Source organism: Argentina silus, assembly GCF_951799395.1.
Source record: "Argentina silus genome assembly, chromosome: Y".
NCBI lineage: Eukaryota > Metazoa > Chordata > Actinopteri > Argentiniformes > Argentinidae > Argentina > Argentina silus.
In genome coordinates this window covers 37372283-37516461 of record NC_139654.1, presented here as the reverse complement: position 1 = coordinate 37516461, position 144179 = coordinate 37372283, and the positions used below count along the sequence as shown (strand labels likewise).

At 43.0% G+C, this 144179-nt stretch overlaps 2 pseudogenes across 2 annotated transcripts; both read left to right on the top strand.

The window, feature by feature from the left end:
- Positions 1-4313: 4313 nt before the first annotated feature.
- LOC310824104 (cytochrome P450 3A27-like) lies at positions 4314-61312 on the top strand (annotated as a pseudogene). Its single transcript has 13 exons — positions 4314-4326; positions 9025-9185; positions 11836-12051; positions 12255-12417; positions 41911-41966; positions 54878-54977; positions 55111-55224; positions 55697-55785; positions 55896-56031; positions 56938-57084; positions 59859-60078; positions 60282-60444; positions 61196-61312. The product of its transcript is annotated as a cytochrome P450 3A27-like (transcript).
- Positions 61313-68253: 6941 nt separating this feature from the next.
- LOC310824103 (cytochrome P450 3A27-like) lies at positions 68254-129273 on the top strand (annotated as a pseudogene). Its single transcript has 13 exons — positions 68254-68258; positions 79999-80098; positions 80232-80345; positions 80836-80924; positions 81035-81176; positions 82021-82173; positions 84824-85039; positions 85243-85405; positions 124742-124755; positions 128067-128166; positions 128300-128413; positions 128906-128994; positions 129105-129273. The product of its transcript is annotated as a cytochrome P450 3A27-like (transcript).
- The last annotated feature ends 14906 nt before the right edge of the window (positions 129274-144179 follow it).

The window sequence follows — 144179 nt, the reverse complement described above, 5'->3', positions numbered from 1 at the left end:
TCTGCCACGACCATCTGCGCCCCCGGTCTGTGCACGACGGAAAAGTTGAAGGGCTGCAACGCGAGGTACCACCGGGTGATCCTCGCGTTTACATCCTTCATGCGGTGGAGCCACTGGAGGGGGGCATGGTCGGAGTAGAGGGTGAAGGCGCGACCCAGCAGGTAGTAGCGGAGGGTGCCGACTGCCCACTTGATGGCCAGGCACTCCTTCTCCACGGTGCTGTACCGGCCCTCCCTCTCCGACAGCTTGCGGCTCAGGTACAGCACCGGCCGGTCGGCCCCCTCCACGCGCTGGGTCAGCACTGCTCCCAGCCCTCTATCCGACGCGTCCGTCTGTAGGGAGAAAGGGAGGTTAAAATCAGGCGCATACAGGACCGTTTCTCCACAAAGAGCCCCCTTAAGGGCCTCGAACGACCCCTGGCACTGGCCCGACCATTGGACCGGATCCGGGGCACCCTTCCCAGTCAAGGGACTGGCCAGCTCTGAAAACCCTGGTACGAACTGGCGGTAATATCCCGGGCCCTCACCTCCTTCTTTGTCTTGGGCCGGGGAGAGGCGGCGATGGCCGCAGTCTTTTCAATCTGCGGTCGCACCTCCCCCCGTCCCAAGTGGTACCCCAGATACCGGATCTCCCTCCGCCCGATCACGCACTTTTTCGGGTTGGCCGTCAGCCCCGCCTGCCTCAGGGACCGCAGAACAGCAGCCACACTCCGCACATGCTGCGGCCAGGTGTCACTGTGAATGACAATGTCATCTAGGTAGGCCGCAGCATAGGCGGCGTGCGGCCGCAGAATACGGTCCATGAGGCGCTGAAAAGTGGCTGGGGCTCCGAACAACCCCAAAGGGAGCACGGTGAACTGGAATAACCCGAGCGGAGTGGAGAATGCCGTTTTCTCCCGGGACACCGGCGAGAGTGGAATCTGCCAGTATCCCTTCGTGCAATCCAATGTCGTGAAGTACCTGGCCGTACCAAGCCGGTCCAAGAGCTCGTCGACCCGGGGCATCGGATATGCATCGAACTTGGATTATTAACCCGTCTATAATCCACACAGAACCGTATAGCCCCATCTGGCTTGTTGACAAGCACGATGGGGCTACACCAATCACTGCGGGACTCCTCGACCACACCCAGCTCCAGCATAGCTTCCAACTCCGTGCACACAACGTTTCGTTTGTGCACCGGCAACCTATAGGGACGCGTGCGCACCGTTAAACCCGGCTGCGTTTCTATATGGTGGTCGATGAGCGTAGTCCGACCGGGCAGGGGAGAGAACACGTCAGCGAACTTAAGCTGCAAATCTGCAACGTCCGCGGCCTGGCTAGCAGAGAGATGGTTATCAATATCGACCGGAGTGCTAACTTTCGATTTTGGGACTTCCGGACCGAACTCCTCTCTCTCCGGAATTACCGTAGCCAGAGCAACCGTGACCACGTCGTTCAATTTTTTTAGGAGATTGACGTGATACACCTGCAAGCTATCCCCCCGGTCCGAGCGTACAACCTCATAATCCACGTCCCCCATGCGACGTGTGACCACAAACGGCCCTTGCCACTTCGCGAGTAATTTCGTGCTGGAGGTGGGTAACAGTACGAGCACCTTGTCTCCCGGTGTAAACTCTCGTAGGGTAGACCCCCTGTCATACAGGCGTTTCTGACACTCCTGGGCTTGCAGCAAATGCTCACGTGAGATAGCCCCTAGGGCGTGGAGCTTTGTGCGCAAGTCGAGGACGTACTGGATCTCACTCTTACTGTCGCTAGACCCTTCCTCCCAATTTTCTTTAAGCAGGTCTAGGACACCCCGGGGCTTACGCCCGTAGAGTAATTCAAACGGGGAAAACCCGGTGGAAGCTTGGGGAACTTCCCGCACCGCAAACAACAGGGGATCTAGCCATTTATGCCAATTCCGACTATCCTCGTGGACAAACTTCCGGATCATTGACTTCAAGGTCCGATTGAACCGCTCACAAAGGCCGTCAGTGGCCGGGTGGTAAACACTGGTTCGAATCGCCTTGATGTTCAACAAGCCATACAGTTCTTTGAGGGTGCGTGACATAAAATTAGTGCCCTGATCGGTGAGAATCTCTTTCGGGATTCCCACGCGGGAGATGACTTGAAACAATGCTTGCGCTACACTCCTGGCAGAGATATTGCGCAGAGGTATTGCCTCGGGGTATCGGGTGGCGTAATCTATCAAGACCAACACAAATCGATAACCCTGTGTGCTCCGGTCAAATGGCCCGATAATATCCATCGCAATGCGGTCGAACGGGTTCTCGACCAATGGTAAGGGCCGCAAGGGGGCCCGTGGAATGGCCGGGGGATTTACTAACTGACATTCCCGACAGGAAGCGCACCACCTACGCACCTCTGCCCGAATCCCCGGCCAATAAAATCGAGCCATTATACGGTGCAGTGTTTTGTCATACCCTAGATGGCCCGCCATGGGGTTGAAATGAGCCGCCTGGAAGACCATTTCGCGGCGGCTGCGGGGAACCAACAACTGGGTTACTTCCTCCTGACTATGTGAGTCACGACTTACTCGATATAACCTGTCGCTGATAATCGCGAAATAGGGGTAGGCGCGCACCGTGTCTGGCCGTATCAAAGTACCATCAATTGCTATCACTTGGTCAAAGGCTGATCTTAGGGTCTCGTCACGAGACTGCTCGAGGGGGAAGTCGCCTAGCAGCGGATAGTTCGGCGGGGAAGTCTCGGGGTGAGGCGCCCCCGCCGGCTCCGGCTCCCCGGCAGTGTCGCGAGGCGCCGCCTCGGCACAGAGCACATTACACGCCACACACCTCCCTAGCTGTCGTGCACGCATCCCGGTAGCCCTCTTTACCGCTTGAGGAAACCCCTCCCAATCCACGCCTAGAATCAGGGGATGCGTGAGGCGTGGGCTAACCGCCGCCTGTACACTATGGTTTTTCCCCTCAAAATGAATTTCGATAGCGACCACCGGATATTCGTGAATGTCCCCATGCACACACCTCACCCGCACCCTCGATGCCTTCAACAATGCCCCCGGCCGAACCAGGCGCTCCTGGATCATGGACTGCATGCAGCCCGAATCCAAGAATGCCTGGTGCGTATCATGTTGTATCCTTACCGGAATACGATACGCCGCTCCTGGTCCGGGGGGAGGGCCCGGTATGTCGCCGATGCGGACGACCTGTCCCACGTCCATCGCCTGACACTCGGCCTGCACGTGGCCCGGCCGTCCGCACCGCCAACACACCCCCCCTGTCGCTCGAGGTGCTCCCTGTGGGGCCGGGGTCGGTTCTGGATAGGTGCGCCCCTGCCATCTCGACCTTGGGGCGGGCGCCGGCCTCTCTCCTTCCGCTCCCTCGGTTCCTCCTGGGCGTCGGCCCCCCCCCCCTTGCCGCGGGGCCGGGGTTGGTCGTTGTGGCCCCCGCGGTGGGAGGGAGAGATGGTCCTCAGCCAGTCCCACGGCGGTCTTGAGGTTCTGGGGGCGGTGGTACTGGACCTTGGGGGGACCTGGTGCCGCTCCGGTCCCCGGCGCCGGCCCGCCGACCCTGGTGAAGTCCTGGAGGAGGGCGCTGTCCATGATCCTCGCCGCCGTTAACTCCTCCAGCGTTGCCTGCTGGGTCTGCTGCAGGGCCGTCTGCTGCTCGAGGACAAGCGCTATCCTCGACATCGCCGCTGCTAGCGCCTCCATTCCGCCTTCCCTCTGTGTCCCAGGTTGGGCGCCAAATGTAGTGGTGTCCGTGTACACAGAGGCAGACGCAGCGGTGTAGTGAGGGAAAGGTCCCGTTTATTCATACAGTCAGTAATCGTTCAATCAGAGTTCGTTGGCTTTCCAGCCTCGTCAGAGCGTCTCTCTCTCTCCACTGTCCGCTCTCCTCGCCTTTCTCGCCGTTTCCAGCCTAGCTACCGAAATGGCAGAAGCACACACATCTTAAACATTCGCCGACGAGACTTAATTCGCAGCAGGTGTGCAACAAAAGTCTCGCCGACACAACCCCGGCCACGGTCCTGTAGCTCCCTCTACAGGCCGAACGCTGCATGTCCCCCCACACTTATGATGACTGATGTATAGATGATTCACTTACTTGAGACAAATGTACTTGTTGTAAGTTGCTTTGGATAAAAACATCTACTAAATGTCAAAAATGTAAATGTAAATGTGATGAAAATGGGTGAAGTGTCTAGCCCCAAATTTACAAAAAATGGTTAGGGCATAAACCCAATATTTTCATGTTTTATTAATTTTTCCAGAGAACAGATTGGTGTTGAATTGTGGGATATATGAAGGATTGCCCCTTTTAAAAGGCTACCCATTTTTAATTGGCAATTATGGCACTTGAAAGTAGCCAAATATCCCTCTGATAAAAAAAACAACCTAAAAACTTGACATCAAAGATGAGCATGGAAATTAACAGGCCATGGAGCAATTAAGTTTGTTTTATTTTCTAGTGCATGAGGTTATTCGCAGGTTACCTAAATGTTAACCTCGTCCCCAGGCTATTGCTCACAGCGCATATAAGTCTGGAATAACGACGACTCAAACCTGGCCGTAGGGTGGTTACTGATTAAAGTATTTGTTATTATTTGATTTCAGCTAATCACACGGCTGCAAGGTGTAGCTTTTTATCAGAAATGTGTGGAATGTGCTGTGGAAGATGATTGATGCGAGGTAAAGCCCATGGCTATGCCCCGTCCCCATTTTTGACGCTCTTGCTCTTGGCTTAATGAAGGCCAATGAAGTTTAACGCATTGGTCCAACAGACCTTTTGGGCATTTGGGCAGAAGTGTCTGGGAACGAGACTACTTAAATCTTAACATAATATTAACATAATCTTCAGCAGTACATGCTAAGCACAGTGTATCTATGAGAAGATATTCAGCACTTTGCTCGTACAAAAGTCCTACAATTCCGAAGCGAGTATAAACCAAGGCAATAATTAATATTAAATACATTTAACTACATTCATAAAGTTCTTCATAACCAACATCAGGGAGATGTGACCAGAGAGGTGGTGAGTGGATCCTGGCTATAAGGGCACACTCTTGCCAACACACATTCTGGTGTGACATGTGCGATGTCTTATTGATCTATGTTGCTTTGGCTGTCTCCACGTGTGGATCATTGTAATCAGGGGTGGGGCTGGCCTTTTAAACACCTGTGCTTTGTTTCATTCAGGGAAAACAAAGAGATTTTTAACATTTCTTTTAAAGAGACAACACACATTTTCTGCCATGCCTCTATCAATTGATTTGGCTTTAATCAATGGTTTCTTCTTGATGTTGTGTACATGTTTTCATGCCTATGTCACCTTTCAGAGGAAATCAAGGAACCTATCCAGATCTGATGTCGTATTAGATGAGTCAAACCCTGTCAGAACATAGTTTGCTTTTGCTAGATTATTTTCTTTTCTTTTGTCTAGTATTGGTATACATGGTCGAAATTATGCACTCATATTTAGTATTTGGTCGACACTACTTTGTATGCAAACCGTCTGGGACCCATTGACCCCACCAGGTGCTGGGTATTTTTTCTGGTGATATTCTGCCAGGCCAGCCATCTTCAGTTTTTGAGGTCTTTTTGCCCATAATCTTACCATCAGAAAATGAAATGCATGTTCAATAGGATTTAAATCCAAAGATTGACATGGCCAGTCAAGAACTTTCCACTTTTTCGCCCTGAAAATCTCCCTAGCTCCAATGGCAGTATGTTTTGGGTCATTGTCTTACTGTTTGATGAAGCGCCATCCAATGAATTTGGAAGCATTGCTTTTACTCGACCAGACAAGATGTTTCTGTACACTTCAGAATACATTCTGCTGCTGCTGTCAGCAGTAACATCATCAATTATGATAAGTTAGCAAGTTCTAGTGGCAGCTATACATGCCCAAACCATAGCATCCCCTCCACCATGTTTCACAGATGAGATGGTATGCTGTAAACCTTGGGCAGATCCTTTTTTCTCCAAACTTTCCTCTAGCAATCACTCTGATAATATTCACCTTATCTGTCCACAAGACTTTTTTCCACACCTCTGCAGGCTTTTTAGGTACTTCTTAGCAAACTCTAACCTGACTATCCTTTTTAAGGATAACTAGTGGTTTGCATCTTGCAGTAAAGCCTCAGCCATTTGCGATTGCTGAGCTCATCAGTGCTTGATTTTGGCAAGCCTAAGGTTTTGACTATGTTTCAGATTTTTCAGCTTTCACCATTTGTCAATTGCTTTGCTATTGTAATGTATCTCACACCTTGTCCTTTGTTGGGAATGATATTTAAGGAGAGGGACAGCGAGATATTCTTTGAGTTTTGGGTTAGGCCCATCACGGGCATCATTCTCCCGCGTTGGGGAAAAATAAAAAAGTTTTTATTTCAAATCCAAAAAGAAGAAAAAATGCTTCACTGTCCCATTACTTACGCACGGTACTGTATAACGTTTTGTGGAAAGGGTTCTACATGGAACCCAAAAGGTTTCTTCAAAGGGACAGTGGAAGAAGAACCCTTTTTGGTTCTAGGTAGCACTTTTTTTCTAAGAGTGCAGGATCTGTGATGGGTCTGTCTGTCTCTATCCACGGTATATTTGCTTGAATGCCACAGCCTATTTAAGTATTGTTGCTGACCATGTGCATCCCTTCATGGCCACAATTGACCCATCTTCTAATGGCTACTGCCAGCATGATAATGCACCATGTCACAAAGCAAAAGTCATCTTAAACTGGTTTCATGAACATGACAATGAGTTCAGTGTTCTTCAGTGGCCTTCCCAGGATCTGAATCCAATAGAACACCTTTGGGATGTGGTAGAACAGGAGATTCACATCTTGAAAGTGAACCTGAAAAATCTGCAGGAATTTAGTAATGCAATCATGTCATCATGGACTAGAATCTCAAAGGAATGTTTCCAACATCTTGTGGAATCAATGCCATGAAGAATTTAGGCTGTTTTGAGAGCAATGGGAGGCCCTACCCAGTATTAGTATAGTGTTCCTCATAAAGTGCTCTGTGAGTGTATATCTAACTATCTTTGTTTTTGCTGGTCTGTAGGATCTATGATGGCCGTCAGCCCATCCTGTGTATCATGGACACAGCCATGATCAAAACCATCCTCATCAAGGAATGCTACTCCCTTTTCACTAACAGGAGGGTAATACGCTAAATTGAAGTTGTTGTATGGGAAAAAAAACATAAGGGCTCCTTAAATAGATAATATCATTGTTATTATAGCATTATTAATATTAGGTTAATCTTGCAGTATATAATAATTATTATTTTTCTAGAATTTCTATCTCAACGGGCCTCTGTATGACGCCGTGTTTATCGCTGAGGATGATGCATGGAGACGGATCCGCAGTGTCCTGTCTCCCTCCTTCACCAGTGGGCGGATCAAAGAGGTACAGTCCCATCTCTCCTCTCCTTCTTTCATTCATTCCTTTATACAACACAAATAAATGAATGACTAACAACTCTGACGCGTGTGTGTGTGTGTGTGTGTGTGTGTGTGTGTGTGTGTGTGTGTGTGAGAGAGTGTGTGTGTGATTTGTACTATGTGTATAGTGTGTATTCATTGTTGTTTGTTGTTGTGTGAAGCAGCAACTTTAATTAATTAATCCAAGACAAATTTTCATCCGGGACAATAAAGTATATTTGATCTTATCTTCGATAAGTTCAATGGTCAGATGACAGAGTATAGAATAATAGTTCATCTTTGGAGTCACTTATTCCTTGACTATATACATAATGTATCCTGTATGAATGTATATTCTCAGGCTATATAAACATTTAAATAATTCCTGTTTCAAACATGATATTAACCCATGTTTTGCACATATTAATCCATGTATCAATCATGATATTTTTCCATGTATCCTTCCCAACTCAGATGTTCGGGATCATGAAGCAGCACTCTGGTAATTTGGTCAGCAATCTGAAGAAGACGACCGATAACGATGAGCCCATTGAACTAAAAGAGTGAGTATTTATCTCCGAGACGATAAGGTGAATTTGTCATTTCAGTGAACTCCCCCTTTAATTTTGTGGTTGTGGTTCTGGTGGTCAGAGATTGTGTGGTTGTGTTCCAGGTTCTTTGGACCATACAGTATGGATGTGGTCGTCAGCACTTCATTCAGTGTTGACATCGACTCCCTCCACAACCCCTCCTACCCCTTTGTGACCAACATCAAGAAAATGCTCAAGTTTGACATCTTCAGCCCACTGTTCCTCACAGTCGGTACAACTGCCCCCATATAGCTTTCAGTCATTTTGTGCTTAATAAATGAAGCTATTGATTTCATTGATTAGACTGACATAAACCCCACTGCCAATGGTTTGCGCTCTACTCATTTGACAAACACATGGGCCCTGTCCAGAACCAACCTCTAGTTCCTAAATGCTGGACACTTGGAGATCTGAGTGGATTGGATACAGAAGTGTCTAGGGATAGAGCCTAGGAGTTGTTTCTGGACAGGGCTGTGCATTGAATAGGATTGGAGTCACGTATCATGGTATTTCCTGTTCCTGTTTGTAACTGTGGCATTTCCTGTCCGTCCAGCATTCTTCCCCTTCATGGGTCCTGTTATGGCAAACATGGAGGTATCCCTATTCCCTGCCTCAGTCACAGATTTCTTCTACGCTGTCTTTCAGAAGATCAAGTCCAATCGCGTGGCTAGCACCAGGAAGGTATGTAAATATAACTGATCAAATATACGATCTTCAGCCAGTATTGTGTAATACAATTGTAGAGATTTGGTAGCATCTGGTAGTTCTCATGTGATTTTGATCTGACGTAAGCCTGCTTCCAGAGTCGGGTAGATTTCCTGCAGCTGATGATAGACTCGCAGAAAGACAGCAACTCAAAGGGAGAGGAGCAGAGTAAAGGTGCCTGCCTTAAACACACACACACACACACACACACACACACACACACACACACACACACACACACACACACACACTGTATACTAGCATCTAACACACACACATACAGTACCTGCCTCAAACACCTATACCTACAAACACACCTACCACCCCATTTCTCCCATCATCATAGGATTGAGTGACCATGAGATCTTGTCCCAGGCAATGATGTTCATCTTTGCTGGCTATGAGACCACCAGTAGCTCTCTGTCCTTCCTGGCCTACAATCTGGCAACCAACCCTCACATCATGACCAAGCTGCAGGAGGAGATAGACACTGTGTTTCCCAACAAGGTAACCGCTCTGCAGACTCCTATATAGTACTATTCATGTGGAACAGGTGATAGTGACAGTGACAGTGTGATAGTGACATGATAGTGACAGTGTTTTAGAGGGTACTGATGAGTGTGTAACTGCTGTGCACTGCAGACTCCTACAGATGGTTAGATAGGTGACAGTATTTTGCAGTGTGCTAATGTGTCTGTAGCATCCCTGTGCAGACTTCTGCCCAGTATTATTCATTTGAAACAGGAAGTAGATAGGTGTTGTTGGAATCTTCAGAATAGTTAAAAGGCCAGTACCTGAGGACCTGAGGGATCTACAGGGTATATACCTTAAAAGCATGTCTGACATGCAGTGGTGTGCATGACCATAGAGTGATTTCTAAACTAATACAATTATCTTAAAATAAATTATAAAACTAACAGGTAATCAGTGCAGAGACTTGTGTGATATGTGCTCTCCATCTGACTCGTGCTGCTGCATTTTGTATCATTTGCCAAGAGCTTTCTTTGGTCGACCAGACAGGAGAGTGTTACAGTAATCAAGGCTGCTAGTAATACAAGCATGCATTCGTCTCTCAGTGTCAGCCTGGGAGAGGAAAGGTTGCACCTTTACAGCTGTGTTCTGTAAAGGTCCATGTAATATTCAAGCTTTCTAAAAGCTTCCTAACGGTTGTAATGACTATCTTTAATCGGTAGCGATCAGGGAACAAGATCCCTTATAATAAATCCCTTATGAATAAATATTTCATTTACGAACGCTGTTTTGGTTCGGAAAACACGCTTTTTAAAATGCAGTGTCCTACCTGACATTCGGTTTGCATATAAACATGTTGTGAGTGCCAGGGGTGTTCTAGGGGAGTAGACTGACTTTTCTCTGGTGGCTGCCTCTCCCAATCGTGTGTGCATGCAGAAACACAACAGCTAATGTCCAACACTGCAAGTTCATTTCGGGGGGATATATTATTATTAGGGAGGATGTTGTTGTTTGGACAACTTCAGACAGAATTTCTCCACGATGGCAGATTTCTGGCAAACTTACTTACTCTTCTTTAAGTGATACAAATGTGTTTTAGTCACATTCTTGATATGGGTTTCAAAATTAAGATCTGAGTCAATGGTAACACCTTGTTTTTTTGCCTGGTGCTTAGTGTTACTGTAAGTAGTGTCTTTAAGTGTGCAGACAGTTTGACCAGGACAAGGACAAAGAGCATTTTGGCATCAGCATTAATTAATTAATTCTAAGGTCATTAAGAACCTAGTTAATAACTTAACAACATAGTGCTATCTCAGTGCTATGATCGGCACAAAAGCCAGATTGGAACATGTCAAAGGTACAGTTGGGAATAAGGAGATTATTTAACAGTTTGAACACCTTTTTTTCAAGAATTATTATTTTTTTGCTTAAAAAGGGAAGGTTGGAGATTGGCCTAAAATCGCTAAGGACTGAAGTGTCTAAGTTACTTTTCTTCAGGAGGGGTTTCACCATGGTAGTTTTAGGTGCAGATGAACAGACCCCCACTTTGCTGAGCATTTCTGTATGACCACTGCAAAAGAGTTCATAGTGCTTCCATGTGGTGGAAGGTGGGGTAACAAGTCATCAAACACATCTTCAGGTCTTGCCTGAGTGATCCTCCTCACCTAACATTGGTTCTCTTATCTCAGAAGTATGTTGCAAATTCCTCACATTTGTAGGTGGAGAGCAGATCACCAGGTGTCTTGTGGGCGGGATTTATAAGGCTGTCAATCGTTGAAAAGAGCACTGTTTGAGTTGTTATGATTCATTATCAATTTTGAGAAATGATCCCGTCTTGGCGTTTTTTTATTGCCTTATTAAAAGCAGAAAGATGCTCTCGAAGAATATCAAGGTGGACCTGCAGTTTTTGTCAGCTGAGACTTTCTGCAAATTCTTTTAAATTTGGCCACAGCCTTTTTCAGTTTGACTGGTGCTACAGAGTCGATAGTTGCCCTTAGTTTGGTGTTGAAGCTGGTTACTAAATCATTATCACAGAAGGAAGCTGTTGATGGTGTACTATTCATATTCATATTCATCATGAAATTCTCATCTGCTCAGCGACATGGCTAGATAAATAATAGAGTGAAAATATATTTTTTCCCCACTTCTAATAGACTGACATGCATTCATGTTTAGCCAGGTTTCAGATAAAAACATTACAGTGCAGCTTTCGCTCTGAGATAAGATCAATAAAGGTTTTGCCAGATAGGGACCTAATATTCAAAAGCACCATGGTAATGTTCTCTGGGCTGTTCGGTGCTGCCCGGCCACAGTTAATGGAATGGATACCAAGTTATTCACATTTGAACCACCTGACAGTTTTCTTGTAGTCTGTCGACTGTGATAGGAAATAATAGACTATAGCACATTCAGTATTCCAAGCAGTCAATCCACTGCTTGGAATTGGAAAGCAGCGCAGTTTAGTGGCATTTTGACTTCTGATTGATCCTTGTGTACATCTATCATTGGTGTCATGAAATTAGGCTATGCAGATTAGAATAAGTACAGTACTGTGTTCATTTCCCAAAAAAAGAACACAAAAAACTAACAGCTCTTCAGATTTGCGACGAAAAAGAGTTAGTTCTGGGCTACGGCTACGTGAACGACCAATCACTAGTGCTCATGTGAGTGTAATATCCCTGTGCAGGCTCCTCTCCAGTACGAGGCTCTGACGCAGACTATCTAGACAGCGTGATCAACGAGTCTCTCAGGTTGTACCCCATCGACTTGAAAGAGTCGCCAAGAAATCTGTTGAGATCAGCGGCATCACCATCCCCAAGGGTATGGTTGTCATGATACCCATCTGGACCTTGCACCGTGACCCCGATGTGTGGGAAGACCCAGAGGAGTTCAAACCAGAGAGGTAATGGGCCACATCTTAACCACAACCACAATATCAATCACAACAGCAACGATAAGAGCAGTGTTCCACAAACAACCATAAAACAAACCTAAATGCGACGACCAAACACAAACAGGTTTCTTCAACCATGTATAACCATCATATTACTGTGATTTAATTGATATGTTCTTTAACCCCTCCTCCTCTGAACTCTCCGTGTGTAGGTTCAGTAAGGAGAACAAGGAGAGCATCGACCCATACACCTACATGCCGTTCGGGTTGGGCCCACGGAACTGTATCGGGATGCGATTCGCTCTGGTATTGTTGAAACTGGCGATGGTGGAGATTCTACAGAGGTTCAACTTCACCGTCTGCAAAGAGACAGAGGTGAGACAAAATAATGATACAATGATTGTAAATATAATTTTGTACCTATGACTTTGTTGCGTTTCTATATGTAGCAGAGGTGATTTTGGAATCACACTCGCGTGATGTGGTAGCCCTGCCTGAGACATGTAAACTGAAGTGTCGCCCTCAGACCTTGAGGATGTCCTCTTGGCTTAATAGTAGCGTTTGTGTCTTCCACATGGGAGACCCGGGTTTGAACCCCCATACTACAATTCTGTACTTGCGTACTGCATGAGTATGTACTCCCCATTTAATTTCCCAGATTGCATTTTTCAGTACTAGGCGCCAATCATCCTCAGTATAGGCTACCTACTAAATGATGGAAGTGTGAGATTTAAAAAAAAGCTATTTGTATTTCTGCAAAACTCCCTCGAGACTTCATAGGGCCATTTTAATGTATGTCGACCCAAGAGAGGTTGTCCAGGAGTTTGAGTTTATTTGAATTTATAGTGCAATGCTACCCGAACGTAACAGTGACACTGTATTAGGTAACATTCATAGTGTAACGCTGACATCTGTTTTACTCGTTCCTTCATACTTTAACTGTGTGTCAACTCTCACCAGATCCCCATTGAGATGGACCTACAGAACACTCTGATGCCCATACGGCCCATCAAACTCAAGCTGCTGTCCCGCTGCCAGGAGTCCAACGACAACCAGCTCAAAGCAGACAGCCAGTGATGAGGACCTGCCCTGCTGCAGGTCTCTCAGTTATTATGTTACACATAGATCTAGGATAAGCCCCAACACTGGCTACTTTCAAAAATGGGCTTAAAAAAAAAAAGGGCTTCGCTTTTGCCTTAAATTGAAACTAAATTGGCGCTAATAATTGCACTGTGACCCTAAAATGCACTGTGACTTTTATTCTTTTTTTATGTCTTTTATGCGTTTTTATTCTAATTTTTTTTTCATGCTCTTTCCTTTTTATCTATTTTACGTAAAGCACTTTGAATTGCCTCTGTGTATGAAATGTGCTATATAAATAAACTTGCCTTGCCTCGCCTCGCCTCTGGGCTCTGCTGCTACTGTATGCTGCTCTCTTTGTATCTGTCTATTAGTGGAGGTCCAGGACTAGTTGTACAGAGACAGTTGTTGTCTGTCGTCTGCAGTGCAGGGATTTGCATGTGACTTGTGTATGTTTTGTACTCGTCTGGTAGTGGGTCTCTATCATCACGCTAAAAACGTGTGTATAATCACAAACTAAATCATAACATGAGAATGAACAATATGCCATCAAAACATGACAATGAATAGGTGTTAGATTAGATTCAACTTTATTGTCATTGTGCAGAGTACAAGTACAGAGACAACGAAATGTAGTTAGCGTCTAACCAGAAGTGCAAAAGGAGTGCAATGTGAACAATATATACAGGTAGAGCAGTATAAGCAATATATGAGCAGTATAAGTAGTGCAGTATAAGCAGTATATGAGCAGTATAAGCAGTATATGAGCAGTATAAGTAGTGCAGTATAAGCAATATATGTATTAACAGTAACATTATAAACAGAATAAATATAGAATGCAGTATGAACAGTATAAGCAGTATATGAGCTGTATAAGTAGTGCAGTTACCAATGTATTGGGTCTATCTATGGGTATCGTAGTGCAGCAGTAATCAAAATGTACCTGCATTTTATCGTTTGAAGTGCCATCTCATCTGTCATAAGATTTGACTTGTAAAACTGAAAAGTAGGATACAACTAATAGCCTAAATGTATAAACACAGACCACAACCAAAAAACAACATGGGAAAATCGTTTACGCATCCTCTGCAGCAGGAACAGTGCAGAGAAAAAGTATGTACAGTAAACCCCATAACTGAATACACTTCATACGCTTCAGCGCGACACAGAACGCTACATTGAGGTGGCCTATACTGCAACAAAGTAAAAAAAATGAGACAGACACGTGTCTTCAATAACTTGCATGTTTTATCAAAATACAAGCATTCGGCACATTGTTAACTTGTAGGAAAGTTTAATCAGGTTTTATCAATTGTATTTCTTTAAATGTGAAATAAATATCATCAGTGCAGAGGCTATAACACACTACAAAAGTCACATTAAATCACGGAAAGTAGGCTAGGCTAATTAACGGAACTATATGAATATACAGCCCGAGCCCAGTCCAGGGTTCTGAAAGCGACAAGTAACAAGTGTGCCCATCAACGGTCTAGATATTAGGCCTATACAGTGGGGGAAATAATTATTTGATGGTACTTTATGGTATGATTATGGTACTTTTATTTTAACAAATAGAGACAGAATATCAACAAAGAAGTCCAGAAAAAACACATTATATAAAGTTATAAATTGATTTGAATTTGATCCCCTACAAACCAGCAAGAATTCTGGCTCATACAGACCGGTTATATGCCCATGAGGCACACAGATTACTCCTGTCACTTTAAGAAAGTACTCCTAATCTCTGCTTGTTATGGGTATAAAAGACACCTGTCAATAGAATCAATCTCTTCCATTCCAACCTCTCCACCACCATGGGCAAGACCAAAGAACATTCAAAGGACATCAGGGTAAGAGTTGTAGACCTGCACAAGGCTGGAATGGGCTACAAGACCATCAGCAAAAAGCTTGGTGAGAAGGAGACAACTGTTGGTGCAATTATTAGAAAATGGAAGAAATACAAAATAACCATCAATCGCCCTCGGCCTGGAGCTCCATGCAAGATCTCGCCTCGTGGGGTAAGGATGATCATGAGAAGGGTGAGGATCAGCCCAGAACTACGCGGGAGGAGCTTGGTAATGATCTCAAGGCAGCTGGGACCACAGTCACCAAGAAAACCATTGGTAACACACTACACCGTAACGGATTGAAATCCTGCAGTGCCCGCAAGGTCCCCCTGCTCAAGAAGGCACATGTGAAGCAGTGGACCCATCTGAAGTTTGCCAATGAACACTTAAATGATTCAGAGAAGGCTTGGGAGAAGGTGATGTGGTCAGATGAGACCAAAATTGAACTCTTTGGCATAAATTCGACTCTTCGTGTTTGGAGGGAGAGAAATGCTGAATGCTACAATCCCAAGACCACCATCCCCACTGTCAAACACAGAAGTGGAAACATTATGCTTTGGGGTTGTTTCTCTGCTAAGGGTACAGGACGACTTCACTGCATTGAGGGGCCAATGGACGGGGCCATGTACCGTAAGATCTTGGACAAGAACCTCCTTCCCTCAGCCAGAGCACTGAGGATGGGTCGTGGATGGGTCTTCCAGCATGACAATGACCCAAAACATACGGCCAAGACAACAAAGGAATGGCTCAAGAAGAAGCACACTAAGGTCATGGAGTGGCCTAGCTAGTCTCCAGACCTTAATCCTATAGAAAATTTGCGGAGGGAGCTGAAGCTTCGAGTTGCCAAGCAAAAGCCTTGAAACCTTCAGGATTTGGAGAGGATCTGTAAAGAGGAGTGGACCAAAATCCCTCCTGAGATGTGTGCAAAACTGGTGACCAACTACAAGAAACGTCTGACTTCTGTGCTTGCCAACAAGGGTTTCTCCACCAAGTACTAAGTCATGTTTTGCTTGGGGATCAAATACTTATTTCCTTCGATCAAATGCAAATTAATTTATAACTTTATATAATATGTTTTTCTGGACTTTTTTTTTTGATATTCTGTGTCTATTTGTTAAAATAAAAGTACCATAAAAATTATAGACCGCTCATTTCTTTGTAATCGGGCAAACTAACAAAATCAGCAGGGGATCAAATAATTATTTCCCCCACTGTACGTAACATTTGGAGATGTGTTAACACGATCAAAGAAAATACGCGGGAGAGGTCCACTGTTTGAGGCGAAAAAAGACAGGGTTCCCAGAGGAAAAATGAATAAAAATGAGTTCCTCACAAAACAAGGAACCCAAAACCATTTCAATGGAAACGATCGGACTTTACCTTGGAACGTAGCGGATGTATGAGCGCGGCTTTGGAATTATTCAAAACAGCGCCCGCGCTGCCACGATCAAAGAGAATACGCGGTAGAGGTCCACTGTTTGATGCGAAAAAATACAACGTTCCCAGAGGAATAAAAACGAAATAAAAATGAAATATCCCATTGTTCCTAACAAAACAAAGAACCCAAAACCATTTCAATGGAAACATCGGACTTTACCTTGGAACGTAGCGGACACATGAGCGCGGCTTTGGAATTATTCAAAACAGCGCCCGCTCTAACACGATCAAAGAGAATACGCGGGAGAGGTCCACTGTTTGAGGCGAAAAAAGACAGGGTTCCCAGAGGAAAAATGAATAAAAATGAGTTCCTCACAAAACAAGGAACCCAAAACCATTTCAATGGAAACATCGGACTTTACCTTGGAACGTAGCGGACACATGAGCGCGGGCTTTGGAATTATTCAAAACAGCGCCCGCTCTAACACGATCAAAGAGAATACGCGGTAGAGGTCCACTGTTTGATGCGAAAAAAGACAACGTTCCTAGACGAATAAAAACGAAATAAAAATGAAATATCCTAGTATTCCTAACAAAACAAAGAACCCAAAACCATTTCAATGGAAACATCGGACTTTACCTTGGAACGTAGCGGACGCATGAGCGCGGCTTTGGAATTATTCAAAACAGCGCCCGCTCTAACACGATCAAAGAGAATACGCGGGAGAGGTCCACTGTTTGAGGCGAAAAAAGACAGGGTTCCCAGAGGAAAAATGAATAAAAATGAGTTCCTCACAAAACAAGGAACCCAAAACCATTTCAATGGAAACGATCGGACTTTACCTTGGAACGTAGACTGTTTGTGGAACGTAAAGTAGTGTACCTACTGAACTCGAACACTGCACCTACGTGACAACCTACCAACCCCTGCAACCCCTGCACCCCCCCCCCCGGACAATTGCACTATTACTCCCCTCCCCTGCTCTTACTCAATACCACTGCTCTTCTGTACATATGTCCATACTGTTCATATTTTCTTAATACTACTGTTAGTACACTGCACATATCTGTACATACTGTGCATACCTGTTTATACTGTTCATATGGCATTCCATATTTATATTTATTCTGCCATCTACCTTATGTTACTGTTAATACATATATACTGCATTACCTATACAGCTCATATGCTGCTACACTGTTCATACTGTAACTTATTTATTCTGCTTATAATGCTACTGCTTACTCATATACTGCTTACACTGCACTACTTATGTTATACTGCACTACTTACTGCTCATATATTGCACTACCTGTATATACTGTTCATTGCACTTTCTGCTATTTTGCACTTCTGGTTAGACGCTAACTGCATTTCGTTGTCTCTGTACTTGTACTCTGCACAATGACAATAAAGTTGAATCTGATCTAAAAAAAATGTTTTCGCTGACTGGCGGCACAAGGGTGTGGGTTGGGTGGAGCTCCGCTGTTTGAGGCGAAGTACCTTCTGGAAAAATAAACTTCTTCGAATCCAAGCCAGCTCTGTGATATTCTAGAAGGTCAGAGTTTAGCAGTTAGCACAGTAACATTGTTGCGAAGAGGTCAGATGAAGATAAGATATCTTTGAAAAAAAATGTATAAATATGATCAGACTTTTTTCTGATAAAATAGTTGTTTTTTTGTTCAACAGTACCACTTTGTCTGTTTTTCCATTTTCTTGAAGCATCTGCACTCGATTTCCAGCCAGCATCATAGTCATGACAGTGAAAGTGTCCAAACAGGTGACCTGAAAAAATATCAAAAGGGGGATGAGGAGAAGAAAGCGGATCTCCACACTGATGAAACATGGGCAGATGAAGAAGATACTAGCGAAAGAAAACAAAAACATGGAGAGGAAAAACTGTCTGTGGAGTATAAGGCAGCTATTAAAGAGAATGACAACATTTGGATGAACTTTCGTTCATCTTGGTCTAATAATGGAATTAGTCTAGTCGTGGTGTGGGCCAGGAGTGACTGCAACCTATAATAAGCCTTCTTTACTTTGCTACAGCCATCGCTGGCCGACATTGTCATTCACTGCCATCAACGGAAATCAATGTTTCCCACATTATATTTCATGCCAACGTCAATCAAAAGTAACCTCAGATTGTTATGGAAATCTTTCAGTGAACAACAACAAACGATGTTTGGTCTCAGTTGAGAGTTTTAATGCATATAGAAAGTATTATACAACGTTGGTCAGCTGGATCAGCATTCCTTCACCAACAGTGTGGATTCAGATACTGATGCTGTGGCTGAGGAGAAGACCATCCTTAACTCCAATGCTCATACGTCATAGGTCTAGGGGTAAACATATCTTGCACCTGTTTGCTGACCAAGAAGCTGGGAAAGAAGCGTAGGCGTTGTGAGCCACTATCTCAAACCTCAGCCTGCAGTTAGGAGTGTTCCAAGGTCACATAACATCTTTGATACAAGAGAAGGAGCAGTCGGTTTTGGTTCTTCCTCAGTCACATAATTAAAAATAACAAAGTACATTGGGTCACAGAAAGGTCAATACATTTAATATAAAACTAAAACAAAATAGTACAAATATTTTTTGCCATTACAAAACCAAGTACTGTAACAAAGTGATGAAGGCTTATCAAAGGTTACAGATGCATAGTCTTGAACCAAAATAAGAAAAACATACAATAATGATTGAATGGGTGGACTATGGCTTTAAAAGACCCAGAAAACAACCAAAATATTGTATGATGAAAAGTAAGAGATTCCCCAGACTGATGAAGAATAATGGACAGATGCCAAAAATAGAAATGAGACATTTTGTTTAATATACTGTGAAGGGGAGGATCAGGTGAAAGTAAACAAGAAAACAAGGGAACAAAGCTTTAGTCACAGTGAAAAGGTAATTAGTGAACAGGAGAGAAGTGCCATCAAACTTACTTGAGATTTTTTGATCATTTTGAGTTCCAATTCTAGTGTTTCTTTTTTGTTCATCTGGTTCACTTTCTTACCTCTGTATCTATCTACAGTTTTCCCGTCTTTTCCAAGGGTAAACAGACCCGAGTTCAATACCCAACAGCCACACTTGGCAGAGTAGACAGCGAACACAATGCAAAGGTGGGCTAACGGAAAACTGTTTTGATAGATTCAACAGTTTAGATTGTAGATTCATTGATAGGTTGGTTGATTGATTTACATTGAGCAGGACCTCTCCCTTTATGTTCCTTCCTCAGATGTCTATCCACAGCTGGGCAATGGTAATTTGCTGAAATGAACTGTGTATTAACAGTCAGGAGAATTCAAAAGGTAAAAAACCAAGTCACCAGCGTGGCTGCGGGGCTGAAGCCAGATTTATTTTGAATGGCCAAACCTGAATAAAGTATTCATTCAGTAAGACGAGTTATGGTTTAGAATGTTTGTAGAGCACACACATACACTCACCGGCCACTTTATTAGGTACACCTTGCTAGTACCGGGTTGGACCCCCTTTTGCCTTCAGAACTGCCTTCATTCTTTGTGGCATAGATTCACCAAGGTGCTGGAAAACATTCCTCAGAGACTTTGGTCCATATTGACATGATGGCATCACGCAGTTGCTGCAGATTTGTAGGCTGCATCTCCATGATGTGAATCCCCCGTTCCACCACATCCTGCTGGAAGTAGCCATCAGAAGATGGGTACACTGTGGTCATAAAGGGATGGACATGGTCAGCAGCAATACTCAGGTAGGCTGTGGCGACAAAGAAACAAACATCTGTTAATACTTATAGACACCTGCTCTGTCCTCATACATAGCTGAACACCTCTAAACACCTCCCAAGAGTCTGGAGACAGAATGTCAGTCTGACTTCAGGTTTATTGATTTCGAAAGAGTGAAACTGAGAAAGAGAAACAATAATCAATGATATGGTTTCACATCCACACATTGCCTTGCCATACATCACAGAGATGACCTAACAAAGAAATAGCGACATATAGCTACAGATGTTGTATGATGCAACAATACACAGGTAAAGATCATTTTATGCCACGTCCTACACATTTGGGGTAGTCAATAGTCCTAGGAGAAGCACACCTGTTAACCATCTCAATTCCATCTCTCCTTTCAGTCATAGGGTGAGGGTTAGGGTAGGAGTTTCTCATAGAAGTCTGTCTGTGTGTGGTAATGCTGATCTGCACTGTGACTGCAGCCTTTTAGGAAGTGAATAGGTTGGTTTCACATTGTTATTAACCCCGCTCCAGCTTCGACAGTGGCTATTTGAAAGGAGTGTTTTTGTTATTTCGTTATGTTGTTAAAAGAAGCCACAATAGAAATTGTAACACTCCAATCTAGAAATCAAGTTATGTGCAATTCTCAGGAAGGAGAAGGACTGGGGAGGAGGGGGAGCCCAACAGGCCTGCCGAGACAGAGAAGAGCCATTCCAACAGCAGCACGCTGTCCAACTGGCGGGACAACATCATCTTCGTCAACAAGGTCTTCCACCAGATACAGATGTGCAGAAGTACCATGGGCTCGGTGTTGTTATTGTTTAATATTGTCTAAAAGTATGAAGAGTAATGTTTTTACACGATAAGGACCCGGACCAGATTAAACAAACGAAATGAACCTACAAACCTAGTATTTTCACTGTAGCAAGATATGATAGAAATACATATACATACTGTAATAATGTTTGTTCGTACGGAGGCAGACGCAGTATGGTAGTGAGGGAATGTAGCTCCCGTTTATTAGCACAGTGGTCAATTTGGCTTTTCAGCCCGTTTCAAAGTTCAGCGACTTTCCAGTCGTCTCTCTCTCTCGGAACCTGCTCCTTCGTTCCCAGCCCACCTCCTGAAAAAGCAGAGGCACACACATCTTAAGCATCTAGTCAACGAGGCTTCATTTGCAACAGGTGTGCAACGGAGCCTCGCCGACATAACCCTGGCCACGGTCCTGTAGCTCCCTCTACAGGCCGAACGCTGCATGTCCCCCCACACATACATAGTGTAATGCTTATTTGATTTCCTCCACTTGCTTTTGAATGGAGTGTTGATCTGAATGACCCTATGAGATGAGATGAGTTGCATTGGACTGCCCTCTAGTGGACGGACAGTATCACTCCATCGAAGACACATTCTTAGAAATTTGACTCGAACACACTCATTCTCAGGATGAAAATAGAGATTGTGTGTGTGCAGTCAGGAGAAGGAGAGGGACAATCTCCTGGAATTATATTATATAATTATAATTCTATAATAATGATAATTATGATGTATTATCTTAATATATTATAATACATAACACATATTCTCGTAAATCTCCTGATGTCTTTATCTTCCCCCTGCAGTCCTTCCTGTTGCCGTCCTGCGAGGCGTCAACCTCGGGCCTCTGTAGCAGCCATCTCTATCCCTTTAACAACCATGTGCACCCTTCAGCTACACAGTCACATCTCCATACACGCTGATGATGTCATCTCACCTTTCCTCCTTTCATCAACAGGTGACGCCAGTGTGAAGGAAAAATCGAAAACTCCCTGGTAACACAAAGCCAGACTACAACATAAGGTGACAGATTGGAATTTTGAAGGCCACAAACCGACACTGATATTGGGGGATTGTAACCTGAACAGAATTCCTCCTTTCACCAACCCCAACATATAAATTGACAGTTACCCTGGGGCCTGCTTCTACCATTTCACCAATGTTTTGGAAAAGGGTGGACTGTGTGTGCCGCTGCCAAAAAATGGACACTAGAGGGAAGTCAAGAAGAATTTGTTGGAGCGCTATTGAACCATCAGGGTGTGAATGCTTTAGGAGAAGAAGTGCTACGTGGGCGAAAGTGCAAAGTAAGGTGTTGATTTTAAAATCATAGCAGGCCTGCCTATATAAATAGATAATAACAATTACAAGATAAAAAGAAAATGCTGGGGCCATGTAATAAATTAGTAATAAGAATAATGATAAGACAATTATAGATGACAGGACGTATAACCCCCATAATAATGTGGCCATGTGTAAGTGCTTCAGTTTTCTTCAGTGGCCTTCCCAGTCACTGGATCTGAATCCAATAGAACACCTTTGGGAAGTGGTAGAACGGGAGATTCACAGCTTGAAAGTGCAACTGAAAAATCTATAGGTATTGCGTGATGCAATCATGTCATCATGGACCAGAATCTCAAAGGAATGTTTCAAACATCTTGTGGAATCAATGCCACGAAGAATTGAGGCTGTTTTAAGAGCAAAGGGAGGCCCTACCCAGTATTAATATAGTGTTCCTAATGAAGAGCCCAGTGAGTGTATATGTGTTTGTTAATGGCGGCAGCTAATGGGGATCGATCCTAAAGATAGTGAGAAAGAAAGGAAGACAGGAGTGCTGGATCAGAGACCTTGAGTGGATGAGTGCTGAGACCTGTCCTGTTCAACACCTTCAGACAGGCCATGAGTGAATGACAACTACTACATAGTAGTAAATGATGCATCTGCATGTAGAAGATTATTTTCAAATACATCAAAGTAATTCTTCACATTGAGAGAGAGTCTGTCGAGGGAGAACCCTTCAACTTTAACAATAGATATTAATATGATTTATTTAAACTGTTGGGCCCCTTCATTGATCGCAGATCTGAAATGATGATATGCTGCCCTCTTGTAGACAGACAAGATTACTTGAAGTACACATATTTTAGTGTATTAACGTTCAACAAAAATATTCTCTGTGGCTCTTCAATGCCATAAACAAAATATATTGATCCCGAATTGTTTCTTTCAATTTGTGACAATAACTTTTGTTAGTTTGCAGTAGCTTGTGGTGATTGTTTGTGGTCAAAAAGCTGTTCCACTTCCCCGTCTAACTCGGATTCTCTCCAAAAACAGGTGCCGCGGCTTTCCACCAATTAAATAGACACCTCCCATAGCGGACCCAGAATCGAAGAAAAAAAAGAAAAAAAAGAATTCACAGGTTCTTGACAGAACAAAAGCATAGATGTAGAGTAGTAGACCGTACATGAAGAGTTTGACTGCAAGACATGGTTATGGTACAGTATAGCACCGTGCTTTGTTAGTCTACTGGGGTAGGCCAGGGCAGTGAACTCACAGGTCCTCAGGGCCTCCTCTGCGTCAGGTTCCTGGTGGTTGACGGCGATGCCCTGGTGTGACCTCTCCTGGAAGAAGGGTAGTCTGTCTACCAGCTCGCCCTCTAGGAAGGCTCCTTCTTCCACCTCCTCCTCCTCCTTTTCCTCCACCACCACCTCCTTCAAATCTTCCTCCTCTCCCCTATCTGGCAATGGCAACTCTTCCTCCTCCTCTGATTTTGGAATGGATTGGACCCTGTGGGCGGGGCTTGCAGACCCAGAGAGGAAGTGACTTCTTTTTCTAAGGGACACAAAGTTGTTGGTGGAATCTATGTTCTTTCAGAAGTCAGAATTAAAGCTCATACCTTCAGAGAGGCGTTCACAACTTTAAAACATTGTAAAATGTAAAAATCTGTGTACAGTACAATGAATTAATTCAAATGCAGTATTTTCTCTCTGCGCTAAAACACATTTCATTCATGTCAACGTACCGATTGTCTTGTCTTTGTTGACCTTCCAGGAGAGAGGTCCCTCATGCACCATCTTCCTCTTGGTGAGATCCATATTCGACAGGAGAATGTGAATCATCAAATCAGCATCAAAACTTCAGTTTCTTCTTTTCTTTTTCTGAACATTTTTGGCTTTTACAGAGTAGAAAACAATCATAATGCCTGTTACGACTCCAGATGACAACTCGTCTACGTCTAGGGGCGGTAGAGGAGTCGCAACAAAAAGGTAGTGCCACGGACTTATTGCAGGAATTAAACAGGCACAAACCACAGTGTAAACTATATACAATTATTTATTTCCTCTGGGAAAACACAACACAAGACACACGCCAAGGAGAAAAGGGAACTATGAGCGGTGCCAAAGCAAAGAAATCATAAACAAAGGTGATGTCCTAAACTAGTGCAATAGTAATCCATACTACCAGGGCTATGCTAAAGTGCTATGCTACACTAGACTAGAACATACATGGGGCGGCACCCACTCCTAACCTGGTGAACTGTAACAGAGATGAGCCTACGTGTTGGAAATGTAAACCCATGGGTCTCTTACCTATTCACCTTACCCCTATGGCGTACATTTAACAGACAGACAAATATTGAGAAAAAAACTATACGTAAACAATGACGCAAGTATACCAAAAGAGAACTAAATGTAAATAAGTACGTCGGAGGTTTCGAACAACTAAGCAACAGCGAATCGACAGCAAACATAAGCTACGGTACAACTGGGTCGACTCCCGAGGGGAAGGCCAGCGGAGCTTTTAAATGACACGGACAGCCCTCTGATTGGTCAGGAATGGTGATGACTGATTGGGACGAATGGCCAATTGCTGACGGACACCTGAATGTAGAGTGACAGGTCAAGGGAAAAACAGAAGGAAACACAAAACACAACAAGGAAACGCACATGTAGGAGTGGGAACGTAACAATGCCAAACAAGAATACAAGGCTACGGATAACAGACGCAAGGGAATAACTTACAGAAATTCAAAATAATCAAACAGGAACCTTAAAGGGAAACTTTCTGATTAGAAGTGAATGGGAGAGTAGTGGAGCGCCTCCTCACCTTGAACTATGAGATCATGGGGTTCTCACTCTGCTTCAGTAAGGACAGGTCTAACCGTCTCTGGTAGTCCTCTAGTCCCTGTAAGGATAGGAACGTGCACACACACACACACACTTATGAGCACTGAACAATCACACATGTTGTCCTGTGGTAAATCATGAATCATTATATTACTAACCAAAACATTGAACATACCACAAAAATAATGACAGGTGCTTGCTAATATGCATTCTGACCAACTTGTGCAGCTCAGTGGCATTCTAAACGACCTGCTCCTTCATTTTAAGCATTTAAATCACAGTCCTGGTTGTCCGATCACAAGTATTATCCGATTACCAGTATCAAGTCCTAATTTACGGAAACAAGTAATATGAGATCGGCACACCCCTCATCGGCATGTGACCACCAATGTTGGGTCTAATCAATGGCGTCTATTCACACGGTCCTGGTTACCTGTTTGTTCTCTGCCTCTTTGACGGCCTGGTTAACATAGTTGAGTATCTTCCTGCAGCAGTCTCCTGTCCTCTTCACCTTGTCCCTCTCCTCCATCTCCTCTAGGGGTCAAAAACAACAACCAAACGTCAACCAGTCATCCATCAACTCATCATCTCATTGTTAATGTGGGCCGATAAGTGCACTACACCAGAAAGTGAGCAAGTGTTTTGAGCTGGAGGGGGTGGGTTGGGGGGTGTTAGGTAAAGGGGGCGGAGGTGCAAAAAAGGGAGGTGAAAGAGAAAGCAGTTTTAAAAAGACAAGGTTTAAAAAGTGTGCAGGTGAGGCGAAAAACACATAGGGGGCTTGTAGGAGAACCTCACCACAGGAACATACATGTATTGTAGTCGTTGTGAAATCGTAGTAGTCTATGGTACGTGTGTACTTGGCTATGCTCTCAAGCAGTAGAGGATACTTGGTCAGCCTCTGCATCTCCACAGGAATGATGTCCTTCAGCTGCAGTCGGCGACACTGGCGGTTACTCTCGGTTATTCTCCGCCGTACCGTGGTGGGCGGACAGAGAGGCGGTCGAAATCCACATCAACCTGCTCAGACAATAAAACTATAGGACACTGGTAAGAAGACCCTAGCCTACCTAACTTGCGGTTACTTTCCTGATTCAACTTTGTGTCTACCTTCTTGATTCAACTTGCTTTACCTTCCCTGGCTCCCCCTTCCCCCTTCCTCTTTCATCGTTAGCTGCTCCGCCTTTTTCTTGTTGTGACCGTCTAATTGTCACCTCCGATTTCCATCCCCAAACCTTCCAATCTACCTTCCGCGACCCGTTCCGTAACTTCTTTATCTTACCAGCAGCATGGTACAAACAGTTGACCTTTTAAAACATTTTCGAAAACATTTTACTGTATTACTATATGCTGAGTAAAAGTGATTCTTAATTGAAGAGTTTCATGTTTAGGCTCAGACTGATTCATTTCACATTCTAGGGTTCCATATACACTCATACACACATCACACACTCACACAGACACATCTTATACACTCATATAACACAGCACACACTCACACACTCACACATAATCATACAAATATAGACACCCACTCATTCTTACATTCTCACACATACAAATACACTCTCAAGCACACATACATACATGCAAATACACACAGTTGTTGGTTATACCTACGTTTGATTCCCAGGGTATAAGACACCAATTGTGATTAGGATATCTCAAGCTGATTCCAAAGCTGCTTCCTAACATATTTCTTTAATCTCAGTGATATCCTAGATAACCAATAATACAATATTGTTCTCTTTTGACAAATTGCAGAAAAGAGTGAAAATGAAGACATTTTACAATAACCCTAAAAACAATTACTGCAAAAGGAAAGACAAAAGGGAAAATGGAGAAAGGGATTACCATAGTAACTCCAGTAGAAATATTAGAGAATAAAAACCCTCTTTTGAATAACCAAATAAGAGAGATGTCAGAAAAATGGGAAAAACGAACCAGTAAGAATTATACTAAGTGGCCTAAGGAAGGGACATTTGATGTTGCAGTGTGTAAGGAAATGGGAACACTGGTAAAAAAACCCACAAACCTTGAGTTAATTCAAAAAAGAGACAGGAGAAAAGAGAGAGAGAAATAGACCTTTAGATTTTAAAATTGTTAAAACAGTAGGATTCTCGGGACAAGCGCAGTTAATTCCAATGGCAACTCCAGTAAGTCTGAAGATAGGAGACAGAGCCCACAACCCTGCCCATACTGATCTCTGACCAGACACCGGTGAATCTCTTGGGGAGGGATGCATTATGCATGCTGGGGATGAAAATATGGTGTTCCCCAGAAGGTGTATATGTAGATAATACGGCAATAAAGACACAAGAAATACCAATAAATGCAAGCGCAAATGTTTACTGGTTAGAGGAAATAAACCATGAAATAGAGCAAACTTGGTTAAAATGGAGAAAATGTATTGAAGCCCAATTGCCAGATGCACGAAAACCACGATTTGACTACCACTGCACAATGCAGTTTGACTCAAATTGCGACTCCTACCAAGAACAAACTAAAAATGTGGTTGTCCCATTAATGTCACAATACATCATAGTGGGAAAACAGGGAGCAGCTATGAAAATAGATGAATCAGAATTTGTACAAAAATGGTATAATATACCTAATGCTGCTCCTCATGTGTCATTAATGGTAAATAAAGGGTATAGAGCAAGAGACTTGGGACCAATGATGAGAACCGCATTAAAAAGTGACTGGAAAAAAACAAGTAACCCATTGGTAAAACATTCTGCAGACAAGGAATTCATAAAAATAATATGTGCCACGCCTATGAATGGTATACCACAGGAAGTAGCCATATTGGTTAAACAACAAGTTCAGATGAAAGAAAAATCAGATAATCAATTGAGCGATGACATGGAAAAACAGATTCCAGAAAGTCTCTGGTCAAAACATGACACTGACGTGGGCTTAGTAAAATCAGCAAGCCCTATAATTATGAGAACAAAACAGGGCAGTGTATTACCAAGAAAAGCCCAATATCCTATGAAACCTGAAGCTGAGGAAGGAATAAGCAAAACAATAGAGGGTTTGATAGCAGCGGGAGTTTTAGAAAGAATAAACAGCCCGTGCAATACCCCCCTTCTTCCAATTCTAAAAGCAGATAAGTCAAAATGGAGATTGGTGCATGACTTAAGAGCAGTAAATGAGGTGGTGCAGGATTGGCCAGCAGAAGTACCAAATCCTCATACACTGTTAACAAATGTTCCTCCGACAGCCAAATACTAGACAGTGATAGATTTATGCTCAGCTTTTTTCAGTGTACCGTTAGCAGAAGAAAGTTGGTACTTGTTTGCATTCACCTACAGAGGACAACAATACACATACACTAGAATACCTCAAGGGTTCAAACATTCGCCTCATGTGTTCAACCAGGTGCTAAAAGCAGATCTAGAAGACCTGGAGATAAACAGCACAGTAATCCAATACGTGGAAGATTTGATTGGAACAATGTCATGAGGACTCCATAAGAGTTCTCCAAAAATTGGCAAAGGGGGGACACAAAGTGTCAAAAACTAAATTGCAGTATTGCTTACCTCAGGTTGACTATCTGGGAAGAACTATAGCGCATGGGTCAAAAGCAATATCACCAGGACAATTAGAAGGCATAAGTAAAACACCAAAACCAGTAAATGTGGGCCAAATGATGACATTCTTGGGAATGACAGGATTCAGCGGAGATTGGATAGAGGACTATGCGATAAAAACAGCAGCTCTGAGGGTGCTGATGAAAACAGCGGGTCAGCAGAACTTAAGAGCCCCTTTAATATGGACAACAGAAGCTACAATGGCATTTGAAATGTTGAAAAAAGAAATGCAGCTATGCACTATGCCTATGAGAAGGCCTCGTCAATCACAACGGGCTACCCAATAACAATATACACACACATCACAAGACAGTGGAACTGTTAGAACAGGGAAGGTTTGTTCTAACACAAGCTAGGAACCTGTCATATTTGTCGTTATTAACATACCCAGACATCACTATCAAGAGATGTAGCACAGTAAATCCAGCTGAGTTAATACCACTGGCAGATGAAGGGGAAGAACATGATTGTATAGCACACTCGCTAACATTCACCAGGTTAAGACCAGATTTAGAATCAACACCCTTACTATATGCAGAAGAGACATATTTTGTAGATGGTTCATGTTATCGAGATCATTTAGGAAATCATGCAGGGTACGGCATAGTCAAACAAATAGGGCAGACATTCAGCTGTCCACAACCGTGTTCTGCCCAGTTGGCAGAACTAAGGGCACTGACAGAAGCCTGTAAAATGGGGGAAGGCAAATCAGTGAACATTTTTAATGACTCAGCGTATGCGCATGGAGTCTGTCATCTGTTTGGGGCAGTATGGAAACAGAGAGGCTTTTTGAAAAGTGATGGGTCACCCATACAGCATTGTGAGCAAATTAAGGAATTGATGTCGACTATGATGAAACCAAAACGGTTAGCGATCATCAAATGTCAGGCGCACCAGAAAGGCAATGATTACATTATTCAGGGCAATAATGCTGCTGATGAAGCGGCAAAGCGAGCCTCGAAGTGTGAGGTGGCCGTGTTGGCCCCAATGGTATTAATAGAACCAATAACGCAGCTAGAGGATATAATACGCATGCAACAGATTGCAGGGCCGTATGAGCAATCCATGTGGCTCCAAAGGGGGGCAAAAGGAGACTCTACAGGATTGTGGAGATTGCATGAGGGTACGATAGTGGCACCTACGGTGCTACTGGGGATTTTGATCGCTGATGCGTATGGTTTTGACCATTGCGCAAGGAGGGAAGTTTTGAGAAAGATAAAACTCCAAGGGTATTGGTCACCCTATTTACAGGCAATGGTAGAAAATGCATTGGCAGAATGCACAGTATGCGCACAAAACAATGTGAGAAAGGAATCAAAACACCCTTAGGACACATACCGGTTCCAGACGAACCATTTAAACATTTGGTAATGGACTATGTAGACAGGATAAAAAAGGTCAATGGAAAAGATACATGCTTGTTGTCATAGATAGATTTAGCAGATGGGTAGAAGCAACGCCATCGGCAGAATTAGGGGCAGGAACAGTGGTTACATTTCTAACAAGAGAAGTAATACCCAGATTTGGAATACCTAATGAGATTAGCTCAGATAATGGTGCAGCATTTATTCAGAAAACTGTGAAACAAGTCATACAGCAGTTAAGGATAAAGCAAAGATTGAGTTGTGTCTATCATCCACAATCACAAGGAATGGTAGAAAGAATAAATGGTACCCTCAAAACAAAGCTGAATAAGATATGTGCCTTATAATATATACCTTACTAAGGACCACCACTGGAACAACTCCAGATGGAACTAAAGCAGTACATGAAACAACTAACTGAGATACATAAAGTTATATATTCACAGGAAAAAGACTAGCAGCCGGAGCCGGAGCCACCCCTGCCCAATCCGATAACTCCAGGAGACCAGGTGTACATCAAAGTCTTCCGGAGGAAGTGGAACGAGCCAAGGAGAGAGGGACCGTACGAGGTAGTGCGAGCCACCCCCACTGCAATACAAGTCCGAGGGAGTCTAACCTGGTACCACTTGAACCACTGCACCAGGGTCCCGAGGCAAGAAGAAAAAGCAAACCAGAGAAGAAGACGAAGGAACGGGTAAGATCGTACAGGAGCACAGAGGAAATGAAGGAACAGGTACAGAGGCTGAACAGGGGCCGGAAATCCAGCCCCCAGCCGAACGGGAAGGACAGTAGAGCCTGGGGGATCCTGGGGAAGTGACTAGTGATATATAAAGTAATAATACTAATCTATATGCTGTCCCAAATAGAACAGGCCCTGCCTAGAGAATTGAGTCAGGAAGTGAAGCAAACACAGGTTGAAACCAAAAGAGATAGGGACAGAGAATATAAGGTAAATACATTATGGGAACAGGCAAAGCAAAATTATTGGTATAAATGGGGAGAGTTTACAGCCCAGTCAGTAACAGAAGGAGATTGCCTCATGTGTAGTCCATCACCACTGAAAAAACTACGAGTTGTACCTAACACACACACACACATACCAGGCATGTGCACAGTTATATAAAAAGTCCTGTCCCATAGAAGAATCAAAACGACCATATTGTCCAGCCGAATGTTTGGGTATCTTAAGCAACACCAGATACCATCCGTTTTATGATCAAACTTTTAGAGACCAATTCAGAAAAATAGATGTGAGAATAGATGAGAAAAAGAGGGAGATCCCCGGATTCAATTGATTGGAAGCAAAAGTTTGAATGCTTCGACAAACCACTTAACACAACATATGGCACCGCAAACCTGGGGAAATTTAAAGGGGACTGTCACGTCACGTGGCGTATTGTACCTTGGAATATGGAACAACCTAGGCCAAAAGTAGCTTATAACCAAGCAATATACCAATGCGACCCGTAAGGTAGTACTAAAGTAGCCCTAACATGTTTGAGACAGAAGAAGAAGTATCCAATGAGAGGCGCAGGATAAAACAAGATAGGCAAAGAAACTGTTCTGGACCACTGGTACTGAGATTAGGGGCTCCTGGGGCACCAGGAGGCATACCTCTAATCGATATATATCTTAGCCAGAATGAGCCAGTGGCAGATTACTAGTGGGTATGTGGAGAAGGAAGGCTAATGGCGGCATTACCCGCTGATTGGTCAGGAATATGTGCTAGGGTTCGGAATCGGAATAAATATCATGACTTTAAAATACCTCTCCGCACGTTTTAAAGTTTGATCAGTCTAAATAGCTTGAACGCTGTAGGAGGAGTAGCATACCAAAAAATCGGAAGAATTGGAATAATAATGATAAGAAAAAGAAGAAGAAGTATGAGCAATAACAATAGTTAGACTCTCTCTGAACCACTCAATATTTGTTGTGAAACAACACAGCACAAGTCCAAAATGCATGTAGGTGACTAGCAAGCTAGCTAGTTCAAGCTAAAGCTAACAATGCTACCATTGCTACTAACTGACAAATAGTCATGCCATTACCCAGATACATTTGTTGACTGTGTCTTCTACTGTAAAATGTAATTAAACGTCACATACCCGCTTCGAAGTCGCTCTCGCTGTCCTCCCAACGGGAGCCCTGCAAAAAAGAAAAACAACAACAACAACCTGTCGTAGAAACGGCTGCCCCAGTCCACGCACAGCCAATCCTGAAAAACACGAAGGCATTTTTCAGGCCTTCCTTGCTAATGCTAGTGTCGTAGAATTTAAGTTATAATACTTAAAAATAAAATACCGTTAACCAGAGCTGTTGATTCATTCAGACTTTATTCCCGCAGAACATGAGCCGACCCCGTTATCTCCTCAGTCACCTGTCTTTATAGATTTCACAGGTTAACGCCTTCTATTCAACGTGTTTCTGATTCCTGTCTACATACACCAATAACATTCAAGAACTACATTTCGTCATCAAGTTGTCTAATCAGGCCTTTTGTTCTGACTGTTTGACTTTGTTTATTACTTAATAGTCTTAGTCTTGAATGTTAGTCTTGGTTGCGATAAAAGTTTCCTCTGCACAGCTGTAGCTTTTAACCCACTAACAAAACGGTCACGGAGTGCATCATTAAGATGTGCACCAAACTCACAATGAGTTGAAAGTTGCTTCAAAGCTACTATGTAATCAGACATAGACTCACCGTCTTGTTGATTTTTTTTTTGGAAAACGGAAACGTTCCGCGATGACAAGCGGTTTCGACTTGTAATGCTCACTGAGCGACTCGCTTAGCTCCTCGTAGGTTTGTGTGTTAGGTTTTTCAGGACTGACTAAATTCTTTAAAAGTCTGTAGGCATCCGCTCCGATTACCGACAGAAACACGCTGACCTTTTTGTCAGTGTCCACCTCGTTTGCGATCATCCACTGTTCCAGTCTTTCCAAGTAAGATTCGAAATCTTCCTGTCCTTCTTTGTATTCAGCTAACGCACCGATTTGGAAACGAGCTATCTTGCTAGCTTGTAGTCGCCTTTAGCTACTTAGCTTCCGTTTGCTAGCCTCTTTCTTTCGAGCTACAAAGTTCGTTTATTGCGTTCTACTTGCTGCAAAGTTGTCTCTCGTCACTGGGATCATCTTTCATTAGATATCCCATCCTCGTCGCCAAATTGTAATATATTTAGAGTTATATATATTCACGGTTTCAATAACGGAGACCGAACATTACGTGGATGCTCGTTTACTGATCAATTTTAAGACAGAGTACAGCGCATGTGCACAACAGCTAAGGACTCTTACACAGCCAATAGGGAAAGCCCTTATTAATACATTGGAAACACAAAGTTGTAATAATGCCAATACATTACAGTGACGTATTTTTGAAAAGTGTTGAAAATACATGTCATGCATCATTATTACAGAATAATTAGTGCTACTGACAATTGTCGTTGCTAGGATTGCGTGTTTCTTGTGCCATTTCCCCAGCAACGTGTGTGTAAGACTAGAGTGGTAGGTTAGAACAGAGCCAAATAAGGTGTAATTAAGCCATTACAACAACAACAATCAAATGACCACACAAACCTGACATCACTGTCCTGCCCTCCCATCAGGCAGAATATCTAGCATGTGTGTGTGTGAGTGTTGTACATAGTCAGAAGGTAGTCCTAGATGATGTACCAGGAAGAACGAAACCCAGATAACAATTCCCAAACCTATCACTAGGTAACATAGAGTAGGCCATTAGAACACAAATCCAATAAGTGTTGTTCAATATGCTTCAGCTGGGTAGTTGAGACCTAGTGACTTTGGAGTCTGCTATTGATGTCTGTCAACATGAAATCTGTCAAGAAATCTGCCTTATTTCACTCTATGGGAAATCCCATAGGAATGATTTTCGTCCAGTGGAGAGATAGAAATAGAAATGAGAGTTGGTGTCATTACAGATTCACACAAAACAAACTCAAGCAGTAGTCAGTCACCATTTCAAGTTATATTTAATAGTCTAGGACAGTTCAGATTAAAATACATGTTCATCTGGGTTTAAAGGTGAGAGCATAAAACCTCTTCTGATAGAGAGGGACTTCAGAAATGTAATTTGATATAGGGCCATCGCAGATTTTGTCCACAGCCACTCCCATGGCAGTCATAAAAAACAATTCAAAAAAACATTGCTAATGCTTATATGTGAAACACCAAATTTCCTGATTCATGGCTCATTCTGAGAATTGGAATCACATACCAGCTATATACTAACTATGTATAACTTTGGTTTGTGGTCTCACTGAGGTCCAGCTCTCCACCCAGGGCACTGCAGAAGGACACAGCACGCCTCACCGCCCCCCTCTCACAGGGACCAGGTACAGGAGCTGCAGGAGGAGGGCTTTGCTGGAGCTGAGGAGAGACAGAGGAGGGAGCGTACATTGTACAATGAGAAATCCTCCTCATCAGAGATCAGTGTGTCTGTCCTTACGCCAGACGGACTGTGTCTAAGTGGAATAGCTGGTCTAGTCTGGCCTCCTCCACCTCACAGTCTTAGTTAAAGCTAAAGCTAACAATGCTACCACCGTTGCTACTGACGGACTAACAGTCATGCCATTACACAGATGCATTTGTTTACCATGTGTCTACTGTAAAATGTAATTAAACGTGACATACCTACCACCGAGGCATTTCTCAGTACCTTTCGTTGCTAATGCAAATGGCGTAGTAATGCTAGCGCTCAGAAGACCATATCTGAACGATAGTTAGACAACCACTCGATACGTGTTGCTAAAACAACACGGCACAAGTCGAACATGCATGTTGGTGACGAGCAAGCGAGCTAGTTCAAGCTAAAGCTAACAATGCTACCACCGTTGCTACTGACGGACTAACAGTCATGCCATTACACAGATGCATTTGTTTACCACGTGTCTACTGTAAAATGTAATTAAACGTGACATACCTGCTTCGAAGTCGCTGTACTCTCAAAAAGAAAACAGGAACAACAACCTGTCGTAGAAATGGCAGTCCGCTATCCATGCACTCCCGCAGCCAAACCTGCGTTTCTCAGTACCTTTCGTTGCTAATGCTAGTGTTGTAGTAATGCTAGCGCTCAGAAGACTAGCTGGGTCTCGTCAATGTCAACATCATCAGAGGTGTGTTGCTGCGTAGCGCTGGATCAAACATAGAAGGCTGCTCATGTTCTATTTCTAGAGGTCACATGGTAACGCATTTTTGAAAAGTGTTCATGATACATGTCATGCATCATTATTACTCATTATTTTCAAAACGGTGTGTTGCTATGCAACCTTTCAATATAGAACATTAGCAACATTCTATGGAATGTTCAGTCCGCTCCAGATAACAACAGACTTCAGTTGATGTTCACATCGACACAAACCTGCTGATTTTCTGAGCAAAACGGACTGAAAAATGCCTCGGTGTTTTTCAGGATTGGCTGCGCGAGTGCTGGACTGCGGTCTGCCGTCTCTACGACGGGTTGTTCGTGTTTTCTTTTTTGCAAGGTTCGCGATCGTGAAGAGGAAAGCGACAGCGACTTTGAAGAGGGTATGTGACATTTAATTACATTTTACAGGAGACACATATCTCACAAATTGTGTGTGCAATGATTATTTTGCCAGTTAGAAGCAATGATAGCATTGTTAGCTGCTAGGTGGCTAAGTAACCCGTTGACAGTGTCTAAGGGCGTTGCTAAGAGTTACCTTTAGCTTGAACTAGCTAGCTTGCTAGCCACCTCCATGCATTTTAGCTAAAGAGATGTGTGTATGTGTGTGTGTTGTGAGTAGCAGACAGACATCTCTGTGGTGAATACCGTCCTGCGTATGGGACCGGATGGGCAGCTGTCCTCCACTGCGTGGTCGGGGGCTGACTCTTTCTCCACACCCGCTCAGCAGCAGTACACTGATCCTGAGCCACAGGGCCAGAACTGCTATGAGGTCAAACTTAACACTTAAGCCTTTACCATATTATCAAGCCTTTACCATATTATCACTTAGTAACTCCACCGGTTTACATGCGTCATTCTCTCCCATAGCCTCTATTTGACCACCAAGAGGACTGAGGACATTGCCCTGAGGGTCACCACCCTACGCCAGGCCTTCACAGTGAGTCAACCACCCTTTCTCTGTGCTTTCTCTCTTCTGTCTTCTGTCAGATGGTGTCTCACTATTTTTTCCCCCTTTACCAGACCCTGCGCAGTTCCACCCAGAGCAAGAACCAGCTGTACGTGGCTGGGAAGGTCCTGCTGGGAGCACTGGTTCAGGCCAATCACAAGGTAAGACATTGGCTTCCTCCAACAGAGTGAATTATCAAGAGAAAATGTAACAACCGTTTACTGACATTGTCTCTCTTGTTCTGTATAGGACGAGGCACAGTTCATCCGTGCCTATGATGACCTTGTTGGGTACCTGAGTGATCCCTCCAAACAGGGTGACATTGAGATGGAGCTGGCAGAACATCAGGTTAGTTCATTCACTTCAGTAGTCTCACATTGATTACCTGTGCCTGTATTGGGTCCTTCTTTTTAATATCATTGCTATTTTGTTGTAAATGTTTTTGTCTTTTGTTTGATTAGCCATGTCAACCTCATAGACATCCTCTATGAGCTGGTTCTGTTTGGGGTGATGGTGGGGATGAGTACTGTTCTTATACTGAAGACTGTTACAGGGTGACTTTGTTGACAAGTTCATATGACTCTCTGCTCTCTCCTCCTATGTTTGCTGTTAGCAACCTGGTGGTTTTGTGGAGCGTCTGTACTCTCTCCTACACTCCTGCCTGCCTGCCAGCAACATGAAACCAGAGGCTGAGCGATGCCTGCTGCACCTGAAGGTACAGACAAGTTCTGATGTTGTTACTGTTCCTTCTCTCTAGTATTTAGCATCCAATCTATTGTTCAGTTTAAATGAGTACTGTGAACTAGCAGTAACTCAGAGCCTTACCTCAGGGCGGGCTGATGATGCTTCTGGACGACATGTTTGGTCAGGAGGTTCCCTGGTACTTCAACACGGAGTCTCTGGTCGTTGGAGTCTCGAGCCTCCTGGAGCACCACCTTCAGCTTCTCATGGCGTCCTTCTGAGGGGGCACGCACACACACACACACACACACACACACACACACACACGCTATTAAGTAATCGGAATAAGTCATTTTAAATGATTGGAAGTAATTTTATTCTTACCACTAAAGTTGCACTCCCCCTCCCCCTCTCTTTCTCTTTTTTTCTGTCTTTCTTTTTTAGGAATTCCACAGGGTCAAACTCCATCAGTAACCGCAAAGGATACTTCAGTGAAATCCAATAAGTATTCTAGTTAAAGTTTAAATAATAACCTCACATGCCTTCTTGTTATGTCCCCCCCTCTCTCCCTTTCCCCTCTCTCTCTCTGATATGCAGGGCCACAGGAGTCTCATTGTCTTTACTTACATACACTTATTACATATATTTGCAAATAAATGAGTGATGGAGTATCTCAAATTGATTTAATGTCTCTGTGTTTTCTTTTCTTTTGGTGACACTTAACACTAAGGTTTCCTTTTATAATGGGTTTATAATTCAGTTTGCACATTATAAGCATGTGTTGCATTTATAGCATTAGTAACAGTGCAGCCACATATTTTCAAATTATTTGAATTGTCACTATCTATGAATGAATCATTAAAGAGAAGCTACGGGATATGGCAATAACTATTTCTGTATTATTTAACCTCTTATTTTGTGTCTGAATTATCAATGCATAGTTTGTACAAATATAATCAATTGAATCACTGTTTTATCTCATTCAGCCACAGACTCCCTAGTTTATCATCGCCAACTTTAGAAGCAGCATTACTGTTAAGTGTGTCGATGTCACTGGTCTACGTGGAATCCACACACATACGCACCACACTGAGGGCATGTAACAGGGACCCGTTTCCAACTCATTAGCGCTACATTGAGAACTGTAGGCTGAGATTATAGAAATTATCTCGTAGAATCACTTTAATAGTCAAGAAACTACTCAGAAATCATACCACAATTAAACTTGAAAAAGTTCCAGAAGAAACATTGTTTCTCTTTAACAGAGCAATATCCAAGACTGCGTAAAGAGGGAGAAAAATATCTTTCTTCAAGATCAGATTTTAGTAAATAGATATTATTGCACACAATTGGGCTATAAGAATCTCAAAGACAGAATCAAACATTTCACTCTCTATAGTAGTGATTTTGGTGTCTAGTGTCAGAGGAACATATTTCATCCCCACATTAAGTAAACACAACTAAACTAATTCATATGTAATGTCCTCCAACTTTACATCAAGAATAAAGACACACTGTGTACTCTGTACCAGTATAGTAACACTACTACTAGAATATATGGACTTGCAATGGAATTTGGCCTTGGAGGGCTACAGGTCCTAGGCCCCCCATTCCCTAGCATCTGATTTCATGTCTCTGCATTGTGTACTGGTTATGGCATGGTACCACTAGGTGAAAGGTCGAGAGGCACATAGAATATTGTACAATTCCAACAGTCCCCTCTTTGATTATTTTTAAACAAAGTATAATAATCAAGAATTACCAAAATGAATAATAAAAACATGAAAAAATATAAAAGTAACAACAGGAAATATAAAAGAACCACTTTCCTCATCTTACTAGTGAGTGAGATCTGCTTGTCCTATTTCACACATACAATACGTTGAGTTGACACCATGAGCATGCATGATGTACAGGACTGAGTGAGCGCTGCAAAACATGTTTGTCTACTGATGCTGTATCTTGAACCGTCATCTGCGTTTAACTCACTCACTGCCAAAAAATTCCGGTACACTCACCACCTGGAGTGCCAAGTGTTTTATGTGGTATTCACCTAGCAATAATACTTGGATTGGCTACAAAATGAAGAAGTCGCCCTTGGTGCTCTAGAATGTTGACAATTTGGGTCTCTGGGACTTTATTCCTGGTCCTCTGTGGCTCAGTTGGTAGAGCATGGCGCAAACAACGCTTAGGTTGTGGGTTAGATTTCTGCTGGGACCATACATACTGAAAAAAGTATGCACTCACTGCAATGTAAGTCGCTTTGGATAAAAGCGGTAGCTAAATTGCATATATTATTATATATTAGTCTAATTTCCCAACATTTCTCGTGATTACGTAGTACCATTAGCCAATTTATCCATCTCCTCTGCCAAAGTCCTGATATCAGTCAGGGCATAGTAAACACCTACAGGAGCTACAACAGAGAGAAGAACATGTTGAATACCTGTAGTGTGAGACAGTTTGAATATTACATCAGTCTTAAGTAAACGTCTAGTGTACTGTCCTTAGATAGCCACAAACAGAAAATAAATTAGACAGCCAAAAAATGAGACAGACACGCAAACACAAAATAAATATAACATTGAGTGCTAAAAACAACGCATTAAATGCAGAGCAGAATAATTAGTGCTATTGACAATTGTCGTTGCTAGGATTGCGTCTTTCTTGTGCCATTTCCCTAGATTCACGTGACCGTACCTGTTTTCAATTAGTGGCATTTTGGTTAATAAAATGGAGAGCACGCTCCGAAGTTAGCTCTGGCTTAGAGTTAGAGTAGTAACATAGAGTAGGCCATTAGAACACAAATCCAATAAGTGTTGTTCAATATGCTTCAGCTGGGTAGTTGAGACCAAGTGACTTTGGAGTCTGCTATTGATGTCTGTCAACATGAAATCTGTCAAGAAATCTGCCCTATTTCACTCTATGAGAAATCCCATAGGAATGGTTTTCGTCCTGTGGAGAGATAGAAATAGAAATGTAGTAAAGTGTCTTATTGGTCAATAATGGTCTGTAATGAGAGTTGGTGTCATTACAGATTCACACAAAACAAACTCAAGCAGTAGTCAGTCACCATTTCAAGTTATATTTAATAGACTAGGACAGTTCAGATTAAAATACATGTTCATCTGGGTTTAAAGATGAGAGCATAAAACCTCTTCTGATAGAGAGGGACTTCAAAAATGTAATTGGATATAGGGCCATCGCAGATTTTGTCCACAGCCACTCCCATGGCAGTCATTAAAAAACAATTAAAAAAAACATTGGTAATTATGTGAAACACCAAATTTCCTGATTCACGGCTCATTCTGAGAATTGGAATCATATACCAGCTATACACTAACTATGTATAACTTTGGTTTGTAGTCTCACTGAGGTCCAGCTCTCCACCAAGGGCACTGCAGAGGGACACAGCACGCCTCACCTCCCACAGGGACCAGGTACAGGAGCTGCAGGAGGAGGGCTTTGCTGGAGCTGAGGGGAGACAGAGGAGGGAGCGTACATTGTACAATGAGAAATCCTCCTCCCTCCTCCTCATCAGAGATCAGTGTGTCTGTCCTTACCCCAGACGGACTGTGTCTAAGTGGGATGAGCTCTGTGCTGTGTCCCTCTGCTCCTATGCTGACAGGTCCACAAAGGAGGAGCAGGAAAAATCCAGCCTGTGCTGCAGAGCCCTGAGCTGCTCTGCTGCTGCCCCCTGCTGGATGTGTGAGGCAGTGCAGCAGTGGAGGAACCTCAGCAGCAGCCTCCTGTCAACACTGCAGCAAGGGATACAGGGTCAGCTGTACCTGGTGGAAGACCTCGTTGATGAAGATGATGTTGTCCCGCCAGCCGGACAGCGTGCTGCTGTTGGAGTGGCTCTTCTCTGGCTCGGCAGGCCCGTTGGGCTCCCCCTCCTCTCCAGTCCTTCTCCTTCCCCTGGAGAATTGCACAACTTTTTTTATAGATTGGTGTTACAAATTCTTTTGCCGAGTAGTTTTACTGAGTTAATACCTATGTCTGATCTAAATTTCATGTGAATGGCTGCAATGGAAATATGTTGAATTAAACATTTGTTGATGTGTTGAATACTTATTTTCCCGCACTGTATATACACACTCACTGAGCACGTTATTAGGAACACTATACTATACTCGGTAGGGCCTCCCTTTGCTCTGAAAACAGCCTCAATTCTTTGTGGCATTGATTCCACAAGATGTTTATAACATTTCTTTGACATTCTGGTCCATGATGACATGATTGCATCACGCGATTGCTGTAGATTTTTCAGGTGCACTTCCAAGCTGTGAATCTCCCGTTCTACCACATCCCAAAGGTGTTCTATTTGATTCAGATCTGGTGGCTGGGAAGGCCACTGAAGAACACAGAACTCATTGTTATGTTTCTGAAACCAGTTTTAGACGACTTTTGCTTTGCGACATGGTGCATTAGCATGCTGGAAGTAGCCATTAGAAGATGGGTAAATTGTGGCCATGAAGGCATGCACATGGTCAGCAACAATACTCAAATAGGCTGTGGCATTCAAGCAATATGATTGATTGGTATTAACAGGCCCAAAGTGTGCCAAAAAAACATTCCCCACACCATTACACCACCTCCACCATGAGAATGTGTACAGGTGTTGCTAATAAAGTGTTTGTTGAATGTATATATATTATATATATATATATATATATATATATATATATATATATATATATATATTTGTATTTATTATACTACAGCATGTATTATACTTCAGCACTTTCATATTTATTTGTCTCTGTGTGTGGTTTACATATGTATGTATATATAGTGTGTGATTTTCTCGAATTGTAGGTCATCAGCACTTATTACCGTCTACCTTTTTCTAAAATGTTTGTTAATATATCACAGCACTTACGCATGCCCACTTTATTATGGGGGTTTTACCTCCTTTTATGTATAATTGTCTTTTCACTATGCTTATTACTAATTTATTACATGTCCCCAGCATATATATATATATATATATATACTTGTTATTATCTATTTATATAGGCAGTGCTAACCCTAAGTAAGTGCATGTTTGAGACAACATCATCTGTGTGTGTGTGTGTGGTGTGTGGCGTGTGTTCGGTCCTCACCTGTACATGCGTGCTGTCCATCTCCGTGGTGAGCAGCTGCTCTGGGTCTCCTCCACCTCGTCCTAGCTGCTCTTCTCCGGCTCCATTATGAAGGTGGGCTGCTCCTGCAAGATCAACTTCCTGTACACCTTGATCACCTTGCGGGTCGCTGATGCCTCGCAGGACGGCAACAGGAAGGCCTGCAGGGGGAAGATAGAGACATCAGGAGATTTACTAGAATATACGTTATGTATTATAATGTATTATGATAATACATTAGAATTATAATTATTATATAATTATAATTATATAATATAATTCCAGGAGGTTGTTCCTCTCCTTCTCCTGACTGCACACACACATGATCTCTATTTTCATCCTGAGAATGAGTGTGTTGGAGTCAAATTTCTAAGAATGTGTCTTCGATGGAGTGATACAGTCCGTCCACTAGAGGACAGTCCAATAGAACTCATCTCATAGGGTCATTCAGATCAATACTACATTCAAAAGCAAGTGGTGACCGTGAGGAAATCAAATGAGCATTAAACGTACGGTAATGCTAACATATTTCTGTCATATCATATCTTTCTACAGTGAAAATACGACATGTGAATTGTAGGTTTGTTTCATTTGTTTAATCTGGTAACTCTTCTAAAACGTCTAAAAACGTTACTCTTCATATTTTTAGACAACATTAAACGATAACAACTTGAGCCCATGGTACTTCTGCACATCTGTACCTGGTGGAAGAACTTGTTGACGAAGATAATGTTGTCCTGCCAGTCGGACAGCGTGCTGCTGTTGGAGTGGCTCTTCTCTGGCTCGGCGGGCCCGTTGGGCTTCCCCTCCTCCCCAGTCCTTCTCCTTCCCCTGGAGAATTGCACATAACTTAGTCAAGTCTCACCCTCCTCCTCCTCTCCCCTCACCTAGTCAAGTCTCACCCTCCTCCTCTCTTCTCACCCTCCTCCTCCTCCTCTCCCCTTACCCAGTCAAGTCTCACCCTCCTCCTCCTCCTCCTCCTCTTCCTCTCCCCTGCACTCAAGTCTCACCCTCCTCCTCTCCCCTCATCAAGTCTGGAGTTGGTTTCTTATTGGCGAGTCCCGTTCCATCCTAAATGGCCATCATGACAAAGATTATTTTAGATTTTAAAATGAGCAGTTGGCCTACATGTGTCCAGTAATGTGATCATGAAGGTGATTCAGTGTCATTGAGTTGGTCAATAATGGTCTTGAGAGTTGAGATTCACACAAAACAAACTCAAGTCGTAGTCAGTCACCATTTAAAGTGAAACATCTACGTTATATTTAATAGTCTAGGACAGTTCAGATTAAAATACATGTTCATCTGGGTTTAAAGATGAGAGCATAAAACCTCTTCTGATACAGAGGGACTTCAAAAATGTAACTGGATGTAGGGCCATCGCAGATTTTGTTGCCGTCATTTAAAAAAAGAAAAGAAAAAAGCATCGCAAATGATGGTTAAAACTGTTTGTAAAACACCACATTTCCTGACTCATGGCTCATTCTGAGAACTGGAATCATATACTTGAGGGCAGTCTAATGACAGTGGAAGTTTGTTTTTACTATACCTGAAAACTTTGTTTTGATTATGTCATTGATTTTATTATAACATGTGAAAAAGAGCTACTTTGAACACACATCCATCAAATGCAGCCCTTACATTACTAATTAGAGAGACAATCTACACAACACAACTCCATAGGCTCAAACACATGTGTTACAGCTTGATATGATATCACAATTATGTGATGTTCCATACGATGACATCATACATGGGTTGCCATAGGGTAGTATTGGGTATGTGAACTTCCCGGGCATCAGGTAGATGGAGAAAGACTCAGCATTGGTAAGTCCTCTGTACAACATTTTACAAACATTTCAGTCAAAAGGCCTTAATTGTTATAAAAATGTTGTCTTTGGTGTGAATTTCCATAAGTAATTAATGGTGAGCAACATGTATTTCTCTTGTTTTTGGGGTTAGGGTAATATGCATGAATTTGAAAACAAAACCAAAAAGACACTATTCACCCTCTCTATCCTACTAATTCAATCAAAAGCAATCAAAGGATCAACACGTCTAGGTTTGAGATAGCACTAAATCAGGACAAGTGGTATATTTTACGAGTGGTGTATTTCCTTGGTGTATATATCACTTGTACAAATTATGAGAACTGAAATCATCAACCTGTGAGGTGGTCTTATGGCAGTGGTAAATGGTTTCTACAGTACCCCAAACTACTTTTGGATTTAATTTGCTAATGTAATAAAAGAGCTTTTGCATAAATACTGCAATGTGAGTTCCACCAATCTCAGCCCTTGGATTAATACAGTTACAGTAACTACAGAGAAAATACCCAAACTGCATCTTTACAGGCACAAGTACAGTTTGATGTGATGTCACAATGATATGATGTCACAAACAATGCCATAGGGATAGAGTCTTGAGTATGTGAACATTCTGGTAGTCAGGTAGTTGGAGAAAGACTGACCATTGACCAAATGTTCCAAATGTTTCAGTGAAAAAGCAATGATTGTTATCAAAATGATGTAATGTCCTGCTAAGTTGTACAGTATTGTGCACAGAAAATATTCAAGTTTTGTCTTGGTGTGCATTAACATTAATAAATCAATTAATTGGTAAGAAGCATGTATTTAACCATTGTTAGATTTGATGCAATCTGGAATTTGTAATCATTGTTTCTGAACAACTTGCGTTAATATGCTTTTTTGAAAAAAATATCTCTAAAAAGACTTACGAGTGTTCCATGAACATTTTGTTTGCTATATAATACATTGGTAGTACAAAGAGAAAGCTGGAAAAGTGTTTGCTAACAGATAGTTGTAGATAGGGTGTGTATTTGTTTTGGGCTGACTTATGGTAAGATCTATCAATATGTGTTTGCCACTAAAATGTCAGCATTACTGAGGGCATTGGAGGTGGTTTTATTGAAGGCCGATGCAGGCCCAGCCTAGTGCATGGTTGTATACATGGCTATAGTAATTTAAAATGTTCAGCGTGGAATGAACCTGCGTGCCACTGTTACATTTCATGATGTCACAGTGACATCATCAGAGGTGCCATGGTTATTATTGCTAGGAGATGCGAGATACAGTACAACAAATATGACAGAATATGTTGTAACACAGTGATATCACACAAGTGGTGACCATTTGACGCCGGCTACCATGGTAACCGACTGTAGGTAAAATTTTAAATGGCATTACACATATAGCACACTGCTTTTACACATGCAGTTCACTATAATACTGTAGGGAATAAGCTGTTATTGGAGATGTAAATTGTTACATTGAAAGTCATATTTTCATACCTAATATTAGAGAAAAGGTACTGGGCAAATGCATGGAATGTAGACCTACACATTTTTCATTCACATTCTGAGCTGATCATCAGTTCAATGGTGCTCGTAGAGTGAGTTGCATGTCAAACTCTTTATTATTTAGCTACTTTATTGTAGTGGGTTGATGTAAATGTACTGCTTTTGACTATGTACTGTATTTTGGAGATGTAATGTACCGTTACTTTATGCAATGTTAATGTGCTTAAATGTGTCTGATTAATATTGCCTTTATGCACCTGACACCACAAACAAAGTACCTTCTGGAAAAATAAACTTCTTCTAATCCAAGCCAGCTCTGCGATATTCTAGAAGGTCAGAGTTGAGCAGTTAGCACAGCAACATTGTTGCGAAGAGGTTAGATGAGTAAGTAAGATATCTTTGAATGCTTTCATATGTATCAGGCCGAAAAAAAGTATAAATATGATCAGTCTTTTTTCTGATAAAATAGTTGTTGTTTTTTTGTTTAACAGTACCACTTTGTCTGTTTTTCCATTTTCTTGAAGCATCTGCACTCGATTTCCAGCCAGCATCATAGTCATGACAGTGAAAGTGTCCAAACAGGTGACATGAAAAAATATCAAAAGGGGGATGAGGAGAAGAAAGCGGATCTCCACACTGATGAAACATGGGCAGATGAGGAAGATACTAGCGAAAGAAAACAAAAACATGGAGAGGAAAAACTGTCTGTGGAGTATAAGGCAGCTATTAAAGAGATTGACAACATTTGGATGAACTTTCGTTCATCTTGGTCTAATAATGGAAATAGTCTAGTCGTGGTGTGGGCCAGGAGTGACTACAACCTATAATAAGCCTTCTTTACTTTGCTACAGCCATCGCTGGCTGACATTGTCATTCACTGCCATCAACGGAAATCAATGTTTCCCACATTATATTTCATGCCAACGTCAATCAAAAGTAACCTCAAACCAAGTACTGTAACAAAGTGATGAAGGCTTATCAAAGGTTACAGATGCATAGTCTTGAACCAAAATAAGAAAAACATACAATAATGATTGAATGGGTGGACTATGGCTTTAAAAGACCCAGAAAACAACCAAAATATCGTATGATGAAAAGAAAGAGATTCCCCAGACTGATGAAGAATAATGGACAGATGCCAAAAATAGAAATGAGACATTTTTTTTAATATACTGTGAAGAGGAGGTGAAAGTAATAAAGGGAGTGGAGAAAACAAGGGAACAAAGCTTTAGTCACAGTGAAAAGGTAATTAGTGAACAGGAGAGAAGTGCCATCACACTTACTTGAGATTTTTTGATCATTTTGAGTTACAATTCTAGTGTTTCTTTTTTGTTCATCTGGTTCACTTTCTTACCTCTGTATCTATCTACAGTTTTCCCGTCTTTTCCAAGGGTAAACAGACCCGAGTTCAATACCCAACAGCCACACTTGGCAGAGTAGACAGCGAACACAATGCAAAGGTGGGCTAATGGAAAACTGTTTTGATAGATTCAACAGTTTAGATTGTAGATTCATTGATAGGTTGGTTGATTGATTTACATTGAGCAGGACCTCTCTCTTTATGTTCCTTCCTCAGATGTCTATCCACAGCTGGACAATGGTAATTTGCTGAAATGAACTGTGTATTAACAGTCAGGAGAATTCAAAAGGTAAGAGGAGACTAACAGCAAAAATATGTATAAAAAGTAGCTTGAGTAGAAAAAATGTGAAACAATAAGCCTACAACAAAAACCAAGTCACCAGCGTGGCTGAAGCCATATTTATTCTGAATGGCCATACCTGAATAAAGTATTCATGCAGTAAGTTATGGTTTATAATGTTTGTAGAGCGCACACATACACTCACCGGCCTCTTTATTAGGTACACCTTGTTAGTACCGGGTTGGAATCCCTTTTGCCTTCAGAACTGCCTTAATTCTTTGTGGCATAGATTCAACAAGGTGCTGGAAACATTCCTCAGAGCTTTTGGTCCATATTGACATGATAGCATCACGCAGTTGCTGCAGATTTGTAGGCTGCACCTCCATGATGTGAATCTCCCGTTTCACCACATCCCAAAGGTGCTCAATTGAATTGAGATCTGGTGGCTGTGGAGGCCATTGGAGTACAGTGTCACTCATTGTCATGTTCAAGAAACCAGTTTGAGATGATTTGAGCTTTGTGACATGGCACGTTATCCTGCTGGAAGTAGCCATCAGAAGATGGGTACACTGTGGTCATAAAGGGATGGACATGGTCAGCAGCAATACTCAGGTAGGCTGTGGCGACAAAGAAAGAAACAAACCTGTTCTGTCCTCATACATAGCTGAACACCTCTAAACACCTCCCAAGAGTCTGGAGACAGAATGTCAGTCTGACTTCAGGTTTATTGACTTAGAAAGAGTGAAACTGAGAAAGAGAAACAATAATCAATGATATGGTTTCACATCCACACATTGCCTTGCCATACATCACAGAGATGATCTAACAAAGAAATAGCGACATATAGCTACAATGTGTTGTATTAACATTGAAATATAGTATCCTCTCTTAGCTAACATAACCAAGAATACCCAATGTGTTCTTATATAATGCTAGTATGGTCTCACATGAAGAAATAAAAGGTAAGTTTACATAATCACCATGAAAGCCAATAGTACAAGCTAAACTAGCATCTTCCACAACACAAACACTTGTCTACAGTGGGATATTACTGATAGTCCTTTCGGTCCCTGCACTGATGGACACTATAAAGAATTATGGAGAACTCTCTGGTTATCAAATCAACCAATCAAAATCAGAGGCAATGATGTTAGTTGGACAATGGCCAATTCAAATGTCAGGAAGGCTTGATTTCCACTGGTCTCAAGGATTTAGATACTTGGGAATTACTATAACAACTGACCTATCAAAATTGTTTAAAGCCAACTATGGGAAATTGATGGGCCACATAAAAGGGGACCTTACAAGATGGGAAATTCTACCACTCAAGAATAGAAACGATAAGAATGAAGATTTTGCCAAGATTGCTTTTTCTCTTCCAATCACTACCTATCTATGTTCCTGCTTCCACCTTTACTATATTGGATAAATGGCTGTCCAAGTTTATTTGGCAAAGCAAGCGACCCAGACTTAAATTTAAAAGACTACTCTGCCCAAAAGACAGGGGAGGCCTGGACTTACCTAGCCTGAAAAAATATTATTGGGCAGCCCAACTCAGATCAATGATTGCTTGGATATCCCAAGACACTGACACTATATGGGTGGGAATGGAACAGAGTGAATGCCCAAATTTGCCTTTAGATTCAATACCATTCTTAAACCAAGACATATGGGGGAAAAAGAAAATTGCTAATGTATGGAGCAAGAACACCTTAAAAATATGGTCAATCTTGAGGAAAAAACTACAACTTCCCATGACCATTTCCAGAGCTATAATGATAGCAAACAACTGTGAGTTCTCTCCATCTAGGCTGGACAAGGGATTCCTAAAATGGAAGGAAAGGGGTTTAGTGGTTTTGGACCAGCTGTTTGACGGAGCAGTCCTAAAATCATTTGAACAGCTCAAAGAGGAATATGATTTACCAAACCAAGACTTCTTTAGGTACTTACAAATTAGACACTATCTACAAAGTCATAAAGAATGGGAACAGCTCTGTTCCTTACCAACAAAATTGGAACACCTCTTCATATCAACAACTAAAGGAATAGTGAAGACAAAGTTCATGTCACATATTTACAAGATATTGCAGGAAGAGTTAAAAGAAGATAACTTAGATATTAAAGAAAAATGGGAACTAGAAATGAACACAATAATCCCAGATGAGCAATGGGAGACTTCATGCAGACAGGGACATAGGATATCCAGTAGTCCAAACTGGAAGGAATTTGGATGGAAAATGAAAATGAGATACTTTAGAACTCCACTTATAACATCAAAATGGAGCAACACCTCAGATCATTGCTGGAGGGGTTGTGACTTGGTGGGAGATCACACACATATATTTTGGGACTGCCCAAAGATATCAGAATACTGGCAAAATGTACAAAAAGAAATAAAAAAATGTCTCCATATAGATTTACCTCTTAAACCATCACACTTTATACTAGGGGTACTGCCAACTGATCTTGAAGAGAACAGTCAAACATACTTGCTGAGAATCCTCTTTTTAATAGCGAATAAGGTAATCACAGCCTCCTGGCTGAGGCCACACCCTCCAACAATTACACAATGGAGGGAAAGAATCCAAAACGTTTACAACATGGAATATACAACAGCATTATTACAACTGAAAGTAGATGTATTCCTAAATAAATGGTCATCCATTGCCCTACATTTTCATTTGATATGATTGAAATGCAGATTATTATTATATTTTTTTTTAAAGATTATTGTTACTGTTATTATTATTGTTGTTATTGTTATTATTATTGTTGTTGTTATTGTTATTGTAAAATTTATATTATAAAATTAGTGCCCTGATCGGTGAGAATCTCTTTCGGGATTCCCACGCGGGAGATGACTTGAAACAATGCTTGCGCTACACTCCTGGCAGAGATATTGCGCAGAGGTATTGCCTCGGGGTATCGGGTGGCGTAATCTATCAAGACCAACACAAATCGATAACCCTGTGTGCTCCGGTCAAATGGCCCGATAATATCCATCGCAATGCGGTCGAACGGGTTCTCGACCAATGGTAAGGGCCGCAAGGGGGCCCGTGGAATGGCCGGGGGATTTACTAACTGACATTCCCGACAGGAAGCGCACCACCTACGGACCTCTGCCCGAATCCCCGGCCAATAAAATCGAGCCATTATACGGTGCAGTGTTTTGTCATACCCTAGATGGCCCGCCATGGGGTTGAAATGAGCCGCCTGGAAGACCATTTCGCGGCGGCTGCGGGGAACCAACAACTGGGTTACTTCCTCCTGACTATGTGAGTCACGACTTACTCGATATAACCTGTCGCTGATAATCGCGAAATAGGGGTAGGCGCGCACCGTGTCTGGCCGTATCAAAGTACCATCAATTGCTATCACTTGGTCAAAGGCTGATCTTAGGGTCTCGTCACGAGACTGCTCGAGGGGGAAGTCGCCTAGCAGCGGATAGTTCGGCGGGGAAGTCTCGGGGTGAGGCGCCCCCGCCGGCTCCGGCTCCCCGGCAGTGTCGCGAGGCGCCGCCTCGGCACAGAGCACATTACACGCCACACACCTCCCTAGCTGTCGTGCACGCATCCCGGTAGCCCTCTTTACCGCTTGAGGAAACCCCTCCCAATCCACGCCTAGAATCAGGGGATGCGTGAGGCGTGGGCTAACCGCCGCCTGTACACTATGGTTTTTCCCCTCAAAATGAATTTCGATAGCGACCACCGGATATTCGTGAATGTCCCCATGCACACACCTCACCCGCACCCTCGATGCCTTCAACAATGCCCCCGGCCGAACCAGGCGCTCCTGGATCATGGACTGCATGCAGCCCGAATCCAAGAATGCCTGGTGCGTATCATGTTGTATCCTTACCGGAATACGATACGCCGCTCCTGGTCCGGGGGGAGGGCCCGGTATGTCGCCGATGCGGACGACCTGTCCCACGTCCATCGCCTGACACTCGGCCTGCACGTGGCCCGGCCGTCCGCACCGCCAACACACCCCCCCTGTCGCTCGAGGTGCTCCCTGTGGGGCCGGGGTCGGTTCTGGATAGGTGCGCCCCTGCCATCTCGACCTTGGGGCGGGCGCCGGCCTCTCTCCTTCCGCTCCCTCGGTTCCTCCTGGGCGTCGGCCCCCCCCCCCTTGCCGCGGGGCCGGGGTTGGTCGTTGTGGCCCCCGCGGTGGGAGGGAGAGATGGTCCTCAGCCAGTCCCACGGCGGTCTTGAGGTTCTGGGGGCGGTGGTACTGGACCTTGGGGGGACCTGGTGCCGCTCCGGTCCCCGGCGCCGGCCCGCCGACCCTGGTGAAGTCCTGGAGGAGGGCGCTGTCCGTGATCCTCGCCGCCGTTAACTCCTCCAGCGTTGCCTGCTGGGTCTGCTGCAGGGCCGTCTGCTGCTCGAGGACAAGCGCTATCCTCGACATCGCCGCTGCTAGCGCCTCCATTCCGCCTTCCCTCTGTGTCCCAGGTTGGGCGCCAAATGTAGTGGTGTCCGTGTACACAGAGGCAGACGCAGCGGTGTAGTGAGGGAAAGGTCCCGTTTATTCATACAGTCAGTAATCGTTCAATCAGAGTTCGTTGGCTTTCCAGCCTCGTCAGAGCGTCTCTCTCTCTCCACTGTCCGCTCTCCTCGCCTTTCTCGCCGTTTCCAGCCTAGCTACCGAAATGGCAGAAGCACACACATCTTAAACATTCGCCGACGAGACTTAATTCGCAGCAGGTGTGCAACAAAAGTCTCGCCGACACAACCCCGGCCACGGTCCTGTAGCTCCCTCTACAGGCCGAACGCTGCATGTCCCCCCACACTTATGATGACTGATGTATAGATGATTCACTTACTTGAGACAAATGTACTTGTTGTAAGTTGCTTTGGATAAAAACATCTACTAAATGTCAAAAATGTAAATGTAAATGTGATGAAAATGGGTGAAGTGTCTAGCCCCAAATTTACAAAAAATGGTTAGGGCATAAACCCAATATTTTCATGTTTTATTAATTTTTCCAGAGAACAGATTGGTGTTGAATTGTGGGATATATGAAGGATTGCCCCTTTTAAAAGGCTACCCATTTTTAATTGGCAATTATGGCACTTGAAAGTAGCCAAATATCCCTCTGATAAAAAAAACAACCTAAAAACTTGACATCAAAGATGAGCATGGAAATTAACAGGCCATGGAGCAATTAAGTTTGTTTTATTTTCTAGTGCATGAGGTTATTCGCAGGTTACCTAAATGTTAACCTCGTCCCCAGGCTATTGCTCACAGCGCATATAAGTCTGGAATAACGACGACTCAAACCTGGCCGTAGGGTGGTTACTGATTAAAGTATTTGTTATTATTTGATTTCAGCTAATCACACGGCTGCAAGGTGTAGCTTTTTATCAGAAATGTGTGGAATGTGCTGTGGAAGATGATTGATGCGAGGTAAAGCCCATGGCTATGCCCCGTCCCCATTTTTGACGCTCTTGCTCTTGGCTTAATGAAGGCCAATGAAGTTTAACGCATTGGTCCAACAGACCTTTTGGGCATTTGGGCAGAAGTGTCTGGGAACGAGACTACTTAAATCTTAACATAATATTAACATAATCTTCAGCAGTACATGCTAAGCACAGTGTATCTATGAGAAGATATTCAGCACTTTGCTCGTACAAAAGTCCTACAATTCCGAAGCGAGTATAAACCAAGGCAATAATTAATATTAAATACATTTAACTACATTCATAAAGTTCTTCATAACCAACATCAGGGAGATGTGACCAGAGAGGTGGTGAGTGGATCCTGGCTATAAGGGCACACTCTTGCCAACACACATTCTGGTGTGACATGTGCGATGTCTTATTGATCTATGTTGCTTTGGCTGTCTCCACGTGTGGATCATTGTAATCAGGGGTGGGGCTGGCCTTTTAAACACCTGTGCTTTGTTTCATTCAGGGAAAACAAAGAGATTTTTAACATTTCTTTTAAAGAGACAACACACATTTTCTGCCATGCCTCTATCAATTGATTTGGCTTTAATCAATGGTTTCTTCTTGATGTTGTGTACATGTTTTCATGCCTATGTCACCTTTCAGAGGAAATCAAGGAACCTATCCAGATCTGATGTCGTATTAGATGAGTCAAACCCTGTCAGAACATAGTTTGCTTTTGCTAGATTATTTTCTTTTCTTTTGTCTAGTATTGGTATACATGGTCGAAATTATGCACTCATATTTAGTATTTGGTCGACACTACTTTGTATGCAAACCGTCTGGGACCCATTGACCCATTTTTGCCCATAATCTTACCATCAGAAAATGAAATGCATGTTCAATAGGATTTAAATCCAAAGATTGACATGGCCAGTCAAGAACTTTCCACTTTTTCGCCCTGAAAATCTCCCTAGCTCCAATGGCAGTATGTTTTGGGTCATTGTCTTACTGTTTGATGAAGCGCCATCCAATGAATTTGGAAGCATTGCTTTTACTCGACCAGACAAGATGTTTCTGTACACTTCAGAATACATTCTGCTGCTGCTGTCAGCAGTAACATCATCAATTATGATAAGTTAGCAAGTTCTAGTGGCAGCTATACATGCCCAAACCATAGCATCCCCTCCACCATGTTTCACAGATGAGATGGTATGCTGTAAACCTTGGGCAGATCCTTTTTTCTCCAAACTTTCCTCTAGCAATCACTCTGATAATATTCACCTTATCTGTCCACAAGACTTTTTTCCACACCTCTGCAGGCTTTTTAGGTACTTCTTAGCAAACTCTAACCTGACTATCCTTTTTAAGGATAACTAGTGGTTTGCATCTTGCAGTAAAGCCTCAGCCATTTGCGATTGCTGAGCTCATCAGTGCTTGATTTTGGCAAGCCTAAGGTTTTGACTATGTTTCAGATTTTTCAGCTTTCACCATTTGTCAATTGCTTTGCTATTGTAATGTATCTCTGTGGGGGGACATGCAGCGTTCGGCCTGTAGAGGGAGCTACAGGACCGTGGCCGGGGTTGTGTCGGCGAGACTTTTGTTGCACACCTGCTGCGAATTAAGTCTCGCCGGCGAATGTTTAAGATGGGTGTGCTTCTGCCATTTCAGTAAGGGAGCTAGGCTGGAGAAGCTGACGGCGAGAGCGGAGGAGAGCCGAGCCGAGCACAGGACCAAAGGGCCAAAAGACATTGAACGAGGCTGGAAAGCCGAGCCGAGCCAGCAAACCCCTCTGTTAAAATAAACGGGAGAAAATCCCTTACCTCCATACTGCGTCTGCCTCTGTGTACAAACGGACATTGCTACAATCTCACACCTTGTCCTTTGTTGGGAATGATATTTAAGGAGAGGGACAGCGAGATATTCTTTGAGTTTTGGGTTAGGCCCATCACGGGCATCATTCTCCCGCGTTGGGGAAAAATAAAAAAGTTTTTATTTCAAATCCAAAAAGAAGAAAAAATGCTTCACTGTCCCATTACTTACGCACGGTACTGTATAACGTTTTGTGGAAAGGGTTCTACATGGAACCCAAAAGGTTTCTTCAAAGGGACAGTGGAAGAAGAACCCTTTTTGGTTCTAGGTAGCACTTTTTTTCTAAGAGTGCAGGATCTGTGATGGGTCTGTCTGTCTCTATCCACGGTATATTTGCTTGAATGCCACAGCCTATTTAAGTATTGTTGCTGACCATGTGCATCCCTTCATGGCCACAATTGACCCATCTTCTAATGGCTACTGCCAGCATGATAATGCACCATGTCACAAAGCAAAAGTCATCTTAAACTGGTTTCATGAACATGACAATGAGTTCAGTGTTCTTCAGTGGCCTTCCCAGGATCTGAATCCAATAGAACACCTTTGGGATGTGGTAGAACAGGAGATTCACATCTTGAAAGTGAACCTGAAAAATCTGCAGGAATTTAGTAATGCAATCATGTCATCATGGACTAGAATCTCAAAGGAATGTTTCCAACATCTTGTGGAATCAATGCCATGAAGAATTTAGGCTGTTTTGAGAGCAAAGGGAGGCCCTACCCAGTATTAGTATAGTGTTCCTCATAAAGTGCTCTGTGAGTGTATATCTAACTATCTTTGTTTTTGCTGGTCTGTAGGATCTATGATGGCCGTCAGCCCATCCTGTGTATCATGGACACAGCCATGATCAAAACCATCCTCATCAAGGAATGCTACTCCCTTTTCACTAACAGGAGGGTAATACGCTAAATTGAAGTTGTTGTATGGGGAAAAAAACATAAGGGCTCCTTAAATAGATAATATCATTGTTATTATAGCATTATTAATATTAGGTTAATCTTGCAGTATATAATAATAATAATTTTTCTAGAATATCTATCTCAACGGGCCTCTGTATGACGCCGTGTTTATCGCTGAGGATGATGCATGGAGACGGATCCGCAGTGTCCTGTCTCCCTCCTTCACCAGTGGGCGGATCAAAGAGGTACAGTCCCATCTCTCCTCTCCTTCTTTCATTCATTCCTTTATACAACACAAATAAATGAATGACTAACAACTCTGACGCGTGTGTGTGTGTGTGTGTGTGTGTGTGTGTGTGTGTGTGTGAGAGTGTGTGAGAGTGTGTGTGTGATTTGTACTATGTGTATAGTGTGTATTCATTGTTGTTTGTTGTTGTGTGAAGCAGCAACTTTAATTAATTAATCCAAGACAAATTTTCATCCGGGACAATAAAGTATATTTGATCTTATCTTCGATAAGTAGTATAGAATAATAGTTCATCTTTGGAGTCACTTATTCTTTGACTATATACATAATGTATCCTGTATGGATGTATATTCTCAGGCTATATAAACATTAAAATAATTCCTGTTTCAAACATGATATTAATATATGTTTTGCACATATTAATCCACGTATCAATCATGATATTTTTCCATGTATCCTTCCCAACTCAGATGCTCAGGATCATGAAGCAGCACTCTGGTAACTTGGTCAGCAATCTGAAGAAGACGGCTGATAACGATGAGCCCATTGAACTAAAGGAGTGAGTATTTATCTCCGAGACGATAAGGTGAATTTGTAATTTCAGTGAACTCCCCCTTTAATTTTGTGGTTGTGGTTCTGGTGGTCAGAGATTGTGTGGTTGTGTTCCAGGTTCTTTGGACCATACAGTATGGATGTGGTCGTCAGTACTTCATTCAGTGTCGACATCGACTCCCTCCACAACCCCTCCGACCCCTTTGTGACCAACTTCAAGAAAATGCTCAAGTTTGACATCTTCAGCCCACTGTTCCTCACAGTCGGTACAACTGCCCCCATATAACTTTCAGTCATTTTGTGCTTAATAAATGAAGCTATTGATTTCATTGATTAGACTGACATAAACCACACTGCCAATGGTTTGCGCTCTACTCATTTGACAAACACATGGGCCGTGTCCAGAACCAACCTCTAGTTCCTAAATGCTGGACACTTGGAGATCTGAGTGGATTGGATACAGAAGTGTCTAGGGATAGAGCCTAGGAGTTGTTTCTGGACAGGGCTGTGCATTGAATAGGATTGGAGTCACGTATCATGGTATTTCCTGTTCCTGTTTGTAACCGTGGCATTTCCTGTCCATCCAGCATTCTTCCCCTTCATGGGTCCTGTTATGGCAAACATGGAGGTATCCCTATTCCCTGCCTCGGTCACAGATTTCTTCTACGCTGTCTTTCAGAAGATCAAGTCCAATCGCGTGGCTAGCACCAGGAAGGTATGTAAATATAACTGATCAAATATACGATCTTCAGCCAGTATTGTGTAATACAATTGTAGAGATTTGGTAGCATCTGGTAGTTCTCATGTGATTTTGATCTGACGTAAGCCTGCTTCCAGAGTCGGGTAGATTTCCTGCAGCTGATGATAGAGTCGCAGAAAGACAGCAACTCAAAGGGAGAGGAGCAGAGTAAAGGTGCCTGCCTTAAACACACACACACACACACACACACACACACACACACACACACACACACACACACTGTATACTAGCATCTAACACACACATACAGTACCTGCCTCAAACACCTATACCTACAAACACACCGTGGAAATACTCTACTTCGTCCCTTTCTCACACCTACCACCCCATTTCTCCCACTCTCCCTCTCCTCCCTCTCATTCTCCCCCTCTCTCCATCATCATAGGATTGAGTGACCACGAGATCTTGTCCCAGGCAATGATGTTCATCTTTGCTGGCTATGAGACCACCAGTAGCTCTCTGTCCTTCCTGGCCTACAATCTGGCAACCAACCCTCACATCATGACCAAGCTGCAGGAGGAGATAGACACTGTGTTTCCCAACAAGGTAACCCCTCTGCAGACTCCTATATAGTACTATTCATGTGGAACAGGAAATATGATAGTGACAGTGTTTTAGAGGGTACTGATGAGTGTGTAACCCCTGTGCACTGCAGACTCCTACAGATGGTTAGATAGGTGACAGTATTTTGCAGTGTGCTAATGTGTCTGTAGCATCCCTGTGCAGACTTCTGCCCAGTATTATTCATTTGAAACAGGAAGTAGATAGGTGTTGTTGGAATCTTCAGAATACTTAAAAGGCCAGTACCTGAGGACCTGAGGGATCTACAGGGTATATACCTTAAAAGCATGTCTGACATGCAGTGGTGTGCATGACCATAGAGTGATTTCTAAACTAATACAATCATCTTAAAATAAATTATAAAACTAACAGGTAATCAGTGCAGAGACTTGTGTGATATGTGCTCTCCATCTGACTCGTGCTGCTGCATTTTGTATCATTTGCCAAGAGCTTTCTTTGGTCGACCAGACAAGAGAGTGTTACAGTAATCAAGGCTGCTAGTAATACAAGCATGCATTCGTCTCTCAGTGTCAGCCTGGGAGAGGAAAGGTTGCATCTTTACAGCTGTGTTCTGTAAAGGTCCATGTAATATTCAAGCTTTCTAAAAGCTTCCTAACGGTTGTAATGACTATCTTTAATCGGTAGCGATCAGGGAACAAGATCCCTTATAATAAATCCCTTATGAATAAATATTTCATTTACGAACGCTGTTTTGGTTCGGAAAACACGCTTTTTAAAATGCAGTGTCCTACCTGACATTCGGTTTGCATATAAACATGTTGTGAGTGCCAGGGGTGTTCTAGGGGAGTAGACTGACCTTTCTCTGGTGGCTGCCTCTCCCAATCGTGTGCGCATGCAGAAAAACAACAGCTAATGTCCAACACTGCAAGTTCATTTCGGGGGGATATATTATTATTAGGGAGGATGTTGTTGTTTGGACAACTTCAGACAGAATTTCTCCACGATGGCAGATTTCCGGCAAACTTACTTACTCTTCTTTAAGTGATACAAATATGTTTTAGTCACATTCTTGATATGGGTTTCAAAATTAAGATCTGAGTCAATGGTAACACCTTGTTTTTTTGCCTGGTGCTTAGTGTTACTGTAAGTAGTGTCTTTAAGTGTGCAGACAGTTTGACCAGGACAAGGACAAAGAGCATTTTGGCATCAGCATTAATTAATTAATTCTAAGGTCATTAAGAACCTAGTTAATAACTTAACAACATAGTGCTATCTCAGTGCTATGATCGGCACAAAAGCCAGATTGGAACATGTCAAAGGTACAGTTGGGAAGAAGGAGATTATTTAACAGTTTGAACACCTTTTTTTCAAGAATTATAATTTTTTTGCTTAAAAAGGGAAGGTTGGAGATTGGCCTAAAATCGCTAAGGACTGAAGAGTCTACTCTTCAGACCTTAGCGAGTCTACTTTTCTTCAGGAGGGGTTTCACCATGGTAGTTTTAGGTGCAGATGAACAGACCCCCACTTTGCTGAGCATTTCTGTATGACCACTGCAAAAGAGTTCATAGTGCTTCCATGTGGTGGAAGGTGGGGTAACAAGTCATCAAACACATCTTCAGGTCTTGCCTGAGTGATCCTCCTCACCTAATATTGTTTCTCTTATCTCAGAAGTATGTTGCAAATTCCTCACATTTGTAGGTGGAGAGCAGATCACCAGGTGTCTTGTGGGCGGGATTTATAAGGCTGTCAATCGTTGAAAAGAGCACTGTTTGAGTTGTTATGATTCATTATCAATTTTGAGAAATGATCCGGCTTGGCGTTTTTTTTATTGCCTTATTAAAAGCAGAAAGATGCTCTCGAAGAATATCAAGGTGGACCTGCAGTTTTTGTCAGCTCAGACTTTCTGCAAATTCTTTTAAATTTGGCCACAGCCTTTTTCAGTTTGACTGGTGCTACAGAGTCGATAGTTGCCCTTAGTTTGGTGTTGAAGCTGGTTACTAAATCATTATCACAGGAGGAAGCTGTTGATGGTGTACTATTCATATTCATATTCATCATGAAATTCTCATCTGCTCAGCGACATGGCTAAATAAGTAATGGAGCGAAAATATATTTTTTCCCTACTTCTAATAGACTGACATGCATTCATGTTTAGCCAGGTTTCAGATAAAAACATTACAGTGCAGCTTTCGCTCTGAGATAAGATCAATAAAGGTTTTGCCAGATAGGGACCTAATATTCAAAAGCACCATGGTAATGTTCTCTGGGCTGTTCGGTGCTGCCCGGCCACAGTTAATGGAATGGATACCAAGTTATTCACATTTGAACCACCTGACAGTTTTCTTGTAGTCTGTCGACTGTGAGAGGAAATAATAGACTATAGCACATTCAGTATTCCAAGCAGTCAATCCACTAAAAGCAGCCCAGTTTAGTGGCATTTTGACTTCTGATTGATCCTTGTGTACATCTATCATTTACATTGTTCAGTGGAATCTAAATGTATTTTCTTCTAACTATCAAGATAACATTATTTAGCGATTTTTTTGTTTATTCATGTACAACAAAAAAGCAAGTCTCTATTACACACGTACATTGAAAGTAATGGCGTTCTGTATGCGGGTGTCATGAAATTAGGCTATGCAGATTAGAATAAGTACAGTACTGTGTTCATTTCCCAAAAAAAGAACACAAAAAACTAACAGCTCTTCAGATTTGCGACGAAAAAGAGTTAGTTCTGGGCTACGGCTACGTGAACGACCAATCACTAGTGCTCATGTGAGTGTAATATCCCTGTTCAGGCTCCTATCCAGTACGAGGCTCTGATGCAGATGGACTATCTAGACAGCGTGATCAACGAGTCTCTCAGGTTGTACCCCATCGACTTGAAAGAGTCGCCAAGAAATCTGTTGAGATCAGCGGCATCACCATCCCCAAGGGTATGGTTGTCATGTTACCCATCTGGACCTTGCACCGTGACCCCGATGTGTGGGAAGACCCAGAGGAGTTCAAACCAGAGAGGTAATGGGCCACATCTTAACCACAACCACAATATCAATCACAACAGCAACGATAAGAGCAGTGTTCCACAAACAACCATAAAACAAACCTAAATGCGACGACCAAACACAAACAGGTTTCTTCAACCATGTATAACCATCATATTACTGTGATTTAATTGATATGTTCTTTAACCCCTCCTCCTCTGAACTCTCCGTGTGTAGGTTCAGTAAGGAGAACAAGGAGAGCATCGACCCATACACCTACATGCCGTTCGGGTTGGGCCCACGGAACTGTATCGGGATGCGATTCGCTCTGGTATTGATGAAACTGGCGATGGTGGAGATTCTACAGAGGTTCAACTTCACCGTCTGCAAAGAGACAGAGGTGAGACAAAATAATGATACAATGATTGTAAATATAATTTTGTACCTATGACTTTGTTGCGTTTCTATATGTAGCAGAGGTGATTTTGGAATCACACTCGCGTGATGAGGTAGCCCTGCCTGAGACATGTAAACTGAAGTGTCGCCCTCAGACCTTGAGGATGTCCTCTTGGCTTAATAGTAGCGTTTGTGTCTTCCACATGGGAGACCCGGGTTTGAACCCCCATACTACAATTCTGTACTTGCGTACTGCATGAGTATGTACTCCCCATTTAATTTCCCAGATTGCATTTTTCAGTACTAGGCGCCAATCATCCTCAGTATAGGCTACCTACTAAAATTTAGTAACTAAATGATGGAAGTGTGAGATTTAAAAAAAAGCTATTTGTATTTCTGCAAAACTCCCTCGAGACTTCATAGGGCCATTTTAATGTATGTCGACCCAAGAGACGTTGTCCAGGAGTTTGAGTTTATTTGAATTTATAGTGCAATGCTACCCGAACGTAACAGTGACACTGTATTAGGTAACATTCATAGTGTAACGCTGACATCTGTTTTACTCGTTCCTTCATACTGTAACGACCCTGTGTAAGGCCCGTTAGCAGCTCCGCCAAGGGAGTTAACTCTCTTGGTGTTGTGGCTAGTGCGGCCGGTTTGTAAGCGGAAGGTTGCGAGTTCGATACCCGCTTAAGGCAAGCTGCTCTGCCCCGCCGTTCGCTACAATACTTTAACTGTGTGTCAACTCTCACCAGATCCCCATTGAGATGGACCTACAGAACACTCTGATGCCCATACGGCCCATCAAACTCAAGCTGCTGTCCCGCTGCCAGGAGTCCAACGACAACCAGCTCAAAGCAGACAGCCAGTGATGAGGACCTGCCCTGCTGCAGGTCTCTCAGTTATTATGTTACACATAGATCTAGGATAAGCCCCAACACTGGCTACTTTCAAAAATGGGCTTAAAAAAAAAAAGGGCTTCGCTTTTGCCTTAAATTGAAACTAAATTGGCGCTAATAATTGCACTGTGACCCTAAAATGCACTGTGACTTTTATTCATTTTTTATGTCTTTTATGCGTTTTTATTCTAATTTTTTTTTCATGCTCTTTCCTTTTTATCTATTTTACGTAAAGCACTTTGAATTGCCTCTGTGTATGAACTGTGCTATATAAATAAACTTGCCTTGCCTCGCCTCGCCTCTGGGCTCTGCTGCTACTGTATGCTGCTCTCTTTGTATCTGTCTATTAGTGGAGGTCCAGGACTAGTTGTACAGAGACAGTTGTTGTCTGTCGTCTGCAGTGCAGGGATTTGCATGTGACTTGTGTATGTTTTGTACTCGTCTGGTAGTGGGTCTCTATCATCACGCTAAAAACGTGTGTATAATCACAAACTAAATCATAACATGAGAATGAACAATATGCCATCAAAACATGACAATGAATAGGTGTTAGATTAGATTCAACTTTATTGTCATTGTGCAGAGTACAAGTACAGAGACAACGAAATGTAGTTAGCGTCTAACCAGAAGTGCAAAAGGAGTGCAATGTGAACAATATATACAGGTAGAGCAGTATAAGCAATATATGAGCAGTATAAGTAGTGCAGTATAAGCAGTATATGAGCAGTATAAGCAGTATATGAGCAGTATAAGTAGTGCAGTATAAGCAATATATGTATTAACAGTAACATTATAAACAGAATAAATATAGAATGCAGTATGAACAGTATAAGCAGTATATGAGCTGTATAAGTAGTGCAGTTACCAATGTATTGGGTCTATCTATGGGTATCGTAGTGCAGCAGTAATCAAAATGTACCTGCATTTTATCGTTTGAAGTGCCATCTCATCTGTCATAAGATTTGACTTGTAAAACTGAAAAGTAGGATACAACTAATAGCCTAAATGTATAAACACAGACCACAACCAAAAAACAACATGGGAAAATCGTTTACGCATCCTCTGCAGCAGGAACAGTGCAGAGAAAAAGTATGTACAGTAAACCCCATAACTGAATACACTTCATACGCTTCAGCGCGACACAGAACGCTACATTGAGGTGGCCTATACTGCAACAAAGTTAAAAAAATGAGACAGACACGTGTCTTCAATAACTTGCATGTTTTATCAAAATACAAGCATTCGGCACATTGTTAACTTGTAGGAAAGTTTAATCAGGTTTTATCAATTGTATTTCTTTAAATGTGAAATAAATATCATCAGTGCAGAGGCTATAACACACTACAAAAGTCACATTAAATCACGGAAAGTAGGCTAGGCTAATTAACGGAACTATATGAATATACAGCCCGAGCCCAGTCCAGGGTTCTGAAAGCGACAAGTAACAAGTGTGCCCATCAACGGTCTAGATATTAGGCCTATACAGTGGGGGAAATAATTATTTGATGGTACTTTATGGTATGATTATGGTACTTTTATTTTAACAAATAGAGACAGAATATCAACAAAGAAGTCCAGAAAAAACACATTATATAAAGTTATAAATTGATTTGAATTTGATCCCCTACAAACCAGCAAGAATTCTGGCTCATACAGACCGGTTATATGCCCATGAGGCACACAGATTACTCCTGTCACTTTAAGAAAGTACTCCTAATCTCTGCTTGTTATGGGTATAAAAGACACCTGTCAATAGAATCAATCTCTTCCATTCCAACCTCTCCACCACCATGGGCAAGACCAAAGAACATTCAAAGGACATCAGGGTAAGAGTTGTAGACCTGCACAAGGCTGGAATGGGCTACAAGACCATCAGCAAAAAGCTTGGTGAGAAGGAGACAACTGTTGGTGCAATTATTAGAAAATGGAAGAAATACAAAATAACCATCAATCGCCCTCGGCCTGGAGCTCCATGCAAGATCTCGCCTCGTGGGGTAAGGATGATCATGAGAAGGGTGAGGATCAGCCCAGAACTACGCGGGAGGAGCTTGGTAATGATCTCAAGGCAGCTGGGACCACAGTCACCAAGAAAACCATTGGTAACACACTACACCGTAACGGATTGAAATCCTGCAGTGCCCGCAAGGTCCCCCTGCTCAAGAAGGCACATGTGAAGCAGTGGACCCATCTGAAGTTTGCCAATGAACACTTAAATGATTCAGAGAAGGCTTGGGAGAAGGTGATGTGGTCAGATGAGACCAAAATTGAACTCTTTGGCATAAATTCGACTCTTCGTGTTTGGAGGGAGAGAAATGCTGAATGCTACAATCCCAAGAACACCATCCCCACTGTCAAACACAGAAGTGGAAACATTATGCTTTGGGGTTGTTTCTCTGCTAAGGGTACAGGACGACTTCACTGCATTGAGGGGCCAATGGACGGGGCCATGTACCGTAAGATCTTGGACAAGAACCTCCTTCCCTCAGCCAGAGCACTGAGGATGGGTCGTGGATGGGTCTTCCAGCATGACAATGACCCAAAACATACGGCCAAGACAACAAAGGAATGGCTCAAGAAGAAGCACACTAAGGTCATGGAGTGGCCTAGCTAGTCTCCAGACCTTAATCCTATAGAAAATTTGCGGAGGGAGCTGAAGCTTCGAGTTGCCAAGCAAAAGCCTTGAAACCTTCAGGATTTGGAGAGGATCTGTAAAGAGGAGTGGACCAAAATCCCTCCTGAGATGTGTGCAAAACTGGTGACCAACTACAAGAAACGTCTGACTTCTGTGCTTGCCAACAAGGGTTTCTCCACCAAGTACTAAGTCATGTTTTGCTTGGGGATCAAATACTTATTTCCTTCGATCAAATGCAAATTAATTTATAACTTTATATAATATGTTTTTCTGGACTTTTTTTTTTGATATTCTGTGTCTATTTGTTAAAATAAAAGTACCATAAAAATTATAGACCGCTCATTTCTTTGTAATCGGGCAAACTAACAAAATCAGCAGGGGATCAAATAATTATTTCCCCCACTGTACGTAACATTTGGAGATGTGTTAACACGATCAAAGAAAATACGCGGGAGAGGTCCACTGTTTGAGGCGAAAAAAGACAGGGTTCCCAGAGGAAAAATTAATAAAAATGAGTTCCTCACAAAACAAGGAACCCAAAACCATTTCAATGGAAACGATCGGACTTTACCTTGGAACGTAGCGGATGTATGAGCGCGGCTTTGGAATTATTCAAAACAGCGCCCGCGCTGCCACGATCAAAGAGAATACGCGGGAGAGGTCCACTGTTTGAGGCGAAAAAAGACAGGGTTCCCAGAGGAAAAATGAATAAAAATGAGTTCCTCACAAAACAAGGAACCCAAAACCATTTCAATGGAAACGATCGGACTTTACCTTGGAACGTAGACTGTTTGTGGAACGTAAAGTAGTGTACCTACTGAACTCGAACACTGCACCTACGTGACAACCTACCAACCCCTGCAACCCCTGCACCCCCCCCCGGACAATTGCACTATTACTCCCCTCCCCTGCTCTTACTCAATACCACTGCTCTTCTGTACATATGTCCATACTGTTCATATTTTCTTAATACTACTGTTAGTACACTGCACATATCTGTACATACTGTGCATACCTGTTTATACTGTTCATATGGCATTCCATATTTATATTTATTCTGCCATCTACCTTATGTTACTGTTAATACATATATACTGCATTACCTATACAGCTCATATGCTGCTACACTGTTCATACTGTAACTTATTTATTCTGCTTATAATGCTACTGCTTACTCATATACTGCTTACACTGCACTACTTATGTTATACTGCACTACTTACTGCTCATATATTGCACTACCTGTATATACTGTTCATTGCACTTTCTGCTATTTTGCACTTCTGGTTAGACGCTAACTGCATTTCGTTGTCTCTGTACTTGTACTCTGCACAATGACAATAAAGTTGAATCTGATCTAAAAAAAATGTTTTCGCTGACTGGCGGCACAAGGGTGTGGGTTGGGTGGAGCTCCGCTGTTTGAGGCGAAAAATGACAAGGTTCCCAGAGGAATAAAAAAAAAAATGCCTTTATGCACCTGACACCATAAACAAAGTACCTTCTGGAAAAATAAACTTCTTCGAATCCAAGCCAGCTCTGTGATATTCTAGAAGGTCAGAGTTTAGCAGTTAGCACAGTAACATTGTTGCGAAGAGGTCAGATGAAGATAAGATATCTTTGAAAAAAAATGTATAAATATGATCAGACTTTTTTCTGATAAAATAGTTGTTTTTTTGTTCAACAGTACCACTTTGTCTGTTTTTCCATTTTCTTGAAGCATCTGCACTCGATTTCCAGCCAGCATCATAGTCATGACAGTGAAAGTGTCCAAACAGGTGACCTGAAAAAATATCAAAAGGGGGATGAGGAGAAGAAAGCGGATCTCCACACTGATGAAACATGGGCAGATGAAGAAGATACTAGCGAAAGAAAACAAAAACATGGAGAGGAAAAACTGTCTGTGGAGTATAAGGCAGCTATTAAAGAGAATGACAACATTTGGATGAACTTTCGTTCATCTTGGTCTAATAATGGAATTAGTCTAGTCGTGGTGTGGGCCAGGAGTGACTGCAACCTATAATAAGCCTTCTTTACTTTGCTACAGCCATCGCTGGCCGACATTGTCATTCACTGCCATCAACGGAAATCAATGTTTCCCACATTATATTTCATGCCAACGTCAATCAAAAGTAACCTCAGATTGTTATGGAAATCTTTCAGTGAACAACAACAAACGATGTTTGGTCTCAGTTGAGAGTTTTAATGCATATAGAAAGTATTATACAACGTTGGTCAGCTGGATCAGCATTCCTTCACCAACAGTGTGGATTCAGATACTGATGCTGTGGCTGAGGAGAAGACCATCCTTAACTCCAATGCTCATACGTCATAGGTCTAGGGGTAAACATATCTTGCACCTGTTTGCTGACCAAGAAGCTGGGAAAGAAGCGTAGGCGTTGTGAGCCACTATCTCAAACCTCAGCCTGCAGTTAGGAGTGTTCCAAGGTCACATAACATCTTTGATACAAGAGAAGGAGCAGTCGGTTTTGGTTCTTCCTCAGTCACATAATTAAAAATAACAAAGTACATTGGGTCACAGAAAGGTCAATACATTTAATATAAAACTAAAACAAAATAGTACAAATATTTTTTGCCATTACAAAACCAAGTACTGTAACAAAGTGATGAAGGCTTATCAAAGGTTACAGATGCATAGTCTTGAACCAAAATAAGAAAAACATACAATAATGATTGAATGGGTGGACTATGGCTTTAAAAGACCCAGAAAACAACCAAAATATTGTATGATGAAAAGTGAGAGATTCCCCAGACTGATGAAGAATAATGGACAGATGCCAAAAATAGAAATGAGACATTTTGTTTAATATACTGTGAAGGGGAGGATCAGGTGAAAGTAATAACGGGAGTGGAGAAAACAAGGGAACAAAGCTTTAGTCACAGTGAAAAGGTAATTAGTGAACAGGAGAGAAGTGCCATCAAACTTACTTGAGATTTTTTGATCATTTTGAGTTACAATTCTAGTGTTTCTTTTTTGTTCATCTGGTTCACTTTCTTACCTCTGTATCTATCTACAGTTTTCCCGTCTTTTCCAAGGGTAAACAGACCCGAGTTCAATACCCAACAGCCACACTTGGCAGAGTAGACAGCGAACACAATGCAAAAGGTGGGCTAACGGAAAACTGTTTTGATAGATTCAACAGTTTAGATTGTAGATTCATTGATAGGTTGGTTGATTGATTTACATTGAGCAGGACCTCTCCCTTTATGTTCCTTCCTCAGATGTCTATCCACAGCTGGGCAATGGTAATTTGCTGAAATGAACTGTGTATTAACAGTCAGGAGAATTCAAAAGGTAAAAAACCAAGTCACCAGCGTGGCTGCGGGGCTGAAGCCAGATTTATTTTGAATGGCCAAACCTGAATAAAGTATTCATTCAGTAAGACGAGTTATGGTTTAGAATGTTTGTAGAGCACACACATACACTCACCGGCCACTTTATTAGGTACACCTTGCTAGTACCGGGTTGGACCCCCTTTTGCCTTCAGAACTGCCTTCATTCTTTGTGGCATAGATTCACCAAGGTGCTGGAAAACATTCCTCAGAGACTTTGGTCCATATTGACATGATGGCATCACGCAGTTGCTGCAGATTTGTAGGCTGCATCTCCATGATGTGAATCCCCCGTTCCACCACATCCTGCTGGGAGTAGCCATCAGAAGATGGGTACACTGTGGTCATAAAGGGATGGACATGGTCAGCAGCAATACTCAGGTAGGCTGTGGCGACAAAGAAACAAACATCTGTTAATACTTATAGACACCTGCTCTGTCCTCATACATAGCTGAACACCTCTAAACACCTCCCAAGAGTCTGGAGACAGAATGTCAGTCTGACTTCAGGTTTATTGACTTAGAAAGAGTGAAACTGAGAAAGAGAAACAATAATCAATGATATGGTTTCACATCCACACATTGCCTTGCCATACATCACAGAGATGATCTAACAAAGAAATAGCGACATATAGCTACAATGTGTTGTATTAACATTGAAATATAGTATCCTCTCTTAGCTAACATAACCAAGAATACCCAATGTGTTCTTATATAATGCTAGTATGGTCTCACATGAAGAAATAAAAGGTAAGTTTACATAATCACCATGAAAGCCAATAGTACAAGCTAAACTAGCATCTTCCACAACACAAACACTTGTCTACAGTGGGATATTACTGATAGTCCTTTCGGTCCCTGCACTGATGGACACTATAAAGAATTATGGAGAACTCTCTGGTTATCAAATCAACCAATCAAAATCAGAGGCAATGATGTTAGTTGGACAATGGCCAATTCAAATGTCAGGAAGGCTTGATTTCCACTGGTCTCAAGGATTTAGATACTTGGGAATTACTATAACAACTGACCTATCAAAATTGTTTAAAGCCAACTATGGGAAATTGATGGGCCACATAAAAGGGGACCTTACAAGATGGGAAATTCTACCACTCAAGAATAGAAACGATAAGAATGAAGATTTTGCCAAGATTGCTTTTTCTCTTCCAATCACTACCTATCTATGTTCCTGCTTCCACCTTTACTATATTGGATAAATGGCTGTCCAAGTTTATTTGGCAAAGCAAGCGACCCAGACTTAAATTTAAAAGACTACTCTGCCCAAAAGACAGGGGAGGCCTGGACTTACCTAGCCTGAAAAAATATTATTGGGCAGCCCAACTCAGATCAATGATTGCTTGGATATCCCAAGACACTGACACTATATGGGTGGGAATGGAACAGAGTGAATGCCCAAATTTGCCTTTAGATTCAATACCATTCTTAAACCAAGACATATGGGGGAAAAAGAAAATTGCTAATGTATGGAGCAAGAACACCTTAAAAATATGGTCAATCTTGAGGAAAAAACTACAACTTCCCATGACCATTTCCAGAGCTATAATGATAGCAAACAACTGTGAGTTCTCTCCATCTAGGCTGGACAAGGGATTCCTAAAATGGAAGGAAAGGGGTTTAGTGGTTTTGGACCAGCTGTTTGACGGAGCAGTCCTAAAATCATTTGAACAGCTCAAAGAGGAATATGATTTACCAAACCAAGACTTCTTTAGGTACTTACAAATTAGACACTATCTACAAAGTCATAAAGAATGGGAACAGCTCTGTTCCTTACCAACAAAATTGGAACACCTCTTCATATCAACAACTAAAGGAATAGTGAAGACAAAGTTCATATCACATATTTACAAGATATTGCAGGAAGAGTTAAAAGAAGATAACTTAGATATTAAAGAAAAATGGGAACTAGAAATGAACACAATAATCCCAGATGAGCAATGGGAGACTTCATGCAGACAGGGACATAGGATATCCAGTAGTCCAAACTGGAAGGAATTTGGATGGAAAATGAAAATGAGATACTTTAGAACTCCACTTATAACATCAAAATGGAGCAACACCTCAGATCATTGCTGGAGGGGTTGTGACTTGGTGGGAGATCACACACATATATTTTGGGACTGCCCAAAGATATCAGAATACTGGCAAAATGTACAAAAAGAAATAAAAAAATGTCTCCATATAGATTTACCTCTTAAACCATTACACTTTATACTAGGGGTACTGCCAACTGATCTTGAAGAGAACAGTCAAACATACTTGCTGAGAATCCTCTTTTTAATAGCGAATAAGGTAATCACAGCCTCCTGGCTGAGGCCACACCCTCCAACAATTACACAATGGAGGGAAAGAATCCAAAACGTTTACAACATGGAATATACAACAGCATTATTACAACTGAAAGTAGATGTATTCCTAAATAAATGGTCATCCATTGCCCTACATTTTCATTTGATATGATTGAAATGCAGATTATTATTATATATTTTTTTAAAGATTATTGTTACTGTTATTATTATTGTTGTTATTGTTATTATTATTGTTGTTGTTATTGTTATTGTTGATGATGATAATGGTGATAATGTTGTTGAACATTACCTTATAATTTACCAAATGTAATCTATACTGTATGTATGTGGTATTGCTGAGATAATGATCATACCTCACATATATATTGGTTAAGATGAAAGATATCCATGGACTGTTAACCTTTCTGTGGACTTACCCGCGGCACCTTACTGTACCATCAAAAAGATTTGTTGTGACATACTGTATGACTGCAATTTATAAAAGGAAATGATAATAAAAAGTTTAAAAAAAAAAGAAAAAAAGAAAAGTGTACTGTAGTAGTATTGTTGTAGTTGGCTACACCTCAGCCTATGATTCTCATGGGGCGTTAGATTGTCTCTGATAGAATCCTACGGTTCAGCTCGACATTCAACGACGATTTTCACCTTCTGAGCTAGCAGGCTAACCTGTGAGCTCTCAATTCTTTGTTATTGTTGAACCCTAGCTCAACAATAATTCCTCAGGTTATTATTATAACTTGCTAGGTCACATGTGTAGGCTACAGCTAGCACTTGGGACAGTCGGCTAACTAAGTTACTTGTTGTTTCCGGACAGCTGAGAACCTTGGCTAGCTTTGACAAGCTAATATTGAGAAATATTAGCACCCTGTTTGCAGGAGGGTTGGCCACCTTGTGTTTGTAGCCCTAGGACTACTGAGCACTTTCTAGTTTGACATAATTCCTAGCTAGTTACCTCGTATAATGATCTAGAACATGCCAGTTCTCTCTAGTGTGGGACCAGTGCCATATCTAACTATGCGGGTACCAGTTCCCTGTGGTAGCACGATGGTATAGCAATGCTGAGGTGTATTGTACCTGCTTGTTGCATCGTGCGCTGTATCTAAACTAACCCCACAACTAAGTCAACTAATAAACATGGGCTACGCATATCTTAAACATGCCTGTGTGTGTGTGTTTGTGTGTGCTTGGGTGTGTGTGTGTGTTTGCATACATGTGTTTTTTCGGGGATGCAGAGAAAGTCTTCCAGCTGTTCCAATGAGAACATCCATCCATCCATCCATACATAGACCTATGCATTTAATTCTGGTTTGTTTATAACTAAGAGGAAGACACAGTTATCATCAAAAACCACTAGTTATCATCAAAAATGATGGTCACAGTTTGCTAAAAAAAGTACCTAAAAAGCCTGCAGAGGTCTGCCTAAGTTTGGGGAAAAAAGGATCTGCCCAAGATTTACAGCATACCACCTCATCTGTGAAACATGGTGCAGGGGGTGTTAGGTTTGGGCATGTATAGTTGCCATTAGAACTTGTTAACTTGTCTTAATTGATGATTGTACCTGCTGACAGCAGCAGCAGAATGTATTCTGAAGTGCACAGAAACATCTTGTCTACTTGAGTGCAAGCAAATGCGTCCAAATGCATTGGATGGCGCCACACCATACAATAAAACAATGCCATAGCCAAAACACTGCCATAGCAACGAGTGGAAAGATCTTGATTGGCCAAGTCAATCTTCAGATTAAAATTCAATTGAACATGCATTACATTTCCCTAATGATAAGAATTTAGGCAAAAAGACCTCAAAACAAACAACAACTGAAGATGGCTGCAGTACAGGCCTAGCAGAGCATCACCAAAGAAGATGCTCAGCGTCTGGTAGGGTTAGTGGGTTGCAGACTTCAGGCAGTTATTGTCCACTAAATACTAGTGGATTGTCCACTAAATACTAAACATGACTGCTTCATTTGGACATTTGATAAGTCTGTACCATTACTTTTGGGTACACTGAAATAGGGGGACTATGCATAAAAAGTGAGGTAATTTTTGAATGGTGAAACCAATGTGTACACAAATACCATCAAATAAAAGCTAAAAATCTCTACTTTAACCTTGTAGTAATTGTTTAATTTCAAATCCAAACGTTTGGAGTATAGAGCCGAAAGAACAAAAAAAAATTTGTTGTCTCATTACTTACACAGGCAGGGGTTTGGGAAAGTGAACAACATTTGACGGTGAATACATACTGTATGTCAAACCCCAGCCTGACCACTCCGTTCTTCCACCTCGGCTGGCCGCCTCTAAGAGGATGCAGTGGTCGCGCTCGTTGGTCACGGCTTTTCACTGTCTTGGCGCCCCGGTGGTGGAACGAGCTTCCCAGTGCGGTCAGGACTGCAGAGTCACTACCTATCTTCTGCCGTAGATAGAAGACCCATCTCTTCAGGCTACATCTGGACTGTCCCTCCTAAAGACCTCTTCACCTTCCACTACCCACCTGTACAGTTCCTCTACTGTAAAGCATTTTTAAAAAGCATTGTGACTGCCAATGGCCCCTGGTCCTAGCATAGTTTTGTTTTTCTTATTGTAGTGGTGTCCGTGTACACAGAGGCAGACGCAGCGGTGTAGTGAGGGAAAGGTCCCGTTTATTCATACAGTCAGTAATCGTTCAATCAGAGTTCGTTGGCTTTCCAGCCTCGTCAGAGCGTCTCTCTCTCTCCACTGTCCGCTCTCCTCGCCTTTCTCGCCGTTTCCAGCCTAGCTACCGAAATGGCAGAAGCACACACATCTTAAACATTCGCCGACGAGACTTAATTCGCAGCAGGTGTGCAACAAAAGTCTCGCCGACACAACCCCGGCCACGGTCCTGTAGCTCCCTCTACAGGCCGAACGCTGCATGTCCCCCCACATACCCCCACCGCCCGACACAGGCCGGGGACCCGACGGCCGACGACCTACTCCCCCCCCCCTGCACAGGAGAGGAAGTCTGCCACGACCATCTGCGCCCCCGGTCTGTGCACGACGGAAAAGTTGAAGGGCTGCAACGCGAGGTACCACCGGGTGATCCTCGCGTTTACATCCTTCATGCGGTGGAGCCACTGGAGGGGGGCATGGTCGGAGTAGAGGGTGAAGGCGCGACCCAGCAGGTAGTAGCGGAGGGTGCCGACTGCCCACTTGATGGCCAGGCACTCCTTCTCCACGGTGCTGTACCGGCCCTCCCTCTCCGACAGCTTGCGGCTCAGGTACAGCACCGGCCGGTCGGCCCCCTCCACGCGCTGGGTCAGCACTGCTCCCAGCCCTCTATCCGACGCGTCCGTCTGTAGGGAGAAAGGGAGGTTAAAATCAGGCGCATACAGGACCGTTTCTCCACAAAGAGCCCCCTTAAGGGCCTCGAACGACCCCTGGCACTGGCCCGACCATTGGACCGGATCCGGGGCACCCTTCCCAGTCAAGGGACTGGCCAGCTCTGAAAACCCTGGTACGAACTGGCGGTAATATCCCGGGCCCTCACCTCCTTCTTTGTCTTGGGCCGGGGAGAGGCGGCGATGGCCGCAGTCTTTTCAATCTGCGGTCGCACCTCCCCCCGTCCCAAGTGGTACCCCAGATACCGGATCTCCCTCCGCCCGATCACGCACTTTTTCGGGTTGGCCGTCAGCCCCGCCTGCCTCAGGGACCGCAGAACAGCAGCCACACTCCGCACATGCTGCGGCCAGGTGTCACTGTGAATGACAATGTCATCTAGGTAGGCCGCAGCATAGGCGGCGTGCGGCCGCAGAATACGGTCCATGAGGCGCTGAAAAGTGGCTGGGGCTCCGAACAACCCGAAAGGGAGCACGGTGAACTGGAATAACCCGAGCGGAGTGGAGAATGCCGTTTTCTCCCGGGACACCGGCGAGAGTGGAATCTGCCAGTATCCCTTCGTGCAATCCAATGTCGTGAAGTACCTGGCCGTACCAAGCCGGTCCAAGAGCTCGTCGACCCGGGGCATCGGATATGCATCGAACTTGGATTATTAACCCGTCTATAATCCACACAGAACCGTATAGCCCCATCTGGCTTGTTGACAAGCACGATGGGGCTACACCAATCACTGCGGGACTCCTCGACCACACCCAGCTCCAGCATAGCTTCCAACTCCGTGCACACAACGTTTCGTTTGTGCACCGGCAACCTATAGGGACGCGTGCGCACCGTTAAACCCGGCTGCGTTTCTATATGGTGGTCGATGAGCGTAGTCCGACCGGGCAGGGGAGAGAACACGTCAGCGAACTTAAGCTGCAAATCTGCAACGTCCGCGGCCTGGCTAGCAGAGAGATGGTTATCAATATCGACCGGAGTGCTAACTTTCGATTTTGGGACTTCCGGACCGAACTCCTCTCTCTCCGGAATTACCGTAGCCAGAGCAACCGTGACCACGTCGTTCAATTTTTTTAGGAGATTGACGTGATACACCTGCAAGCTATCCCCCCGGTCCGAGCGTACAACCTCATAATCCACGTCCCCCATGCGACGTGTGACCACAAACGGCCCTTGCCACTTCGCGAGTAATTTCGTGCTGGAGGTGGGTAACAGTACGAGCACCTTGTCTCCCGGTGTAAACTCTCGTAGGGTAGACCCCCTGTCATACAGGCGTTTCTGACACTCCTGGGCTTGCAGCAAATGCTCACGTGAGATAGCCCCTAGGGCGTGGAGCTTTGTGCGCAAGTCGAGGACGTACTGGATCTCACTCTTACTGTCGCTAGACCCTTCCTCCCAATTTTCTTTAAGCAGGTCTAGGACACCCCGGGGCTTACGCCCGTAGAGTAATTCAAACGGGGAAAACCCGGTGGAAGCTTGGGGAACTTCCCGCACCGCAAACAACAGGGGATCTAGCCATTTATGCCAATTCCGACTATCCTCGTGGACAAACTTCCGGATCATTGACTTCAAGGTCCGATTGAACCGCTCACAAAGGCCGTCAGTGGCCGGGTGGTAAACACTGGTTCGAATCGCCTTGATGTTCAACAAGCCATACAGTTCTTTGAGGGTGCGTGACATAAAATTAGTGCCCTGATCGGTGAGAATCTCTTTCGGGATTCCCACGCGGGAGATGACTTGAAACAATGCTTGCGCTACACTCCTGGCAGAGATATTGCGCAGAGGTATTGCCTCGGGGTATCGGGTGGCGTAATCTATCAAGACCAACACAAATCGATAACCCTGTGTGCTCCGGTCAAATGGCCCGATAATATCCATCGCAATGCGGTCGAACGGGTTCTCGACCAATGGTAAGGGCCGCAAGGGGGCCCGTGGAATGGCCGGGGGATTTACTAACTGACATTCCCGACAGGAAGCGCACCACCTACGCACCTCTGCCCGAATCCCCGGCCAATAAAATCGAGCCATTATACGGTGCAGTGTTTTGTCATACCCTAGATGGCCCGCCATGGGGTTGAAATGAGCCGCCTGGAAGACCATTTCGCGGCGGCTGCGGGGAACCAACAACTGGGTTACTTCCTCCTGACTATGTGAGTCACGACTTACTCGATATAACCTGTCGCTGATAATCGCGAAATAGGGGTAGGCGCGCACCGTGTCTGGCCGTATCAAAGTACCATCAATTGCTATCACTTGGTCAAAGGCTGATCTTAGGGTCTCGTCACGAGACTGCTCGAGGGGGAAGTCGCCTAGCAGCGGATAGTTCGGCGGGGAAGTCTCGGGGTGAGGCGCCCCCGCCGGCTCCGGCTCCCCGGCAGTGTCGCGAGGCGCCGCCTCGGCACAGAGCACATTACACGCCACACACCTCCCTAGCTGTCGTGCACGCATCCCGGTAGCCCTCTTTACCGCTTGAGGAAACCCCTCCCAATCCACGCCTAGAATCAGGGGATGCGTGAGGCGTGGGCTAACCGCCGCCTGTACACTATGGTTTTTCCCCTCAAAATGAATTTCGATAGCGACCACCGGATATTCGTGAATGTCCCCATGCACACACCTCACCCGCACCCTCGATGCCTTCAACAATGCCCCCGGCCGAACCAGGCGCTCCTGGATCATGGACTGCATGCAGCCCGAATCCAAGAATGCCTGGTGCGTATCATGTTGTATCCTTACCGGAATACGATACGCCGCTCCTGGTCCGGGGGGAGGGCCCGGTATGTCGCCGATGCGGACGACCTGTCCCACGTCCATCGCCTGACACTCGGCCTGCACGTGGCCCGGCCGTCCGCACCGCCAACACACCCCCCCTGTCGCTCGAGGTGCTCCCTGTGGGGCCGGGGTCGGTTCTGGATAGGTGCGCCCCTGCCATCTCGACCTTGGGGCGGGCGCCGGCCTCTCTCCTTCCGCTCCCTCGGTTCCTCCTGGGCGTCGGCCCCCCCCCCCCTTGCCGCGGGGCCGGGGTTGGTCGTTGTGGCCCCCGCGGTGGGAGGGAGAGATGGTCCTCAGCCAGTCCCACGGCGGTCTTGAGGTTCTGGGGGCGGTGGTACTGGACCTTGGGGGGACCTGGTGCCGCTCCGGTCCCCGGCGCCGGCCCGCCGACCCTGGTGAAGTCCTGGAGGAGGGCGCTGTCCGTGATCCTCGCCGCCGTTAACTCCTCCAGCGTTGCCTGCTGGGTCTGCTGCAGGGCCGTCTGCTGCTCGAGGACAAGCGCTATCCTCGACATCGCCGCTGCTAGCGCCTCCATTCCGCCTTCCCTCTGTGTCCCAGGTTGGGCGCCAAATGTAGTGGTGTCCGTGTACACAGAGGCAGACGCAGCGGTGTAGTGAGGGAAAGGTCCCGTTTATTCATACAGTCAGTAATCGTTCAATCAGAGTTCGTTGGCTTTCCAGCCTCGTCAGAGCGTCTCTCTCTCTCCACTGTCCGCTCTCCTCGCCTTTCTCGCCGTTTCCAGCCTAGCTACCGAAATGGCAGAAGCACACACATCTTAAACATTCGCCGACGAGACTTAATTCGCAGCAGGTGTGCAACAAAAGTCTCGCCGACACAACCCCGGCCACGGTCCTGTAGCTCCCTCTACAGGCCGAACGCTGCATGTCCCCCCACACTTATGATGACTGATGTATAGATGATTCACTTACTTGAGACAAATGTACTTGTTGTAAGTTGCTTTGGATAAAAACATCTACTAAATGTCAAAAATGTAAATGTAAATGTGATGAAAATGGGTGAAGTGTCTAGCCCCAAATTTACAAAAAATGGTTAGGGCATAAACCCAATATTTTCATGTTTTATTAATTTTTCCAGAGAACAGATTGGTGTTGAATTGTGGGATATATGAAGGATTGCCCCTTTTAAAAGGCTACCCATTTTTAATTGGCAATTATGGCACTTGAAAGTAGCCAAATATCCCTCTGATAAAAAAAACAACCTAAAAACTTGACATCAAAGATGAGCATGGAAATTAACAGGCCATGGAGCAATTAAGTTTGTTTTATTTTCTAGTGCATGAGGTTATTCGCAGGTTACCTAAATGTTAACCTCGTCCCCAGGCTATTGCTCACAGCGCATATAAGTCTGGAATAACGACGACTCAAACCTGGCCGTAGGGTGGTTACTGATTAAAGTATTTGTTATTATTTGATTTCAGCTAATCACACGGCTGCAAGGTGTAGCTTTTTATCAGAAATGTGTGGAATGTGCTGTGGAAGATGATTGATGCGAGGTAAAGCCCATGGCTATGCCCCGTCCCCATTTTTGACGCTCTTGCTCTTGGCTTAATGAAGGCCAATGAAGTTTAACGCATTGGTCCAACAGACCTTTTGGGCATTTGGGCAGAAGTGTCTGGGAACGAGACTACTTAAATCTTAACATAATATTAACATAATCTTCAGCAGTACATGCTAAGCACAGTGTATCTATGAGAAGATATTCAGCACTTTGCTCGTACAAAAGTCCTACAATTCCGAAGCGAGTATAAACCAAGGCAATAATTAATATTAAATACATTTAACTACATTCATAAAGTTCTTCATAACCAACATCAGGGAGATGTGACCAGAGAGGTGGTGAGTGGATCCTGGCTATAAGGGCACACTCTTGCCAACACACATTCTGGTGTGACATGTGCGATGTCTTATTGATCTATGTTGCTTTGGCTGTCTCCACGTGTGGATCATTGTAATCAGGGGTGGGGCTGGCCTTTTAAACACCTGTGCTTTGTTTCATTCAGGGAAAACAAAGAGATTTTTAACATTTCTTTTAAAGAGACAACACACATTTTCTGCCATGCCTCTATCAATTGATTTGGCTTTAATCAATGGTTTCTTCTTGATGTTGTGTACATGTTTTCATGCCTATGTCACCTTTCAGAGGAAATCAAGGAACCTATCCAGATCTGATGTCGTATTAGATGAGTCAAACCCTGTCAGAACATAGTTTGCTTTTGCTAGATTATTTTCTTTTCTTTTGTCTAGTATTGGTATACATGGTCGAAATTATGCACTCATATTTAGTATTTGGTCGACACTACTTTGTATGCAAACCGTCTGGGACCCATTGACCCCACCAGGTGCTGGGTATTTTTTCTGGTGATATTCTGCCAGGCCAGCCATCTTCAGTTTTTGAGGTCTTTTTGCCCATAATCTTACCATCAGAAAATGAAATGCATGTTCAATAGGATTTAAATCCAAAGATTGACATGGCCAGTCAAGAACTTTCCACTTTTTCGCCCTGAAAATCTCCCTAGCTCCAATGGCAGTATGTTTTGGGTCATTGTCTTACTGTTTGATGAAGCGCCATCCAATGAATTTGGAAGCATTGCTTTTACTCGACCAGACAAGATGTTTCTGTACACTTCAGAATACATTCTGCTGCTGCTGTCAGCAGTAACATCATCAATTATGATAAGTTAGCAAGTTCTAGTGGCAGCTATACATGCCCAAACCATAGCATCCCCTCCACCATGTTTCACAGATGAGATGGTATGCTGTAAACCTTGGGCAGATCCTTTTTTCTCCAAACTTTCCTCTAGCAATCACTCTGATAATATTCACCTTATCTGTCCACAAGACTTTTTTCCACACCTCTGCAGGCTTTTTAGGTACTTCTTAGCAAACTCTAACCTGACTATCCTTTTTAAGGATAACTAGTGGTTTGCATCTTGCAGTAAAGCCTCAGCCATTTGCGATTGCTGAGCTCATCAGTGCTTGATTTTGGCAAGCCTAAGGTTTTGACTATGTTTCAGATTTTTCAGCTTTCACCATTTGTCAATTGCTTTGCTATTGTAATGTATCTCTGTGGGGGGACATGCAGCGTTCGGCCTGTAGAGGGAGCTACAGGACCGTGGCCGGGGTTGTGTCGGCGAGACTTTTGTTGCACACCTGCTGCGAATTAAGTCTCGCCGGCGAATGTTTAAGATGGGTGTGCTTCTGCCATTTCAGTAAGGGAGCTAGGCTGGAGAAGCTGACGGCGAGAGCGGAGGAGAGCCGAGCCGAGCACAGGACCAAAGGGCCAAAAGACATTGAACGAGGCTGGAAAGCCGAGCCGAGCCAGCAAACCCCTCTGTTAAAATAAACGGGAGAAAATCCCTTACCTCCATACTGCGTCTGCCTCTGTGTACAAACGGACATTGCTACAATCTCACACCTTGTCCTTTGTTGGGAATGATATTTAAGGAGAGGGACAGCGAGATATTCTTTGAGTTTTGGGTTAGGCCCATCACGGGCATCATTCTCCCGCGTTGGGGAAAAATAAAAAAGTTTTTATTTCAAATCCAAAAAGAAGAAAAAATGCTTCACTGTCCCATTACTTACGCACGGTACTGTATAACGTTTTGTGGAAAGGGTTCTACATGGAACCCAAAAGGTTTCTTCAAAGGGACAGTGGAAGAAGAACCCTTTTTGGTTCTAGGTAGCACTTTTTTTCTAAGAGTGCAGGATCTGTGATGGGTCTGTCTGTCTCTATCCACGGTATATTTGCTTGAATGCCACAGCCTATTTAAGTATTGTTGCTGACCATGTGCATCCCTTCATGGCCACAATTGACCCATCTTCTAATGGCTACTGCCAGCATGATAATGCACCATGTCACAAAGCAAAAGTCATCTTAAACTGGTTTCATGAACATGACAATGAGTTCAGTGTTCTTCAGTGGCCTTCCCAGGATCTGAATCCAATAGAACACCTTTGGGATGTGGTAGAACAGGAGATTCACATCTTGAAAGTGAACCTGAAAAATCTGCAGGAATTTAGTAATGCAATCATGTCATCATGGACTAGAATCTCAAAGGAATGTTTCCAACATCTTGTGGAATCAATGCCATGAAGAATTTAGGCTGTTTTGAGAGCAAAGGGAGGCCCTACCCAGTATTAGTATAGTGTTCCTCATAAAGTGCTCTGTGAGTGTATATCTAACTATCTTTGTTTTTGCTGGTCTGTAGGATCTATGATGGCCGTCAGCCCATCCTGTGTATCATGGACACAGCCATGATCAAAACCATCCTCATCAAGGAATGCTACTCCCTTTTCACTAACAGGAGGGTAATACGCTAAATTGAAGTTGTTGTATGGGAAAAAAAACATAAGGGCTCCTTAAATAGATAATATCATTGTTATTATAGCATTATTAATATTAGGTTAATCTTGCAGTATATAATAATTATTATTTTTCTAGAATTTCTATCTCAACGGGCCTCTGTATGACGCCGTGTTTATCGCTGAGGATGATGCATGGAGACGGATCCGCAGTGTCCTGTCTCCCTCCTTCACCAGTGGGCGGATCAAAGAGGTACAGTCCCATCTCTCCTCTCCTTCTTTCATTCATTCCTTTATACAACACAAATAAATGAATGACTAACAACTCTGACGCGTGTGTGTGTGTGTGTGTGTGTGTGTGTGTGTGTGTGTGTGTGTGTGTGAGAGAGTGTGTGTGTGATTTGTACTATGTGTATAGTGTGTATTCATTGTTGTTTGTTGTTGTGTGAAGCAGCAACTTTAATTAATTAATCCAAGACAAATTTTCATCCGGGACAATAAAGTATATTTGATCTTATCTTCGATAAGTTCAATGGTCAGATGACAGAGTATAGAATAATAGTTCATCTTTGGAGTCACTTATTCCTTGACTATATACATAATGTATCCTGTATGAATGTATATTCTCAGGCTATATAAACATTTAAATAATTCCTGTTTCAAACATGATATTAACCCATGTTTTGCACATATTAATCCATGTATCAATCATGATATTTTTCCATGTATCCTTCCCAACTCAGATGTTCGGGATCATGAAGCAGCACTCTGGTAATTTGGTCAGCAATCTGAAGAAGACGACCGATAACGATGAGCCCATTGAACTAAAAGAGTGAGTATTTATCTCCGAGACGATAAGGTGAATTTGTCATTTCAGTGAACTCCCCCTTAAATTTTGTGGTTGTGGTTCTGGTGGTCACAGATTGTGTGGTTGTGTTCCAGGTTCTTTGGACCATACAGTATGGATGTGGTCGTCAGCACTTCATTCAGTGTTGACATCGACTCCCTCCACAACCCCTCCTACCCCTTTGTGACCAACATCAAGAAAATGCTCAAGTTTGACATCTTCAGCCCACTGTTCCTCACAGTCGGTACAACTGCCCCCATATAGCTTTCAGTCATTTTGTGCTTAATAAATGAAGCTATTGATTTCATTGATTAGACTGACATAAACCCCACTGCCAATGGTTTGCGCTCTACTCATTTGACAAACACATGGGCCCTGTCCAGAACCAACCTCTAGTTCCTAAATGCTGGACACTTGGAGATCTGAGTGGATTGGATACAGAAGTGTCTAGGGATAGAGCCTAGGAGTTGTTTCTGGACAGGGCTGTGCATTGAATAGGATTGGAGTCACGTATCATGGTATTTCCTGTTCCTGTTTGTAACTGTGGCATTTCCTGTCCGTCCAGCATTCTTCCCCTTCATGGGTCCTGTTATGGCAAACATGGAGGTATCCCTATTCCCTGCCTCAGTCACAGATTTCTTCTACGCTGTCTTTCAGAAGATCAAGTCCAATCGCGTGGCTAGCACCAGGAAGGTATGTAAATATAACTGATCAAATATACGATCTTCAGCCAGTATTGTGTAATACAATTGTAGAGATTTGGTAGCATCTGGTAGTTCTCATGTGATTTTGATCTGACGTAAGCCTGCTTCCAGAGTCGGGTAGATTTCCTGCAGCTGATGATAGACTCGCAGAAAGACAGCAACTCAAAGGGAGAGGAGCAGAGTAAAGGTGCCTGCCTTAAACACACACACACACACACACACACACACACACACACACACACACACACACACACACACACACACACACACACACTGTATACTAGCATCTAACACACACACATACAGTACCTGCCTCAAACACCTATACCTACAAACACACCTACCACCCCATTTCTCCCATCATCATAGGATTGAGTGACCATGAGATCTTGTCCCAGGCAATGATGTTCATCTTTGCTGGCTATGAGACCACCAGTAGCTCTCTGTCCTTCCTGGCCTACAATCTGGCAACCAACCCTCACATCATGACCAAGCTGCAGGAGGAGATAGACACTGTGTTTCCCAACAAGGTAACCGCTCTGCAGACTCCTATATAGTACTATTCATGTGGAACAGGTGATAGTGACAGTGACAGTGTGATAGTGACATGATAGTGACAGTGTTTTAGAGGGTACTGATGAGTGTGTAACTGCTGTGCACTGCAGACTCCTACAGATGGTTAGATAGGTGACAGTATTTTGCAGTGTGCTAATGTGTCTGTAGCATCCCTGTGCAGACTTCTGCCCAGTATTATTCATTTGAAACAGGAAGTAGATAGGTGTTGTTGGAATCTTCAGAATAGTTAAAAGGCCAGTACCTGAGGACCTGAGGGATCTACAGGGTATATACCTTAAAAGCATGTCTGACATGCAGTGGTGTGCATGACCATAGAGTGATTTCTAAACTAATACAATTATCTTAAAATAAATTATAAAACTAACAGGTAATCAGTGCAGAGACTTGTGTGATATGTGCTCTCCATCTGACTCGTGCTGCTGCATTTTGTATCATTTGCCAAGAGCTTTCTTTGGTCGACCAGACAGGAGAGTGTTACAGTAATCAAGGCTGCTAGTAATACAAGCATGCATTCGTCTCTCAGTGTCAGCCTGGGAGAGGAAAGGTTGCACCTTTACAGCTGTGTTCTGTAAAGGTCCATGTAATATTCAAGCTTTCTAAAAGCTTCCTAACGGTTGTAATGACTATCTTTAATCGGTAGCGATCAGGGAACAAGATCCCTTATAATAAATCCCTTATGAATAAATATTTCATTTACGAACGCTGTTTTGGTTCGGAAAACACGCTTTTTAAAATGCAGTGTCCTACCTGACATTCGGTTTGCATATAAACATGTTGTGAGTGCCAGGGGTGTTCTAGGGGAGTAGACTGACTTTTCTCTGGTGGCTGCCTCTCCCAATCGTGTGTGCATGCAGAAACACAACAGCTAATGTCCAACACTGCAAGTTCATTTCGGGGGGATATATTATTATTAGGGAGGATGTTGTTGTTTGGACAACTTCAGACAGAATTTCTCCACGATGGCAGATTTCTGGCAAACTTACTTACTCTTCTTTAAGTGATACAAATGTGTTTTAGTCACATTCTTGATATGGGTTTCAAAATTAAGATCTGAGTCAATGGTAACACCTTGTTTTTTTGCCTGGTGCTTAGTGTTACTGTAAGTAGTGTCTTTAAGTGTGCAGACAGTTTGACCAGGACAAGGACAAAGAGCATTTTGGCATCAGCATTAATTAATTAATTCTAAGGTCATTAAGAACCTAGTTAATAACTTAACAACATAGTGCTATCTCAGTGCTATGATCGGCACAAAAGCCAGATTGGAACATGTCAAAGGTACAGTTGGGAATAAGGAGATTATTTAACAGTTTGAACACCTTTTTTTCAAGAATTATTATTTTTTTGCTTAAAAAGGGAAGGTTGGAGATTGGCCTAAAATCGCTAAGGACTGAAGTGTCTAAGTTACTTTTCTTCAGGAGGGGTTTCACCATGGTAGTTTTAGGTGCAGATGAACAGACCCCCACTTTGCTGAGCATTTCTGTATGACCACTGCAAAAGAGTTCATAGTGCTTCCATGTGGTGGAAGGTGGGGTAACAAGTCATCAAACACATCTTCAGGTCTTGCCTGAGTGATCCTCCTCACCTAACATTGGTTCTCTTATCTCAGAAGTATGTTGCAAATTCCTCACATTTGTAGGTGGAGAGCAGATCACCAGGTGTCTTGTGGGCGGGATTTATAAGGCTGTCAATCGTTGAAAAGAGCACTGTTTGAGTTGTTATGATTCATTATCAATTTTGAGAAATGATCCCGTCTTGGCGTTTTTTTATTGCCTTATTAAAAGCAGAAAGATGCTCTCGAAGAATATCAAGGTGGACCTGCAGTTTTTGTCAGCTGAGACTTTCTGCAAATTCTTTTAAATTTGGCCACAGCCTTTTTCAGTTTGACTGGTGCTACAGAGTCGATAGTTGCCCTTAGTTTGGTGTTGAAGCTGGTTACTAAATCATTATCACAGAAGGAAGCTGTTGATGGTGTACTATTCATATTCATATTCATCATGAAATTCTCATCTGCTCAGCGACATGGCTAGATAAATAATAGAGTGAAAATATATTTTTTCCCCACTTCTAATAGACTGACATGCATTCATGTTTAGCCAGGTTTCAGATAAAAACATTACAGTGCAGCTTTCGCTCTGAGATAAGATCAATAAAGGTTTTGCCAGATAGGGACCTAATATTCAAAAGCACCATGGTAATGTTCTCTGGGCTGTTCGGTGCTGCCCGGCCACAGTTAATGGAATGGATACCAAGTTATTCACATTTGAACCACCTGACAGTTTTCTTGTAGTCTGTCGACTGTGATAGGAAATAATAGACTATAGCACATTCAGTATTCCAAGCAGTCAATCCACTGCTTGGAATTGGAAAGCAGCGCAGTTTAGTGGCATTTTGACTTCTGATTGATCCTTGTGTACATCTATCATTGGTGTCATGAAATTAGGCTATGCAGATTAGAATAAGTACAGTACTGTGTTCATTTCCCAAAAAAAGAACACAAAAAACTAACAGCTCTTCAGATTTGCGACGAAAAAGAGTTAGTTCTGGGCTACGGCTACGTGAACGACCAATCACTAGTGCTCATGTGAGTGTAATATCCCTGTGCAGGCTCCTCTCCAGTACGAGGCTCTGACGCAGACTATCTAGACAGCGTGATCAACGAGTCTCTCAGGTTGTACCCCATCGACTTGAAAGAGTCGCCAAGAAATCTGTTGAGATCAGCGGCATCACCATCCCCAAGGGTATGGTTGTCATGATACCCATCTGGACCTTGCACCGTGACCCCGATGTGTGGGAAGACCCAGAGGAGTTCAAACCAGAGAGGTAATGGGCCACATCTTAACCACAACCACAATATCAATCACAACAGCAACGATAAGAGCAGTGTTCCACAAACAACCATAAAACAAACCTAAATGCGACGACCAAACACAAACAGGTTTCTTCAACCATGTATAACCATCATATTACTGTGATTTAATTGATATGTTCTTTAACCCCTCCTCCTCTGAACTCTCCGTGTGTAGGTTCAGTAAGGAGAACAAGGAGAGCATCGACCCATACACCTACATGCCGTTCGGGTTGGGCCCACGGAACTGTATCGGGATGCGATTCGCTCTGGTATTGTTGAAACTGGCGATGGTGGAGATTCTACAGAGGTTCAACTTCACCGTCTGCAAAGAGACAGAGGTGAGACAAAATAATGATACAATGATTGTAAATATAATTTTGTACCTATGACTTTGTTGCGTTTCTATATGTAGCAGAGGTGATTTTGGAATCACACTCGCGTGATGTGGTAGCCCTGCCTGAGACATGTAAACTGAAGTGTCGCCCTCAGACCTTGAGGATGTCCTCTTGGCTTAATAGTAGCGTTTGTGTCTTCCACATGGGAGACCCGGGTTTGAACCCCCATACTACAATTCTGTACTTGCGTACTGCATGAGTATGTACTCCCCATTTAATTTCCCAGATTGCATTTTTCAGTACTAGGCGCCAATCATCCTCAGTATAGGCTACCTACTAAATGATGGAAGTGTGAGATTTAAAAAAAAGCTATTTGTATTTCTGCAAAACTCCCTCGAGACTTCATAGGGCCATTTTAATGTATGTCGACCCAAGAGAGGTTGTCCAGGAGTTTGAGTTTATTTGAATTTATAGTGCAATGCTACCCGAACGTAACAGTGACACTGTATTAGGTAACATTCATAGTGTAACGCTGACATCTGTTTTACTCGTTCCTTCATACTTTAACTGTGTGTCAACTCTCACCAGATCCCCATTGAGATGGACCTACAGAACACTCTGATGCCCATACGGCCCATCAAACTCAAGCTGCTGTCCCGCTGCCAGGAGTCCAACGACAACCAGCTCAAAGCAGACAGCCAGTGATGAGGACCTGCCCTGCTGCAGGTCTCTCAGTTATTATGTTACACATAGATCTAGGATAAGCCCCAACACTGGCTACTTTCAAAAATGGGCTTAAAAAAAAAAAGGGCTTCGCTTTTGCCTTAAATTGAAACTAAATTGGCGCTAATAATTGCACTGTGACCCTAAAATGCACTGTGACTTTTATTCTTTTTTTATGTCTTTTATGCGTTTTTATTCAAAAAATTTTTTCATGCTCTTTCCTTTTTATCTATTTTACGTAAAGCACTTTGAATTGCCTCTGTGTATGAAATGTGCTATATAAATAAACTTGCCTTGCCTCGCCTCGCCTCTGGGCTCTGCTGCTACTGTATGCTGCTCTCTTTGTATCTGTCTATTAGTGGAGGTCCAGGACTAGTTGTACAGAGACAGTTGTTGTCTGTCGTCTGCAGTGCAGGGATTTGCATGTGACTTGTGTATGTTTTGTACTCGTCTGGTAGTGGGTCTCTATCATCACGCTAAAAACGTGTGTATAATCACAAACTAAATCATAACATGAGAATGAACAATATGCCATCAAAACATGACAATGAATAGGTGTTAGATTAGATTCAACTTTATTGTCATTGTGCAGAGTACAAGTACAGAGACAACGAAATGTAGTTAGCGTCTAACCAGAAGTGCAAAAGGAGTGCAATGTGAACAATATATACAGGTAGAGCAGTATAAGCAATATATGAGCAGTATAAGTAGTGCAGTATAAGCAGTATATGAGCAGTATAAGCAGTATATGAGCAGTATAAGTAGTGCAGTATAAGCAATATATGTATTAACAGTAACATTATAAACAGAATAAATATAGAATGCAGTATGAACAGTATAAGCAGTATATGAGCTGTATAAGTAGTGCAGTTACCAATGTATTGGGTCTATCTATGGGTATCGTAGTGCAGCAGTAATCAAAATGTACCTGCATTTTATCGTTTGAAGTGCCATCTCATCTGTCATAAGATTTGACTTGTAAAACTGAAAAGTAGGATACAACTAATAGCCTAAATGTATAAACACAGACCACAACCAAAAAACAACATGGGAAAATCGTTTACGCATCCTCTGCAGCAGGAACAGTGCAGAGAAAAAGTATGTACAGTAAACCCCATAACTGAATACACTTCATACGCTTCAGCGCGACACAGAACGCTACATTGAGGTGGCCTATACTGCAACAAAGTTAAAAAAATGAGACAGACACGTGTCTTCAATAACTTGCATGTTTTATCAAAATACAAGCATTCGGCACATTGTTAACTTGTAGGAAAGTTTAATCAGGTTTTATCAATTGTATTTCTTTAAATGTGAAATAAATATCATCAGTGCAGAGGCTATAACACACTACAAAAGTCACATTAAATCACGGAAAGTAGGCTAGGCTAATTAACGGAACTATATGAATATACAGCCCGAGCCCAGTCCAGGGTTCTGAAAGCGACAAGTAACAAGTGTGCCCATCAACGGTCTAGATATTAGGCCTATACAGTGGGGGAAATAATTATTTGATGGTACTTTATGGTATGATTATGGTACTTTTATTTTAACAAATAGAGACAGAATATCAACAAAGAAGTCCAGAAAAAACACATTATATAAAGTTATAAATTGATTTGAATTTGATCCCCTACAAACCAGCAAGAATTCTGGCTCATACAGACCGGTTATATGCCCATGAGGCACACAGATTACTCCTGTCACTTTAAGAAAGTACTCCTAATCTCTGCTTGTTATGGGTATAAAAGACACCTGTCAATAGAATCAATCTCTTCCATTCCAACCTCTCCACCACCATGGGCAAGACCAAAGAACATTCAAAGGACATCAGGGTAAGAGTTGTAGACCTGCACAAGGCTGGAATGGGCTACAAGACCATCAGCAAAAAGCTTGGTGAGAAGGAGACAACTGTTGGTGCAATTATTAGAAAATGGAAGAAATACAAAATAACCATCAATCGCCCTCGGCCTGGAGCTCCATGCAAGATCTCGCCTCGTGGGGTAAGGATGATCATGAGAAGGGTGAGGATCAGCCCAGAACTACGCGGGAGGAGCTTGGTAATGATCTCAAGGCAGCTGGGACCACAGTCACCAAGAAAACCATTGGTAACACACTACACCGTAACGGATTGAAATCCTGCAGTGCCCGCAAGGTCCCCCTGCTCAAGAAGGCACATGTGAAGCAGTGGACCCATCTGAAGTTTGCCAATGAACACTTAAATGATTCAGAGAAGGCTTGGGAGAAGGTGATGTGGTCAGATGAGACCAAAATTGAACTCTTTGGCATAAATTCGACTCTTCGTGTTTGGAGGGAGAGAAATGCTGAATGCTACAATCCCAAGACCACCATCCCCACTGTCAAACACAGAAGTGGAAACATTATGCTTTGGGGTTGTTTCTCTGCTAAGGGTACAGAACGACTTCACTGCATTGAGGGGCCAATGGACGGGGCCATGTACCGTAAGATCTTGGACAAGAACCTCCTTCCCTCAGCCAGAGCACTGAGGATGGGTCGTGGATGGGTCTTCCAGCATGACAATGACCCAAAACATACGGCCAAGACAACAAAGGAATGGCTCAAGAAGAAGCACACTAAGGTCATGGAGTGGCCTAGCTAGTCTCCAGACCTTAATCCTATAGAAAATTTGCGGAGGGAGCTGAAGCTTCGAGTTGCCAAGCAAAAGCCTTGAAACCTTCAGGATTTGGAGAGGATCTGTAAAGAGGAGTGGACCAAAATCCCTCCTGAGATGTGTGCAAAACTGGTGACCAACTACAAGAAACGTCTGACTTCTGTGCTTGCCAACAAGGGTTTCTCCACCAAGTACTAAGTCATGTTTTGCTTGGGGATCAAATACTTATTTCCTTCGATCAAATGCAAATTAATTTATAACTTTATATAATATGTTTTTCTGGACTTTTTTTTTTGATATTCTGTGTCTATTTGTTAAAATAAAAGTACCATAAAAATTATAGACCGCTCATTTCTTTGTAATCGGGCAAACTAACAAAATCAGCAGGGGATCAAATAATTATTTCCCCCACTGTACGTAACATTTGGAGATGTGTTAACACGATCAAAGAAAATACGCGGGAGAGGTCCACTGTTTGAGGCGAAAAAAGACAGGGTTCCCAGAGGAAAAATTAATAAAAATGAGTTCCTCACAAAACAAGGAACCCAAAACCATTTCAATGGAAACGATCGGACTTTACCTTGGAACGTAGCGGATGTATGAGCGCGGCTTTGGAATTATTCAAAACAGCGCCCGCGCTGCCACGATCAAAGAGAATACGCGGTAGAGGTCCACTGTTTGATGCGAAAAAATACAACGTTCCCAGAGGAATAAAAACGAAATAAAAATGAAATATCCCATTGTTCCTAACAAAACAAAGAACCCAAAACCATTTCAATGGAAACATCGGACTTTACCTTGGAACGTAGCGGACACATGAGCGCGGCTTCGGAATTATTCAAAACAGCGCCCGCTCTAACACGATCAAAGAGAATACGCGGGAGAGGTCCACTGTTTGAGGCGAAAAAAGACAGGGTTCCCAGAGGAAAAATGAATAAAAATGAGTTCCTCACAAAACAAGGAACCCAAAACCATTTCAATGGAAACGATCGGACTTTACCTTGGAACGTAGCGGATGTATGAGCGCGGCTTTGGAATTATTCAAAACAGCGCCCGCGCTGCCACGATCAAAGAGAATACGCGGTAGAGGTCCACTGTTTGATGCGAAAAAATACAACGTTCCCAGAGGAATAAAAACGAAATAAAAATGAAATATCCCATTGTTCCTAACAAAACAAAGAACCCAAAACCATTTCAATGGAAACATCGGACTTTACCTTGGAACGTAGCGGACACATGAGCGCGGCTTTGGAATTATTCAAAACAGCGCCCGCTCTAACACGATCAAAGAGAATACGCGGGAGAGGTCCACTGTTTGAGGCGAAAAAAGACAGGGTTCCCAGAGGAAAAATGAATAAAAATGAGTTCCTCACAAAACAAGGAACCCAAAACCATTTCAATGGAAACATCGGACTTTACCTTGGAACGTAGCGGACACATGAGCGCGGGCTTTGGAATTATTCAAAACAGCGCCCGCTCTAACACGATCAAAGAGAATACGCGGTAGAGGTCCACTGTTTGATGCGAAAAAAGACAACGTTCCTAGACGAATAAAAACGAAATAAAAATGAAATATCCTAGTATTCCTAACAAAACAAAGAACCCAAAACCATTTCAATGGAAACATCGGACTTTACCTTGGAACGTAGCGGACGCATGAGCGCGGCTTTGGAATTATTCAAAACAGCGCCCGCTCTAACACGATCAAAGAGAATACGCGGGAGAGGTCCACTGTTTGAGGCGAAAAAAGACAGGGTTCCCAGAGGAAAAATGAATAAAAATGAGTTCCTCACAAAACAAGGAACCCAAAACCATTTCAATGGAAACGATCGGACTTTACCTTGGAACGTAGACTGTTTGTGGAACGTAAAGTAGTGTACCTACTGAACTCGAACACTGCACCTACGTGACAACCTACCAACCCCTGCAACCCCTGCACCCCCCCCCCCGGACAATTGCACTATTACTCCCCTCCCCTGCTCTTACTCAATACCACTGCTCTTCTGTACATATGTCCATACTGTTCATATTTTCTTAATACTACTGTTAGTACACTGCACATATCTGTACATACTGTGCATACCTGTTTATACTGTTCATATGGCATTCCATATTTATATTTATTCTGCCATCTACCTTATGTTACTGTTAATACATATATACTGCATTACCTATACAGCTCATATGCTGCTACACTGTTCATACTGTAACTTATTTATTCTGCTTATAATGCTACTGCTTACTCATATACTGCTTACACTGCACTACTTATGTTATACTGCACTACTTACTGCTCATATATTGCACTACCTGTATATACTGTTCATTGCACTTTCTGCTATTTTGCACTTCTGGTTAGACGCTAACTGCATTTCGTTGTCTCTGTACTTGTACTCTGCACAATGACAATAAAGTTGAATCTGATCTAAAAAAAATGTTTTCGCTGACTGGCGGCACAAGGGTGTGGGTTGGGTGGAGCTCCGCTGTTTGAGGCGAAAAATGACAAGGTTCCCAGAGGAATAAAAAAAAAAATGCCTTTATGCACCGGACACCATAAACAAAGTACCTTCTGGAAAAATAAACTTCTTCGAATCCAAGCCAGCTCTGTGATATTCTAGAAGGTCAGAGTTTAGCAGTTAGCACAGTAACATTGTTGCGAAGAGGTGTATAAATATGATCAGACTTTTTTCTGATAAAATAGTTGTTTTTTTGTTCAACAGTACCACTTTGTCTGTTTTTCCATTTTCTTGAAGCATCTGCACTCGATTTCCAGCCAGCATCATAGTCATGACAGTGAAAGTGTCCAAACAGGTGACCTGAAAAAATATCAAAAGGGGGATGAGGAGAAGAAAGCGGATCTCCACACTGATGAAACATGGGCAGATGAAGAAGATACTAGCGAAAGAAAACAAAAACATGGAGAGGAAAAACTGTCTGTGGAGTATAAGGCAGCTATTAAAGAGAATGACAACATTTGGATGAACTTTCGTTCATCTTGGTCTAATAATGGAAATAGTCTAGTCGTGGTGTGGGCCAGGAGTGACTGCAACCTATAATAAGCCTTCTTTACTTTGCTACAGCCATCGCTGGCCGACATTGTCATTCACTGCCATCAACGGAAATCAATGTTTCCCACATTATATTTCATGCCAACGTCAATCAAAAGTAACCTCAGATTGTTATGGAAATCTTTCAGTGAACAACAACAAACGATGTTTGGTCTCAGTTGAGAGTTTTAATGCATATAGAAAGTATTATACAACGTTGGTCAGCTGGATCAGCATTCCTTCACCAACAGTGTGGATTCAGATACTGATGCTGTGGCTGAGGAGAAGACCATCCTTAACTCCAATGCTCATACGTCATAGGTCTAGGGGTAAACATATCTTGCACCTGTTTGCTGACCAAGAAGCTGGGAAAGAAGCGTAGGCGTTGTGAGCCACTATCTCAAACCTCAGCCTGCAGTTAGGAGTGTTCCAAGGTCACATAACATCTTTGATACAAGAGAAGGAGCAGTCGGTTTTGGTTCTTCCTCAGTCACATAATTAAAAATAACAAAGTACATTGGGTCACAGAAAGGTCAATACATTTAATATAAAACTAAAACAAAATAGTACAAATATTTTTTGCCATTACAAAACCAAGTACTGTAACAAAGTGATGAAGGCTTATCAAAGGTTACAGATGCATAGTCTTGAACCAAAATAAGAAAAACATACAATAATGATTGCTTTGATAATGATAATTATGGCTTTAAAAGACCCAGAAAACAACCAAAATATTGTATGATGAAAAGTAAGAGATTCCCCAGACTGATGAAGAATAATGGACAGATGCCAAAAATAGAAATGAGACATTTTGTTTAATATACTGTGAAGGGGAGGATCAGGTGAAAGTAAACAAGAAAACAAGGGAACAAAGCTTTAGTCACAGTGAAAAGGTAATTAGTGAACAGGAGAGAAGTGCCATCAAACTTACTTGAGATTTTTTGATCATTTTGAGTTCCAATTCTAGTGTTTCTTTTTTGTTCATCTGGTTCACTTTCTTACCTCTGTATCTATCTACAGTTTTCCCGTCTTTTCCAAGGGTAAACAGACCCGAGTTCAATACCCAACAGCCACACTTGGCAGAGTAGACAGCGAACACAATGCAAAGGTGGGCTAACGGAAAACTGTTTTGATAGATTCAACAGTTTAGATTGTAGATTCATTGATAGGTTGGTTGATTGATTTACATTGAGCAGGACCTCTCCCTTTATGTTCCTTCCTCAGATGTCTATCCACAGCTGGGCAATGGTAATTTGCTGAAATGAACTGTGTATTAACAGTCAGGAGAATTCAAAAGGTAAAAAACCAAGTCACCAGCGTGGCTGCGGGGCTGAAGCCAGATTTATTTTGAATGGCCAAACCTGAATAAAGTATTCATTCAGTAAGACGAGTTATGGTTTAGAATGTTTGTAGAGCACACACATACACTCACCGGCCACTTTATTAGGTACACCTTGCTAGTACCGGGTTGGACCCCCTTTTGCCTTCAGAACTGCCTTCATTCTTTGTGGCATAGATTCACCAAGGTGCTGGAAAACATTCCTCAGAGACTTTGGTCCATATTGACATGATGGCATCACGCAGTTGCTGCAGATTTGTAGGCTGCATCTCCATGATGTGAATCCCCCGTTCCACCACATCCTGCTGGAAGTAGCCATCAGAAGATGGGTACACTGTGGTCATAAAGGGATGGACATGGTCAGCAGCAATACTCAGGTAGGCTGTGGCGACAAAGAAACAAACATCTGTTAATACTTATAGACACCTGCTCTGTCCTCATACATAGCTGAACACCTCTAAACACCTCCCAAGAGTCTGGAGACAGAATGTCAGTCTGACTTCAGGTTTATTGATTTCGAAAGAGTGAAACTGAGAAAGAGAAACAATAATCAATGATATGGTTTCACATCCACACATTGCCTTGCCATACATCACAGAGATGACCTAACAAAGAAATAGCGACATATAGCTACAGATGTTGTATGATGCAACAATACACAGGTAAAGATCATTTTATGCCACGTCCTACACATTTGGGGTAGTCAATAGTCCTAGGAGAAGCACACCTGTTAACCATCTCAATTCCATCTCTCCTTTCAGTCATAGGGTGAGGGTTAGGGTAGGAGTTTCTCATAGAAGTCTGTCTGTGTGTGGTAATGCTGATCTGCACTGTGACTGCAGCCTTTTAGGAAGTGAATAGGTTGGTTTCACATTGTTATTAACCCCGCTCCAGCTTCGACAGTGGCTATTTGAAAGGAGTGTTTTTGTTATTTCGTTATGTTGTTAAAAGAAGCCACAATAGAAATTGTAACACTCCAATCTAGAAATCAAGTTATGTGCAATTCTCAGGAAGGAGAAGGACTGGGGAGGAGGGGGAGCCCAACAGGCCTGCCGAGACAGAGAAGAGCCATTCCAACAGCAGCACGCTGTCCAACTGGCGGGACAACATCATCTTCGTCAACAAGGTCTTCCACCAGATACAGATGTGCAGAAGTACCATGGGCTCGGTGTTGTTATTGTTTAATATTGTCTAAAAGTATGAAGAGTAATGTTTTTACACGATAAGGACCCGGACCAGATTAAACAAACGAAATGAACCTACAAACCTAGTATTTTCACTGTAGCAAGATATGATAGAAATACATATACATACTGTAATAATGTTTGTTCGTACGGAGGCAGACGCAGTATGGTAGTGAGGGAATGTAGCTCCCGTTTATTAGCACAGTGGTCAATTTGGCTTTTCAGCCCGTTTCAAAGTTCAGCGACTTTCCAGTCGTCTCTCTCTCTCGGAACCTGCTCCTTCGTTCCCAGCCCACCTCCTGAAAAAGCAGAGGCACACACATCTTAAGCATCTAGTCAACGAGGCTTCATTTGCAACAGGTGTGCAACGGAGCCTCGCCGACATAACCCTGGCCACGGTCCTGTAGCTCCCTCTACAGGCCGAACGCTGCATGTCCCCCCACACATACATAGTGTAATGCTTATTTGATTTCCTCCACTTGCTTTTGAATGGAGTGTTGATCTGAATGACCCTATGAGATGAGATGAGTTGCATTGGACTGCCCTCTAGTGGACGGACAGTATCACTCCATCGAAGACACATTCTTAGAAATTTGACTCGAACACACTCATTCTCAGGATGAAAATAGAGATTGTGTGTGTGCAGTCAGGAGAAGGAGAGGGACAATCTCCTGGAATTATATTATATAATTATAATTCTATAATAATGATAATTATGATGTATTATCTTAATATATTATAATACATAACACATATTCTCGTAAATCTCCTGATGTCTTTATCTTCCCCCTGCAGTCCTTCCTGTTGCCGTCCTGCGAGGCGTCAACCTCGGGCCTCTGTAGCAGCCATCTCTATCCCTTTAACAACCATGTGCACCCTTCAGCTACACAGTCACATCTCCATACACGCTGATGATGTCATCTCACCTTTCCTCCTTTCATCAACAGGTGACGCCAGTGTGAAGGAAAAATCGAAAACTCCCTGGTAACACAAAGCCAGACTACAACATAAGGTGACAGATTGGAATTTTGAAGGCCACAAACCGACACTGATATTGGGGGATTGTAACCTGAACAGAATTCCTCCTTTCACCAACCCCAACATATAAATTGACAGTTACCCTGGGGCCTGCTTCTACCATTTCACCAATGTTTTGGAAAAGGGTGGACTGTGTGTGCCGCTGCCAAAAAATGGACACTAGAGGGAAGTCAAGAAGAATTTGTTGGAGCGCTATTGAACCATCAGGGTGTGAATGCTTTAGGAGAAGAAGTGCTACGTGGGCGAAAGTGCAAAGTAAGGTGTTGATTTTAAAATCATAGCAGGCCTGCCTATATAAATAGATAATAACAATTACAAGATAAAAAGAAAATGCTGGGGCCATGTAATAAATTAGTAATAAGAATAATGATAAGACAATTATAGATGACAGGACGTATAACCCCCATAATAATGTGGCCATGTGTAAGTGCTTCAGTTTTCTTCAGTGGCCTTCCCAGTCACTGGATCTGAATCCAATAGAACACCTTTGGGAAGTGGTAGAACGGGAGATTCACAGCTTGAAAGTGCAACTGAAAAATCTATAGGTATTGCGTGATGCAATCATGTCATCATGGACCAGAATCTCAAAGGAATGTTTCAAACATCTTGTGGAATCAATGCCACGAAGAATTGAGGCTGTTTTAAGAGCAAAGGGAGGCCCTACCCAGTATTAATATAGTGTTCCTAATGAAGAGCCCAGTGAGTGTATATGTGTTTGTTAATGGCGGCAGCTAATGGGGATCGATCCTAAAGATAGTGAGAAAGAAAGGAAGACAGGAGTGCTGGATCAGAGACCTTGAGTGGATGAGTGCTGAGACCTGTCCTGTTCAACACCTTCAGACAGGCCATGAGTGAATGACAACTACTACATAGTAGTAAATGATGCATCTGCATGTAGAAGATTATTTTCAAATACATCAAAGTAATTCTTCACATTGAGAGAGAGTCTGTCGAGGGAGAACCCTTCAACTTTAACAATAGATATTAATATGATTTATTTAAACTGTTGGGCCCCTTCATTGATCGCAGATCTGAAATGATGATATGCTGCCCTCTTGTAGACAGACAAGATTACTTGAAGTACACATATTTTAGTGTATTAACGTTCAACAAAAATATTCTCTGTGGCTCTTCAATGCCATAAACAAAATATATTGATCCCGAATTGTTTCTTTCAATTTGTGACAATAACTTTTGTTAGTTTGCAGTAGCTTGTGGTGATTGTTTGTGGTCAAAAAGCTGTTCCACTTCCCCGTCTAACTCGGATTCTCTCCAAAAACAGGTGCCGCGGCTTTCCACCAATTAAATAGACACCTCCCATAGCGGACCCAGAATCGAAGAAAAAAAAGAAAAAAAAGAATTCACAGGTTCTTGACAGAACAAAAGCATAGATGTAGAGTAGTAGACCGTACATGAAGAGTTTGACTGTAAGACATGGTTATGGTACAGTATAGCACCGTGCTTTGTTAGTCTACTGGGGTAGGCCAGGGCAGTGAACTCACAGGTCCTCAGGGCCTCCTCTGCGTCAGGTTCCTGGTGGTTGACGGCGATGCCCTGGTGTGACCTCTCCTGGAAGAAGGGTAGTCTGTCTACCAGCTCGCCCTCTAGGAAGGCTCCTTCTTCCACCTCCTCCTCCTCCTTTTCCTCCACCACCACCTCCTTCAAATCTTCCTCCTCTCCCCTATCTGGCAATGGCAACTCTTCCTCCTCCTCTGATTTTGGAATGGATTGGACCCTGTGGGCGGGGCTTGCAGACCCAGAGAGGAAGTGACTTCTTTTTCTAAGGGACACAAAGTTGTTGGTGGAATCTATGTTCTTTCAGAAGTCAGAATTAAAGCTCATACCTTCAGAGAGGCGTTCACAACTTTAAAACATTGTAAAATGTAAAAATCTGTGTACAGTACAATGAATTAATTCAAATGCAGTATTTTCTCTCTGCGCTAAAACACATTTCATTCATGTCAACGTACCGATTGTCTTGTCTTTGTTGACCTTCCAGGAGAGAGGTCCCTCATGCACCATCTTCCTCTTGGTGAGATCCATATTCGACAGGAGAATGTGAATCATCAAATCATCATCAAAACTTCAGTTTCTTCTTTTCTTTTTCTGAACATTTTTGGCTTTTACAGAGTAGAAAACAATCATAATGCCTGTTACGACTCCAGATGACAACTCGTCTACGTCTAGGGGCGGTAGAGGAGTCGCAACAAAAAGGTAGTGCCACGGACTTATTGCAGGAATTAAACAGGCACAAACCACAGTGTAAACTATATACAATTATTTATTTCCTCTGGGAAAACACAACACAAGACACACGCCAAGGAGAAAAGGGAACTATGAGCGGTGCCAAAGCAAAGAAATCATAAACAAAGGTGATGTCCTAAACTAGTGCAATAGTAATCTATACTACCAGGGCTATGCTAAAGTGCTATGCTACACTAGACTAGAACATACATGGGGCGGCACCCACTCCTAACCTGGTGAATTGTAACAGAGATGAGCCTACGTGTTGGAAATGTAAACCCATGGGTCTCTTACCTATTCACCTTACCCCTATGGCGTACATTTAACAGACAGACAAATATTGAGAAAAAAACTATACGTAAACAATGACGCAAGTATACCAAAAGAGAACTAAATGTAAATAAGTACGTCGGAGGTTTCGAACAACTAAGCAACAGCGAATCGACAGCAAACATAAGCTACGGTACAACTGGGTCGACTCTCGAGGGGAAGGCCAGCGGAGCTTTTAAATGACACGGACAGCCCTCTGATTGGTCAGGAATGGTGATGACTGATTGGGACGAATGGCCAATTGCTGACGGACACCTGAATGTAGAGTGACAGGTCAAGGGAAAAACAGAAGGAAACACAAAACACAACAAGGAAACGCACATGTAGGAGTGGGAACGTAACAATGCCAAACAAGAATACAAGGCTACGGATAACAGACGCAAGGGAATAACTTACAGAAATTCAAAATAATCAAACAGGAACCTTAAAGGGAAACTTTCTGATTAGAAGTGAATGGGAGAGTAGTGGAGCGCCTCCTCACCTTGAACTATGAGATCATGGGGTTCTCACTCTGCTTCAGTAAGGACAGGTCTAACCGTCTCTGGTAGTCCTCTAGTCCCTGTAAGGATAGGAACGTGCACACACACACACACACACACACACACACTTATGAGCACTGAACAATCACACATGTTGTCCTGTGGTAAATCATGAATCATTATATTACTAACCAAAACATTGAACATACCACAAAAATAATGACAGGTGCTTGCTAATATGCATTCTGACCAACTTGTGCAGCTCAGTGGCATTCTAAACGACCTGCTCCTTCATTTTAAGCATTTAAATCACAGTCCTGGTTGTCCGATCACAAGTATTATCCGATTACCAGTATCAAGTCCTAATTTACGGAAACAAGTAATATGAGATCGGCACACCCCTCATCGGCATGTGACCACCAATGTTGGGTCTAATCAATGGCGTCTATTCACACGGTCCTGGTTACCTGTTTGTTCTCTGCCTCTTTGACGGCCTGGTTAACATAGTTGAGTATCTTCCTGCAGCAGTCTCCTGTCCTCTTCACCTTGTCCCTCTCCTCCATCTCCTCTAGGGGTCAAAAACAACAACCAAACGTCAACCAGTCATCCATCAACTCATCATCTCATTGTTAATGTGGGCCGATAAGTGCACTACACCAGAAAGTGAGCAAGTGTTTTGAGCTGGAGGGGGTGGGTTGGGGGGTGTTAGGTAAAGGGGGCGGAGGTGCAAAAAAGGGAGGTGAAAGAGAAAGCAGTTTTAAAAAGACAAGGTTTAAAAAGTGTGCAGGTGAGGCGAAAAACACATAGGGGGCTTGTAGGAGAACCTCACCACAGGAACATACATGTATTGTAGTCGTTGTGAAATCGTAGTAGTCTATGGTACGTGTGTACTTGGCTATGCTCTCAAGCAGTAGAGGATACTTGGTCAGCCTCTGCATCTCCACAGGAATGATGTCCTTCAGCTGCAGTCGGCGACACTGGCGGTTACTCTCGGTTATTCTCCGCCGTACCGTGGTGGGCGGACAGAGAGGCGGTCGAAATCCACATCAACCTGCTCAGACAATAAAACTATAGGACACTGGTTAGAAGACCCTAGCCTACCTAACTTGCGGTTACTTTCCTGATTCAACTTTGTGTCTACCTTCTTGATTCAACTTGCTTTACCTTCCCTGGCTCCCCCTTCCCCCTTCCTCTTTCATCGTTAGCTGCTCCGCCTTTTTCTTGTTGTGACCGTCTAATTGTCACCTCCGATTTCCATCCCCAAACCTTCCAATCTACCTTCCGCGACCCGTTCCGTAACTTCTTTATCTTACCAGCAGCATGGTACAAACAGTTGACCTTTTAAAACATTTTCGAAAACATTTTACTGTATTAGTATATGCTGAGTAAAAGTGATTCTTAATTGAAGAGTTTCATGTTTAGGCTCAGACTGATTCATTTCACATTCTAGGGTTCCATATACACTCATACACACATCACACACTCACACAGACACATCTTATACACTCATATAACACAGCACACACTCACACATCTTACACACTCACACATAATCATACAAATATAGACACCCACTCATTCTTACATTCTCACACATACAAATACACTCTCAAGCACACATACATACATGCAAATACACACAGTTGTTGGTTATACCTACGTTTGATTCCCAGGGTATAAGACACCAATTGTGATTAGGATATCTCAAGCTGATTCCAAAGCTGCTTCCTAACATATTTCTTTAATCTCAGTGATATCCTAGATAACCAATAATACAATATTGTTCTCTTTTGACAAATTGCAGAAAAGAGTGAAAATGAAGACATTTTACAATAACCCTAAAAACAATTACTGCAAAAGGAAAGACAAAAGGGAAAATGGAGAAAGGGATTACCATAGTAACTCCAGTAGAAATATTAGAGAATAAAAACCCTCTTTTGAATAACCAAATAAGAGAGATGTCAGAAAAATGGGAAAAACGAACCAGTAAGAATTATACTAAGTGGCCTAAGGAAGGGACATTTGATGTTGCAGTGTGTAAGGAAATGGGAACACTGGTAAAAAAACCCACAAACCTTGAGTTAATTCAAAAAAGAGACAGGAGAAAAGAGAGAGAGAAATAGACCTTTAGATTTTAAAATTGTTAAAACAGTAGGATTCTCGGGACAAGCGCAGTTAATTCCAATGGCAACTCCAGTAAGTCTGAAGATAGGAGACAGAGCCCACAACCCTGCCCATACTGATCTCTGACCAGACACCGGTGAATCTCTTGGGGAGGGATGCATTATGCATGCTGGGGATGAAAATATGGTGTTCCCCAGAAGGTGTATATGTAGATAATACGGCAATAAAGACACAAGAAATACCAATAAATGCAAGCGCAAATGTTTACTGGTTAGAGGAAATAAACCATGAAATAGAGCAAACTTGGTTAAAATGGAGAAAATGTATTGAAGCCCAATTGCCAGATGCACGAAAACCACGATTTGACTACCACTGCACAATGCAGTTTGACTCAAATTGCGACTCCTACCAAGAACAAACTAAAAATGTGGTTGTCCCATTAATGTCACAATACATCATAGTGGGAAAACAGGGAGCAGCTATGAAAATAGATGAATCAGAATTTGTACAAAAATGGTATAATATACCTAATGCTGCTCCTCATGTGTCATTAATGGTAAATAAAGGGTATAGAGCAAGAGACTTGGGACCAATGATGAGAACCGCATTAAAAAGTGACTGGAAAAAAACAAGTAACCCATTGGTAAAACATTCTGCAGACAAGGAATTCATAAAAATAATATGTGCCACGCCTATGAATGGTATACCACAGGAAGTAGCCATATTGGTTAAACAACAAGTTCAGATGAAAGAAAAATCAGATAATCAATTGAGCGATGACATGGAAAAACAGATTCCAGAAAGTCTCTGGTCAAAACATGACACTGACGTGGGCTTAGTAAAATCAGCAAGCCCTATAATTATGAGAACAAAACAGGGCAGTGTATTACCAAGAAAAGCCCAATATCCTATGAAACCTGAAGCTGAGGAAGGAATAAGCAAAACAATAGAGGGTTTGATAGCAGCGGGAGTTTTAGAAAGAATAAACAGCCCGTGCAATACCCCCCTTCTTCCAATTCTAAAAGCAGATAAGTCAAAATGGAGATTGGTGCATGACTTAAGAGCAGTAAATGAGGTGGTGCAGGATTGGCCAGCAGAAGTACCAAATCCTCATACACTGTTAACAAATGTTCCTCCGACAGCCAAATACTAGACAGTGATAGATTTATGCTCAGCTTTTTTCAGTGTACCGTTAGCAGAAGAAAGTTGGTACTTGTTTGCATTCACCTACAGAGGACAACAATACACATACACTAGAATACCTCAAGGGTTCAAACATTCGCCTCATGTGTTCAACCAGGTGCTAAAAGCAGATCTAGAAGACCTGGAGATAAACAGCACAGTAATCCAATACGTGGAAGATTTGATTGGAACAATGTCATGAGGACTCCATAAGAGTTCTCCAAAAATTGGCAAAGGGGGGACACAAAGTGTCAAAAACTAAATTGCAGTATTGCTTACCTCAGGTTGACTATCTGGGAAGAACTATAGCGCATGGGTCAAAAGCAATATCACCAGGACAATTAGAAGGCATAAGTAAAACACCAAAACCAGTAAATGTGGGCCAAATGATGACATTCTTGGGAATGACAGGATTCAGCGGAGATTGGATAGAGGACTATGCGATAAAAACAGCAGCTCTGAGGGTGCTGATGAAAACAGCGGGTCAGCAGAACTTAAGAGCCCCTTTAATATGGACAACAGAAGCTACAATGGCATTTGAAATGTTGAAAAAAGAAATGCAGCTATGCACTATGCCTATGAGAAGGCCTCGTCAATCACAACGGGCTACCCAATAACAATATACACACACACACACATCACAAGACAGTGGAACTGTTAGAACAGGGAAGGTTTGTTCTAACACAAGCTAGGAACCTGTCATATTTGTCGTTATTAACATACCCAGACATCACTATCAAGAGATGTAGCACAGTAAATCCAGCTGAGTTAATACCACTGGCAGATGAAGGGGAAGAACATGATTGTATAGCACACTCGCTAACATTCACCAGGTTAAGACCAGATTTAGAATCAACACCCTTACTATATGCAGAAGAGACATATTTTGTAGATGGTTCATGTTATCGAGATCATTTAGGAAATCATGCAGGGTACGGCATAGTCAAACAAATAGGGCAGACATTCAGCTGTCCACAACCGTGTTCTGCCCAGTTGGCAGAACTAAGGGCACTGACAGAAGCCTGTAAAATGGGGGAAGGCAAATCAGTGAACATTTTTAATGACTCAGCGTATGCGCATGGAGTCTGTCATCTGTTTGGGGCAGTATGGAAACAGAGAGGCTTTTTGAAAAGTGATGGGTCACCCATACAGCATTGTGAGCAAATTAAGGAATTGATGTCGACTATGATGAAACCAAAACGGTTAGCGATCATCAAATGTCAGGCGCACCAGAAAGGCAATGATTACATTATTCAGGGCAATAATGCTGCTGATGAAGCGGCAAAGCGAGCCTCGAAGTGTGAGGTGGCCGTGTTGGCCCCAATGGTATTAATAGAACCAATAACGCAGCTAGAGGATATAATACGCATGCAACAGATTGCAGGGCCGTATGAGCAATCCATGTGGCTCCAAAGGGGGGCAAAAGGAGACTCTACAGGATTGTGGAGATTGCATGAGGGTACGATAGTGGCACCTACGGTGCTACTGGGGATTTTGATCGCTGATGCGTATGGTTTTGACCATTGCGCAAGGAGGGAAGTTTTGAGAAAGATAAAACTCCAAGGGTATTGGTCACCCTATTTACAGGCAATGGTAGAAAATGCATTGGCAGAATGCACAGTATGCGCACAAAACAATGTGAGAAAGGAATCAAAACACCCTTAGGACACATACCGGTTCCAGACGAACCATTTAAACATTTGGTAATGGACTATGTAGACAGGATAAAAAAGGTCAATGGAAAAGATACATGCTTGTTGTCATAGATAGATTTAGCAGATGGGTAGAAGCAACGCCATCGGCAGAATTAGGGGCAGGAACAGTGGTTACATTTCTAACAAGAGAAGTAATACCCAGATTTGGAATACCTAATGAGATTAGCTCAGATAATGGTGCAGCATTTATTCAGAAAACTGTGAAACAAGTCATACAGCAGTTAAGGATAAAGCAAAGATTGAGTTGTGTCTACCATCCACAATCACAAGGAATGGTAGAAAGAATAAATGGTACCCTCAAAACAAAGCTGAATAAGATATGTGCCTTATAATATATACCTTACTAAGGACCACCACTGGAACAACTCCAGATGGAACTAAAGCAGTACATGAAACAACTAACTGAGATACATAAAGTTATATATTCACAGGAAAAAGACTAGCAGCCGGAGCCGGAGCCACCCCTGCCCAATCCGATAACTCCAGGAGACCAGGTGTACATCAAAGTCTTCCGGAGGAAGTGGAACGAGCCAAGGAGAGAGGGACCGTACGAGGTAGTGCGAGCCACCCCCACTGCAATACAAGTCCGAGGGAGTCTAACCTGGTACCACTTGAACCACTGCACCAGGGTCCCGAGGCAAGAAGAAAAAGCAAACCAGAGAAGAAGACGAAGGAACGGGTAAGATCGTACAGGAGCACAGAGGAAATGAAGGAACAGGTACAGAGGCTGAACAGGGGCCGGAAATCCAGCCCCCAGCCGAACGGGAAGGACAGTAGAGCCTGGGGGATCCTGGGGAAGTGACTAGTGATATATAAAGTAATAATACTAATCTATATGCTGTCCCAAATAGAACAGGCCCTGCCTAGAGAATTGAGTCAGGAAGTGAAGCAAACACAGGTTGAAACCAAAAGAGATAGGGACAGAGAATATAAGGTAAATACATTATGGGAACAGGCAAAGCAAAATTATTGGTATAAATGGGGAGAGTTTACAGCCCAGTCAGTAACAGAAGGAGATTGCCTCATGTGTAGTCCATCACCACTGAAAAAACTACGAGTTGTACCTAACACACACACACACATACCAGGCATGTGCACAGTTATATAAAAAGTCCTGTCCCATAGAAGAATCAAAACGACCATATTGTCCAGCCGAATGTTTGGGTATCTTAAGCAACACCAGATACCATCCGTTTTATGATCAAACTTTTAGAGACCAATTCAGAAAAATAGATGTGAGAATAGATGAGAAAAAGAGGGAGATCCCCGGATTCAATTGATTGGAAGCAAAAGTTTGAATGCTTCGACAAACCACTTAACACAACATATGGCACCGCAAACCTGGGGAAATTTAAAGGGGACTGTCACGTCACGTGGCGTATTGTACCTTGGAATATGGAACAACCTAGGCCAAAAGTAGCTTATAACCAAGCAATATACCAATGCGACCCGTAAGGTAGTACTAAAGTAGCCCTAACATGTTTGAGACAGAAGAAGAAGTATCCAATGAGAGGCGCAGGATAAAACAAGATAGGCAAAGAAACTGTTCTGGACCACTGGTACTGAGATTAGGGGCTCCTGGGGCACCAGGAGGCATACCTCTAATCGATATATATCTTAGCCAGAATGAGCCAGTGGCAGATTACTAGTGGGTATGTGGAGAAGGAAGGCTAATGGCGGCATTACCCGCTGATTGGTCAGGAATATGTGCTAGGGTTCGGAATCGGAATAAATATCATGACTTTAAAATACCTCTCCGCACGTTTTAAAGTTTGATCAGTCTAAATAGCTTGAACGCTGTAGGAGGAGTAGCATACCAAAAAATCGGAAGAATTGGAATAATAATGATAAGAAAAAGAAGAATAAGTATGAGCAATAACAATAGTTAGACTCTCTCTGAACCACTCAATATTTGTTGTGAAACAACACAGCACAAGTCCAAAATGCATGTAGGTGACTAGCAAGCTAGCTAGTTCAAGCTAAAGCTAACAATGCTACCATTGCTACTAACTGACAAATAGTCATGCCATTACCCAGATACATTTGTTGACTGTGTCTTCTACTGTAAAATGTAATTAAACGTCACATACCCGCTTCGAAGTCGCTCTCGCTGTCCTCCCAACGGGAGCCCTGCAAAAAAGAAAAACAACAACAACAACCTGTCGTAGAAACGGCTGCCCCAGTCCACGCACAGCCAATCCTGAAAAACACGAAGGCATTTTTCAGGCCTTCCTTGCTAATGCTAGTGTCGTAGAATTTAAGTTATAATACTTAAAAATAAAATACCGTTAACCAGAGCTGTTGATTCATTCAGACTTTATTCCCGCAGAACATGAGCCGACCCCGTTATCTCCTCAGTCACCTGTCTTTATAGATTTCACAGGTTAACGCCTTCTATTCAACGTGTTTCTGATTCCTGTCTACATACACCAATAACATTCAAGAACTACATTTCGTCATCAAGTTGTCTAATCAGGCCTTTTGTTCTGACTGTTTGACTTTGTTTATTACTTAATAGTCTTAGTCTTGAATGTTAGTCTTGGTTGCGATAAAAGTTTCCTCTGCACAGCTGTAGCTTTTAACCCACTAACAAAACGGTCACGGAGTGCATCATTAAGATGTGCACCAAACTCACAATGAGTTGAAAGTTGCTTCAAAGCTACTATGTAATCAGACATAGACTCACCGTCTTGTTGATTTTTTTTTTGGAAAACGGAAACGTTCCGCGATGACAAGCGGTTTCGACTTGTAATGCTCACTGAGCGACTCGCTTAGCTCCTCGTAGGTTTGTGTGTTAGGTTTTTCAGGACTGACTAAATTCTTTAAAAGTCTGTAGGCATCCGCTCCGATTACCGACAGAAACACGCTGACCTTTTTGTCAGTGTCCACCTCGTTTGCGATCATCCACTGTTCCAGTCTTTCCAAGTAAGATTCGAAATCTTCCTGTCCTTCTTTGTATTCAGCTAACGCACCGATTTGGAAACGAGCTATCTTGCTAGCTTGTAGTCGCCTTTAGCTACTTAGCTTCCGTTTGCTAGCCTCTTTCTTTCGAGCTACAAAGTTCGTTTATTGCGTTCTACTTGCTGCAAAGTTGTCTCTCGTCACTGGGATCATCTTTCATTAGATATCCCATCCTCGTCGCCAAATTGTAATATATTTAGAGTTATATATATTCACGGTTTCAATAACGGAGACCGAACATTACGTGGATGCTCGTTTACTGATCAATTTTAAGACAGAGTACAGCGCATGTGCACAACAGCTAAGGACTCTTACACAGCCAATAGGGAAAGCCCTTATTAATACATTGGAAACACAAAGTTGTAATAATGCCAATACATTACAGTGACGTATTTTTGAAAAGTGTTGAAAATACATGTCATGCATCATTATTACAGAATAATTAGTGCTACTGACAATTGTCGTTGCTAGGATTGCGTGTTTCTTGTGCCATTTCCCCAGCAACGTGTGTGTAAGACTAGAGTGGTAGGTTAGAACAGAGCCAAATAAGGTGTAATTAAGCCATTACAACAACAACAATCAAATGACCACACAAACCTGACATCACTGTCCTGCCCTCCCATCAGGCAGAATATCTAGCATGTGTGTGTGTGAGTGTTGTACATAGTCAGAAGGTAGTCCTAGATGATGTACCAGGAAGAACGAAACCCAGATAACAATTCCCAAACCTATCACTAGGTAACAGAGTAGGCCATTAGAACACAAATCCAATAAGTGTTGTTCAATATGCTTCAGCTGGGTAGTTGAGACCTAGTGACTTTGGAGTCTGCTATTGATGTCTGTCAACATGAAATCTGTCAAGAAATCTGCCTTATTTCACTCTATGGGAAATCCCATAGGAATGATTTTCGTCCAGTGGAGAGATAGAAATAGAAATGAGAGTTGGTGTCATTACAGATTCACACAAAACAAACTCAAGCAGTAGTCAGTCACCATTTCAAGTTATATTTAATAGTCTAGGACAGTTCAGATTAAAATACATGTTCATCTGGGTTTAAAGGTGAGAGCATAAAACCTCTTCTGATAGAGAGGGACTTCAGAAATGTAATTGGATATAGGGCCATCGCAGATTTTGTCCACAGCCACTCCCATGGCAGTCATAAAAAACAATTCAAAAAAACATTGCTAATGCTTATATGTGAAACACCAAATTTCCTGATTCATGGCTCATTCTGAGAATTGGAATCACATACCAGCTATATACTAACTATGTATAACTTTGGTTTGTGGTCTCACTGAGGTCCAGCTCTCCACCCAGGGCACTGCAGAAGGACACAGCACGCCTCACCGCCCCCCTCTCACAGGGACCAGGTACAGGAGCTGCAGGAGGAGGGCTTTGCTGGAGCTGAGGAGAGACAGAGGAGGGAGCGTACATTGTACAATGAGAAATCCTCCTCATCAGAGATCAGTGTGTCTGTCCTTACGCCAGACGGACTGTGTCTAAGTGGAATAGCTGGTCTAGTCTGGCCTCCTCCACCTCACAGTCTTAGTTAAAGCTAAAGCTAACAATGCTACCACCGTTGCTACTGACGGACTAACAGTCATGCCATTACACAGATGCATTTGTTTACCATGTGTCTACTGTAAAATGTAATTAAACGTGACATACCTACCACCGAGGCATTTCTCAGTACCTTTCGTTGCTAATGCAAATGGCGTAGTAATGCTAGCGCTCAGAAGACCATATCTGAACGATAGTTAGACAACCACTCGATACGTGTTGCTAAAACAACACGGCACAAGTCGAACATGCATGTTGGTGACGAGCAAGCGAGCTAGTTCAAGCTAAAGCTAACAATGCTACCACCGTTGCTACTGACGGACTAACAGTCATGCCATTACACAGATGCATTTGTTTACCACGTGTCTACTGTAAAATGTAATTAAACGTGACATACCTGCTTCGAAGTCGCTGTACTCTCAAAAAGAAAACAGGAACAACAACCTGTCGTAGAAATGGCAGTCCGCTATCCATGCACTCCCGCAGCCAAACCTGCGTTTCTCAGTACCTTTCGTTGCTAATGCTAGTGTTGTAGTAATGCTAGCGCTCAGAAGACTAGCTGGGTCTCGTCAATGTCAACATCATCAGAGGTGTGTTGCTGCGTAGCGCTGGATCAAACATAGAAGGCTGCTCATGTTCTATTTCTAGAGGTCACATGGTAACGCATTTTTGAAAAGTGTTCATGATACATGTCATGCATCATTATTACTCATTATTTTCAAAACGGTGTGTTGCTATGCAACCTTTCAATATAGAACATTAGCAACATTCTATGGAATGTTCAGTCCGCTCCAGATAACAACAGACTTCAGTTGATGTTCACATCGACACAAACCTGCTGATTTTCTGAGCAAAACGGACTGAAAAATGCCTCGGTGTTTTTCAGGATTGGCTGCGCGAGTGCTGGACTGCGGTCTGCCGTCTCTACGACGGGTTGTTCGTGTTTTCTTTTTTGCAAGGTTCGCGATCGTGAAGAGGAAAGCGACAGCGACTTTGAAGAGGGTATGTGACATTTAATTACATTTTACAGGAGACACATATCTCACAAATTGTGTGTGCAATGATTATTTTGCCAGTTAGAAGCAATGATAGCATTGTTAGCTGCTAGGTGGCTAAGTAACCCGTTGACAGTGTCTAAGGGCGTTGCTAAGAGTTACCTTTAGCTTGAACTAGCTAGCTTGCTAGCCACCTCCATGCATTTTAGCTAAAGAGATGTGTGTATGTGTGTGTGTTGTGAGTAGCAGACAGACATCTCTGTGGTGAATACCGTCCTGCGTATGGGACCGGATGGGCAGCTGTCCTCCACTGCGTGGTCGGGGGCTGACTCTTTCTCCACACCCGCTCAGCAGCAGTACACTGATCCTGAGCCACAGGGCCAGAACTGCTATGAGGTCAAACTTAACACTTAAGCCTTTACCATATTATCAAGCCTTTACCATATTATCACTTAGTAACTCCACCGGTTTACATGCGTCATTCTCTCCCATAGCCTCTATTTGACCACCAAGAGGACTGAGGACATTGCCCTGAGGGTCACCACCCTACGCCAGGCCTTCACAGTGAGTCAACCACCCTTTCTCTGTGCTTTCTCTCTTCTGTCTTCTGTCAGATGGTGTCTCACTATTTTTTCCCCCTTTACCAGACCCTGCGCAGTTCCACCCAGAGCAAGAACCAGCTGTACGTGGCTGGGAAGGTCCTGCTGGGAGCACTGGTTCAGGCCAATCACAAGGTAAGACATTGGCTTCCTCCAACAGAGTGAATTATCAAGAGAAAATGTAACAACCGTTTACTGACATTGTCTCTCTTGTTCTGTATAGGACGAGGCACAGTTCATCCGTGCCTATGATGACCTTGTTGGGTACCTGAGTGATCCCTCCAAACAGGGTGACATTGAGATGGAGCTGGCAGAACATCAGGTTAGTTCATTCACTTCAGTAGTCTCACATTGATTACCTGTGCCTGTATTGGGTCCTTCTTTTTAATATCATTGCTATTTTGTTGTAAATGTTTTTGTCTTTTGTTTGATTAGCCATGTCAACCTCATAGACATCCTCTATGAGCTGGTTCTGTTTGGGGTGATGGTGGGGATGAGTACTGTTCTTATACTGAAGACTGTTACAGGGTGACTTTGTTGACAAGTTCATATGACTCTCTGCTCTCTCCTCCTATGTTTGCTGTTAGCAACCTGGTGGTTTTGTGGAGCGTCTGTACTCTCTCCTACACTCCTGCCTGCCTGCCAGCAACATGAAACCAGAGGCTGAGCGATGCCTGCTGCACCTGAAGGTACAGACAAGTTCTGATGTTGTTACTGTTCCTTCTCTCTAGTATTTAGCATCCAATCTATTGTTCAGTTTAAATGAGTACTGTGAACTAGCAGTAACTCAGAGCCTTACCTCAGGGCGGGCTGATGATGCTTCTGGACGACATGTTTGGTCAGGAGGTTCCCTGGTACTTCAACACGGAGTCTCTGGTCGTTGGAGTCTCGAGCCTCCTGGAGCACCACCTTCAGCTTCTCATGGCGTCCTTCTGAGGGGGCACGCACACACACACACACACACACACACACACACACACACACACGCTATTAAGTAATCGGAATAAGTCATTTTAAATGATTGGAAGTAATTTTATTCTTACCACTAAAGTTGCACTCCCCCTCCCCCTCTCTTTCTCTTTTTTTCTGTCTTTCTTTTTTAGGAATTCCACAGGGTCAAACTCCATCAGTAACCGCAAAGGATACTTCAGTGAAATCCAATAAGTATTCTAGTTAAAGTTTAAATAATAACCTCACATGCCTTCTTGTTATGTCCCCCCCTCTCTCCCTTTCCCCTCTCTCTCTCTGATATGCAGGGCCACAGGAGTCTCATTGTCTTTACTTACATACACTTATTACATATATTTGCAAATAAATGAGTGATGGAGTATCTCAAATTGATTTAATGTCTCTGTGTTTTCTTTTCTTTTGGTGACACTTAACACTAAGGTTTCCTTTTATAATGGGTTTATAATTCAGTTTGCACATTATAAGCATGTGTTGCATTTACAGCATTAGTAACAGTGCAGCCACATATTTTCAAATTATTTGAATTGTCACTATCTATGAATGAATCATTAAAGAGAAGCTACGGGATATGGCAATAACTATTTCTGTATTATTTAACCTCTTATTTTGTGTCTGAATTATCAATGCATAGTTTGTACAAATATAATCAATTGAATCACTGTTTTATCTCATTCAGCCACAGACTCCCTAGTTTATCATCGCCAACTTTAGAAGCAGCATTACTGTTAAGTGTGTCGATGTCACTGGTCTACGTGGAATCCACACACATACGCACCACACTGAGGGCATGTAACAGGGACCCGTTTCCAACTCATTAGCGCTACATTGAGAACTGTAGGCTGAGATTATAGAAATTATCTCGTAGAATCACTTTAATAGTCAAGAAACTACTCAGGAATCATACCACAATTAAACTTGAAAAAGTTCCAGAAGAAACATTGTTTCTCTTTAACAGAGCAATATCCAAGACTGCGTAAAGAGGGAGAAAAATATCTTTCTTAAAGATCAGATTTTAGTAAATAGATATGATTGCACAAAATTGGGCTATAAGAATCTCAAAGACAGAATCAAACATTTCACTCTCTATAGTAGTGATTTTGGTGTCTAGTGTCAGAGGAACATATTTCATCCCCACATTAAGTAAACACAAATAAACTAATTCATATGTAATGTCCTCCAACTTTCCATCAAGAATAAAGACACACTGTGTACTGTGTACCAGTATAGTAACACTACGACTAGAATATATAGACTTGCAATGGAATTTGGCCTTGGAGGGCTACAGGTCCTAGGCCCCCCATTCCCTAGCATCTGATTTCATGTCTCTGCATTGTGTACTGGTTATGGCATGGTACCACTAGGTGAAAGGTCGAGAGGCACATAGAATATTGTACAATTCCAACAGTCCCCTCTTTGATTATTTTAAACAAAGTATAATAATCAAGAATTACCAAAATGAATAATAAAAACATGAAAAAATATAAAAGTAACAATAGGAAATATAAAAGAACCACTTTCCTCATCTTACTAGTGAGTGAGATCTGCTTGTCCTATTTTACACATACAATACGTTGAGTTGACACCATGAGCATCATGTACAGGACTGAGTGAGCGCTGCAAAACATGTTTGTCTACTGATGCTGTATCTTGAACCGTCATCTGCGTTTAACTCACTCACCGCCAAAGAATTCCGGTACACTCACCACCTGGAGTGCCAAGTGTTTTATGTGGTATTCACCTAGCAATAATACTTGGATTGGCTACAAAATGAAGTCGCCCTTGGTGCTCTAGAATGTTGACAATTTGGCGCAAACAACGCTTAGGTTGTGGGTTATATTTCTGCTGGGACCATACATACTGAAAAAAGTATGCACTCACTGCAATGTAAGTCGCTTTGGATAAAAGCGGTAGCTAAATTGCATATATTATTATATATTAGTCTCATTTCCCAATATTTCTCGTGATTACGTAGTACCATTAGCCAATTTATCCATCTCCTCTGCCAAAGTCCTGATATCAGTCAGGGCATAGTAAACACCGACAGGAGCTACAACAGAGAGAAGAAAATGTTGAATACCTGTAGTGTGAGACAGTTTGAATATTACATCAGTCTTAAGTAAACGTCTAGTGTACTGTCCTCCTTCAAGTGTATCTAACCAAAATTAGACAGCCACAAACAGAAAATAAATTAGACAGCCCAAAAATTAGACAGACACGCAAACACAAAATAAATATAACATTGAGTGCTAAAAACAACGCATTAAATGCAGAGCAGAATAATTAGTGCTATTGACAATTGTCGTTGCTAGTATTGCGTCTTTCTTGTGCCATTTCCCTAGATTCACATGACCGTACCTGTTTTCAATTAGTGGCATTTTGGTTAATAAAATGGAGAGCACGCTCCGAAGTTAGCTCTGGCTTCAGTCTCCGTTATTAAAACCCAACACCTATCACAGAGTTAGAGTAGTAACATAGAGTAGGCCATTAGAACACAAATAAATAAGTGTTGTTCAATATGCTTAAGCTGGGTAGTTGAGACCTAGTGACTTTGGAGTCTGCTATTGATGTCTGTCAACATGAAATCTGTCAAGAAATCTGCCCTATTTCACTCTATGAGAAATCCCATAGGAATGATTTTCGTCCTGTGGAGAGATAGAAATAGAAATGTAGTAAAGTGTCTTATTGGTCAATAATGGTCTGTAATGAGAGTTGGTGTCATTACAGATTCACACAAAACAAACTCAAGCAGTAGTCAGTCACCATTTCAAGTTATATTTAATAGACTAGGACAGTTCAGATTAAAATACATGTTCATCTGGGTTTAAAGATGAGAACATAAAACCTCTTCTGATAGAGAGGGACTTCAAAAATGTAATTGGATATAGGGCCATTGCAGATTTTGTCCACAGCCACTCCCCCATGGCAGTCATTAAAAAACAATTTAAAAAAACATTGCTAATTATGTGAAACACCAAATTTCCTGATTCATGGCTCATTCTGAGAATTGGAATCATATACCAGCTATATACTAACTATGTATAACTTTGGTTTGTGGTCTCACTGAGGTCCAGCTCTCCACCCAGGGCACTGCAGAAGGACACAGCACGCCTCACCGCCCCCCTCTCACCTCCCACAGGGACCAGGTACCGGAGCTGCAGGAGGAGGGCTTTACTGGAGCTGAGGGGAGACAGAGGAGGGAGCGTACATTGTACAATGAGAAATCCTCCTCCCTCCTCCTCATCAGAGATCAGTGTGTCTGTCCTTACCCCAGACGGACTGTGTCTAAGTGGGATGAGCTCTGTGCTGTGTCCCTCTGCTCCTATGCTGACAGGTCCACAAAGGAGGAGCAGGAGAAATCCAGCCTGTGCTGCAGAGCTCTGAGCTGCTCTGCTGCTGCCCCCTGCTGGATGTGTGAGGCAGTGCAGCAGTGGAGGAACCTCAGCAGCAGCCTCCTGTCAACACTGCAGCAAGGGATACAGGGTCAGCTGTACCTGGTGGAAGACCTCGTTGATGAAGATGATGTTGTCCCGCCAGCCGGACAGCGTGCTGCTGTTGGAGTGGCTCTTCTCTGGCTCGGCAGGCCCGTTGGGCTCCCCCTCCTCTCCAGTCCTTCTCCTTCCCCTGGAGAATTGCACAACTTTTTTTTATAGATTGGTGTTACAAATTCTTTAGCTGAGTAGTTTTACTGAGTTAATACCTATGTCTGATCTAAATTTCATGTGAATGGCTGCAATGGAAATATGTTGAATTAAACATTTGTTGATGTGTTGAATACTTATTTTCCCCCACTGTATATACACACTCACTGAGCACGTTATTAGGAACACTATACTATACTCGGTAGGGCCTCCCTTTGCTCTGAAAACAGCCTCAATTCTTTGTGGCATTGATTCCACAAGATGTTTATAACATTTCTTTGACTTTCTGGTCCATGATGACATGATTGCATCACGCGATTGCTGTAGATTTTTCAGGTGCACTTCCAAGCTGTGAATCTCCCGTTCTACCACATCCCAAAGGTGTTCTATTTGATTCAGATCTGGTGGCTGGGAAGGCCACTGAAGAACACAGAACTCATTGTTATGTTTCTGAAACCAGTTTGAGACGACTTTTGCTTTGCGACATGGTGCATTATCATGCTGGAAGTAGCCATTAGAAGATGGGTAAATTGTGGGCATGAAGGCATGCACATGGTCAGCAACAATACTCAAATAACCTATACTAATCTTTACTTTGCTACAGCCATCGCTGGCTGACATTGTCATTCACTGCCATCAACGGAAATCAATGTTTCCCACATTATATTTCATGCCAACGTCAATCAAAAGTAACCTCAAACCAAGTACTGTAACAAAGTGATGAAGGCTTATCAAAGGTTACAGATGCATAGTCTTGAACTAAAATAAGAAAAACATACAATAATGATTGAATGGGTGGACTATGGCTTTAAAAGACCCAGAAAACAACCAAAATATCGTATGATGAAAAGAAAGAGATTCCCCAGACTGATGAAGAATAATGGACAGATGCCAAAAATAGAAATGAGACATTTTTTTTAATATACTGTGAAGAGGAGGTGAAAGTAATAAAGGGAGTGGAGAAAACAAGGGAACAAAGCTTTAGTCACAGTGAAAAGGTAATTAGTGAACAGGAGAGAAGTGCCATCACACTTACTTGAGATTTTTTGATCATTTTGAGTTATAATTCTAGTGTTTCTTTTTTGTTCATCTGGTTCACTTTCTTACCTCTGTATCTATCTACAGTTTTCCCGTCTTTTCCAAGGGTAAACAGACCCGAGTTCAATACCCAACAGCCACACTTGGCAGAGTAGACAGCGAACACAATGCAAAGGTGGGCTATTGGAAAACTGTTTTGATAGATTCAACAGTTTAGATTGTAGATTCATTGATAGGTTGGTTGATTGATTTATATTGAGCAGGACCTCTCTCTTTATGTTCCTTCCTCAGATGTCTATCCACAGCTGGACAATGGTAATTTGCTGAAATGAACTGTGTATTAACAGTCAGGAGAATTCAAAAGGTAAGAGGAGACTAACAGCAAAAATATGTATAAAAAGTAGCTTGAGTAGAAAAAATGTGAAACAATAAGCCTACAACAAAAACCAAGTCACCAGCGTGGCTGAAGCCATATTTATTTTGAATGGCCATACCTGAATAAAGTATTCATGCAGTAAGTTATTAGGCTTCTTTATTAGGTACACCTTGCTAGTAACGGGTTGGAATCCCTTTTGCCTTCAGAACTGCCTTAATTCTTTGTGGCATAGATTCAACAAGGTGCTGGAAACATTCCTCAGAGATTTTGGTCCATATTGACATGATAGCATCACGCAGTTGCTGCAGATTTGTAGGCTGCACCTCCATGATGTGAATCTCCCGTTTCACCACATCCCAAAGGTGCTCGATTGAATTGAGATCTGGTGGCTGTGGAGGCCATTGGAGTACAGTGTCACTCATTGTCATGTTCAAGAAACCAGTTTGAGATGATTTGAGCTTTGTGACATGGCACGTTATCCTGCTGGAAGTAGCCATCAGAAGATGGGTACACTGTGGTCATAAAGGGATGGACATGGTCAGCAGCAATACTCAGGTAGGCTGTGGCGACAAAGAAAGAAACAAACCTGTTCTGTCCTCATACATAGCTGAACACCTCCCAAGAGTCTGGAGACAGAATGTCAGTCTGACTTCAGGTTTATTGACTTAGAAAGAGTGAAACTGAGAAAGAGAAACAATAATCAATGATATGGTTTCACATCCACACATTGCCTTGCCATACATCACAGAGATGATCTAACAAAGAAATAGCGACATATAGCTACAATGTGTTGTATTAACATTGAAATATAGTATCCTCTCTTAGCTAACATAACCAAGAATACCCAATGTGTTCTTATATAATGCTAGTATGGTCTCACATGAAGAAATTAAAGGTAAGTTTACATAATCACCATGAAAGCCAATAGTACAAGCTAAACTAGCATCTTCCACAACACAAACACTTGTCTACAGTGGGATATTACTGATAGTCCTTTCGGTCCCTGCACTGATGGACACTATAAAGAATTATGGAGAACTCTCTGGTTATCAAATCAACCAATCAAAATCAGAGGCAATGATGTTAGTTGGACAATGGCCAATTCAAATGTCAGGAAGGCTTGATTTCCACTGGTCTCAAGGATTTAGATACTTGGGAATTACTATAACAACTGACCTATCAAAATTGTTTAAAGCCAACTATGGGAAATTGATGGGCCACATAAAAGGGGACCTTACAAGATGGGAAATTCTACCACTCAAGAATAGAAACGATAAGAATGAAGATTTTGCCAAGATTGCTTTTTCTCTTCCAATCACTACCTATCTATGTTCCTGCTTCCACCTTTACTATATTGGATAAATGGCTGTCCAAGTTTATTTGGCAAAGCAAGCGACCCAGACTTAAATTTAAAAGACTACTCTGCCCAAAAGACAGGGGAGGCCTGGACTTACCTAGCCTGAAAAAATATTATTGGGCAGCCCAACTCAGATCAATGATTGCTTGGATATCCCAAGACACTGACACTATATGGGTGGGAATGGAACAGAGTGAATGCCCAAATTTGCCTTTAGATTCAATACCATTCTTAAACCAAGACATATGGGGGAAAAAGAAAATTGCTAATGTATGGAGCAAGAACACCTTAAAAATATGGTCAATCTTGAGGAAGAAACTACAACTTCCCATGACCATTTCCAGAGCTATAATGATAGCAAACAACTGTGAGTTCTCTCCATCTAGGCTGGACAAGGGATTCCTAAAATGGAAGGAAAGGGGTTTAGTGGTTTTGGACCAGCTGTTTGACGGAGCAGTCCTAAAATCATTTGAACAGCTCAAAGAGGAATATGATTTACCAAACCAAGACTTCTTTAGGTACTTACAAATTAGACACTATCTACAAAGTCATAAAGAATGGGAACAGCTCTGTTCCTTACCAACAAAATTGGAACACCTCTTCATATCAACAACTAAAGGAATAGTGAAGACAAAGTTCATATCACATATTTACAAGATATTGCAGGAAGAGTTAAAAGAAGATAACTTAGATATTAAAGAAAAATGGGAACTAGAAATGAACACAATAATCCCAGATGAGCAATGGGAGACTTCATGCAGACAGGGACATAGGATATCCAGTAGTCCAAACTGGAAGGAATTTGGATGGAAAATGAAAATGAGATACTTTAGAACTCCACTTATAACATCAAAATGGAGCAACACCTCAGATCATTGCTGGAGGGGTTGTGACTTGGTGGGAGATCACACACATATATTTTGGGACTGCCCAAAGATATCAGAATACTGGCAAAATGTACAAAAAGAAATAAAAAAATGTCTCCATATAGATTTACCTCTTAAACCATTACACTTTATACTAGGGGTACTGCCAACTGATCTTGAAGAGAACAGTCAAACATACTTGCTGAGAATCCTCTTTTTAATAGCGAATAAGGTAATCACAGCCTCCTGGCTGAGGCCACACCCTCCAACAATTACACAATGGAGGGAAAGAATCCAAAACGTTTACAACATGGAATATACAACAGCATTATTACAACTGAAAGTAGATGTATTCCTAAATAAATGGTCATCCATTGCCCTACATTTTCATTTGATATGATTGAAATGCAGATTATTATTATATATTTTTTTAAAGATTATTGTTACTGTTATTATTATTGTTGTTATTGTTATTATTATTGTTGTTGTTGTTGTTATTGTTGATGATGATAATGGTGATAATGTTGTTGAACATTACCTTATAATTTACCAAATGTAATCTATACTGTATGTATGTGGTATTGCTGAGATAATGATCATACCTCACATATATATTGGTTAAGATGAAAGATATCCATGGACTGTTAACCTTTCTGTGGACTTACCCGCGGCACCTTACTGTACCATCAAAAAGATTTGTTGTGACATACTGTATGACTGCAATTTATAAAAGGAAATGATAATAAAAAGTTTTTAAAAAAAAGAAAAAAAGAAAAGTGTACTGTAGTAGTATTGTTGTAGTTGGCTACACCTCAGCCTATGATTCTCATGGGGCGTTAGATTGTCTCTGATAGAATCCTACGGTTCAGCTCGACATTCAACGACGATTTTCACCTTCTGAGCTAGCAGGCTAACCTGTGAGCTCTCAATTCTTTGTTATTGTTGAACCCTAGCTCAACAATAATTCCTCAGGTTATTATTATAACTTGCTAGGTCACATGTGTAGGCTACAGCTAGCACTTGGGACAGTCGGCTAACTAAGTTACTTGTTGTTTCCGGACAGCTGAGAACCTTGGCTAGCTTTGACAAGCTAATATTGAGAAATATTAGCACCCTGTTTGCAGGAGGGTTGGCCACCTTGTGTTTGTAGCCCTAGGACTACTGAGCACTTTCTAGTTTGACATAATTCCTAGCTAGTTACCTCGTATAATGATCTAGAACATGCCAGTTCTCTCTAGTGTGGGACCAGTGCCATATCTAACTATGCGGGTACCAGTTCCCTGTGGTAGCACGATGGTATAGCAATGCTGAGGTGTATTGTACCTGCTTGTTGCATCGTGCGCTGTATCTAAACTAACCCCACAACTAAGTCAACTAATAAACATGGGCTACGCATATCTTAAACATGCCTGTGTGTGTGTGTTTGTGTGTGTGTGTGTGTGTGTGTGTGTGTGTTTGCATACATGTGTTTTTTCGGGGATGCAGAGAAAGTCTTCCAGCTGTTCCAATGAGAACATCCATCCATCCATCCATACATAGACCTATGCATTTAATTCTGGTTTGTTTATAACTAAGAGGAAGACACAGTTATCATCAAAAACCACTAGTTATCATAAAAAATGATGGTCACAGTTTGCTAAAAAAAGTACCTAAAAAGCCTGCAGAGGTCTGCCTAAGTTTGGGGAAAAAAGGATCTGCCCAAGATTTACAGCATACCACCTCATCTGTGAAACATGGTGCAGGGGGTGTTAGGTTTGGGCATGTATAGTTGCCATTAGAACTTGTTAACTTGTCTTAATTGATGATTGTACCTGCTGACGGCAGCAGCAGAATGTATTCTGAAGTGCACAGAAACATCTTGTCTACTTGAGTGCAAGCAAATGCGTCCAAATGCATTGGATGGCGCCACACCATACAATAAAACAATGCCATAGCCAAAACACTGCCATAGCAACGAGTGGAAAGATCTTGATTGGCCAAGTCAATCTTCAGATTAAAATTCAATTGAACATGCATTACATTTCCCTAATGATAAGAATTTAGGCAAAAAGACCTCAAAACAAACAACAACTGAAGATGGCTGCAGTACAGGCCTAGCAGAGCATCACCAAAGAAGATGCTCAGCGTCTGGTAGGGTTAGTGGGTTGCAGACTTCAGGCAGTTATTGTCCACTAAATACTAGTGGATTGTCCACTAAATACTAAACATGACTGCTTCATTTGGACATTTGATAAGTCTGTACCATTACTTTTGGGTACACTGAAATAGGGGGACTATGCATAAAAAGTGAGGTAATTTTTGAATGGTGAAACCAATGTGTACACAAATACCATCAAATAAAAGCTAAAAATCTCTACTTTAACCTTGTAGTAATTGTTTAATTTCAAATCCAAACGTTTGGAGTATAGAGCCGAAAGAACAAAAAAAAATTTGTTGTCTCATTACTTACACAGGCAGGGGTTTGGGAAAGTGAACAACATTTGACGGTGAATACATACTGTATGTCAAACCCCAGCCTGACCACTCCGTTCTTCCACCTCGGCTGGCCGCCTCTAAGAGGATGCAGTGGTCGCGCTCGTTGGTCACGGCTTTTCACTGTCTTGGCGCCCCGGTGGTGGAACGAGCTTCCCAGTGCGGTCAGGACTGCAGAGTCACTACCTATCTTCTGCCGTAGATAGAAGACCCATCTCTTCAGGCTACATCTGGACTGTCCCTCCTAAAGACCTCTTCACCTTCCACTACCCACCTGTACAGTTCCTCTACTGTAAAGCATTTTTAAAAAGCATTGTGACTGCCAATGGCCCCTGGTCCTAGCATAGTTTTGTTTTTCTTATTGTAGTGGTGTCCGTGTACACAGAGGCAGACGCAGCGGTGTAGTGAGGGAAAGGTCCCGTTTATTCATACAGTCAGTAATCGTTCAATCAGAGTTCGTTGGCTTTCCAGCCTCGTCAGAGCGTCTCTCTCTCTCCACTGTCCGCTCTCCTCGCCTTTCTCGCCGTTTCCAGCCTAGCTACCGAAATGGCAGAAGCACACACATCTTAAACATTCGCCGACGAGACTTAATTCGCAGCAGGTGTGCAACAAAAGTCTCGCCGACACAACCCCGGCCACGGTCCTGTAGCTCCCTCTACAGGCCGAACGCTGCATGTCCCCCCACATACCCCCACCGCCCGACACAGGCCGGGGACCCGACGGCCGACGACCTACTCCCCCCCCCCTGCACGGGAGAGGAAGTCTGCCACGACCATCTGCGCCCCCGGTCTGTGCACGACGGAAAAGTTGAAGGGCTGCAACGCGAGGTACCACCGGGTGATCCTCGCGTTTACATCCTTCATGCGGTGGAGCCACTGGAGGGGGGCATGGTCGGAGTAGAGGGTGAAGGCGCGACCCAGCAGGTAGTAGCGGAGGGTGCCGACTGCCCACTTGATGGCCAGGCACTCCTTCTCCACGGTGCTGTACCGGCCCTCCCTCTCCGACAGCTTGCGGCTCAGGTACAGCACCGGCCGGTCGGCCCCCTCCACGCGCTGGGTCAGCACTGCTCCCAGCCCTCTATCCGACGCGTCCGTCTGTAGGGAGAAAGGGAGGTTAAAATCAGGCGCATACAGGACCGTTTCTCCACAAAGAGCCCCCTTAAGGGCCTCGAACGACCCCTGGCACTGGCCCGACCATTGGACCGGATCCGGGGCACCCTTCCGGGTGAGGTCCGTCAAGGGACTGGCCAGCTCTGAAAACCCTGGTACGAACTGGCGGTAATATCCCGGGCCCTCACCTCCTTCTTTGTCTTGGGCCGGGGAGAGGCGGCGATGGCCGCAGTCTTTTCAATCTGCGGTCGCACCTCCCCCCGTCCCAAGTGGTACCCCAGATACCGGATCTCCCTCCGCCCGATCACGCACTTTTTCGGGTTGGCCGTCAGCCCCGCCTGCCTCAGGGACCGCAGAACAGCAGCCACACTCCGCACATGCTGCGGCCAGGTGTCACTGTGAATGACAATGTCATCTAGGTAGGCCGCAGCATAGGCGGCGTGCGGCCGCAGAATACGGTCCATGAGGCGCTGAAAAGTGGCTGGGGCTCCGAACAACCCGAAAGGGAGCACGGTGAACTGGAATAACCCGAGCGGAGTGGAGAATGCCGTTTTCTCCCGGGACACCGGCGAGAGTGGAATCTGCCAGTATCCCTTCGTGCAATCCAATGTCGTGAAGTACCTGGCCGTACCAAGCCGGTCCAAGAGCTCGTCGACCCGGGGCATCGGATATGCATCGAACTTGGATTATTAACCCGTCTATAATCCACACAGAACCGTATAGCCCCATCTGGCTTTTTGACAAGCACGATGGGGCTACACCAATCACTGCGGGACTCCTCGACCACACCCAGCTCCAGCATAGCTTCCAACTTGCCGGTGCACAACGTTTCGTTTGTGCACCGGCAACCTATAGGGACGCGTGCGCACCGTTAAACCCGGCTGCGTTTCTATATGGTGGTCGATGAGCGTAGTCCGACCGGGCAGGGGAGAGAACACGTCAGCGAACTTAAGCTGCAAATCTGCAACGTCCGCGGCCTGGCTAGCAGAGAGATGGTTATCAATATCGACCGGAGTGCTAACTTTCGATTTTGGGACTTCCGGACCGAACTCCTCTCTCTCCGGAATTACCGTAGCCAGAGCAACCGTGACCACGTCGTTCAATTTTTTTAGGAGATTGACGTGATACACCTGCAAGCTATCCCCCCGGTCCGAGCGTACAACCTCATAATCCACGTCCCCCATGCGACGTGTGACCACAAACGGCCCTTGCCACTTCGCGAGTAATTTCGTGCTGGAGGTGGGTAACAGTACGAGCACCTTGTCTCCCGGTGTAAACTCTCGTAGGGTAGACCCCCTGTCATACAGGCGTTTCTGACACTCCTGGGCTTGCAGCAAATGCTCACGTGAGATAGCCCCTAGGGCGTGGAGCTTTGTGCGCAAGTCGAGGACGTACTGGATCTCACTCTTACTGTCGCTAGACCCTTCCTCCCAATTTTCTTTAAGCAGGTCTAGGACACCCCGGGGCTTACGCCCGTAGAGTAATTCAAACGGGGAAAACCCGGTGGAAGCTTGGGGAACTTCCCGCACCGCAAACAACAGGGGATCTAGCCATTTATGCCAATTCCGACTATCCTCGTGGACAAACTTCCGGATCATTGACTTCAAGGTCCGATTGAACCGCTCACAAAGGCCGTCAGTGGCCGGGTGGTAAACACTGGTTCGAATCGCCTTGATGTTCAACAAGCCATACAGTTCTTTGAGGGTGCGTGACATAAAATTAGTGCCCTGATCGGTGAGAATCTCTTTCGGGATTCCCACGCGGGAGATGACTTGAAACAATGCTTGCGCTACACTCCTGGCAGAGATATTGCGCAGAGGTATTGCCTCGGGGTATCGGGTGGCGTAATCTATCAAGACCAACACAAATCGATAACCCTGTGTGCTCCGGTCAAATGGCCCGATAATATCCATCGCAATGCGGTCGAACGGGTTCTCGACCAATGGTAAGGGCCGCAAGGGGGCCCGTGGAATGGCCGGGGGATTTACTAACTGACATTCCCGACAGGAAGCGCACCACCTACGCACCTCTGCCCGAATCCCCGGCCAATAAAATCGAGCCATTATACGGTGCAGTGTTTTGTCATACCCTAGATGGCCCGCCATGGGGTTGAAATGAGCCGCCTGGAAGACCATTTCGCGGCGGCTGCGGGGAACCAACAACTGGGTTACTTCCTCCTGACTATGTGAGTCACGACTTACTCGATATAACCTGTCGCTGATAATCGCGAAATAGGGGTAGGCGCGCACCGTGTCTGGCCGTATCAAAGTACCATCAATTGCTATCACTTGGTCAAAGGCTGATCTTAGGGTCTCGTCACGAGACTGCTCGAGGGGGAAGTCGCCTAGCAGCGGATAGTTCGGCGGGGAAGTCTCGGGGTGAGGCGCCCCCGCCGGCTCCGGCTCCCCGGCAGTGTCGCGAGGCACCGCCTCGGCACAGAGCACATTACACGCCACACACCTCCCTAGCTGTCGTGCACGCATCCCGGTAGCCCTCTTTACCGCTTGAGGAAACCCCTCCCAATCCACGCCTAGAATCAGGGGATGCGTGAGGCGTGGGCTAACCGCCGCCTGTACACTATGGTTTTTCCCCTCAAAATGAATTTCGATAGCGACCACCGGATATTCGTGAATGTCCCCATGCACACACCTCACCCGCACCCTCGATGCCTTCAACAATGCCCCCGGCCGAACCAGGCGCTCCTGGATCATGGACTGCATGCAGCCCGAATCCAAGAATGCCTAGTGCGTATCATGTTGTATCCTTACCGGAATACGATACGCCGCTCCTGGTCCGGGGGGAGGGCCCGGTATGTCGCCGATGCGGACGACCTGTCCCACGTCCATCGCCTGACATTCGGCCTGCACGTGGCCCGGCCGTCCGCACCGCCAACACACCCCCCCTGTCGCTCGAGGTGCTCCCTGTGGGGCCGGGGTCGGTTCTGGATAGGTGCGCCCCTGCCATCTCGACCTTGGGGCGGGCGCCGGCCTCTCTCCTTCCGCTCCCTCGGTTCCTCCTGGGCGTCGGCCCCCCCCCCCTTGCCGCGGGGCCGGGGTTGGTCGTTGTGGCCCCCGCGGTGGGAGGGAGAGATGGTCCTCAGCCAGTCCCACGGCGGTCTTGAGGTTCTGGGGGCGGTGGTACTGGACCTTGGGGGGACCTGGTGCCGCTCCGGTCCCCGGCGCCGGCCCGCCGACCCTGGTGAAGTCCTGGAGGAGGGCGCTGTCCGTGATCCTCGCCGCCGTTAACTCCTCCAGCGTTGCCTGCTGGGTCTGCTGCAGGGCCGTCTGCTGCTCGAGGACAAGCGCTATCCTCGACATCGCCGCTGCTAGCGCCTCCATTCCGCCTTCCCTCTGTGTCCCAGGTTGGGCGCCAAATGTAGTGGTGTTCGTGTACACAGAGGCAGACGCAGCGGTGTAGTGAGGGAAAGGTCCCGTTTATTCATACAGTCAGTAATCGTTCAATCAGAGTTCGTTGGCTTTCCAGCCTCGTCAGAGCGTCTCTCTCTCTCCACTGTCCGCTCTCCTCGCCTTTCTCGCCGTTTCCAGCCTAGCTACCGAAATGGCAGAAGCACACACATCTTAAACATTCGCCGACGAGACTTAATTCGCAGCAGGTGTGCAACAAAAGTCTCGCCGACACAACCCCGGCCACGGTCCTGTAGCTCCCTCTACAGGCCGAACGCTGCATGTCCCCCCACACTTATGATGACTGATGTATAGATGATTCACTTACTTGAGACAAATGTACTTGTTGTAAGTTGCTTTGGATAAAAACATCTACTAAATGTCAAAAATGTAAATGTAAATGTGATGAAAATGGGTGAAGTGTCTAGCCCCAAATTTACAAAAAATGGTTAGGGCATAAACCCAATATTTTCATGTTTTATTAATTTTTCCAGAGAACAGATTGGTGTTGAATTGTGGGATATATGAAGGATTGCCCCTTTTAAAAGGCTACCCATTTTTAATTGGCAATTATGGCACTTGAAAGTAGCCAAATATCCCTCTGATAAAAAAAACAACCTAAAAACTTGACATCAAAGATGAGCATGGAAATTAACAGGCCATGTAGCAATTAAGTTTGTTTTATTTTCTAGTGCATGAGGTTATTCGCAGGTTACCTAAATGTTAACCTCGTCCCCAGGCTATTGCTCACAGCGCATATAAGTCTGGAATAACGACGACTCAAACCTGGCCGTAGGGTGGTTACTGATTAAAGTATTTGTTATTATTTGATTTCAGCTAATCACACGGCTGCAAGGTGTAGCTTTTTATCAGAAATGTGTGGAATGTGCTGTGGAAGATGATTGATGCGAGGTAAAGCCCATGGCTATGCCCCGTCCCCATTTTTGACGCTCTTGCTCTTGGCTTAATGAAGGCCAATGAAGTTTAACGCATTGGTCCAACAGACCTTTTGGGCATTTGGGCAGAAGTGTCTGGGAACGAGACTACTTAAATCTTAACATAATATTAACATAATCTTCAGCAGTACATGCTAAGCACAGTGTATCTATGAGAAGATATTCAGCACTTTGCTCGTACAAAAGTCCTACAATTCCGAAGCGAGTATAAACCAAGGCAATAATTAATATTAAATACATTTAACTACATTCATAAAGTTCTTCATAACCAACATCAGGGAGATGTGACCAGAGAGGTGGTGAGTGGATCCTGGCTATAAGGGCACACTCTTGCCAACACACATTCTGGTGTGACATGTGCGATGTCTTATTGATCTATGTTGCTTTGGCTGTCTCCACGTGTGGATCATTGTAATCAGGGGTGGGGCTGGCCTTTTAAACACCTGTGCTTTGTTTCATTCAGGGAAAACAAAGAGATTTTTAACATTTCTTTTAAAGAGACAACACACATTTTCTGCCATGCCTCTATCAATTGATTTGGCTTTAATCAATGGTTTCTTCTTGATGTTGTGTACATGTTTTCATGCCTATGTCACCTTTCAGAGGAAATCAAGGAACCTATCCAGATCTGATGTCGTATTAGATGAGTCAAACCCTGTCAGAACATAGTTTGCTTTTGCTAGATTATTTTCTTTTCTTTTGTCTAGTATTGGTATACATGGTCGAAATTATGCACTCATATTTAGTATTTGGTCGACACTACTTTGTATGCAAACCGTCTGGGACCCATTGACCCCACCAGGTGCTGGGTATTTTTTCTGGTGATATTCTGCCAGGCCAGCCATCTTCAGTTTTTGAGGTCTTTTTGCCCATAATCTTACCATCAGAAAATGAAATGCATGTTCAATAGGATTTAAATCCAAAGATTGACATGGCCAGTCAAGAACTTTCCACTTTTTCGCCCTGAAAATCTCCCTAGCTCCAATGGCAGTATGTTTTGGGTCATTGTCTTACTGTTTGATGAAGCGCCATCCAATGAATTTGGAAGCATTGCTTTTACTCGACCAGACAAGATGTTTCTGTACACTTCAGAATACATTCTGCTGCTGCTGTCAGCAGTAACATCATCAATTATGATAAGTTAGCAAGTTCTAGTGGCAGCTATACATGCCCAAACCATAGCATCCCCTCCACCATGTTTCACAGATGAGATGGTATGCTGTAAACCTTGGGCAGATCCTTTTTTCTCCAAACTTTCCTCTAGCAATCACTCTGATAATATTCACCTTATCTGTCCACAAGACTTTTTTCCACACCTCTGCAGGCTTTTTAGGTACTTCTTAGCAAACTCTAACCTGACTATCCTTTTTAAGGATAACTAGTGGTTTGCATCTTGCAGTAAAGCCTCAGCCATTTGCGATTGCTGAGCTCATCAGTGCTTGATTTTGGCAAGCCTAAGGTTTTGACTATGTTTCAGATTTTTCAGCTTTCACCATTTGTCAATTGCTTTGCTATTGTAATGTATCTCACACCTTGTCCTTTGTTGGGAATGATATTTAAGGAGAGGGACAGCGAGATATTCTTTGAGTTTTGGGTTAGGCCCATCACGGGCATCATTCTCCCGCGTTGGGGAAAAATAAAAAAGTTTTTATTTCAAATCCAAAAAGAAGAAAAAATGCTTCACTGTCCCATTACTTACGCACGGTACTGTATAACGTTTTGTGGAAAGGGTTCTACATGGAACCCAAAAGGTTTCTTCAAAGGGACAGTGGAAGAAGAACCCTTTTTGGTTCTAGGTAGCACTTTTTTTCTAAGAGTGCAGGATCTGTGATGGGTCTGTCTGTCTCTATCCACGGTATATTTGCTTGAATGCCACAGCCTATTTAAGTATTGTTGCTGACCATGTGCATCCCTTCATGGCCACAATTGACCCATCTTCTAATGGCTACTGCCAGCATGATAATGCACCATGTCACAAAGCAAAAGTCATCTTAAACTGGTTTCATGAACATGACAATGAGTTCAGTGTTCTTCAGTGGCCTTCCCAGGATCTGAATCCAATAGAACACCTTTGGGATGTGGTAGAACAGGAGATTCACATCTTGAAAGTGAACCTGAAAAATCTGCAGGAATTGAGTAATGCAATCATGTCATCATGGACTAGAATCTCAAAGGAATGTTTCCAACATCTTGTGGAATCAATGCCATGAAGAATTGAGGCTGTTTTGAGAGCAAAGGGAGGCCCTACCCAGTATTAGTATAGTGTTCCTCATAAAGTGCTCTGTAGAGTGTATATCTAACTATCTTTGTTTTTGCTGGTCTGTAGGATCTATGATGGCCGTCAGCCCATCCTGTGTATCATGGACACAGCCATGATCAAAACCATCCTCATCAAGGAATGCTACTCCCTTTTCACTAACAGGAGGGTAATACGCTAAATTGAAGTTGTTGTATGGGAAAAAAAACATAAGGGCTCCTTAAATAGATAATATCATTGTTATTATAGCATTATTAATATTAGGTTAATCTTGCAGTATATAATTATTATTATTTTTCTAGAATTTCTCTCTCAACGGGCCTCTGTATGACGCCGTGTTTATCGCTGAGGATGATGCATGGAGACGGATCCGCAGTGTCCTGTCTCCCTCCTTCACCAGTGGGCGGATCAAAGAGGTACAGTCCCATCTCTCCTCTCCTTCTTTCATTCATTCCTTTATACAACACAAATAAATGAATGACTAACAACTCTGACGCGTGTGTGTGTGTGTGTGTGTGTGTGTGTGTGTGTGTGTGTGTGTGTGTGAGAGAGAGTGTGTGTGTGATTTGTACTATGTGTATAGTGTGTATTCATTGTTGTTTGTTGTTGTGTGAAGCAGCAACTTTAATTAATTAATCCAAGACAAATTTTCATCCGGGACAATAAAGTATATTTGATCTTATCTTCGATAAGTTCAATGGTCAGATGACAGAGTATAGAATAATAGTTCATCTTTGGAGTCACTTATTCCTTGACTATATACATAATGTATCCTGTATGGATGTATATTCTCAGGCTATATAAACATTTAAATAATTCCTGTTTCAAACATGATATTAACCCATGTTTTGCACATATTAATCCATGTATCAATCATGATATTTTTCCATGTATCCTTCCCAACTCAGATGTTCGGGATCATGAAGCAGCACTCTGGTAATTTGGTCAGCAATCTGAAGAAGACGACCGATAACGATGAGCCCATTGAACTAAAAGAGTGAGTATTTATCTCCGAGACGATAAGGTGAATTTGTCATTTCAGTGAACTCCCCCTTTAATTTTGTGGTTGTGGTTCTGGTGGTCAGAGATTGTGTGGTTGTGTTCCAGGTTCTTTGGACCATACAGTATGGATGTGGTCGTCAGCACTTCATTCAGTGTTGACATCGACTCCCTCCACAACCCCTCCTACCCCTTTGTGACCAACATCAAGAAAATGCTCAAGTTTGACATCTTCAGCCCACTGTTCCTCACAGTCGGTACAACTGCCCCCATATAGCTTTCAGTCATTTTGTGCTTAATAAATGAAGCTATTGATTTCATTGATTAGACTGACATAAACCCCACTGCCAATGGTTTGCGCTCTACTCATTTGACAAACACATGGGCCCTGTCCAGAACCAACCTCTAGTTCCTAAATGCTGGACACTTGGAGATCTGAGTGGATTGGATACAGAAGTGTCTAGGGATAGAGCCTAGGAGTTGTTTCTGGACAGGGCTGTGCATTGAATAGGATTGGAGTCACGTATCATGGTATTTCCTGTTCCTGTTTGTAACTGTGGCATTTCCTGTCCGTCCAGCATTCTTCCCCTTCATGGGTCCTGTTATGGCAAACATGGAGGTATCCCTATTCCCTGCCTCAGTCACAGATTTCTTCTACGCTGTCTTTCAGAAGATCAAGTCCAATCGCGTGGCTAGCACCAGGAAGGTATGTAAATATAACTGATCAAATATACGATCTTCAGCCAGTATTGTGTAATACAATTGTAGAGATTTGGTAGCATCTGGTAGTTCTCATGTGATTTTGATCTGACGTAAGCCTGCTTCCAGAGTCGGGTAGATTTCCTGCAGCTGATGATAGACTCGCAGAAAGACAGCAACTCAAAGGGAGAGGAGCAGAGTAAAGGTGCCTGCCTTAAACACACACACACACACACACACACACACACACACACACACACACACACACACACACACACACACACACACACACACACACACACACACACACACACACACACACACACACACTGTATACTAGCATCTAACACACACACATACAGTACCTGCCTCAAACACCTATACCTACAAACACACCTACCACCCCATTTCTCCCATCATCATAGGATTGAGTGACCATGAGATCTTGTCCCAGGCAATGATGTTCATCTTTGCTGGCTATGAGACCACCAGTAGCTCTCTGTCCTTCCTGGCCTACAATCTGGCAACCAACCCTCACATCATGACCAAGCTGCAGGAGGAGATAGACACTGTGTTTCCCAACAAGGTAACCGCTCTGCAGACTCCTATATAGTACTATTCATGTGGAACAGGTGATAGTGACAGTGACAGTGTGATAGTGACATGATAGTGACAGTGTTTTAGAGGGTACTGATGAGTGTGTAACTGCTGTGCACTGCAGACTCCTACAGATGGTTAGATAGGTGACAGTATTTTGCAGTGTGCTAATGTGTCTGTAGCATCCCTGTGCAGACTTCTGCCCAGTATTATTCATTTGAAACAGGAAGTAGATAGGTGTTGTTGGAATCTTCAGAATAGTTAAAAGGCCAGTACCTGAGGACCTGAGGGATCTACAGGGTATATACCTTAAAAGCATGTCTGACATGCAGTGGTGTGCATGACCATAGAGTGATTTCTAAACTAATACAATTATCTTAAAATAAATTATAAAACTAACAGGTAATCAGTGCAGAGACTTGTGTGATATGTGCTCTCCATCTGACTCGTGCTGCTGCATTTTGTATCATTTGCCAAGAGCTTTCTTTGGTCGACCAGACAGGAGAGTGTTACAGTAATCAAGGCTGCTAGTAATACAAGCATGCATTCGTCTCTCAGTGTCAGCCTGGGAGAGGAAAGGTTGCACCTTTACAGCTGTGTTCTGTAAAGGTCCATGTAATATTCAAGCTTTATAAAAGCTTCCTAACGGTTGTAATGACTATCTTTAATCGGTAGCGATCAGGGAACAAGATCCCTTATAATAAATCCCTTATGAATAAATATTTCATTTACGAACGCTGTTTTGGTTCGGAAAACACGCTTTTTAAAATGCAGTGTCCTACCTGACATTCGGTTTGCATATAAACATGTTGTGAGTGCCAGGGGTGTTCTAGGGGAGTAGACTGACTTTTCTCTGGTGGCTGCCTCTCCCAATCGTGTGTGCATGCAGAAACACAACAGCTAATGTCCAACACTGCAAGTTCATTTCGGGGGGATATATTATTATTAGGGAGGATGTTGTTGTTTGGACAACTTCAGACAGAATTTCTCCACGATGGCAGATTTCTGGCAAACTTACTTACTCTTCTTTAAGTGATACAAATGTGTTTTAGTCACATTCTTGATATGGGTTTCAAAATTAAGATCTGAGTCAATGGTAACACCTTGTTTTTTTGCCTGGTGCTTAGTGTTACTGTAAGTAGTGTCTTTAAGTGTGCAGACAGTTTGACCAGGACAAGGACAAAGAGCATTTTGGCATCAGCATTAATTAATTAATTCTAAGGTCATTAAGAACCTAGTTAATAACTTAACAACATAGTGCTATCTCAGTGCTATGATCGGCACAAAAGCCAGATTGGAACATGTCAAAGGTACAGTTGGGAATAAGGAGATTATTTAACAGTTTGAACACCTTTTTTTCAAGAATTATTATTTTTTTGCTTAAAAAGGGAAGGTTGGAGATTGGCCTAAAATCGCTAAGGACTGAAGTGTCTAAGTTACTTTTCTTCAGGAGGGGTTTCACCATGGTAGTTTTAGGTGCAGATGAACAGACCCCCACTTTGCTGAGCATTTCTGTATGACCACTGCAAAAGAGTTCATAGTGCTTCCATGTGGTGGAAGGTGGGGTAACAAGTCATCAAACACATCTTCAGGTCTTGCCTGAGTGATCCTCCTCACCTAACATTGGTTCTCTTATCTCAGAAGTATGTTGCAAATTCCTCACATTTGTAGGTGGAGAGCAGATCACCAGGTGTCTTGTGGGCGGGATTTATAAGGCTGTCAATCGTTGAAAAGAGCACTGTTTGAGTTGTTATGATTCATTATCAATTTTGAGAAATGATCCCGTCTTGGCGTTTTTTTATTGCCTTATTAAAAGCAGAAAGATGCTCTCGAAGAATATCAAGGTGGACCTGCAGTTTTTGTCAGCTGAGACTTTCTGCAAATTCTTTTAAATTTGGCCACAGCCTTTTTCAGTTTGACTGGTGCTACAGAGTCGATAGTTGCCCTTAGTTTGGTGTTGAAGCTGGTTACTAAATCATTATCACAGAAGGAAGCTGTTGATGGTGTACTATTCATATTCATATTCATCATGAAATTCTCATCTGCTCAGCGACATGGCTAGATAAATAATAGAGTGAAAATATATTTTTTCCCCACTTCTAATAGACTGACATGCATTCATGTTTAGCCAGGTTTCAGATAAAAACATTACAGTGCAGCTTTCGCTCTGAGATAAGATCAATAAAGGTTTTGCCAGATAGGGACCTAATATTCAAAAGCACCATGGTAATGTTCTCTGGGCTGTTCGGTGCTGCCCGGCCACAGTTAATGGAATGGATACCAAGTTATTCACATTTGAACCACCTGACAGTTTTCTTGTAGTCTGTCGACTGTGATAGGAAATAATAGACTATAGCACATTCAGTATTCCAAGCAGTCAATCCACTAAAAGCAGCGCAGTTTAGTGGCATTTTGACTTCTGATTGATCCTTGTGTACATCTATCATTGGTGTCATGAAATTAGGCTATGCAGATTAGAATAAGTACAGTACTGTGTTCATTTCCCAAAAAAAGAACACAAAAAACTAACAGCTCTTCAGATTTGCGACGAAAAAGAGTTAGTTCTGGGCTACGGCTACGTGAACGACCAATCACTAGTGCTCATGTGAGTGTAATATCCCTGTGCAGGCTCCTCTCCAGTACGAGGCTCTGACGCAGACTATCTAGACAGCGTGATCAACGAGTCTCTCAGGTTGTACCCCATCGACTTGAAAGAGTCGCCAAGAAATCTGTTGAGATCAGCGGCATCACCATCCCCAAGGGTATGGTTGTCATGTTACCCATCTGGACCGTGCACCGTGACCCCGATGTGTGGGAAGACCCAGAGGAGTTCAAACCAGAGAGGTAATGGGCCACATCTTAACCACAACCACAATATCAATCACAACAGCAACGATAAGAGCAGTGTTCCACAAACAACCATAAAACAAACCTAAATGCGACGACCAAACACAAACAGGTTTCTTCAACCATGTATAACCATCATATTACTGTGATTTAATTGATATGTTCTTTAACCCCTCCTCCTCTGAACTCTCCGTGTGTAGGTTCAGTAAGGAGAACAAGGAGAGCATCGACCCATACACCTACATGCCGTTCGGGTTGGGCCCACGGAACTGTATCGGGATGCGAGACATGTAAACTGAAGTGTCGCCCTCAGACCTTGAGGATGTCCTCTTGGCTTAATAGTAGCGTTTGTGTCTTCCACATGGGAGACCCGGGTTTGAACCCCCATACTACAATTCTGTACTTGCGTACTGCATGAGTATGTACTCCCCATTTAATTTCCCAGATTGCATTTTTCAGTACTAGGCGCCAATCATCCTCAGTATAGGCTACCTACTAAATGATGGAAGTGTGAGATTTAAAAGAAAGCTATTTGTATTTCTGCAAAACTCCCTCGAGACTTCATAGGGCCATTTTAATGTATGTCGACCCAAGAGAGGTTGTCCAGGAGTTTGAGTTTATTTGAATTTATAGTGCAATGCTACCCGAACGTAACAGTGACACTGTATTAGGTAACATTCATAGTGTAACGCTGACATCTGTTTTACTCGTTCCTTCATACTTTAACTGTGTGTCAACTCTCACCAGATCCCCATTGAGATGGACCTACAGAACACTCTGATGCCCATACGGCCCATCAAACTCAAGCTGCTGTCCCGCTGCCAGGAGTCCAACGACAACCAGCTCAAAGCAGACAGCCAGTGATGAGGACCTGCCCTGCTGCAGGTCTCTCAGTTATTATGTTACACATAGATCTAGGATCAGCCCCAACACTGGCTACTTTCAAAAATGGGCTTAAAAAAAAAAAAGGGCTTCGCTTTTGCCTTAAATTGAAACTAAATTGGCGCTAATAATTGCACTGTGACCCTAAAATGCACTGTGACTTTTATTCTTTTTTTATGTCTTTTATGCGTTTTTATTCTAATTTTTCTTTCATGCTCTTTCCTTTTTATCTATTTTACGTAAAGCACTTTGAATTGCCTCTGTGTATGAAATGTGCTATATAAATAAACTTGCCTTGCCTTGCCTTGCCTCGCCTCGCCTCTGGGCTCTGCTGCTACTGTATGCTGCTCTCTTTGGATCTGTCTATTAGTGGAGGTCCAGGACTCGTTGTACAGAGACAGTTGTTGTCTGTCGTCTGCAGTGCAGGGATTTGCATGTGACTTGTGTATGTTTTGTACTCGTCTGGTAGTGGGTCTCTATCATCACGCTAAAAACGTGTGTATAATCACAAACTAAATCATAACATGAGAATGAACAACATGCCATCAAAACATGACAATAAATAGGTGTTAGATTAGATTCAACTTTATTGTCATTGTGCAGAGTACAAGTACAGAGACAACGAAATGCAGTTAGCGTCTAACCAGAAGTGCAAAAAAGCAGAAAAGTGCAATGTGAACAATATATACAGGTAGAGCAGTATAAGCAATATATGAGCAGTATAAGTAGTGCAGTATAAGCAGTATATGAGCAGTATAAGCAGTATATGAGCAGTATAAGTAGTGCAGTATAAGCAATATATGTATTAACAGTAACATTATAAGCAGAATAAATATAGAATGCAGTATGAACAGTATAAGCAGTATATGAGCTGTATAAGTAGTGCAGTTACCAATGTATTGGGTCTATCTATGGGTATCGTAGTGCAGCAGTAGTCAAAATGTACCTGCATTTTATCGGTTGAAGTGCCATCTCATCTGTCATAAGATTTGACTTGTAAAACTGAAAAGTAGGATACAACTAATAGCCTAAATGTATAAACACAGACCACAACCAAAAAACAACATGGGAAAATCGTTTACGCATCCTCTGCAGCAGGAACAGTGCAGAGAAAAAGTATGTACAGTAAACCCCATAACTGAATACACTTCATACGCTTCAGCAAGACACAGAACGCTACATTGAGGTGGCCTATACTGCAACAAAGTAAAAAAAATGAGACAGACACGTGTCTTCAATAACTTGCATGTTTTATCAAAATACAAGCATTCGGCACATTGTTAACTTGTAGGAAAGTTTAATCAGGTTTTATCAATTGTATTTCTTTAAATGTGAAATAAATATCATCAGTGCAGAGGCTATAACACACTACAAAAGTCACATTAAATCACGGAAAGTAGGCTAGGCTAATTAACGGAACTATATGAATATACAGCCCGAGCCCAGTCCAGGGTTCTGAAAGCGACAAGTAACAAGTGTGCCCATCAACGGTCTAGATATTAGGCCTATACAGTGGGGGGAATAATTATTTGATGGTACTTTATGGTATGATTATGGTACTTTTATTTTAACAAATAGAGACAGAATATCAACAAACCAGCAAGAATTCTGGCTCATACAGACCGGTTATATGCCCATGAGGCACACAGATTACTCCTGTCACTTTAAGAAAGTACTCCTAATCTCTGCTTGTTATGGGTATAAAAGACACCTGTCAATAGAATCAATCTCTTCCATTCCAACCTCTCCACCACCATGGGCAAGACCAAAGAACATTCAAAGGACATCAGGGTAAGAGTTGTAGACCTGCACAAGGCTGGAATGGGCTACAAGACCATCAGCAAAAAGCTTGGTGAGAAGGAGACAACTGTTGGTGCAATTATTAGAAAATGGAAGAAATACAAAATAACCATCAATCGCCCTCGGCCTGGAGCTCCATGCAAGATCTCGCCTCGTGGGGTAAGGATGATCATGAGAAGGGTGAGGATCAGCCCAGAACTACGCGGGAGGAGCTTGGTAATGATCTCAAGGCAGCTGGGACCACAGTCACCAAGAAAACCATTGGTAACACACTACACCGTAACGGATTGAAATCCTGCAGTGCCCGCAAGGTCCCCCTGCTCAAGAAGGCACATGTGAAGCAGTGGACCCATCTGAAGTTTGCCAATGAACACTTAAATGATTCAGAGAAGGCTTGGGAGAAGGTGATGTGGTCAGATGAGACCAAAATTGAACTCTTTGGCATAAATTCGACTCTTCGTGTTTGGAGGGAGAGAAATGCTGAATGCTACAATCCCAAGAACACCATCCCCACTGTCAAACACAGAAGTGGAAACATTATGCTTTGGGGTTGTTTCTCTGCTAAGGGTACAGGACGACTTCACTGCATTGAGGGGCCAATGGACGGGGCCATGTACCGTAAGATCTTGGACAAGAACCTCCTTCCCTCAGCCAGAGCACTGAGGATGGGTCGTGGATGGGTCTTCCAGCATGACAATGACCCAAAACATACGGCCAAGACAACAAAGGAATGGCTCAAGAAGAAGCACACTAAGGTCATGGAGTGGCCTAGCTAGTCTCCAGACCTTAATCCTATAGAAAATTTGCGGAGGGAGCTGAAGCTTCGAGTTGCCAAGCAAAAGCCTTGAAACCTTCAGGATTTGGAGAGGATCTGTAAAGAGGAGTGGACCAAAATCCCTCCTGAGATGTGTGCAAAACTGGTGACCAACTACAAGAAACGTCTGACTTCTGTGCTTGCCAACAAGGGTTTCTCCACCAAGTACTAAGTCATGTTTTGCTTGGGGATCAAATACTTATTTCCTTCGATCAAATGCAAATTAATTTATAACTTTATATAATATGTTTTTCTGGACTTTTTTTTTTTATATTCTGTGTCTATTTGTTAAAATAAAAGTACCATAAAAATTATAGACCGCTCATTTCTTTGTAATCGGGCAAACTAACAAAATCAGCAGGGGATCAAATAATTATTTCCCCCACTGTACGTAACATTTGGAGATGTGTTAACACGATCAAAGAAAATACGCGGGAGAGGTCCACTGTTTGAGGCGAAAAAAGACAGGGTTCCCAGAGGAAAAATGAATAAAAATGAGTTCCTCACAAAACAAGGAACCCAAAACCATTTCAATGGAAACGATCGGACTTTACCTTGGAACGTAGCGGATGTATGAGCGCGGCTTTGGAATTATTCAAAACAGCGCCCGCGCTGCCACGATCAAAGAGAATACGCGGTAGAGGTCCACTGTTTGATGCGAAAAAATACAACGTTCCCAGAGGAATAAAAACGAAATAAAAATGAAATATCCCATTGTTCCTAACAAAACAAAGAACCCAAAACCATTTCAATGGAAACATCGGACTTTACCTTGGAACGTAGCGGACACATGAGCGCGGCTTTGGAATTATTCAAAACAGCGCCCGCTCTAACACGATCAAAGAGAATACGCGGGAGAGGTCCACTGTTTGAGGCGAAAAAAGACAGGGTTCCCACAGGAAAAATGAATAAAAATGAGTTCCTCACAAAACAAGGAACCCAAAACCATTTCAATGGAAACGATCGGACTTTACCTTGGAACGTAGACTGTTTGTGGAACGTAAAGTAGTGTACCTACTGAACTCGAACACTGCACCTACGTGACAACCTACCAACCCCTGCAACCCCTGCACCCCCCCCCCGGACAATTGCACTATTACTCCCCTCCCCTGCTCTTACTCAATACCACTGCTCTTCTGTACATATGTCCATACTGTTCATATTTTCTTAATACTACTGTTAGTACACTGCACATATCTGTACATACTGTGCATACCTGTTTATACTGTTCATATGGCATTCCATATTTATATTTATTCTGCCATCTACCTTATGTTACTGTTAATACATATATACTGCATTACCTATACAGCTCATATGCTGCTACACTGTTCATACTGTAACTTATTTATTCTGCTTATAATGCTACTGCTTACTCATATACTGCTTACACTGCACTACTTATGTTATACTGCACTACTTACTGCTCATATATTGCACTACCTGTATATACTGTTCATTGCACTTTCTGCTATTTTGCACTTCTGGTTAGACGCTAACTGCATTTCGTTGTCTCTGTACTTGTACTCTGCACAATGACAATAAAGTTGAATCTGATCTAAAAAAAATGTTTTCGCTGACTGGCGGCACAAGGGTGTGGGTTGGGTGGAGCTCCGCTGTTTGAGGCGAAAAATGACAAGGTTCCCAGAGGAATAAAAAAAAAAATGCCTTTATGCACCTGACACCATAAACAAAGTACCTTCTGGAAAAATAAACTTCTTCGAATCCAAGCCAGCTCTGTGATATTCTAGAAGGTCAGAGTTTAGCAGTTAGCACAGTAACATTGTTGCGAAGAGGTCAGATGAAGATAAGATATCTTTGAAAAAAAATGTATAAATATGATCAGACTTTTTTCTGATAAAATAGTTGTTTTTTTGTTCAACAGTACCACTTTGTCTGTTTTTCCATTTTCTTGAAGCATCTGCACTCGATTTCCAGCCAGCATCATAGTCATGACAGTGAAAGTGTCCAAACAGGTGACCTGAAAAAATATCAAAAGGGGGATGAGGAGAAGAAAGCGGATCTCCACACTGATGAAACATGGGCAGATGAAGAAGATACTAGCGAAAGAAAACAAAAACATGGAGAGGAAAAACTGTCTGTGGAGTATAAGGCAGCTATTAAAGAGAATGACAACATTTGGATGAACTTTCGTTCATCTTGGTCTAATAATGGAAATAGTCTAGTCGTGGTGTGGGCCAGGAGTGACTGCAACCTATAATAAGCCTTCTTTACTTTGCTACAGCCATCGCTGGCCGACATTGTCATTCACTGCCATCAACGGAAATCAAATCCACATTATATTTCATGCCAACGTCAATCAAAAGTAACCTCAGATTGTTATGGAAATCTTTCAGTGAACAACAACAAACGATGTTTGGTCTCAGTTGAGAGTTTTAATGCATATAGAAAGTATTATACAACGTTGGTCAGCTGGATCAGCATTCCTTCACCAACAGTGTGGATTCAGATACTGATGCTGTGGCTGAGGAGAAGACCATCCTTAACTCCAATGCTCATACGTCATAGGTCTTGGGGTAAACATATCTTGCACCTGTTTGCTGACCAAGAAGCTGGGAAAGAAGCGTAGGCGTTGTGAGCCACTATCTCAAACCTCAGCCTGCAGTTAGGAGTGTTCCAAGGTCACATAACATCTTTGATACAAGAGAAGGAGCAGTCGGTTTTGGTTCTTCCTCAGTCACATAATTAAAAATAACAAAGTACATTGGGTCACAGAAAGGTCAATACATTTAATATAAAACTAAAACAAAATAGTACAAATATTTTTTGCCATTACAAAACCAAGTACTGTAACAAAGTGATGAAGGCTTATCAAAGGTTACAGATGCATAGTCTTGAACCAAAATAAGAAAAACATACAATAATGATTGCTTTGATAATGATAATTATGGCTTTAAAAGACCCAGAAAACAACCAAAATATTGTATGATGAAAAGTAAGAGATTCCCCAGACTGATGAAGAATAATGGACAGATGCCAAAAATAGAAATGAGACATTTTGTTTAATATACTGTGAAGGGGAGGATCAGGTGAAAGTAATAACGGGAGTGGAGAAAACAAGGGAACAAAGCTTTAGTCACAGTGAAAAGGTAATTAGTGAACAGGAGAGAAGTGCCATCAAACTTACTTGAGATTTTTTGATCATTTTGAGTTACAATTCTAGTGTTTCTTTTTTGTTCATCTGGTTCACTTTCTTACCTCTGTATCTATCTAGTTTTCCCGTCTTTTCCAAGGGTAAACAGACCCGAGTTCAATACCCAACAGCCACACTTGGCAGAGTAGACAGCGAACACAATGCAAAGGTGGGCTAACGGAAAACTGTTTTGATAGATTCAACAGTTTAGATTGTAGATTCATTGATAGGTTGGTTGATTGATTTACATTGAGCAGGACCTCTCCCTTTATGTTCCTTCCTCAGATGTCTATCCACAGCTGGGCAATGGTAATTTGCTGAAATGAACTGTGTATTAACAGTCAGGAGAATTCAAAAGGTAAAAAACCAAGTCACCAGCGTGGCTGCGGGGCTGAAGCCAGATTTATTTTGAATGGCCAAACCTGAATAAAGTATTCATTCAGTAAGACGAGTTATGGTTTAGAATGTTTGTAGAGCACACACATACACTCACCGGCCACTTTATTAGGTACACCTTGCTAGTACCGGGTTGGACCCCCTTTTGCCTTCAGAACTGCCTTCATTCTTTGTGGCATAGATTCACCAAGGTGCTGGAAAACATTCCTCAGAGACTTTGGTCCATATTGACATGATGGCATCACGCAGTTGCTGCAGATTTGTAGGCTGCATCTCCATGATGTGAATCCCCCGTTCCACCACATCCTGCTGGAAGTAGCCATCAGAAGATGGGTACACTGTGGTCATAAAGGGATGGACATGGTCAGCAGCAATACTCAGGTAGGCTGTGGCGACAAAGAAACAAACATCTGTTAATACTTATAGACACCTGCTCTGTCCTCATACATAGCTGAACACCTCTAAACACCTCCCAAGAGTCTGGAGACAGAATGTCAGTCTGACTTCAGGTTTATTGATTTAGAAAGAGTGAAACTGAGAAAGAGAAACAATAATCAATGATATGGTTTCACATCCACACATTGCCTTGCCATACATCACAGAGATGACCTAACAAAGAAATAGCGACATATAGCTACAGATGTTGTATGATGCAACAATACACAGGTAAAGATCATTTTATGCCACGTCCTACACATTTGGGGTAGTCAATAGTCCTAGGAGAAGCACACCTGTTAACCATCTCAATTCCATCTCTCCTTTCAGTCATAGGGTGAGGGTTAGGGTAGGAGTTTCTCATAGAAGTCTGTCTGTGTGTGGTAATGCTGATCTGCACTGTGACTGCAGCCTTTTAGGAAGTGAATAGGTTGGTTTCACATACACTAAAATATGTGTACTTCAAGTAATCTTGTCTGTCTACAAGAGGGCAGCATATCATCATTTCAGATCTGCGATCAATGAAGGGGCCCAACAGTTTAAATAAATCATATTAATATCTATTGTTAAAGTTGAAGGGTTCTCCCTCGACAGACTCTCTCTCAATGTGAAGAATTACTTTGATGTATTTGAAAATAATCTTCTACATGCAGATGCATCATTTACTACTATGTAGTAGTTGTCATTCACTCATGGCCTGTCTGAAGGTGTTGAGCAGGACAGGTCTCAGCACTCATCCACTCAAGGTCTCTGATCCAGCACTCCTGTCTTCCTTTCTTTCTCACTATCTTTAGGATCGATCCCCATTAGCTGCCGCCATTAACAACCACATATACACTCACTGGGCTCTTCATTAGGAACACTATATTAATACTGGGTAGGGCCTCCCTTTGCTCTTAAAACAGCCTCAATTCTTCGTGGCATTGATTCCACAAGATGTTTGAAACATTCCTTTGAGATTCTGGTCCATGATGACATGATTGCATCACGCAATACCTATAGATTTTTCAGGTGCACTTTCAAGCTGTGAATCTCCCGTTCTACCACTTCCCAAAGGTGTTCTATTGGATTCAGATCCAGTGACTGGGAAGGCCACTGAAGAAAACTGAAGCACTTACACATGGCCACATTATTATGGGGGTTATACGTCCTGTCATCTATAATTGTCTTATCATTATTCTTATTACTAATTTATTACATGGCCCCAGCATTTTCTTTTTATCTTGTAATTGTTATTATCTATTTATATAGGCAGGCCTGCTATGATTTTAAAATCAACACCTTACTTTGCACTTTCGCCCACGTAGCACTTCTTCTCCTAAAGCATTCACACCCTGATGGTTCAATAGCGCTCCAACAAATTCTTCTTGACTTCCCTCTAGTGTCCATTTTTTGGCAGCGGCACACACAGTCCACCCTTTTCCAAAACATTGGTGAAATGGTAGAAGCAGGCCCCAGGGTAACTGTCAATTTATATGTTGGGGTTGGTGAAAGGAGGAATTCTGTTCAGGTTACAATCCCCCAATATCAGTGTCGGTTTGTGGCCTTCAAAATTCCAATCTGTCACCTTATGTTGTAGTCTGGCTTTGTGTTACCAGGGAGTTTTCGATTTTTCCTTCACACTGGCGTCACCTGTTGATGAAAGGAGGAAAGGTGAGATGACATCATCAGCGTGTATGGAGATGTGACTGTGTAGCTGAAGGGTGCACATGGTTGTTAAAGGGATAGAGATGGCTGCTACAGAGGCCCGAGGTTGACGCCTCGCAGGACGGCAACAGGAAGGACTGCAGGGGGAAGATAAAGACATCAGGAGATTTACGAGAATATTATGTATTATAATATATTAAGATAATACATCATAATTATCATTATTATAGAATTATAATTATATAATATAATTCCAGGAGATTGTCCCTCTCCTTCTCCTGACTGCACACACACAATCTCTATTTTCATCCTGAGAATGAGTGTGTTCGAGTCAAATTTCTAAGAATGTGTCTTCGATGGAGTGATACTGTCCGTCCACTAGAGGGCAGTCCAATGCAACTCATCTCATCTCATAGGGTCATTCAGATCAACACTCCATTCAAAAGCAAGTGGAGGAAATCAAATAAGCATTACACTATGTATGTGTGGGGGGACATGCAGCGTTCGGCCTGTAGAGGGAGCTACAGGACCGTGGCCAGGGTTATGTCGGCGAGGCTCCATTGCACACCTGTTGCAAATGAAGCCTCGTTGACTAGATGCTTAAGATGTGTGTGCCTCTGCTTTTTCAGGAGGTGGGCTGGGAACGAAGGAGCAGGTTCCGAGAGAGAGAGACGACTGGAAAGTCGCTGAACTTTGAAACGGGCTGAAAAGCCAAATTGACCACTGTGCTAATAAACGGGAGCTACATTCCCTCACTACCATACTGCGTCTGCCTCCGTACGAACAAACATTATTACAGTATGTATATGTATTTCTATCATATCTTGCTACAGTGAAAATACTAGGTTTGTAGGTTCATTTCGTTTGTTTAATCTGGTCCGGGTCCTTATCGTGTAAAAACATTACTCTTCATACTTTTAGACAATATTAAACAATAACAACACCGAGCCCATGGTACTTCTGCACATCTGTATCTGGTGGAAGACCTTGTTGACGAAGATGATGTTGTCCCGCCAGTTGGACAGCGTGCTGCTGTTGGAATGGCTCTTCTGTCTCGGCAGGCCTGTTGGGCTCCCCCTCCTCCCCAGTCCTTCTCCTTCCTGAGAATTGCACATAACTTGATTTCTAGATTGGAGTGTTACAATTTCTATTGTGGCTTCTTTTAACAACATAACGAAATAACAAAAACACTCCTTTCAAATAGCCACTGTCGAAGCTGGAGCGGGGTTAATAACACACAATCCAAGATAGAGAAAAAAGCGGAGATCAAAAGTTAGAATTCAAACCAAAATAGCATTTATTATGCATTAACGTTCAACAAAAATATTCTCTGTGGCTCTTCAATGCCATAAACAAAATATATTGATCCCGAATTGTGTCTTTCAATTTGTGACAATAACTTTTGTTAGTTTGCAGTAGCTTGTGGTGATTGTTTGTGGTCAAAAAGCTGTTCCACTTCCCCGTCTAACTCGGATTCTCTCCAAAAACAGGTGCCGCGGCTTTCCACCAATTAAATAGACACCTCCCATAGCGGACCCAGAATCGAAGAAAAAAAAAGAAAAAAAAGAATTCACAGGTTCTTGACAGAACAAAAGCATAGATGTAGAGTAGTAGACCGTACATGAAGAGTTTGACTGCAAGACATGGTTATGGTACAGTATAGCACCGTGCTTTGTTAGTCTACTGGGGTAGGCCAGGGCAGTGAACTCACAGGTCCTCAGGGCCTCCTCTGCGTCAGGTTCCTGGTGGTTGACGGCGATGCCCTGGTGTGACCTCTCCTGGAAGAAGGGTAGTCTGTCTACCAGCTCGCCCTCTAGGAAGGCTCCTTCTTCCACCTCCTCCTCCTCCTTTTCCTCCACCACCACCTCCTTCAAATCTTCCTCCTCTCCCCTATCTGGCAATGGCAACTCTT